The sequence below is a fragment of the Malus domestica genome, chromosome 17 (genome assembly GCF_042453785.1).
Source record: "Malus domestica chromosome 17, GDT2T_hap1".
In the NCBI taxonomy this organism is placed as follows: domain Eukaryota; kingdom Viridiplantae; phylum Streptophyta; class Magnoliopsida; order Rosales; family Rosaceae; genus Malus; species Malus domestica.
In genome coordinates this window covers 27,536,940-27,676,348 of record NC_091677.1, presented here as the reverse complement: position 1 = coordinate 27,676,348, position 139,409 = coordinate 27,536,940, and the positions used below count along the sequence as shown (strand labels likewise).

The 139,409-nt window shown below is 37.8% G+C and overlaps 12 protein-coding genes and 1 pseudogene across 16 annotated transcripts in view; 8 read left to right on the top strand and 5 right to left on the bottom strand.

Annotated features, from left to right (window-relative positions):
• Window positions 1–1,410: 1,410 nt before the first annotated feature.
• On the top strand, window positions 1,411–5,277 carry LOC103426145 (cell division control protein 48 homolog D-like; annotated as a pseudogene).
• A 9,477-nt stretch (window positions 5,278–14,754) lies between these two features.
• Window positions 14,755–21,357, bottom strand: LOC103405591 (shikimate O-hydroxycinnamoyltransferase-like). The gene is made up of 3 exons (XM_008344601.4): window positions 21,035–21,357; window positions 20,110–20,561; window positions 14,755–15,914 (listed from the first exon to the last, which is right to left on the bottom strand). Exons 2-3 carry the CDS (start codon window positions 20,527–20,529, stop codon window positions 15,018–15,020), a joined length of 1,317 nt encoding a protein of 438 aa, XP_008342823.3. The 5' UTR covers window positions 20,530–20,561; window positions 21,035–21,357; the 3' UTR covers window positions 14,755–15,017.
• A 9,555-nt stretch (window positions 21,358–30,912) lies between these two features.
• LOC103417382 (shikimate O-hydroxycinnamoyltransferase-like) lies at window positions 30,913–31,338 on the bottom strand. Its single transcript, XM_029097062.2, has one exon. It carries the CDS (start codon window positions 31,336–31,338, stop codon window positions 30,913–30,915), a length of 426 nt encoding a protein of 141 aa, XP_028952895.2.
• Window positions 31,339–32,015: 677 nt separating this feature from the next.
• Window positions 32,016–37,170, bottom strand: LOC103417342 (shikimate O-hydroxycinnamoyltransferase-like). The gene is made up of 2 exons (XM_070816842.1): window positions 36,539–37,170; window positions 32,016–33,059 (listed from the first exon to the last, which is right to left on the bottom strand). The coding sequence occupies exons 1-2, from the start codon at window positions 36,965–36,967 to the stop codon at window positions 32,163–32,165; spliced, it is 1,326 nt and encodes a 441-aa protein (XP_070672943.1). The 5' UTR covers window positions 36,968–37,170; the 3' UTR covers window positions 32,016–32,162.
• A 22,108-nt stretch (window positions 37,171–59,278) lies between these two features.
• Window positions 59,279–63,356, top strand: LOC103432264 (U-box domain-containing protein 35-like). Its single transcript, XM_029096854.2, has 9 exons — window positions 59,279–59,500; window positions 59,732–59,853; window positions 60,003–60,184; window positions 60,265–60,325; window positions 60,618–60,912; window positions 61,026–61,127; window positions 61,202–61,627; window positions 62,420–63,178; window positions 63,267–63,356. The coding sequence occupies exons 1-9, from the start codon at window positions 59,279–59,281 to the stop codon at window positions 63,354–63,356; spliced, it is 2,259 nt and encodes a 752-aa protein (XP_028952687.2).
• Window positions 63,357–66,238: 2,882 nt separating this feature from the next.
• On the top strand, window positions 66,239–78,863 carry LOC103432232 (probable protein phosphatase 2C 60). 4 transcript variants are annotated; one of them, XM_070816843.1, is made up of 12 exons: window positions 66,338–66,445; window positions 66,643–66,817; window positions 67,288–67,410; window positions 67,969–68,032; window positions 68,896–69,004; window positions 69,880–70,048; window positions 70,585–70,710; window positions 77,020–77,143; window positions 77,253–77,329; window positions 77,645–77,697; window positions 78,174–78,228; window positions 78,305–78,863. In XM_070816843.1, the coding sequence occupies exons 2-12, from the start codon at window positions 66,761–66,763 to the stop codon at window positions 78,497–78,499; spliced, it is 1,152 nt and encodes a 383-aa protein (XP_070672944.1). In that variant the 5' UTR covers window positions 66,338–66,445; window positions 66,643–66,760; the 3' UTR covers window positions 78,500–78,863. The 4 variants fall into 4 exon arrangements, with proteins under 4 accessions (XP_028953092.2, XP_070672945.1, XP_070672944.1 ...); XM_029097259.2 differs by lacking the exon at window positions 66,643–66,817 and having other exon boundaries at window positions 66,239–66,445; XM_070816844.1 differs by lacking the exon at window positions 66,643–66,817 and having other exon boundaries at window positions 66,300–66,451.
• A 3,242-nt stretch (window positions 78,864–82,105) lies between these two features.
• On the top strand, window positions 82,106–84,807 carry LOC103405584 (chaperone protein dnaJ 8, chloroplastic). The gene is made up of 3 exons (XM_008344596.4): window positions 82,106–82,672; window positions 82,845–82,913; window positions 84,418–84,807. The coding sequence occupies exons 1-3, from the start codon at window positions 82,454–82,456 to the stop codon at window positions 84,607–84,609; spliced, it is 480 nt and encodes a 159-aa protein (XP_008342818.3). The 5' UTR covers window positions 82,106–82,453; the 3' UTR covers window positions 84,610–84,807.
• Window positions 84,808–88,806: 3,999 nt separating this feature from the next.
• On the top strand, window positions 88,807–93,479 carry LOC103405583 (magnesium transporter MRS2-1). The gene is made up of 6 exons (XM_008344595.4): window positions 88,807–89,268; window positions 89,780–90,398; window positions 92,325–92,453; window positions 92,547–92,879; window positions 93,007–93,054; window positions 93,158–93,479. Exons 2-6 carry the CDS (start codon window positions 89,799–89,801, stop codon window positions 93,386–93,388), a joined length of 1,341 nt encoding a protein of 446 aa, XP_008342817.3. The 5' UTR covers window positions 88,807–89,268; window positions 89,780–89,798; the 3' UTR covers window positions 93,389–93,479.
• A 388-nt stretch (window positions 93,480–93,867) lies between these two features.
• LOC103405582 (uncharacterized) lies at window positions 93,868–95,673 on the bottom strand. Its single transcript, XM_008344594.4, has 2 exons — window positions 95,350–95,673; window positions 93,868–94,196 (listed from the first exon to the last, which is right to left on the bottom strand). Exons 1-2 carry the CDS (start codon window positions 95,549–95,551, stop codon window positions 94,102–94,104), a joined length of 297 nt encoding a protein of 98 aa, XP_008342816.3. The 5' UTR covers window positions 95,552–95,673; the 3' UTR covers window positions 93,868–94,101.
• Window positions 95,674–107,789: 12,116 nt separating this feature from the next.
• Window positions 107,790–110,687, top strand: LOC114822477 (putative disease resistance protein RGA3). Its single transcript, XM_029096853.2, has one exon. It carries the CDS (start codon window positions 107,790–107,792, stop codon window positions 110,685–110,687), a length of 2,898 nt encoding a protein of 965 aa, XP_028952686.2.
• Window positions 110,688–113,625: 2,938 nt separating this feature from the next.
• On the bottom strand, window positions 113,626–118,819 carry LOC103405581 (probable disease resistance protein At5g63020). 2 transcript variants are annotated; one of them, XR_524452.4, is made up of 3 exons: window positions 115,903–118,819; window positions 115,410–115,597; window positions 113,626–115,326 (listed from the first exon to the last, which is right to left on the bottom strand). XR_524452.4 is itself a non-coding variant. In XM_008344593.4 (2 exons), exon 1 carries the CDS (start codon window positions 118,546–118,548, stop codon window positions 115,933–115,935), a length of 2,616 nt encoding a protein of 871 aa, XP_008342815.1. In that variant the 5' UTR covers window positions 118,549–118,819; the 3' UTR covers window positions 115,339–115,597; window positions 115,903–115,932. The 2 variants fall into 2 exon arrangements, 1 of the variants encoding a protein (XP_008342815.1); XM_008344593.4 differs by lacking the exon at window positions 113,626–115,326 and having other exon boundaries at window positions 115,339–115,597.
• Window positions 118,820–130,284: 11,465 nt separating this feature from the next.
• On the top strand, window positions 130,285–133,645 carry LOC103405580 (pentatricopeptide repeat-containing protein At1g80880, mitochondrial). Its single transcript, XM_008344591.4, has 2 exons — window positions 130,285–131,127; window positions 132,067–133,645. The coding sequence occupies exons 1-2, from the start codon at window positions 130,535–130,537 to the stop codon at window positions 133,130–133,132; spliced, it is 1,659 nt and encodes a 552-aa protein (XP_008342813.3). The 5' UTR covers window positions 130,285–130,534; the 3' UTR covers window positions 133,133–133,645.
• Window positions 133,646–138,054: 4,409 nt separating this feature from the next.
• Window positions 138,055–139,409, top strand: part of LOC103405700 (early nodulin-like protein 19) — a 1,417-nt gene continuing 62 nt past the window's right edge. The window contains exons 1-2 of the mRNA XM_029097588.2: window positions 138,055–138,247; window positions 139,134–139,409. The exon at window positions 139,134–139,409 is cut by the window's right edge and continues 62 nt beyond it. Of these exons, the coding sequence (XP_028953421.1) occupies window positions 138,055–138,247; window positions 139,134–139,409 (469 nt within the window). The remainder of the gene's footprint in view (window positions 138,248–139,133) is intronic.

Below are 139,409 nucleotides of genomic sequence, written 5' to 3'. Positions count from 1 at the left end.
ACATGACGTTGCAAGCATGTGCAAAACTACCACCTGAACTTTTAAATTTTAATTTTTACTACCGAATCTCCTAAGTGTTGGAATCTACCACCCACATTATTTTCTATTCATTTTCCTGTTAAAACATGTCACGCTCTTTTCATGTGGAGGGATATTTTTGTCAATTGATTTTCTAGGGCTCGCTGGAATCAATTTTTACGAAGGCCAAATGCATGTTCTTGTAGCAGCATTGGAGTAGGTCCTGAAGAGAAAGGGAGAAGTTGATGTCAGGTTTGATTTTGGGAAGGATTGTTAAAGACTGAAGTGAAAATTATGCATAAATCCAGTCATGCATTTGCAGTGAGTTTTCAAGATTTATTTTGTATGTCAGCAATTGCGTGTGCAATTGACCATAATTTATTCAAATATTAATTTTCAAACTCTTATATAGGGAATTGCTGAACTGGGGTTGTACAAACCCCCAATTTTGGCACTACGTTGACTATGTTAGTATTATTAGGAGCAAATCCGATTCTAGTCAGACCCATAAAGTTAATTGACGAAAATATTTTTACAAGTGACATGTTTTAACGACAAAATGGATGGAAAGTAACGTATGTGGTAGGTTCTAACAATTAAGAGAATACAGGTGGTAAAAAATAAAAAATAAATGTTTAGGTGGTATTTCAACACATGTTTAAAAGTCCAGTAGTAAAAATGATTGTTTGTTTTAAGTTTTTACTACCGAATCTCCTAAGGGAAAATTTTTAATAAAAACAATTTTGGTTTTTTAAAATCTTTGATCAAACAGAACCAAATCAAACTGTTATATTTTATAATTCGGGATAAAACCCATCCAATCCAAGGAAATTTTATAAATAATGAAAATTTGGATAATTGAGTTATGAGAAAATTAAAATGATTGACATATATAATATAAGCAACAAACTCAAAGTATAGTAAGTAATGTAGTTACAACTTTTTTTAATACATACCATATTGTTTATCTAAAAATGTGAGAGATTGTGCTAAGCCTCACACTGAGAATATATAAATTTAATACAATCACCATCTGATGGTCAAGATGATGATTGTATTACATACATGTAAGCATTGTTGACAAATCACAAATGATATATTTAACAATTTCAATTTTAAAGGAGTTAATAAAATTATATTTAGAAAGCATTTTTTCCCTAAAAAGAAAAGGAGTTAGCATGCCTCAACAAATTAAAATTTGTTTTCAATTAGAAACATCAGGAAACCTTTCCTAACAAGAAAATGAGTATACCTCGTCATCCCCCATCCTTAAGAATTATCGATCACTACTAATAACCTTTTCTACCAAATTGCATTCCCCTCTCTTTTTGAGTCTTCAATCGACGAACCTCTCTCTCTCTCTCTCTCGTGCTTCTTCTGTCTTCATTCACAATGACCAACAAAACTGATCACTCTTCTGGCTTTAAGGTGACAAAGACCGACTTCGGTACAGCCATCCTTGAGCGCAAGAAGGCTGTAAATCGGCTTCTTGTCGATGATGCTATTGCTGTCTCCGACAACAACTCAGTGGTAACGCTCCACCCGGTGACTGATAGGGATTTTACTACTTATGTGAACGGGCTAAAAACTCATATTATACTTGCAAGAATTACAAGGTTGTTGTAGTATAAACGGATCTCGCAAGGTCGTTCTCCACAGGAATTATTAAATAATTCGAAACAAACCAAATTTCAATTAATTATTGTAAAGTAGAAATTGAGGTGATTGATTTTATAACATACTTAAATTAAAAACGAATTTAATTAATAAAAATAAGACAATCTTCAATATTAAAACTAGATGGAAAAAGAAAACAATTTTGAAAAATCAAATTAAGAAAACACTAGAGTTCCACCATCACCTAGCAATCCTATGAACTTTTACCAATTACTTATGATCTACACATGCCACTTTGAAGGTTAGGTTTTCCTAATTTATATTCTACTTAGAACATCCAACATAGAACGTATATCTAACTTGCAACTCGTCCGGACGTTCAGATTAAATCTGAATATGAAAGACTCATTATGCTTTATGAAAACCCTTTGAAAAATCATGCAATCCTTAAGACGTGGTATTCATCTTAAGTGAAATTACAATTATTAATCACAAGAAGTCAGCGTCAATTTCAAGGAACCTTCCGACTAAAATTACATCAAATTACTTTTCTAAAGATCCTAAAGGTGATCAGGCATTAAGACAATTAGATAGTTTTTATCCTGGTGATTAACAATTCAAAGTATGCATGCAATCAATCATAAGCAATTAAATAAAAATCACATATTCATGCTAAGGCTCAAGGCTTCGCCCTAGCAAAAGGAATTAGTTACGCATATTCATAATTAAAATCATAGAAAATATTATTAAGAAAACGATTGAAAACAACTTAGAGTAGAAAATCTCCAAAACCCTAGCACTTCTCTTTGTCTCCAAAATTGCATAAAATAAAGCGTAGTGAAAAACTGTAGCTGGCCAAGCAATATATCTGCTAAGCCCCCACACAAACCCTAAAAACAGGTCCTTTATTCCCCCTTGGAAACTAAAAATAATAATTAAATAAAATAGGAAATATAACCCTAAATTAAATAGTAAAATTCGTCTAAAACCTGAACAGCCACGTTTTGGACCCATAAGCTGCTTCAAAACTGGCCCAATATAGCTGGATTTAATGTTTGGAATATTCTGAACACTTCTCCAGATGGCCACGAAACCATCCAAGGTCATCTTGAGCTCCAAAAACACAATTTAATCCCAAAAACATCATTTTCCAGCACTGCGCATCACTCCTTTATCGCCAGAAAATAACCGCTTGGTGGAAAAATCCCAGATTTTGATACGATCAAGCTAAGTGACTCACGAACGTCCTCCAACTGGAATTACTCCAAAATGCGTCCATTTGATCCTGTTTTGCTCCAGAGGAAGTCGAAAGTCCTATATTGAAAATACAATTCAAAGTATCAAAATTCTTTCAAAATATTAACCAAAATATACTAAGATTAGGGTAAAATATATAATATAAAATCTACTCATCAGTGACCATAGAGAAGCTCCAGCTCTTTAATGGCGACACGATCCTAATAAGGGGAAAGAAAAGGAATGACACTATGTGCATTGTTACTAATGATATTACATGTGAGGAACCAAAGATAAGGACGAATAAGGTTGTCAGGAGCAACCTGAGGGTTAGGCTTGGGGACGTTGTTTCAGTTTACCAGTGCGCTGATGTTAAGTATGGAAATCGAGTCCACATTCTTCTTGTGGACGACAGTATTGAAGGGGTCACCGAAAATATCTTTGATGCATATTTAAAACCTTATTTCTTCGAGAGCTTCCACCCGGTGAGGAAGGGTGATCTCTTCCTTGTAAGAAGAGGAATGAGGAGTGTAGAGTTCAAGCTTGTTGAAACTGACCTTGCTGAGCCCTACGTGGTTGCTCCCGACACTGAAATCTACTATGAAAATGGAGGATGAGGAAAGACTATTGAATGAGGTTGGCTATGACGATGTTGTTGGCGTCGGAAAATAGATAGCTCAGATTCGCAAATTGGTAGAGTTGCCATTGAGGCATCCTCAGCTGTTTAAATCAATTGGTGTGAAGCCGCCAAAGGGCATTCTACTATACGGACCTCCTGGAACAGGCAAGACTCTAATTGCCCGAGCTGTGGCTAATGAAACGGGGGCATTTTCTTTCTGCATCAATGGACCAGAAATCGTGTCGAAGATGGCGAGGGAGAGTGAAAACAACCTCAAGAAAGCTTTTGAAGAAGCCGAGAAGAATGCACCATCCATTATCTTTATTGATGAGATTGATTCAATTACTCCCAATAGAGAAAAGACACATGGAGAAGTTGAAATGAGGATTGTATCCCAACTTTTGACTCTCATGGATGGACTCAAATCTAAGGCTCATGTAATTGTTATGGGGGCTACAAATTGTCCAAATAACATTGATCCGACTCTCAAAAGGTTTGGAAGATTTGATAGGGAAATAGATATTGGTGCCCAAATGAAGTTGGATATCTTGAGGTTTTGCATATTCATACCAAGAACATGAAGCTTGCTAAAGATGTTGACTTAGAAAAGATAGCTAAGGACACACATGGTTATGTTGGTGCGGATCTTGCTGCTTTGTGTACTAAGGGTTCACTTCAATGCATTAGAGAGAAGATGGATGTGATCAACTTAGAAGATGAGGAAATAGATGCTGAGATTATTAATTTAATGGCAGTTACAAACCATCACCTAAAGATTGTTCTTAGCACAAGCAACCCTTCTGCCCTTCGTGAAACAATTGTTGAAGTACCGAATGTTAGTTGGGAAGATATTGGAGGTCTCAAAAGTGTTAAGATGGAACTTTAAGAGACGGTTCAATATCCTTTAGAGCATCCGGAGAAATTTGAGAAATTTGGAATGTTTCCTTCAAAGGGAGTTTTCTTCTATGGTCCTTTAGGATGTGGTAAAACTCTTCTTGCCAAAGCAATTGCTAATGAGTGTCAAGCAAACTTCATTAGTACAAAGGGGCTTGAATTGCTTACACGAGACCAATGTACGTGAAATCTTTGACAAAGCCCGTGGGTTTGCTCCATGTGTCCTGTTCTTTGATGAACTTGATTCCATTGCGACTCAGAGAGGGAGTAGTGTAGGTGATGCTGGGGGTGCTGCTGATAGGGTTTTGAATCAACTTCTTACAGAAATAGATGGAATGTCTACAAAGAAAATTGTTTTCATTATCGAGGCCACCAACAGACCAGACATTATAGACCCTGCACTTCTGCGTCCAGGTCATCTAGATCAGTTGATTTACATTCCTCTCCCTGATGAGAAATCTCACTATCAAGTATTCCAGTCTTGCTTAAGGAATTCTCCAGTTTTTAAAGATGTGGACATCATAGCCCTTGCCAAGTACACTGCTGGTTTTAGTGGTGCGGGTATAACGGAAATATGCCAGCGTGCTTGCAAATATGCAATCAGAGAGAACATTGAAAAGGATATTGAGAGGGAGATGAGGAGAAATGAGAATCTTAAGGCAATGGAAGATGACGTTATTGATGAAGTAGCAGATATCAAGGCAGCTCATTTTGAGGAATCGATGAAGTATGCTCGTAGGAGTGTTAGTGATGCTGATATCTGCAAATACCAGGCATTTGCACAGACATTGCAGCAGTCAAGAGGGTTTGGAATAGATTTCAGGTTTGCAGATGATGCTTCCAGCGGACGTGCTACTTCTAGGGCTGGTGAAGATGACCTTTACAATGTATAGTTTCATAATACGCATATTTTTCATTCTTTAAATTCCAGCTTTTCATTTTGTATTACATCAATGTTACAACCGTAGAAGTGTCCATTTTAATGATCATTGCACCCAAAATTATGATCATATTACTCAAATAAATGTTGAATTAGTTGAAAGCATAGTACATGATTTGTTTTCATTGTTTTTTGTTTAAACCCTTTTGCTTGTTTCTGTTCCTTCTTTCTTTTCATGTTTCTGCAATAATCGCATTTGCAGGTATGTTCTTCTGCAAAACGACATAAATGGTGATTAAATCATCTAAGAGCAATAGAAGACACCATAAATTGAAAAATAATGGTTACTTCTTCTAGAGATTGACTTCAAGCAATGCTTCTTACAAATGAGCCAGAAATTTGATGTAATGGACGTTACAATTTCAAAATCAAACCATAAAAGACATATTTTTTTTTACTTAATTTCTCACATCAAGCACAACTTGTAATCGTCCAGGTGGTACTGGCACACCGAAACAGGTGTATTTATGTGTGTATTCATTTTGTTTGGAATGAAATGATCTTATTGTTGATGTGTAACCCTTGAGCTGATATCTTGGAGACAAAGTCACAAGTTTTGAATTTCTTTTTATATGTTTATTTTCAATGTAATCTGAGCCATTGGATCATAGTCCAAGTGGTCTCTTCTCTAGCCTAGGATTTAAGTGATAGATTATGACAAGTGTAATCACCTCATAAGGTGATAGAATCAAAGGCCAAGATTTAATCTTGGTGTAAAGTTGTTAGAGAAGAATCTCACTTTTCTCTCTCCTCTAACGGTTATATTTGGTTAGTGGAGTGTGAAATACAATCAGAACCTTCATCACTCTCACAACACCATAGTTGCATTTTCTCTATAATTTTCCTTCTTCCCAAACACTCAAAACCTTCATAAAACTAAATACCAAAAGCTATAAACTCTAACATGGCCTCAGAGCCAGGTTCTGTTGCCTAAAATGGGCGTGAATCTGTGAAACGAAAACTCGAGTTATGATCGAGCTCATTTGACGATCAAGGTGGTGTGATTTCTTGAATCAAATGTCTAATATGGCAGGATTGAGCACTGCTAAGCTTCGCACGCTAGTTTTTAACGGAGAAAATTATGAGTTATGGAGTATTCGAAAGAAAACCATTATGAAATCTCATGGTCTGTGGGATCTTGTTGAAAATGGGTTTGATGCTTCAGATCCAAAGAATGAGAAGGAGAAGATAGAAGATGCAAATTAAAAGGAAGTGATTGCTAAAGTGGAGAAGCCTACGATGATTGAAATTATGATGAAGGATGCTCGCGCACTTGGGTTGATCTAAGGTGCAATCTCAAATCAAATCTTCCCCAGAATTGGGAACAAGGATACCTCAAAGGGTACTTGGGACATTCTGAAGCAAGAATTCAGAGGAGCTAAGCATGTAAGGAGCGTAAAATTGCAAGGTTTGCGTCGAGAATTTGAATACACTCGTATGAAAGATAGTGAATCCTTATCTGTATATCTTGCTAGACTGTTTGATATAATGAATCACATGAAAAACTATGGTGATGATCTGTCTAGGGAAAGAGTTTATGCATAAATTGTTAATTAGTTTGCCTAGATCATATGACCCTATTTGCTCTGTGATTGAACACTCTAAGAACCTTGAAACTCTTGAGGTTCAAGAAGTAGTTGCTTTTCTGAAATACTTTGAGCTCAGATTGGATAGACATGCTGAAAACTCCACAAAGAGGGTTTTTACAAGTCTAAATGTTAGAGGTAAAAATCCTAAAGGTAGAGGTTATTCTGGAAATCAAAATTTTCAAAAAAATTGGTAATCCAAAGGAAAAAAATGTCATAATAAGCCTAATTTTACTCCCAAACCAAATGTCCCTCATGATGGAAACAAAACATCTTGTAAACACTGATAAAGTGCATTATGGCAAGTGTTGGTTTGAAAGGAAGCCTAAATGCACAGGCTGTGTGAAGTTTGGGCATGTGCTCAGAGATTGCAATGGAAATAAGGGTGTACAGAAGGTGAACTATGCAAATCAGATAGAAGAAACTGGTTCTTTGTTTTATGTATGTAATGCAGTGACAGATGTGAAGGTGAACCATTCATGGTACATTGATAGTTGTTGCAGTAACCACATAACAGGTGATAAAAGGTTGCTAGTTAATATTCAAATAAATCTGACTTCCAAAGTGAAGATGGGAACTGGAGAAATTGTTTAGGTGGCAAGAAAGGGAACTCTAGTGATAGAGACCAAATTAGGAAGAAAGCATATTCAAGAAGTGATGCTTGTTCTAGGACTTGAAGATAATCTTCTTAATGTTGGACAGATGATGGAGCATGGGTATTATCTAGTGTTTGGAGGAAATGTAGTGAATATCTTTGATGGTTAGTCACTAGACAATCTTGTGGTTAGAGTGCAGATGACAAACAATATGTGCTTTCTTCTTACAATGTTGCTTGCAAATCAGTTGGCCTTGAAGGCAAGTGTAACACATTGTTTGCATTTATGGCATAAGAGATTGGGGCACCTGACATAAGCATCAAACTGCTTGAAGACCAAGAAATGGTTCATGGATTGCCTCATTTGGAGAAGACTTCTATTGTGTGTGAAGGCTGCATGCTAGGGAAACAACATAGAAATTCTTTTCCATCAATATCTACTTGGAGAGCTAAACTCCCATTAGAGTTGGTCCACACAGACATCTGTGGACCAATGCAAACTGAATCTATCTCTGGAAATAGGTACTTTCTATTGTTCACAGATGATTGTATCAAAATGACATGAGTGTACTTTCTCAGGAACAAATCAAGTGCATATGAATGTTTCAAAAGTTCAAAGCTATGACTGAGCTGCAATGTGGATATAAGATGAAATGTCTAAGGAGTGATAGGGGTGGAGAGTTTTTATCAAATGAATTAACAAGGCTAGATTCGTGGCAAAAGGTTACTCCCGAAAGCCTGGAATAGACTACAATGAGACATTTGCCCCAGTGGCAAGGTTGGACATAATCAGAACCATGATAGCTCTTACTGTACAGAAAGAATGGAGCTTATACCAGTTAGATGTAAAATCTGCTTTTCTGAATGGAGTCTTAAATGAAGAGGTTTATGTTAAGCAGCCACAATGGGGGTTTGTGAAAGAGAGTGAGGAAACAAAGGTGTATAAGTTAAACAAGGCTTTGTATGGGCTAAAGCAAGCTCCAAGAGCCTGATATGATGAAATAGACTTATATTTCAGCAAGGCAGGCCTCAAGAAAAGTTCTAGTGAAGCAACACTCTATGTCAAGACTAGTGAAACTTCAGGTATCATTATTGTTTCACTCTATGTGGATGCTATTGTATACACTGAAAGTTGTCCAAAACTACTTGAGGAATTCAAGAATGACATGATGCAGCATTATGAGATGACTGATTTGGGGTTACTTTATCACTTCCTTGGCATGAGGGTAATACAAACAGATAAAAGCATTTTTATTCATCAAAAGAAATATGCAATGAAGCTTATTGAGAAGTTTGGGATGAAAGATTGCAAATCTGTGGAAACACCACTTGCTGTGAATGAGAAGTTATGCAAAGTAAATGGCAATGAAGCAGCAAATGAGAGTGAATATAGATAGGTTGTAGGTAGCCTACTATACTTGACTGCTACAAGGCCGGATATAATGTTTGCTTCTAGTTTACTTGCTAGATTCATGCATAACCCCACAAAGAAACATATGGAAACAGCCAAGAGGGTGTTGAGATACATTTAGGGCACTCTTGACTTTGGAATTGATTTCATGAAAGGAAAGACAACTACTCTAATTGGCTACTGTGATAATGACTGGCAGGAAGTGAAGATGATATGAGAAGCACTTCAGGATGTGTATTTACAATAGGATCTGGTGTGTTTTCATGGGCATCGATCAAACAAAGCACAGTGCCATCGTCCACTTCAAAAGCAGAATATGTCAGTGCTGCAGAAGCTATATCACAGAAAAAATGGCTAAGGTTTGTGCTTGAAGACTTTTGGGAGGAATAAATGGATGGCACACCAATTCTGTGTGATAACACTTCTACCATAGCAATGGCAAAGAATCAAGTTCTCCACCAGAGAACTAGACATATCAGTCGAAAGTTTCATTCCATCAGAGAAGCCATTCAAGCAAAGGAAATCGAACTGATTTATTGCAAAATAGAAGATCAGATTGCTGATATCCTAACTAAAGCTCTGCCAAAGGATCGATTTGCTTGTCTAAGAGGATTGCTTGGTGTGAAATCAGTTAAAGGGTTAGAATAGAGTGTTGATGTGTAACCTTTAAGCTGATATCTTGGAGGCAAAGGCATAAGTTTTGAATTTCTTTTTATATGTTTATTTTATGATGTAATCTTAGTCATTGGATCATAGTCCAACTAAAGTCATAAGTTTTGAATTTCTTTTTATATGTTTATTTTCTGATGTAATCTTAGTTATTGGATCATAGTCCAAGTGGTTTCTTCTCTAGCCTAGGATTTAAGTGATAGATTATGACAAGTGTAGTCACCTCATAGGGTGATAGAATCAAAGGCTAGGATTTAATATTGGCGTAAAGTTGTTAGAGAAGAATCTCACTTATTTCTCTCCTCTAACGGTTATATTTGGTTAGTGGAGTGTGAAATACAATCAGAACCTTCATCACTCTCGCACCACCATAACTGCATTTTCTCTGCAATTTTCCTTCTTCCCAAACACTCAAAACCTTCATAAAACTAAATACCAAAAGCTATGAACTCTAACACTTATTACTAGCAGCCGCAGAAATTAATAACGAATATGTTATCCTGCACAAATAGCCATACCCTACGAGGTGGTATTTCTCTCCCCATGTTGGAAGATGTCTCAAGCTCAAACCCCATTTCCCTGTTGATAAAATAAAACTTGTGAGTTTAGTATGCCATTATCGAATATAAAGGAACATGACGTGTATATGTAAGGACCTCAGGTCTGCACAGAACAGTAGAGTAAAAATATTCCTCCAAAGCAAAAATGGTAGGGTTTCAGAATGTCCCTGCCCATCCAATATATGGGTTGCTCCTCTTTGACGCTACCATTTGCTGAGTTCTTTTGTAGATTCTCTAAATATGTAGCTGCAAACTAGAGAATATATAACAAGGCATCCCTGGCCTTCAGCCTTCAGCTTTTGGCACAGTCTTCCCCTAATTCCCTAGGTACTTCCCTATCCCCTCCAACCAAGTTACAAAAAATGAAGGGATGAAATTACACACATGCTTTTTATTCATCTTATGCACTCATGCCCTTTCAAGCTCGGCTCTCCAGAGCTTCTTCAAGTTAGAATTTGAAGATATACAAGGACGGGAAATTCATGGTAAGAGATTTGACCCACTTATTATTTTAATTGATTGATCTTTCGAACCACTGAATAATGTTGCAGTGAATATTCTGTAGTAGTGAGGCATGCTGGTGTTGGTGGCTCAGTCGAGCCATATTGCGAAAAACATGAAACGGATGATTCAAGGAAGATCCAAAGAGGGAAAGGGGTTGGTTCAAATATTGCTCATCAACGCCCAAAAAGTAGTGCAACACCGATGATTGGAAGGTCCCAGTAACCCTTCCTCTTGACCAAAACCATGTTGCAAGTAACCTTTGCTTTGATTTTCATTCTTCCCTTTCAATTACTCTAAACATGTTTCGGTTTGTCGGAAACAGACATGAAGCGTTCGATTGTTTTTGTTTTTGGTCAATTTGCTTTATTTATTGAGAATTTTTCTCCCATTTTATTTGTTACTATTAATAAGGGTTTAGGGCAAGTTTTTGTTTATATCTTTATTTTTATTGGCAAGTTTGTTTGTAAGCTTGCCAGGATTGTTGATTTTCTTTCATCATCTTTTATCTGTTTTCCTTGTTTTTGTTCTTTTTGTCTTCTCATGTTTCTGCAACAATTGCATTTGCATCCATATGCTTCTGCAAAATGAAAGAAAAGACCGAATTAACATGCATGGTCAGTAAATCAAATAAGGGAATAGAAGAACCAATGAGGTAGAGGGAGGTTGCAATAAACTGCAAAACAAGACACTGATAGGGAAATTACTACACACACAAACGGGCTAAAAATCTCCTATAATACTTGCAAGAATGATAAAGTTATTGTAGTATAAACGGATCTCGCAAGATTATTCTCTACAGGGATTATTAAATAAATCGAAGCACACCAAATTCCAATTAATTATTGTAAAGCAGAAAGTTGAGATGATTGATTTTATAACCTACTTAAATTAAAAACGAATTTAATTAATAAAAGTAAGCTAAGCTGCAATATTAAAGATGAAGAAAAAGAAAACAGTTTTGAAGAAATCAAATTAAGAAAACACTAGGGATCCACCATCACCAAGCAATCCTATGTATTTTTACCAATTACTTATGATATACACATGTCACTTTGAAGGTTAGGTTTTCTTACTTTATATTCTAGTTGGAACCTCCAACATAGAACGTATTTCTAACATGCAACCCGTCCGAACGTTCGGATCAAATATGAACATGAGAGACTCATTAAGTTTTATGAAAACCCCTTGAAAAACCATGCAACCCTTAAAACGTGGTGTTCATCTTAAGTAAAATTACAATTATTAATCACAAGAAACCAGCGTCAATTTCAATGAACCTTCCGACCAAAATTGCATCAAATTACTTTTGTAGAGATCCTAATGGTCATCAGGCATTAAGACAATTAGATAGTTTTAATCACAGTGACTAATAATTCAAAGTGTGCATGCAATCAATCATAAGCAATTAATATAAAAATCACATATTCATGCTAAGGCTCAAGGCTTCGCCCTAGCAAAAGGAATTAGTTACGTATATTCATAATTGAAAACATAGAAAATATTATTAAGAATAAAAGGAATGAAAACACCTTAAAATAGAAAATCTCCAAGAACTATAGCAATTACTCTGTGTCTCCAAAGTTGCATAAAAGAAAGCATAAAGAAAAACTAAGGACGGCAAAAACCTTAAAATTCCCTCTAGCTATAGCACAAACCCTAAAATGTAGTCTTTTTCTCCAATTAGGAAACTAAATAATAAAATAAAATAACTTAGAAAATAGAGTCCTAATTAAGCTAGGAGAATCTGCACAGAAACTGTCTAGCCACGTTTAAGCCTCAAATCTCCTCCAAATCCGGCCCAAGATAACTTTTTTTAAAGATAAGGACATTCTGAACACGGCTCCAGAAGGCCACGAAACCATCCGAGGTCATCTTCTGCTCCAAAAACACAAGTCAAGCCCAAAATATCACTATTCCAGAACCGCGCATTGCTCCTTTATTTTATCGCCAGAAAATAACCGCTTGGTGAAAAAAATATGATATTTTGATACGATCAAGCTAAGTGACTCACAAACGTCATCCAACTGGAATTACTCCAAAATTCGTCCATTTGGTCCTGTTTTGCTATAGAGGAAGTCGAAAGTCCTATATTGAAAATACAATTCAAAGTATCAAAATTCTTCCAAAATATTAACCAAAATATACTAAGAATAGGGTAAAATATATAATATGAAATTGACTCATCAAAATACCCCCAAACTTAGCTTTTTGCTTGTCCTCAAGCAAAACAAATCTAGAAAACAACAATAAAAACTAATAAACTAGAAACTTAACAAAACTAACTGACAAAAATTTTCACCTTTAAAGTTGCAATCCATAAAACATGTTAAAAATCAGAACATCTTTTCAAAAGTTCCAACCAATCCCACCATAGAGTCTAAGCCATTTAGAATCATTAGAATAGAATTCACAAACTTCCTTTGGTGTAAAGTGAACCAACATAGCTAAGGAGACTTGACTAAAACCCTTACTTCTTGTCCTTCTTTATTTCACACATACTAACTTTAAATATAACTATTTTTCTTTTTCTTTTTCTTTTCGATATTTTTTCTCTTTTTTTTTCGTATATAACAATTTTTTTCAGTAACAGTAGTGGCCGTGCAATGTCGGTTCACTTAAGCTTTCGATCCAACCCATGTAGCGAGCTTTAGGTCAATGACTCCCAAACCATAAGAGCTTTAGGGCAATAGGTGTAGAACAAGACATCATCAATGGAAAAATATTGTACGTGTTCAAATCAAACAGAAATTGCAACAGTCCAGGCGGTATCCAAAACCAGTGTATTACGTACTGTTCATTTCCCTTCAGAATCAGATGATCAGATGATCATATTCCTAGCAGTCACATAAACTAGAAAATGAATATGTTATTGTATGAGTCGTAATTCTCTTCCCGATGTTGGAACTTGGAAGAGGCCTCAAGTTCGAACCCCTTTTCTTCGTTGATCAGTTTAGTTTGTCGTTATTGGATATATAGAATATAGTGAAGACCTGACGATGGGACAACATGAATTACATGGTGTTGGTCCTATGCTAAGCTTAACAGACACAACAGTAGTGTAAAAATATTCCACCAAGGCAAAAATGGTAGGGTTTTCAGAATGTGCCTTCCTATCCAAGATATGGATTGCTTCTTTTTGACGCTACCATTTGCTGAGCTCCTTTTTAGATTCTCTAAATATCTAGCTACAAAATAAAGAATATATAATATAGCAACCCTAAGGCTAGGGCCTAAGCCTTTAGCTTTGGCAGTCTAAAACAAAATGAAGGGAATGGGGATGAAATTACTTACATGTTTCTTCTTCATCTTATACACTAATGCCCTTTCAACCTTGCCTCGCACAAGCGTCTTCAAGTTAGAACACGAACGTGGTGTACAAGTACTAGAATTTCATAAGAATTTAACTTTCTTTATTATTTCAATTGATTGATATTTCGAACCCCCGACTAATGTTGCACTGAATGTTCTGTGGTAGTGAGGCGTGCTGGTGCGGGTGGCTCTGTATGGAAAAACATGAAACGGATGATTCGAGGAAGAACCAAAGAGGGAAAAGGGGAAATGGCCGTGTGGATTTTGTTCATCGGCACCCAACTGACAATAGTAGCGCAACACCGGTGCTAGCAAGGTCCCAGCAGCCCTTTCTCATCACTAAAACCATACTGCAAGTAACCTCTGCTTTGATTCTTGTTCTTCCCCTTCAATTACTTTGACATGTTCCGATCCGTCGGAGACATATACTGAATATGCAGGTTTGGTGTGTTTTTTTTGTTGGTAAGTTTTCAGAAATTGTTTGTAAGCTTGTACCAGGAATGTTGTGCTATATATTCATTTAATCTCTCTCTGAAACAGAACTTCAACATTTTTGCAACTTCCGCAAATTAAGAAAAAAAATGAGCTCCTTAATCCTAAACCAAAGAACCGAAAAGAGATGCGAAGATCAATAGCACGAAACATGGTAAGTGTATATGACTAGAGCAAGATCACACCAGTAAAAAAAAAAAAAAAAAAAAAAAACAGATCTTTTGGTTCTGCATATATGATTCCAAATTTTCGAGAACTTATATAGCTTCAGCACAGACTTATCCTTCGCGCAACCAAAGAGATATAACAAAATTAAACATTATGTAAATTTAGTGTCAATGCGTAATACAATTGTTGTCAAAGTCCTTAGATGCGTACAACTTTATGTTCTATATCAGGTCGAGCAAATAGTCAACCGACAAAAGTATTCCCAAAGGCATTAACCATGTATGAGCAAAAAAGCGCTAGGAAAGAAACACCACCACTTTCGAAAATTTAGGCAGACCAGAAGATGACCGAGCTGGCAGTAACTCAAACCAGGATGAACTTCTCACGCATATCGTTTCCTTACATGTCATACAACAACTTCGAAAAGGATTTCATGTGTTCGGTTTGCAGAGAAATGGCCAGCGACAAACTCCCATCATTGGTTGCACTTGGTATTATAAACGCCAACCCCTCGAATGCAATTCCACCAGGTCCCATGAAAATGGGCCGACCCCATCCAAAGTCGGCATCATGGATTGGCAGCCTAACCCAACTAGTTATCCCCAGGTTTGGACACCTAAAACTATGAGCTCCACGAACAAGGGCAGACAGATCAGGCTGAAGCTCAAGATAGTCGAGGGCAGATCGAAGATAACTATCATCCATACGCACCAAAGCATCATGGATACGGCTGGCAGCGTACCAAGTTGGTTTTGATTGTATATCCCCCGCGAAAGCAATTGGTGTTGCTGTGAAAATCACATTGCCAAAGTAACCAGGTGGGAGTGGTGGTTGCAGTCTGGACCTTCCATCAGTGGCAATAAATAGTTTGGTGTCTTGATCATCGGGAAGTTCACGCGCCTTGCATGCACATCTCCAAACATGACCTGACAACATCTCATATGAGCTATAGCTGACTGTATTCCCAGCTTCCTTAGACTTGTATTTCAAGATGTTGAGCTGATCCCGCGTTAATCTAAAAATGGAGACTGTGGTGCTATCCGCAGCACCAGGTTTTGCGCTTTGCAGAGGGGCCTTCATCTGTGGAGCAGGTTGGTATTCAATGTGGTGGAATGCAGGCTGAGGTGGGTCTCGGGCACGAAGCAATGTCCTGTCGATGAATGGTGGAAGTGTAAGGTCAAGACCACGAGCCATATCAGACCATGTGTTAATAAAGTGCAGACCAGAAAATCCATCTGCTGCATGATGCTGCATTCCAACACCAAGTGACACCCCTCCACATTTGAAGAACGTGACCTGCAAAGAGTAAAACCCAAACCATTCCTTGTAAGCTTAACTGTTGAACAATTCCCCGACTTCAGTAAGTTGAGGTAAAATATAAGACGAGGCTGAGGATTCTAAGCAAGATTAGAGATAGCCTGCCTCCAATTGGTCAAACAATTGAAACATTAAATAGTATTAAACATATACTAATATCCCCAAGGAACCAATCAATCCAGTCAAATGGATGACATCTTCAAACAATCTTCTAAATTTAATCTATTAGTTTTAACCCTTAACCAAGTCAAGTGGATGACATCTTCAAACTATTGATATGTTCGGAACTATTATTAGCATCCCAAAAATCTCATTTTACACTTCTCATAAATGAATTTTCTTTCTAATTACAGAAAGTTTGGAGTGTCAAATGAGATTTTTTGAGTGCTAATAACAATTCCCATAAATAATTAAATTCAATAATATTTGTCACAATCAACACGAATAATATTTAATCTATTTATTTTCACTTATAAGTTAGAGGTCTTAGGTTTGAATCTCGTGAATAGGGAATTTGATACCAAATTAGATTATCCATTGTGTGGCTAAAACGAACACCCCCTCTCCTTAGTGTTGTATTAAAAAAAATTAAAAAATTAAAAAAAACTTGGAACCCCAGGGTTCGAATCTGAATCCGCCACTGATAACATCCCCTTATTTTCATAATTAAGTATCTTCTTCTATGAACTTTCATCAACATGGCACAGGTCTGATTAAAGATTAGGACAGCTCTACGTAAATGTGGAAAAGTTCAAATCAATAATATAATTAAGAAACCTGAATTTAGCCTTAAGAAATTATAACAAAGGAAAATGGAGCAACGTGTGCAATACCACCAGTATGTTTTTTCAACAATAAATTATAATCTAAACACAGTTTGCTCCAAATGTCAACACAGAGATAGTTCACAAGCCATTGCTAGATTGACTTTTCCTCAAGCCAAAAAGTCTCCAGCAACATCACTAAATCCAAAATCTCACCAAATGATCTCAACTATTACTATATAACCCACATTCTCTAACCTATACATCCACAAGTTGACCATATTAAACGTATGAAATTTAATGAAATGATAATATCTTTTTACGTCTTTTTAGTCAAAATAATTTCTAAAATTTGTATAACTTCTCATTTTGTTTTTTGACAATGAAATTAATTAAAGTGACTTAGTTTAATTTGGTATAACTTCTCATTTGGTATAACTTTTATAGATTTTTATTATCATAATCCAAACTAAAGAGTTATACTAATTTCAATAATGATTTTGACTCAAATATCTCTATTTACGAAAGCCAAACTTTTGCCACCCGCATGTTCAGGTAGATCTTTTCACGTAAGTTTAAAACAATAAAAAACGAGACTCATATATGTGATGCAAACAAGTATCAAATAAAGCTAATTCCAATTGACAAAGCGCAGGTAAAGTTTCTAGATAAAATTTAAAATTGACAGTCACTCACTCGCACGTGTAATTGTATGTATTCGTAACTCAGAAATTTTACTCTAAAAGAAAACCATTTTTTATTTTTTAAGACAAAGAAAACCATTTTAACTGCTAAATTTATCACAACATGACATAGGCTGATTTATGTGGGACCTATTACCTACCAAGAAATATGATCATTAGTTGATTTAGGTGGGACCTATTACCTACCAAGAAATATGATCGTTACTTATTTGACCAAATACGATCGTTACTTATTTTTGACCAATTCGAATAAAATGTTGGTGTACCTTCCCAATTAATACCTCCAATACAGGTTTCATTTCATTAAACAAACCAGAAAAAAACAAAGTGTTATAACTTACACGACAGCACTGAAAGCGACCACCCGAAAGATAAATTTAATTATAACTTACACGGATGATAATCACTTGTTGATATGTAAGTCGTAATAAATTTTATTTTTTAAGTTATTAACTTTTTAACACATATATCATATTATTTATATAACGATATGTGATATATCATTCCGGACGGTCACACTAAAAATTCTCTTTCACCCGAAACACCATAAAAAAATACACACTTAAATAAATACAAGCCGCTGTCTGTCTCTTTCCGTGACCCGATTACGATCCACGAGCGATGCCGTACTCCCTTCTTGTCAACGGCAAACGGGTCTGACCCGTCTCCATCTCGTTGTCGTCGACGACGGCGATGTAGAACCCGGATTGGAGTTCGGGTCTGGAATCGAACTGGGCTTCGAAGAGGTCCCAGAAGAGGAGAATGTTGGGGGAGAGCTTCATGGAGCCATGCTTCTTCCTGAAGAGAAAGGACTTGGGTGGAGGTAGAAGGAAGGGGAGGAGAGCAACGGAGGGAAGGGGATTCGAATGAGTGGCGGAGGAAGTTAAGGTGGAGGGAGCAACAGGTGGTGAGTTGGGGAAGAAGAGTGAAGGCGTAGGTTTGTAGGATGGGTCCCCTTTTATTTCTTATAAAAATAAAATTTAATAGTTATAATTTTTTTTTCCAGTTAGGTGAAGAGTGGATTCCGCCTGATCCACATTATTATTTAACAGAAAAATTGAGAAAATGACAAAAAAATTGACAGATGTCTGATATTACAATAAATTCGTAAAATGAGATCTAACATTATAATTTTCAAAATATTAAATATGAGATTGTGGTTCAATTTAATGTAGTTTTTTTGTAATTTACTTCTAAATTTACTAATCACGACATGACATATGCTGATTTAGGTGGGACCTATTACCTACCAAGGAATATGATCATTACTTATTTGACCAAGGTATAGCTTCCCAATTAATACCTCCGATACGGGTTTCATTTCATTAAACACTGAAAACGACCACCCGAAGCACTATATAAAAAATACACTTAAATAAATAAAGAGTAAACTTTAATTTTGTAAGTTATTATGGGGTTTCATTTATTTAGTTGGGTTAGACCATTTATTGGTTATCTACCTCACTTTCTTTTTATTATTTTATGATAAGTGTCATCTCTTGTTTATAAATTTATTTTTTACTCAATTTTAAAATTAAATATTAAATGACTTTTTTTTCTTAATTTTTTTTCCCTTTACATTCATTACAAATTAACTGTGTTAACTAATTTATGTTGTAGTATTATATATATCAACATATATACTAGCATGAATTTAGAAACGTATGGAACAAGCAATTTCTTTGAACTATTTTCATGAATGATAGGTATATTAACTTTTATTTATTTTCAGAAATACCTCTATCATCATATATACTAGCATGAGTTTAGTATAGATATCATATATGACGGCACATAAATTTTCTTATATTCAAATTAAAATTTGAATATAAATAAATAAATTAAGAAATTATTTATTTAAAATTGACAATTTTAAAAGACTTATCATATTAGCACCTCACAAATGGTTGAATAAACCTCAAATACTTAATATATCCCACATTTGCTTTTCCAATTAAAATTTATTTTAATACACATCACTTCCTTCCCCATAATACTCTCACACCCCCACATTCTTAAAGCACACCTTACATTTTATACACACCCCACATTTCTCAAATCTTATAATACTTATTTTTAATTCTGCCGAATGATTTCAAATCATTTAAACATTAGTTTGCTGAATGATTTTAAATTGAATGATTTGAAAAAATGTTTAGGCTCATTTGAATGTTTTTTAATAACAATAATAATGATTTCAAAGCTTTTGAAACATCGATTCCGTGTTTCATTAGTCAAAAATAATTTTTCTCAATCAACATGTTTGTAGGTTCATTACTTAGAGTTTTATTCAACAATGGAGGATGTGATGGCTTTTGATAGTTGAAGTAGATAAATGATACGTTAATAGTGATTTGAGATGTATTTATAAAAAATTTATTATTTTGTAAACCCAATAAGGTTAAAATTGTTATTGTATAGTAAAGTAAATAAGTCATTAATATTAAATTTTAATATGGAATGCATTCAATATTTTGTCAAATGCTAATATAAAAGTCATTTTAAAAACTAGACTATTTCAACAGCTCCTCAATTTTTGAAACTGGATCAAAATACCGATAAGTAAATGAGGTATCTTGATATGAGGCTAAAATAACTAAAAATTAGATCTATTTTAAAAATAAAAAATCATTAAAAATTAAACCTATTTTAAAAATGTAGATTTATAAAATTGGACATATTTCAAATTTTCCCTAAGTAAATTACCTGTAACAGTAAGAGAGGATAAGTCGAAATCCCGGCGGCGTAATCAACGGAGGGGATGAGCCTCCGGAGCTCCAGCGTGGGAGCGAAATCCCCGAAATCATCGATGACGGAACCCGTCTCCGCCTCAACAAACAGAACACCCTGGCCGCCGCAGTCAATCTCGATACGGCCGTCGTCGTCGCGCTTAAGCCTCCCCGCCATAGGGTAGAACGGCACAAGAGCCTTGGACAGAGCGTGCTTGAGCACAGCCGGGTCGAAGAAGTTGGACGCACCGTTTGGATTCGGCCTGTAGAAATATACGCTGGGCGTGTGGATGCTCGGAATCACCAGGTCCACGTTCGAGTTCCACAGCGCCTTCTTCGGCGTCTCCTCCGCCGGCTTAACCAACGTTGACTCCCTCACGGTAACGTTGACCACCATCTTCGATCTTCGTTGGGCCCCGCCTGGCACACCTGCATTGCACCCAACAAAACACTGTTATAATAATATATCCCTCCTCGTCTAACGTGCGCCGTCCTTGGTGGTATTTAATTTAATTTTTTAAAGAAAAATATTTGAAAATTTTGATTTGAATTTTAAAAATAAAAATAAAATAAATGATAAATTAAATAATACCATGTTTGATTTTTTTAGTGCAAGAATTTTTCGTTAAAATTCTCAACAAAAAAAACCATTATCTGGCTTTCCTTTTTCGAATTTATTTTTCTTAATAAATAATACAGGGATACGCGAACCTAGCCGTCATGGCTAAAGTGCTTGCCGGATTTAATTAAAGTAAAAAATCCCATTTCTTTCCTTTCCCGCGTTTTCCGTTAACGTCCGCCGTAGTTTTCAAAAAAGTCCGGCGTCGTTACCAACATGCGCCGTCGTTAAACGTTAAAAGATGAAAATTAGACGAGGAGAAAACAAGGAACGATGTAATTACCTTGTAATGTAGGGTTTGTCAGCTACCGACGACTTTAGCAGAGGGAAGGCAGAGAGAGATGAGAGAGAGAGAGAGAGAGAGAGAGAGAGAGAGAGAGATGTAATAAGAGGCGCAAGGAAATGGTGATTTGGGAGTTGGGAGGGAAAATGAAAGGAGGGAGAGGAAGAGTGGTTATTAAGTAAGGAGGAGGGAGGGGAGGGGGTTGGTGACGCTTTCCAACCAAGTGCATGTAATCTCTAGAGAGCGCGGAGGAGCGAAGCATCTGTCATTTACCTACCGTGTGACCCAACTTTGGCTACTCACAACATGCCACGTCAACTTCCAATCCTTGCCCACCCCAGCACTTTCCCCATTTCTCTATTTTTGTTGCAAAAAGAAAAAAAAATGTGGGTTCAATTTGCTTTAGAACACATTTTAAGTTTAATCATGATTAAAGAAGAATTTAAACCACATTATTATTAGACTGTCATAAGACTAAATTTATCCTATCCCGTATAAACAATATCGTTTTTTTTATTTAAAAAAAAAATTTGCTTTAAGACGAACGAAAGAGATGATTGGAGTTGGTGGGTGACACTGTGCCTTTGGGTTTGTCTCCTTATGTTGAAAGTAATGCAAGAGGAGAGTTGGTGAGATGGTGACTCCTACCGTCCACCAACTTTCTAATACCTGGTAAACATTAAAGGACTCTAAACAATCTTCAATTAATTTATACTCCTGTTTACAAGTTCAATTCTGACCTGAAGCCCTTGATTGTAAGGTTCTTTTTTTTTTTTTAACTTTATGATATATACATTTCTTCATTCACACGTGTCTCCTTATACATGATGAAATTCCTCATCTGCATTTGGAGAATTTTGTTTTTGAGATTATATGACATGTTAATAATACAACATGACAAGTTTCTTCCATTTCAAAATATTAATAATAAGGATAATGCTTGTGTTCCCTCTATGGTTAACCCACTTATTCCCCCACTTACCATTAAATTATGTTCACCTTAAGAACATCATAATCAGAGCAATTAATTCTCTTTATCATCATCTAAAAATCATATCCGAAAAAAATCAATTTGAAGATCTTTTAATCATTCTTATGGATCAACAAATGGACGGTTCATCAAGAGGAATTTATTTGTTACCAAAACCATCGATGGTCTAACACGTATGAATGACTAAACAATTTCGAAATTGAATTATCTTTTTACAAATATGATATTTAGATGTTGATAAAGAGAATGAACGGTTCTGATTATAATGTTCCTAAAGTGAACATACGTTAATTATAAGTAGAGAAACAAATAGTTTTCTCATGAGAAGAACACAAGCAGTATCCTAATAATAATTTCCTTCACATGGTGTTGTACAACATGTGATATTCGAAATAGTCCTCTTAACATATCTCTAAAGTTAATATCAAAGAAAACTCTAAATCTTAACACAAGCAATTTTCTATTTCGACTAAGAAGAAGATTCAAGTTAATATTTGGTATTTCTCAAACCAAGCTCCCAAATAGTGCAAACCATTTTTTCAACTCATTTTGTACCTCGACATATAGGACAATCTCCAAGGGTTGGACTTAGGACAATAGAAAGAAAAAGAAAAGAATAAATAGGGTTTTGGTGGGTGAGACCCAAAGCACAAATCACACAACTAAAACGAGAAATCTCAAAATTAATATGTTACATAAATAAGATGTGACATACCAAGCATCGAAACCTCACCGAAGCTAAAAGAAAAGGAAAGAGGGTATCGGACTTAGGGCAATAGAAAGAAGAGGGTGTTGGTGGATGGGACCCAAAGCTAAGAGTATTGGCTCCCACTATGTTTGAACTTTCATATCCCCGGTTTCCACTGGAGGCTGGAGACTGGATTGCGGACGGAGAGGACACATGGGATGATGGAATATGAGAAATGAGGAAGCCTTCGACGTTATAACGGCGGTAGGTGGGTCTGTTAGTTGGGGGTAGCGTCAGCGTGACTGAATATTTCCGGATAAGGATCACAAAATGTAATGAAGGGCTTTGGATTTGCATTGGGATTAATTACTTATTTATTAAATAATTAAGATTTATTTTATTGATAATGTGCGTTTGGGAAAATCAGAAAGTGGACGCTGTCCTGCTTCTGCTTCTGGAGTTGGTGAGGCCTCTCCTCTTGTTGGCCGGCTGGAATATAGAATTCAGCTTTTTCTGTTACTGTGCTTGGTGGTTGGTTTCGACTTAAAGTTAAAAGTTATAAAGTTATATTTGATTTTAAATTTGATTTCAAAAGTTATACCATCTTCGATGTATATTTTGAGTTTAAACATTTGTGTTGAAGATGTTTGAACTCAAAAATTTTGTTTTATTTTTATTTTATTTTGAATCATAAATCACCATAACACATCTATTTTATTCAATGATATAAAAATTCCACAAGTGCTCGATAAGATCATATTCATATTGTGACAAAACTAAAATATCTGAGCGAGTGGTGCTAACTAGGTAGAATATAATGTGAATGAAAAGAAATGTGTGTATTTATAGGACATTTTAGAAAGTCGTTGCTAATTTTCAGCAAGATGTAAATGATGGTCATTGAATACACGTGGGGTGCAACTCTTTGGGACGAAAAAGCAGCCATTAAGCAAGGGACTTGGATTGTCTGCCCTCCCATTTTGGTGTCCTCCCCGTGTCCTTCTGTTTTGTGTGGTCACGGTTAAGCCACGTTAATATTTTATATTATTTTTTTATAAAAATAATATAACAAAAAGAAATAGTAATATAAAATGTTGACGTGGCTTAACCGTGACCACAAAAACAGAAGGGCACGGGAAGGGCACCACAATTAGAGGGCAGACAATCCAAGTCCGCAAGCAAGAAGTTTATAGTATGCAATGATGGCAGTAAGTACATTAGGCTAGCCAATTTCTTGCATGATTTTTATTTTTTTTGTAATTCAATGAGGATTCCGGTAAAAAGCGGGCATTAAGCAAGAAGTTTATAGCATGCAATGATGGCAGTAAGTACATTAGGCTAGTCAATTTCTTACATGATTTGATTTTTTTTTTTTTTTTTTTTTTTTTGTGTAATTCAATGAGGATTCAGGTAAAAAGCGGCCATTAAGCAAGAAGTTTATAGTATGCAATGATGGCAGTAAGTACATTAGGCTAGCCAATTTCATACATGATTTGATTTTTTTTTTTTTTTTTTTTTTTTTGTAATTCAATGAGGATTCAGGTAAAAAGCGTCCATTAAGCAAGAAGTTTTATGGTATGCAATGATGGCAGTAAGTACATTAGGCTAGCCAATTTCTTACATTTTTTTATTTTTTATTTTTGTAATTCAATGAGGATTCCACCAACGCGTTACCTCTCTCTCTCTTTGTTTCTCTCTCCATATCCACGAGCTCTATCCTCAGTTTCAAGCTTCAGCCACCGCCCCTTCCTCTTGTTCGAGGTAGGCGGCAACCCGCTTCCCTCCTTCTTCCTCCTTCCTCCTTTGCCTTTTCCATCGTTTTCCTCCTCTCTCATCTCCTCTGCCCATCCCCCTCCCTACATCAACCTCCTCTTCCTCTACCCTAAAACCCTTTCCAGTCTCCTTCTTACGTTTTTATTCCTGGTTCTCCCCTGAGTCTATCTCAGTATACTTTGAGTTGGGTCTCAACTATCCCTTAAGCTATCTCAAATTTGGGCTTCATGCCCCCTATTCGGCCTTTTCCCCTTGAGCTTGTCTAAGTTATAAAGTTATATTTGACCTCAAATTTGATTTCAAAAGTTATATCGGTCTTCAATGTATATTTTGATTTTAAACTTTAAACTCTTGTGCCGAAAATGGTTTGAACTCAAAACTTAAAATTTTTGTTTTCTTTTTATTTTATTTCAAGTCATAAATCACCGTAACGTATACATTTTATCCCATGACATAAGAATCACCATTGGTATTCTTCGTGTTATCCTTGTCCATTCCACAAGTGCTCATACTAGGTAGAATATACTTTAAATGAATGTGTCCTACAAGGTTTACGTGTTTTTATCACAAATGGTATCAAAAATTGATACGCACCATCAAGATAATCCTTGAAATTGAAAAACAATCAATATAATCTCTGAAAATAGGTGTAGCATATTAATATGGCCATTCCATCACAATTATGTCAAAATTTTTGTTATGTGCTCCTATGGGTTTAATAATTACTTTAAAAAGTTGTCAAATTACCGTTTTGCATAATGAGATTATCTCAAGGCAGAGGTCGCCCGCTTTTCGCATCACCAAGATCACCGGGGGAGTGCCCAACAAGCTTTCCATGATTAAGGTTGTGAGGATTTCGATCGTCCAAATGTTAATGGTGATGTCACATAAGTCATCACCAATCCAAGCTGTTATCAAAGGTGGTTTAAATCCTGGTCCAATTCAGTGAAGGGTGTAAAGATGGGTGTCTTGATAATTTTTGTTTCCAAATAAGAGACAGAAAAGGATATCACAAATAGAGGTAGATGGGTGTAGGTTGAGATTAGAGGTGATTGGGGGACTGGGTTTCTGGATTGACAACTTTTTAATTTAATTATTAAATTTGTTTCTATTTTTTTATTTGATTAGACTTGTGGGACCCATTTACGTGTCACATCACATATAACAGAATTTTTGACAGAATGACCACATTGATTTGAGGCATCTATTTCTAGGACTGCATTGATTGATTTTTAATTTTAAGGACAATCTTGATAGTTTGGGTCAATTTCAGGGATCATTTGTGATTACAAAAAAAAAGGACTTACGGGGTCCATTTATATTTTACATAAGTACATAACATAATTTTTTTTATAGAATTGTGATGGAAATACCACATTGATTTGCAACACATATTTCTAGGGATTATATTGATTGATTTTCAATTTCAATGATCATTTGTCATAAAAACCTTTTTATTTACTCAATTTAGCTCACATTTGGAATTCAGGTTTCTATAGACCCTGAGACTGGAGCACGACATATTCCTAGGGAAGCCCACACTGGTTGAAATGCTCTTAAAGCATCTTCAATGCAAAGTCTCAAATTCTAGACTTATATTCTTATATTTGGGTCCAAAAAAGGTGGTGGATTTATGTATTTTGATTTTCTTCTCCAATGCAAATACAGAATCTAAGACTCATTTAAGTTTTAAGATTTGAGTCCTTGCATTGGAGGAGAAACATTGGACTCAAAAACTCATATTTGAGTTTAAACAATTTTGGTTATGCGTACTGGAGTTAATTGGACTCAAAAGTCAAATCTCATCTTTCTTGGTTGAGTAACATTTTTCCTAGATAATATGGGCTCCACCTTGGGCTTAAGTCTCATATTGAAACTCAAATTTGGTTCTCAACTAGACTTATATGCAAGTTTTAAGTTTTCGGTGCGTTGGAGAACTTTAGACTCATATTTAGAATATCTTAATAAATAAATAAAAACATATAAAATGTATTTTAAGTCAATTCATGTTAGGATCCAACTATTAATTAAATTTTGGATAGTGCTATTCACACACCTATTTATATCTCCCATACACCCTTGTTAATTTTTTACTATTGATCATTTTCAATTTATTCAATCCGACAACTAAAAATTGAAAAGTGTGTGTGAATCTATCCTATATTTTTATACAATTCATGATGTCCACAATAACCTTTTTTTATTAATATTCATAGAAAACCCAAGAAGCCGAAGGGCTTAACATGTAGGCCCAAAACGAGGTCCAACAATGTACGAAGTAACCTCTTTTCTGGTCTCTTCTGTTGATGTTCTCTCTTCCATAACGATGAAAAATTTGAGCCCACAATGTTTAGGTTTCAATTTTATGTTGGTGTTGAGCAAGATGAAGATGATTAAGAGCTCGTTTGGATGTGCTTTTAAAATAACTAAAACTACTTTTGGTGAAAATGCTTTTAGAACCAATCCTTAATAAAAATGCAAATAAATCCTATCAAAGTACTTAAAGTGCTTCCTGGAAGTAGCACATAACTGGTGATTCTTGTAGAAAGCACTTCAAGTGCTATTAAAACCCAATTTTTTTCTTTATCAAAAAGTGCCTTTAGTTATTTTAAAAGCACATTGAAATGAGCCCTAAATCGTTCGAACTCTATGCACTCTTGATTTCCCTCACATGAAAATGTGGGAAAAGTAATCACAACGTCAGTAATCCGGAAGCATAAATGGTATACGAGTAATTTGATTTCAGAAGATTAGACTTGTTGTAAACTCAATGTCTTTCATTTCACAAGAAAGGGTGTTTGCCCCCAACAGTTATAGACTCAAACCTTATGCATTTTAGGTTTTAGATTGAAGTCTCTCTCCATGTAAATGACATAGTAATAAAAGAGATGTAATAATACCAATAAATACTCAAACATTATTTTTCTTTAATTTACACCACCAATTTAATTATTGAAATTTGCTTATGGGTTTCCACAACAAAACAAATTGCTTATGGGAGAATTTTAGATTTTTTTTATAATTTTTATAATGTGAGTACATTTGTATAATAAAATTTTGGGTACATTTACATTTATATAAAATAAATGTGGGCACATTGCACATACAAAAATTGGTACATTTTATACAAAAAAAAATGGGCACGTTTTATATAAATTAAATGGGTACATTTTATTTAAAAATAAAAAATAAAAGTACATTTTATATATAAAAAAAACAATGGGTATATCTTAGATTAAAAAAAAATTACATTAAAAATGGATACATTTTACATAAAAGGAATGGTACCAAAAAAAAAGGGTACATTTTGCATGTAACAAAGTGATACATTTTTAAATAAAAATGGGTAGATTATAAATAAATTATGGGTACAAATAAAAGTTTAAAAATCATGATTACAAATAAAAGTTTAAAAAATATGAGCACAAAAGAAAATTAATATATGGATACAAATTGAAACTGAAAAGAAAATTGGTATAATTAAAAAAAAAAAGGTTGCAAATTAAAAATGGGTACAAATTAAAAATATAAATATATGATACAAAGTTTAGCCATAAATATAAATATACCAAATGTAAATTTTCTAACGCTAAATGAATATATTTAGAAATAAAATTTAATTGAAAAGAAATAAATTTAATTATCTTGACATGTAAATGTTTTATTATTGAAATAATTAATGATGTTAATAAATCCTAAGGACCTTGATTAAAAATTGAAATGAATAAGGTTTTAATCAATGGAGTAGAAAAAATAGGGATGAGAACCTAATTTCTCCATATATTAACCTATGACTTCGCGGATGGAAAGGGATTCGAACCCCTGGTATTCCTATCAATACTTCGTCGGTTTTCAAGACTAACTCTTTCAACTTCTCGGACATCCATCCTTTTCGCGCTTTGCTCACCCTATCTCTCCGCGCGCTGGCAGGTAGGGGCTTATCTATGTGATTCGCTACACTTGCTTGTGCATATCGACGGACTCTATTGCCTGCCGGTTAGCGAAGCTTTTCCGGTAGTACAAATCGTTACGCTTCACTTGTTTCTATGTGATAATATGCACCTTGGCTGCTGTGCTCCTTACGGGTAATATAAAGAGAGTGAAGAAAGAATGATCCTCCAAACAAAAAAAGTGATTCAGTCTGACTCAAGCAAATGAATGAAAGGCATGGCAAGAGAGCGAGTTCGACTCGCGAACGATATGAATAGTGCACATTAATAGTCATATTTCTACGGTACATGAAATCTAAAATCGAGTCTCTTGATATGAATAGCGCACCCATTAATTTTATTTTATGTTATCCATCCTTGATCACTATTTTCTTTCCAGATATCCTGTCTTCCCTTACCATAATAACCATCGCTACTTTCTTGTTGTGAGGATATATCACATCCGTCCATGCTTTGATGGATTTTCTTTTTTGAAGATAAATCTATTTCTTAATTCAGATTTCCTTTCTTCAACCCCCACAATCTGTCAATACTTGGTATTGTGAAGATATAGCCACTTTCTTCAAAAACCAATTGGCATTAAGAGAGTATCTCAATTTTTACAAGCACATGTAAGTTTCCAAAAAGTTTGGATGTGGGACAACATTCCGCATTCTCAAACACCCCTCTGTGTGAAGACACTCTAGTAAAAAACATGAATAACCTTTGATGTGGGACAACACTCCATATCTTCAGAAGCCCTCTCACGTTTGGCAACACTCAAACCAAACACGTGAATCATGAAGAAAACTGAAATTCCACTCTAAAATCAATTAGCAATAAGAAAAGTAGTCTAATTCCTTATAATTGCATTCAAGTCCCTTAATTCTTCAGTGTGAAATCAAAATTAAACCATTTTGGTTATGAAACTTTCATGAGTATTATAATATTTGAGTGCAGTACACCAGGAACCACCTTCACAAAATATTCTTGTGAAGGAAAATCAGATCAAATACAAATCCTTTAGTGTTAGGTACATAATGTGGATGCAAATTTCTTCCTCCTTGATCTTGAACAATTTTGCACCTACAAAACAATTAACACCTTAGGTTAAGGCCAAGAGTCTCACGCGCCCACGATGAATGGGGGGCTTTGGCCGAAGAACCTCCGATGCCAAAGTTAGAATTTAGAGAGAAAGAGTGTTTAGAGAATTTTGGAATTTTTGCCAAAGTGTTGGAATTAGTGTTTGGTGAAAATGGGAACCAATATATAGGAGAGGATGGGTGTGGCCGGCCTTTAGGCCAAGGATGATTTATTTTGGGGGGGTTATGGAGATAATGGGCTAGTTATTTTGGGGAGTTATGGAAATAATTGGCTAGTTAATTAGCAAATAATAATAACATAATTAACTAGCTATTGAATGTCATAAAAAGGGAAAGAAAATGGTAGCAAAATAGAAGGCATGGCCGGCCCTAGAGGGTAACCGGCCTTTGGTATATTTTTTGGTTATAATTTGGTGATTTAATTGATAATTAAGGGATTGATTAGGTAATTAATCCCTTAATTAATCAATTTTAGAAAATATGAAAGGAATATATTATTTAGCTGATTTATTAGCTAAATAATGGAATATAAAACATATAGAATAATTTAGATTTTGGGAATTACTTTATAGAAAGGATTTGATTAAATAGGTTTTAAATTATTACCTATTTTGGGCACTTTTGACTTGGTTGAAAGATGATTGCTCACTGCTCGCGCGTAGGAATCCCGGTATGCCTCAAGGGTATTTTTGTCCTCTTTTGTCCAAAAATCCACGTGTCGCCTAGTGAATATTTTTGGCTCAACACACAATAATCATGAAAGTGTAATAAATTATCAACTATCCTAATTAATTTTCAATTTAAAACATCCAAAATAAAATTAGAATAATATGTACCCATTAATTTTTTTTCAAAAATATTTTCAATTTTTTAATCTTAAATGTACTCGTTCTTAAATATACCAATTTGTTATATGTAAAATGTACCATTTTTGTGATATAAAATGCACTTTTTTTAATGTAAAATCCATTCAAATTTTTTCTAATCCATTTTAAACTTATATGGGTACATTCTGTTTCGTTGATTTGAGAATATATCTATATCTATTTTTTTGGTACAATAATTTTTTTTGTCAATTTTGATGAATGTACCCACAATATATTAGAGAGTATAATTTATTATTAATATTTTTAATCTCATGAATTATGGGTTTTTATTTAAAATCTCATTAATATAATCAACTACAATTTCAATTTTTAATTTAAAATATAATAACTACATAGAAATGCATTATTACATTAATATTAGGGAATTTGATAAAATACTAAAAACCAACAAGTTCTAGTCAAATAACATTAATAGCTAGGGAGGCATCCAAATTCTCTCTGAAACAATTGATATAAAGTGCATAAATTTTGAAAGTGTTAATAACAGCTTTCTTTTTTAATATATACCTATAATACCAAAATAGGATATGAGGATATCCCAGCAGAGTAATCAACGGTAGGAATGAGCTTTAGGAAGTCGGGAGTGGGCGTAAAATCGCCAAAATCATCCAGGACGGAGCTGCTCTCTGCCACAACAAAGAGCACTCCCTCCGCATTGCAATCAACCTCGATACGACCGTTCTCGCCGTTGAGCTTGAAGCGGCCTGCCAATGGGTAGCAGGGCACGAGGGTCTTCCCGAGTGCTTTCTTGAGCAAACCCAGGTCAAAGAAGTTGTCTGCATCACTGGGTCTGTAGAAGTAGACACTGGACGTGTGAAAAGACGGCAATTTCAGGTCCGAGTTCGAGAGCCATAGTGTGCCCCGAGGCGTCGACTCCTCGGCTGGCTTCACCATTATCGACTCCGTCACCCTCACCGTCACCTTCTTGGCCATTTTTTTCAGTTTTTGTTTATCACAGAGATGCCTAGCTACTTTTCTCTTTTACTGCAACCAGAAGAAATACTGAGGGACCCAATTAAAGTAAGGTCTGTCAACGCATGAGCATATCTATTAGGTACAACTAAATAGTAAGAATAACATTTTTGTGTATATATATTTCTGTTGTAGGCTTAATTCATTAAATTGTATTTAGGACTAAAAAGGGAGAGGGCCAGCGGCAAAAAAGAAAAGAAAAAGAGATGTAATTTTGAGATGTGTGTTGTATCATCCTATTGTGCTTTTATTTATAGTAATAGGATTTATTTAGTTCTAGTGGCCAAGTTTTTTTTTTTTCTGGTTAAGTTGTGTAATTCCCTCTTTTGCTCATGTACCCGAAAGATGAAGACGCGAATCCCTCTTTTACTCGGAATTATTTCTCTTTTCCCCTTGTTATTGCTTTCTGATTTCCCTTCTTTTTCAGTTATTGTTGCCGATGTTGGTTTTTTTATTTTTCCAACCGTGGTTTTTTTTTTCTTTTTTTTTTTTCTAAACATTTCTCACTCACTCATGTTTTAAAACCGAATTATTTCTCCGAAGATGGAATAAAATGCCTATAAGGGTGAGTTGATTTAAGCTAAGCCATACAATAAAATAATTTTGCTCTATCTCGTCGCTCAAGGCATTCAAACCTATTTAAAAAACTCAATATCTTTTATTTCAAGAGAAAATGGAGGCAACTTAGACAAGAAGCTCGCCACAAGAGTACATTACCAACGAATACACAAACACGTCATTTTATTTTCAGGCCGATGAACGAATTCTTCACGCATTTGATTTCCTCATATGTCATACAACAACTTGGCAAATGATTTCATATGGTCAGACTGCAGGGAGATGGCCACTGATAAACTCCCATCATTTATTGGACTTGGTAACACAAAAGCCAACCCCTCGTATCCAATTCCACCGGGACCCATGAAAATAGGTCGACCCCAACCAAAATCTGCATCGTAGATCGGCAGCCTTGCCCAACTAGTTATCCCAAGTTTCGGGCACCGAAAAGTATGAGCTCCGCGAACAAGGGCCGACAGATCAGGTTGAACCTCAAGATAATCAAGAGCTGATCTAAGGTAATCGTTGTTCATGCGCACCACAACATCATGTATTCGGCTTGCAGCATACCATGTTGGTTTCGATTTGAGATCCCCCGCTGTTGCAAATGGTGCGCCTGCGAAAACCACATTGCCAAAGAAACCGGGTGGGAGTGGGGGTTGCAGTCTGGACCGTCCATCAACCGCAACATGCAGTTTGGTCACTCGGTCATCGGGAAGATTACGTGCCTTGGATGCACATCTCCAAACATGGCCTGCCAACATCTCATATGTGCTGTAGTTGATTGAGTTCCCTTCTTCCTTAGACTTGGCTTTCAAGACGCTTAGTTGCTCCCGCGTCAATCTGAAAATGGAGACTGTTGTGCTCTCAGCATCACCATCTTTTGTGGTCGGCGGAGGAGTTTTTAAGGGCGGATCAGGTTGGTATTCAACGTGGTCGAATGTTGTCTGAGGTGGGTCTCGGGCACGAAGTAATGTCCGGTCGATGAAAGGTGGGATTGTAAGGTCAAGTCCGCGAGCGATATCAGACCATGTATTTACAAAGTGGAGACCTGAGCACCCATCTGCCACCCGATGTTCCAGGCCGACGCCAAGTGACACTCCACCGCATTTGAAGTATGTGACCTGCAAATACAGTGTAAATGGAGATAAATATATTATAAGAGTAACCCATGTTCAAAAGAAGTTAGGCAAAAGTTGGTTTTACATGTAAAATTTAGTGATGAATTTGTTTCAAACTAATCTCGCACAATTATATACGCATTAATGGTATGAAGTTATCAGTCGATTTACTTTTACTTTAAGAAATTTAATTGAAGATCTTCAGACTCTTGCAAAAATTACATTTGAGCGTGAAAGTCTAAAACTATCTAGCTCATCATTGTATAGAACATTATTATTTTGAGCGCATTTGGGGCTTTAATAACTTATAAATTTATGCATGTTGAGTTTGTAATTATTGAATAAGTTTTTTTGGCATCATGTTTTCCTTTACTAGACCTTTCTTAATTGGATTTCACCGACAGGTTTTTTCTAAAGTCAGCTTTCTCCGCGTGTCATTAACACTTGTTATTATGATTTTTTATTTTTTTTATCAAAATCAATGTTCTTACTCTGAGTTAAATTAAAGAAAAATATATTTTTATTGACAAATAAAAGGAGCATATAGAAAAGAAAAGTGATACTGTACTTCGAATAAAAAAACAAGAGTGTCCTTCTACAATAGCATGTGACATGGCCCATCTTCAAGGAGCCCACAACTTTTAGTTATATATATTTCCAAAAAAATTATTTCTAATATATGCATAACTGATTAAGTACAAATTAAAAAATACACAAGATATTTTTCGCTTTGTATAATACCGTATTTTTTATGTGCTTACATTTTTCTTGGGTAAAATTGTTATTTCTTTGACATATATCTTCCTTTAAATTCTTCTATATTTATTGTTAGATGATATTATATTACAAAGATAATTTTCATACAAAAATTGTACTCATAAATATATCATAGAGAAATATACCTTAAATGTAAACAATAATATTGTGCATATATGAACCCCATTTGAGAAATGCTAAGAATGCTACTTTAAAGTAAAATTCTCTATCACCTTATAATTTAACATCCATTTTTGTACTAACATTGAAACATTATACTAAACACATGATCTGATAAAAAGTAAAAAGTCAAAGTCTCTATAGCGTTTCTCGTGTGGTTTTAATCTTAAAAAGAGCTCTTGGTATCTAATGACGTGCTCTCTCGGCCACCTGTACTTTTACATTGAAAAAGATAATTGAAAACTGAAAAGAATGCAGATCCAATGTGCTGACTGATGACTGAGATGGACATGAAGAACGGAGATACGGAGCTGGCCAATTTTAATACAAATAAAACTCTCTTTGATATGTGCACCGCCAGGAATTTGCATGATACGATTAATTTATTCTACACACATGCTGCCTCAATTGATGACCAACCATATTCTCATCAACGACAGGTGGACAAGTAGGTAGGCAATTTTCCTACCTACGTTCTATATTCGCGACCAAGACTTTTACTGTTATTTGTTTTTTTTGTTTTTGTCTTTTGGTTTTTTTTTTTGACTTTTGGTTAACGAGTTCATCAAATTAAACTACTTAAAAACATGTTAATGCAAGGCCAAGATTTTTTCTATTCTTTTTTTACTCTGGTTAACGACTGGTCCGTCTAATTAGACTACTTTACACATTGTGTACATCACATGCTCTGGTGCACGGTTGAACGTTTAGAGTGATTCTCAAATTGGATTAAGAGGTTTTAAACTTTTCGCACTAGACTCTGAAGTTCTAGAAAATTGTTTTAATTCATACATTTTGTCCAACAGATTATTCACATCTTCATTAAATTAATGGTATGATAAGTGCGTAATTCGTAATTCGATTGATGTGTTGTTATGTGGATGCACACTAACGGGTCGAACGAGTCCCACACACACGAAATTGTATTGCCGATATTCTTTGCACTTTAGCCAATCCAGAGAGTAATGGGCATGGCGTTTTATCAAAAGGCCTCAGCAATAATGTGTGTGGACACTTGCTTATAAAGCACTACATGGCTCCCCTCACCCACTGATGTTGGACTCCAATTTTGGCTCAAATCAAAGCCACCAAATCCAACACATGTAAGCTACTTTTACCAAATTGACTAAAAAAACTCATCAATCTAATGCAGAGTTAAACGTTCAAATGGACAAAAAGTGTTAGTGTCTAAACAATCCTTATCAATTTATTAGTTTGATTTACCAGCTTAAGAACTAACTAAATTCCTTAGCCAAAGGCCCTACTACCCTAATAGTAATTTATGGCTTAATTGTAGCAATGGTTATAAACTTTACCCCATAGTTTAATTAGTTCATAACTCTTATATTAGTTTCTTTAGTACTTGAATACTTAACAATGTGTTACTTGGTTTTTTCACCAACGTCTTATTTTCCCCCGTTAAATATAGAGGTATATTAGAAATTTCAACTTAAAACTTCAAAAAAAAAGAAAGAAAAAAAACATAAAAAATAAATGAAAATTATTAATAAAATCTATAACTTAAAACAAAATGAAATCTGAAGTATAAAAATACAAAATAAAAATGATTGAACTTTAGAAACTTGTAAATATTAGCTAGGCAATGCTATTTGAAAGTTGGTATGAGATCGAACTGTGACCGGACTAAGGGCTGATTTGGTATTGCTGTGCTTTGAAAAAAAGCTGCTGTGAGAATAAGCGGCTGTGCTGTGAGAATAAGCGGCTGTGAAATAAAGCCAGTAGAGTGTTTGGTAAACTTTTTTGTGAAAGTGCTTTTGGAAAAAAAATCAGGATGATAGTGTGTCTTTTCATTAAAGGAGCACTGTAGCTCCGTGTGCTTTGAAAAAACTGGCTTTTTTTCAAAGCAGCAAATAGCAGCTTCAGCTTTTCCTTTGATTTTCAGCTTATTCTCACAGCAGCTTCCAAAATAAGCCCTTTTTTTTCAGTTTACCAAACACAAAAATGACCCTCAGCTTTTTTTCACAGTGACTTTTTTTAAAATCACCTCAATCCCAAACGGGGCCTAAAACAAATATCAAATCACATATTAAATTACGGGAAAAAAGACCTTATATATTCATTTTCTTACAAAATAAGAAATATGATTTTGTTAGGTTTTCTTTTTCTCTCATTTTTTAATTTATTTTGATTGATGTGTAATGAAATTCTTAATATACCTTAATTTTAACAAAAAAACCTAGACGACGTTAGTGAAAGTGACCAAGGTACAACGTATTGTTAATTCTGAAAACTAAATAAATATATATATATATATATATATATATATATATGAGAGTCTATTAACTAAAATAAAACTATAAGTACAGTTCAAGAATTATTGCTGCAATTAACTCTTAAGTTATGGAATTGTTCACCACATCAAGTGATGATCATCACTCTATTTTTTTGTTGTTGGATGGAAATTTTGAGATCTGTAAATAGACACAAATCTCAAAACTTAAAGTAATCCAAGTATAATAAATACAGGTTAGTATTATCACCACCTGACGCGGAAGCAAAGATGCACTAGATCAATATATACATACCTGCACCACCAAGAGGGGATATGTGGAAATCCCAGCAGAATAATCAATGACGGGGATGAGCTTCCGGAACTCAGGAGTCGGCGCAAAATCGCCAAAATCATCGAGGACGGAGGTGGTCTCCGCTACAACAAACAGCACCCCCTCCCCATTGCAGTTGATTTCGGAACGGCCGGTTTCGTTCTGCTGGAGGCGCCCCGCCAATGGGTAGAAGGGCACGAGGGCCTTGGCGAGGGCGCGCTTGAGCACCGCCGGGTCGAAGAAGGAGTTGCCCTGATGGCTGCCGGTTTGGCTTCGCCGGTAGAAATATACACTGGGGGTGTGCTTGCCCAGAATTACCAAGTCCAAGTTGGACATCCACAGAACCTGCTTCGGCGTCTCCTCCGTCGGCTTGACGATTGTTGACTCCCTCACGCTAACGTCGACCGCCATGTTTTAGTAAATTGGTGAAGGCCAGAGGTTATTATGTTGTTAGCTTTCATGCAATGAGCGCGTATAATATAGTTGATGACATTCCGTCTGTGCGGTCTTATTTGAACGTGTTCTCAGGGTCTAGGGTTTTCCTTCCGGGACCCACTGCGTTTGGTTCCGCCCGCGGTAACGCTTGTGAGAGGGTGACGTGGATGGAAAGTACCCATAACTTGCGCCCCACATGCACTGTTGTTAATTTCGGTGGCTCGTACTTATTGTACCGGCGGATCGCGAGACTCGGCCCAGATCCAAAATCGTGGTCCCTCCCAGATAGCGATATTAATGACTTCATTTAATTACTTACACAACAATCTGTTGAACATTTATTTTTGTGGGTAAATTTTGGTTTAGTTGAGTGACTAGAAAATCTTAGAAATTATTTTTTTTCGCAAATTTAGTTAAGATGTTAGAATGATGTTTAAAGGATAATACTAGAGAAATTAAATTTATAGATAAAATTTGTAAATTAAATAATATGTAATTTAGTTAAGATGTTAGAATGATGTTTAAAGGATAATACTAAAGAAATTAAATTTATAGATAAAATTTGTAAATTAAATAATATGTAATTTAGTTAAGATGTTAGAATGATGTTTAAAGGATAATACTAGAGAAATTAAATTTATAGATAAACTTTGTAAACTAAATAATATGTTACCAATCTAAATGAACATATTTATTAATGCTTAAATAATAATTTAATCGTCAACTTCAATATCATTATTTACAAATTTAATTTTTCTAGCATTACTTATGTTTAGAAAGTGTACCATCTTTCGGACTCACAACCTTGACGATTCAAGCTTGTACACGTAACCGGACTCACAACCTTGACGATTCAAGCTTGCACACGTAACCACAAGGATAGGAAAACGCCGGTGGTTAGAAGCATAGAACAATCTTTAGAAAGGAAAAAGAAGGTTGAATTTAATTCACTGGTGGTAGAAAATAATAGTATACTTAAAATGAAAAACATGCTTGAATGGAAAAGTATGCATGCATGAAATGGACAACGCGAGTTTAAAAAAACAAAAGATTCGCTGTCTTTTAAAAAAAATATTTGCTTGGAAGAGGAGTGTTTTTTATTTTTATTTTTGGGCTAAGCGTCCTCTCTTAAAAAAAGATTCGTTATCTTTTAATCAACTATTAACTAATGAAAAAGATTTGAAAATTTTAAGTTTTAACGATAAAAACAAAATAAAGAGTAAAGTGAATAGTATAAAGATTGATTTTTTAGTGTAAAAATGTGATTTTTCGTTAAAGTGAACACTACCAGAAGCTTTTCGTTAAAGTTCCCTTTTATTAATGGTAATGTAGTGAGATTAAATTTTTATAGTAAATGTACAAATTCAAATGATATTTCACCGATAAGAAATAAGCATATTAATCAACATGTAAGTAATAATCTCGTTTGGATGTACTTTTAAAATGATTGAAAACGCTTTTGATGAAAATATTTTTTGAAACAATCCTTAGTAAAAATGCTAGTAAATGGTGGAAAAACACTTAAAGTGTTTCCTGAAAAAAACACATAACTGATGCTTCTTGTAGAAAACACTTAAGTGATTTTGGATCCAAAATTATTTTCTCTAAAAACGCTTTCAATCATTTTAAAAAACACATTCAAACGAGTCCTTAATTATCAACATCCATATCATTTAATTTATAAAATTTGAATTATAAATTTGATCTCATTAACATTATCCTTTTATTAATCAAGAATAAAATGTCGTTTAACTCCTTAAATTAGTAGAAATTAGTCAATCTAGTCCTTTAAGAGTAAATTTTTATTTTCCACCTCTTCACGAAGAAGCATTGAAGAAAATGTGTATTTAATTTCAGAACGAAACGATAACGATTTTATTATAATTTTAAAAATAAATACAGAATTAAAAAGGACATTCAACATAACATTAAGATAACTTTAACAAAACATAAAAAGTCATCTCCGCCAATCCAGTCGATAGACTAAAATTCCAATTATTTTCAGATGGGTTAATGACAGATGTATCTTTATTATGAGTTGTGTCTATATTCTCAGAATGACGGATCATTCTTTCTTTTCAATAACCATGTTCTTTATTTTGAATTGTCAACTAGCTAGTATTGCATAACGAAATAGTTGATGGTAGAAAACTTGCACACGGCTCGTAACGTTTGATCACGTAATAGTATTATATTATGTCTTTTCTGTGAAAAGCAATTATTACATGTGAACAGGCACATGTAAAGTTGGTCTGGACTCTGGACTGATATTTGGTTAAGGGGTCATTTGGACCACTCATTTCATGAACCAGAAGAAGGTGATTCCAAGAAATGAGCTGCTGAATATGGTAAACTGATTGATATTTTTTTCCTTTTTTGTATGTATAATGACGTAATTATTGGAGATAGCCTAATCTTGTTTGATCCTTTCTTGTATAAAGCCGTACAGGACCAACTGACACACCCATCTGCTATGAGCCTATGACAGATGGAGAGTGTTTTTACTTACCATAATAATTATAATGTATTTTCATTCTCTATCTAATTATCTAACACTTGTTATTTCATTTATTTTTAGTTAAGGTTCACAGTATGTGTTTTTTTTTAATTTAAAAAAAAAATTAACCAAAGTTAAGTAAGATATGAGTTGGGGTGCATGATATACATACACTATAACTTATGGTCATGGGATCAGGATCCTCTCCTGAGTAGATGGAGAGGATCCTCCTGACCAGGCTCATAGGGCCGTTTATTTTTTATCCAACGGTTATAATTATTATAACTTTTAGAGGGACCCCTTGTTTGTAACCGTTGAATAAAAAATGAACGGCCCTATGAGTCTGATCAGGAGGATCCTCTCCATCTGCTCAGGAGAGGAGAGGATCCTGGTCCTATGGTCATGAACAAAATTGGCATGGAACAAATATAAGCCTAAACTTCAAATTGACAAATTCAAGTAATAATTAATACAAATTGTTACGTTTCACCTCGGAAAAAAGGAATAAATCGGAAATGACAGCTCATAATTTAAAGTTGTCTGTACTCTCTGAAGGACATGTACTTCTTTCTTTTGAAGAGCGATGTTCTTCATTTTGAATTGACAGAGATATTTCTTTCTTTTCAAGAGTTTGATGTAGCAATGGTGCGGGATGAACGTGTCCGTCTCATGATCTTGTAATTAGTCCTTTTGATTAGCTAGTATTTGACTGCCATATAGGTTGCGTGTTCTTGACGTTTTTTTCGAATGGGAGGATCTTGCAGATTTTCCTATCACGTCATTTCATTTTATATCGTGCAATTAAAAATTATTGTAAATTTTTTATTTAAAATTGAATATAAACAGTATATGATAAAAACTAACTGCATGATATACGATGAATAGATATAATTGAAGGATTCTCAAAATCCTCGTGAACAGAATCCTCATTCTTTCTTTTCAATGAGAACCTCGTACAGATTGTGAATGGTTGCATAAGATATGGTACAAGTCAAGCTTGTTTAGCAGCCAAAGGTTGCACGCAAGTTGAAGACACTGTGTTTACGGTAAATACTTGCCGTATGCCTACAGGAAGTGCATTTGTCCTTTAACAATAATAATTTATGGTGTAATAATACAACTTCCTGAATATCAATATTATTGAAAACAGAAGGCGTAGAGTTTCATGATACATTTGCATATTCAGGAGACGGTACGCCCCTCTGGTCGCGTCGAAAAACCTGCAACTCCGTGCGGGAGTCTCAGCTGCTGCAACATTTTTTATCCTCAATTTTTCGTTCAACATACTTCAAATACAGTGTGTTATTCTAATTCAATCCCACGAGGCCTCTAGGTAATTGAGCAAAGCTTATAGAAAAGATGTTAAATCTTAAGTAGAATGACATATAATCAAATTTGAAGGTAAGAACAAGTTTGAACCGATATCTCAATTTTATGTGGATTGACATATGAGTTTTCACACAATTTTATGTGGATTGACATATGAGTTTTCACATGTCAAATTTGACATACGAGAAAAGATGATGTCAAATAATTTTTAAGTATTTTATGAGAAATTTTATTTGAACTCACATAACATCTTTCTACACATAACTTAAACTTTAAATGTGAATTGTCTTTCTTATCCTATTGCATAATTACCATCAAATACATAATAAGATCAACAATAAAACTAAAATTTATCAATAAAACTAAAAGATGCGTGGATAGCACATCTCTTTCGTAATCTACTATAAATTGAAGGCAGGCCTTATCCTGTCGTGTCCTCCCCAATCAACCTTCAATTTAATGCTTCATTACTTTGTATCTTCCTGGGAAGAAGCCATATTTCATGCATGGAAGTGCAGAAAAGTTGGATAAGTATTGTTTCTCGCTCATCTCAAGGCTTTTACTACGTGATCTTGGAAAGAAATGCATATTTTATTAAAGGGATGAGGATCATCTTCTGATTTTTTTTATGGAAATCCTAAAAATTCTTACTTCTTAACTGTTTATTGTATATCGTATGATCAGTTTTCGTTAGTTACTATTCGTGTTTAATTTTAAATAATAAAATTTAAATAATTTTTTATTGCACAATGTATAATGAATGATTAAGATATGATGATTCCCATGATCCCACAATTTGGATCCGGATAGGATCCAAATCTTATTAAAGGGGTGTTTTAATACAGGTCCAATTTTAAAGGCCTCAAATGGATTCAGTCCACTATATACCTCCTTCCTAGTATTTGAGGGTGCAATTTTGCTCACCATCCAAATAAATGGACATGATGAAATGATTTTCGAGATTTTATAAAGAGAATCCGGATAGGATTCTATTCCGGATGGACGGAGGGTTAGAATGTTTTCTCTACCATGCGGAGGGAATGGGTCCGTTGTCAGAAATTCCGTTCTATGGAATAGATATGATAATTCCTTGGGGTCTGTACCTCTTTTTGTTTTTTTGTTTTTGTTGTTGTTTGTGACATGTACTCTATTCTATAAAATATCTTGTTTGAATGTTTATTCTTCTTCATGTTGAATAGATATTTTAATAGAACACTTTGGATGCAATCTCTAATTATCAATGTCCTTTGATTAAAATCTTGGTGAATTTTAGTTTTTGATTGAAATCTCTGATATTAATGTAATAATGTATTTCTATATAAATTATTATATTTTTAAATTAAAAATAAAATTTATAGTTTTATATATTAATGAGATTTTAAATAAAACCCATATTTTATGGGATTAAAAATATGAAAAATGAATTATACTCTCCAATATATTGTGTGTGTGTGTGTGTGTACACACACATTGGTACGTTTGTCAAAACTAACAAAAAAATTATTGTACCAAAGTATGGATACATTTTTCAAACACACAAAAAATATATATATATATCCTTAATAACATTATTGAATTTCTTCTATTAAACTTAACATGGATACATTTTCAAATGAACAAAATAGAATGTACCCATATAAGTTTAAAAAATGGATTAGAGAAAAGATTGAATGAAATTTTATATAAAAAAATGGGTATGTTTTAAATTAAAAAAGGGTACAGTTTTAACAAATTGGTATATTTAAGAGCAACTCCAGCCATGGAGCCCTCCCCCTGGCAATCCACTATTTAATCCACCATATTGAACAGTAACTGCCTTAAATGAATAGTAACTACTATTAATGAACAGTAATTGACATTTACATCTCCACCCTTGAAACCCTCCCCCTGGCAATAAGCAATTAAAATAATAATTTTTTTTGTTTGTTTAAATAATAAAAAATTGCAACCGGTCCCCCCCCTCTCTCTCTCTCTCTCTCTGACACAACAACAACAACAACAACAACAAAGCCTTTTCCCACTAAGTGGGGTCGGCTATATGAATCCTAGAACGCCATTGCGCTCGGTTTTGTGTCATGTCCTCCGTTAGATCCAAGTACTCTAAGTCTTTTCTTAGAGTCTCTTCCAAAGTTTTCCTAGGTCTTCCTCTACCCCTTCGGCCCTGAACCTCTGTCCCGTAGTCACATCTTCGAACCGGAGCGTCATTCGGCCTTCTTTGCACATGTCCAAATCACCGGAGCCGATTTTCTCTCATCTTTCCTACAATTTCGGCTACTCCTACTTTACCTCGGATATCCTCATTCCCAATCTTATCCTTTCTCGTGTGCCCACACAACCCACGAAGCATCCTCATCTCCGCTACACCCATTTTGTGTACGTGTTGATGCTTCACCGTCCAACATTCAGTGCCATACAACATCGCTGGCCTTATTGCCGTCCTATAAAATTTTCCCTTGAGCTTCAGTGGCCTACGACGGTCTCATAACACGCCGGATGCATTCTTACACTTCATCCATCCAGCTCGTATTCTATGGTTGAGATCTCCATCTAATTCTCCGTTCTCTTGCAAGATAGATCCTAGGTAGCGAAAACGGTCGTTTTTTGTGATCTTCGCTAGATTGCTCCGGTCATTAGTGTGGATAAGTATATAAATGGATAGAGATAGGAAAGCAAACACAAGATGTACGTGGTTCACCTAGATTGGCTACGTCCACGGAATAGAAGAGTTCTCATTAATTGTGAAGGGTTTACACAAGTACATAGGTTCAAGCTCTCCTTTAGTGAGTACAAGTGAATGATTTAGTACAAATGACATTAGGAAATATTGTAAGAGAATGATCTCGTAATCACGAAACTTCTAAGTATCGGAGTGTGGTGTCGTCTTGACTTGCCTTATCTGTCTCATAGGTAGATGTGGCATCTTCTCTGGGAGTACTCTTCCTCCATCCAGGGGTGGTATCTTTAACTGGTGGAGATGCACAAGGTAATGTATCAATTTCACTTGAAGCTTACTTGTAGTTTCAGGCTTGGTCAAGCGCGATACAAACCATGTAGTAGGAGTCCTCCAAGTCGCCGAGCTAGGGGGTCTGCTGAAAGAGGTGACAGACAAGGTAAGCAATCAGAGCTCCGACTGATTGTTCACCTTCTCCCCATCTTGCAGCAGCATGAAGGATAAAGAGAAGAAAAATGAGAAGAGATGATATGAGATACTTTTGCTTTTGAAGAAGTAACTTTCCACAGGCTTATTCTTGAACTGAGCTGGAGGGTTTTTTGGTTTCCTCCAGAGTATAAGGCCGGCTGAAGAATTTGAGGGTCAAAACAAGTCCATCAAATCTAGAGTACTTTCCACCCTGCTGATATGGGATACTTTTGCTTTTGACAGAGTAATGGATGTATCGGCACGTGTGCTGTTACGCTTGTCTCCACATGCTTCCTTGTATCCTTCGCACTTGCCCTATCTGTTCCTCAAGCAGATGCGGAATCTTCCCTGGAAACATAAGATGTTGAAGATGAGTACTCGAGAGCAATGCCAGGTAAGTAATCAGGTAAGGGGTTCCAGGCAGTCAGTTCCTGGCTGGAAGCTTGATTCCAAGTGCTGACTGATTGCTCTCTTTCTCCTTGTCTTGCAGGTAAAAACAAGGCCAAAGGAAAAGACAGGGAAAAAGCATGATATGGGATACTCTTGCTTTTAACCCTGATGATATGAGATATTCTTGCTCTAGTATAGCTTGTTTGCAGAGGTATTATCGGGGGGAAAGAAAGCTGAATATTTCGAAAGGCTTCGTTGGGAGTGCCCTCTCAGATATGATGAAGGGTTGAGCATTTTTGCAGGTCTGCCTGTCCGTTGGGGATGGAGGTCGACATATATAGGAGTCTCCCTAACAAGTAGTAATGCTATTCCTTTACCCTGCTTGGTCATAGCACGGTAGTGGGAGCTGCCAGTTTCACATGTTTTAACTCTGTCAGAGCACTTTGAAAAAGTGGTCTGTGGTATCTGGCTCTCGAGATTCGGAGAACGATGCCTCTTCGATTTTTGAGAAAGCAATCATGCTGGGGGTCTGGCTCTCGAGATTCGGAGAGCAGTGTCTCTTCGATTTTTGAGGAAGTAATCATGTTGGGAGTCTGGCTCTCGAGATTCGGAGGACGGTGCCTCTTCGATTTTGGAGCAAGCAATCTTGTTGGGAGTGTTTTCTCGAATGTGAGTAAAGGTTGGGCATGTTTGCTAGTCTACCTTGCCACGAAGCACAGAGGTTGACAAACAGGGACTTTCCAATTATCCAGCAGTGGTACTGTTCCTTTACCCTTGTGGGTAATAATATGGTAGCTAGACCTTCAAAATTTATGTGTCTAAACTTTGTTAGTGTTGTTTCTTTGCTATTCTTTTACCCTTCTTGGTCAGAGCGATGTAGTGGGAGCTGCAAGCTTCACGTGCTCAACTTTGGCAGAGAACTTTGGCAAAGTTATCTGTGGTACCCATGAGCTATTGTTGCGTGTGGGAAGTGGGTGATTGAACAGTAAGATTCATGTGCTTTCTACTTCACCAGAAGTCTTCGATAGAATGCCCATAATTTCTGCAAAGCTGAGTGTGCGTGTGACAGGTGCTGACAAGGCTAGAAAAGTAGGTGCCGCTTCGATTTCTGAGATCGGCCCTCGTGGTCTCTGAGCAGCCTAGCTTTTGAGAAAGCGAGCGCCTCTTCGATTGATTCGGAGAACGATGCCTCATCGATTTTTAAGAAAGCAATCATGCTGGGGGTCTGGCTCTCGAAGATTCGGGGAGCAGTGTCTCTTCGATTTTTGAGAAAGTAATCATGTTGGGAGTCTGGTTCTCGAGATTCGGAGGGCGGTGCCTCTTCGATTTTGGAGCAAGCAATCTTGTTGAGAGTGTTTTCTCGAATATGAGTAAAGGTTGGGCATGTTTGCTAGTCTACCTTGCCACGAAGCACAGAGGTTGACACACAGAGACTTTCCAATTATCCAGCAATGGTACTGTTCCTTTACCCTCTCTTCGATTTTTAAGAAAGTAGTCATGTTGGGAGTCTGGCTCTCGAGATTAGGAGGATGGTGCCTCTTCGATTTTGGAGCAAGCAATCCTATTGGGAGTGTTTTCTCGAATATGAGTAAAGGTTGGGCATGTTTGCAAGTCTACCTTGCCACGAAGCACAGAGGTTGACACACAGGGACTTTCCAATTATCCAGCAGTGGTACTGTTCCTTTACCCTTGTGGGTAATAATATGGTAGCTAGACCTTCAAAATTTATGGGTCTAAACTTTGTTAGTGCTGTTTCTTTGCTATTCTTTTACCCTTCTTGGTCAGAGCGATGTAGTGGGAGCTGCAAGCTTCACGTGCTCAACTTTGGCAGAGAACTTTGGCAAAGTTTTATGTGGTACCCATGAGCTATTGTTGCGTGTGGGAAGTGGGTGATTGAACAGTAAGATTCATGTGTTTTCTACTTCCCCAGAAGTCTTCGACAGAATGCCCATAATTTCCGCAAAGCTGAGTGTGCGTGTGACAGGTGCTGACAAGGCTGGAAAAGTAGGTGCCTCTTCGATTTCTGAGATCGGCCCTCGTGGTCTCTGAGGAGCCCAGCTTTTGAGAAAGCGAGCGCCTCTTCGATTTCTGAGATCAGCCTTCGAGGTATTTGAGCAGCCCAACTTTTGAGAAAGCAAACGCCTCTTCGATTTCTGAGATCAACCCTCGTGATCTCTAAGCAGCCCAGCTTTTGAGAAAGCAAACGCCTCTTCGATTTCTGAGCAGGCGCCTCTTCGATTTCTGAAGCTCCGTCGAGTGCAGATTTTTATAGGGGCTGGCATTAAGTTCCAAAGCACACTTGAATCTCCACCTGTAGAAGCTTCATTCTTGCACTTCTAAGATCTTGATTTGTCCGACCTCTTCTCTCTTCAACACCTTTGAAAATGTCTGGCCCCTCCGACCGTCGTTTTGACTTGAACCTTGTTGAAGAGGCAGCCCCGCCTTCTCCAGACAACATATGGCGCCCATCCTTCGTCTCCCCTACTGGTCCTCTTACCGTTGGGGATTCCGTGATGAAGAATGATATGACCGCTGCGGTGGTGGCCAGGAACCTTCTCACTCCCAAAGATAACAGACTACTTTCCAAACGGTCTGATGAGTTGGCTGTTAAGGATTCGCTGGCTCTCAGTATTCAGTGTGCAGGTTCTGTGTCTAATATGGCCCAACGCCTATTTGCTCGAACCCGCCAAGTTGAATCATTGGCGGCTGAAGTGATGAGTCTCAAACAGGAGATTAGAGGGCTCAAGCATGAGAATAAACAGTTGCACCGGCTCGCACATGACTATGCTACAAACATGAAGAGGAAGCTTGACCAGATGAAGGAAACTGATGGTCAGGTTTTACTTGATCATCAGAGATTTGTGGGTTTGTTCCAAAGGCATTTATTACCTTCGTCTTCTGGGGCTGTACCGCGTAATGAAGCTCCAAATGATCAACCTCTGATGCCTCCTCCTTCTAGGGTTCTGTCCAGTACTGAGGCTCCAAATGATCCCCCTCCGGTGCCTTCTCTTTCTGGGGCTCTACCGACTGCTGAGACTTCTCCTAAGCAACCTGTGTGAAGGCTCCCTCTTGTGTGTTTATTTTGACTCATGTATATGTACATATTTGTAGCTTATCGGGGATATCAATAAATAAGCTTTCCTTCATTTCAACGTATTGTGTTAGATACACCAAAGCCTTCTTCGCTAAGTTCTTTGAATTTTCTTTTGTTGAAGCTTGTATGTTGAAGCTTTCTGAGTGGAGCATGTAGGTTGGGTAGTGTTCCCTTAATTTTCCGAGTGAGGAAAACTTCTCGGTTGGAGACTTGGAAAATCCAAGTCACTGAGTGGGATCGGCTATATGAATCTTAGAACGCCATTGTGCTCGATCCTGTGTCATGTCCTTCGTTAGATCCAAGTACTCTAAGTCTTTTCTTAGAGTCTCTTCCAAAGTTTTCCTAGGTCTTCCTCTACCCCTTCGGCCCTGAACCTCTGTCCCATAGTCGCATCTTCTAATCGGAGCGTCAGTAGGCCTTCTTTGCACATGTCCAAACCACCGTAACCGATTTTCTCTCATCTTTCCTTCAATTTCGGCTACTCCTACTTTACCCCGGATATCCTCATTCCTAATCTTATCCTTTCTCGTGTGCCCACACATCCAACGAAGCATCCTCATCTCCGCTACACCCATTTTATGTACGTGTTGATGTTTCACCGCCCAACATTCTGTGCCATACAGCATCGCCGGCCTTATTGCCGTCCTATAAAATTTTCCCTTGAGCTTCAGTGGCATACGGCGGTCACATAACACACCGGATGCACTCTTCCACTTCATCCATCCAGCTTGTATTCTATGGTTAAGATCTCCATCTAATTCTCCGTTCTTTTGCAAGATAGATCCTAGGTAACGAAAACGGTTGCTCTTTGGTATTTCTTGATCTCCGATCTTCACCCCTAACTCGTTTTGGCCTCCATTTGCACTGAACTTGCACTCCATATATTCTGTCTTTGATCGGCTTAGGCGAAGACCTTTAGTTTCCAACACTTCTCTCCAAAGGTTAAGCTTTGCATTTACCCCTTCCTGAGTTTCATCTATCAACACTATATCGTCTGCGAAAAGCATACACCAAGGAATATCATCTTGAATATGTCCTGTTAACTCATCCATTACCAACGCAAAAAGGTAAAGACTTAAGGATGAGCCTTGATGTAATCCTACAGTTATGGGAAAGCTTTCGGTTTGTCCTTCATGAGTTCTTACGGCAGTCTTTGCTTCTTCATACATATCATTTATAGCTTGGATATATGCTACTCGTACTCCTTTCTTCTCTAAAATCCTCCAAAGAATGTCTCTTGGGACCCTATCATACGCTTTTTCCAAATCTATAAAAACCATGTGTAAATCCTTTTTCCCATCTCTATATCTTTCCATCAATCTTCGTAAGAGATAGATTGCCTCCATGGTTGAGCGCCCTGGCATGAACCCGAATTGGTTGTCCGAAACCCGTGTCTCTTGCCTCAATCTATGCTCAATGACTCTCTCCCAGAGCTTCATTGTATGACTCATTAGCTTAATACCCCTATAGTTCATGCAATTTTGTACGTCGCCCTTATTCTTGTAGATAGGCACCAAAGTGCTCGTTCGCCACTCATTTGGCATCTTCTTCGTTTTCAAAATCCTATTGAAAAGGTCAGTGAGCCATGTTATACATGTCTCTCCCAAAACTTTCCACACTTCGATTGGTATATCGTCTGGGCCTATTGCTTTTTTATGCTTCATCTTCTTCAAAGCTACAACCACTTCTTCCTTCCGGATTCGACGATAAAAAGAGTAGTTTCTACACTCTTCTGAGTTACTCAACTCCCCTAAAGAAGCACTCATTTCATGTCCTTCATTGAAAAGATTATGAAAATAACCTCTCCATCTGTCTTTAACCGCGTTCTCTGTAGCAAGAACCTTTCCATCCTCATCCTTGATGCACCTCACTTGGTTTAGGTTCCTTGTCTTCTTTTCCCTTGCTCTAGATAGTTTATAGATATCCAACTCTCCTTCTTTGGTATCTAGTTGTTTATACATATCGTCGTAAGCCGCTAACTTAGCTTCTCTCACAGCTTTCTTCGCCTCTTGCTTCGCTTTTCTATACCTTTCACCATTTTCATCGGTCCTCTCCTTGTATAAGGCTTTACAACATTCCTTCTTAGCCTTCACCTTTGTTTGTACCTCCTCATTCCACCACCAAGATTCCTTTTGGTGTGGGGCAAAGCCCTTGGACTCTCCTAATACCTCTTTTGCTACTTTTCGGATACAACTAGCCATGGAATCCCACATTTGGCTAGCTTCCCCCTCTCTATCCCACACACATTGGGTGATTACCTTCTCTTTGAAAATGGCTTGTTTTTCTTCTTTTAGATTCCACCATCTAGTCCTTGGGCACTTCCAAGTCTTGTTCTTTTGTCTTACTCTTTTGATATGTACATCCATCACCAACAAGCGATGTTGATTAGCCACGCTCTCTCCTGGTATAACTTTGCAATCCTTACAAGTTATACGATCCCCTTTCCTCATTAGAAGAAAATCTATTTGTGTTTTTGACGACCCACTCTTGTAGGTGATCACATGTTCTTCTCTCTTCTTAAAGAAGGTGTTGGCTAAGAAGAGATCATATGCCATTGCAAAATCCAAGATAGCTTCCCCATCCTCGTTTCTCTCCCCAAAACCATGGCCACCATGAAAACCTCCATAGTTGCCTGTCTCCCTGCCCACGTGTCCATTTAAATCTCCTCCTATAAATAACTTCTCCGTTTGAGCAATTCCTTGCACCAAGTCTCCAAGATCTTCCCAAAATTTCTCCTTCGAACTCGTATCCAACCCTACTTGAGGTGCGTACGCACTAATCACATTGATAAGTTCTTGTCCTATTACAATCTTGATTGCCATGATTCTATCTCCTACCCTCTTGACATCTACAACATCTTGTACCAAGGTCTTGTCTACGATGATGCCAACACCGTTTCTCGTTCTATTTGTGCCCGAATACCAAAGTTTAAACCCTGAGTTTTCTAGATCCTTTGCCTTACTACCAACCCACTTAGTTTCTTGTAGGCACATAATATTTATCCTTCTCCTCACCATAACTTCCACTACTTCCATAGATTTTCCCGTTAAGGTTCCTATATTCCACGTTCCTAAACGCATTTTGCTCTCTTGAACTCTACCCTTCTGTCCTAGCTTCTTCACCCTCCCCCGTCTAATAGGATCAAAGTACTTCTTTTGTGTGTCCCGGGTAAAGTTGATAGGAGCATATGCTCCCAAACAACTTTGAGTGGAGTCGTTCGAAAAGAAGTTTCTATGGCCCCCTTGCTCATTTAACACTGCATCCGGGTGCCGATGGAGATACAGCGACCCTTGCTCACTTATCACTGTGCTCGGGCCACACAGCGCGCCACTTACGGGTGACGCCCTAGCTTTAGCGCGATTTTGTTCTGAATTCATTTTCATAAGGATTCGACGTGATCATGGAGTGCCGGCTGTAGACTACCTGACGCCCTCCCCAAAAAAACATAAAAAATTGTAAAACCCTCGGGCCACAGGCCCGTCGACTCCCCACCCCCCCTTCGCTCGGGCTCCCACCGTCGCTCGGCCTCCACACGGCTGGAGCTGCACCCACCGGCCCGAGGGCCCTTTCTCCTCCCCTGCGGCCCGAGCAACCAGCATGGCTGGAACTGCTCTAAGAATAGAAAGGGATCCTCGGATCCCTTACTCCTAATCCACCAAGTCCGGGGATCCGGGCCATTGAAATTTGATCCAACAGCTATAGTTATTATAACCTTTAAAGTGGGCCCTTGTTTATAGCAGTTGGATCAAATTTAAATGGCCCGGATCCCCGGACTTGGTGGATTAGGTGGAAGGGATCTGGAGATGATCCATTTCCTTTAAGAATTGATACATATAAAATTAAAAAATTGAAATTTTTTTATAAAAATTTAATGGGTACAAACTTATTCTACTTTTATTTTTTTTTATTTGGAAAATGTTTGAATTGAAAATTAATTAGGAGTTTAATAAGGGTGTGAGTATTAAAACTCTAAATCAATTACTAATTTTTTTATAAAAATTATGTAACTTACATGTAATTCATTAATATATTAATAATAGAGACTTTGATCAAAATCTAAAAACTAATAAGGTCTTAGTCAACGAACATTAGTGTGACAACCCGCCCCTAAATTTTTAAAGTGTGAATTTACGAAAATGTCCTAGAGGTGAAGGTTTTGACTTTCATTGACCAACATGTAGTGAGACTTATGAAATATTCTTTTAGTGTATTCCTAAAGTACTCGATGATAAGGACGCGTACGCGCAAACAGAAGAGAATTTGGAGTTACGGTTAAATTTTCACGGAGCTACCAACTCGAAAGTATTTTGAAGAAATCACTATTTTAATTATATTATATTATTTTATACTACTAAATTATTATGCCACATGTGTGTGGCTGAGAGGGGAAGAGAATGGAATCAGGGAAGAGGAGAAACAGAGGAGAAGGATTGGGCAGAGCTGCCCAATCAGAGGAGGAGAGAAGAGTTACGGGAGAGAAATGAGGGAGTGGGCCGAATCAGGAGAGGAGAGAGTGAAGGCTGGCAATTTAGAAGAAAAAGAAAGGAGGGGAAATGAGAGAGAAGTGGATCAGCCGGATCCCTTAGTCCCACAACCCAACCCGCGCCCTTACTCAAATTTCGACGGGCTTTCCGTCCAAATTTTGGCTTTCTTCAACCTCCCATTATCACCAAACCTCATCATAACCTCCCCAACCCCTAATTCTAGCTAAACCCGACAAGTTTTAGCCCGATCTTGCTAGAAATTCACCCACGGGTCTGAGCACCCTTTGCTGGGAATCCACCAATTTCTTAAACACTTACCCTCAATCACCATTATCAAAACACCTCCCTTGGACCTAGGAACAAACCCAAGCATTGGTAGTGGCGGCGGAGCATTGGTGACGACAAATCGAAGTGCACCCATTTATAGGGTTCCGGTGGTTTGAGGAGATTTGAGGCTTTTCCCAGTCAAATTGGACTTGGCCACATGTATAAAACTTGCTCTACTCATTGAGATCTTCATTTCTATGAAGTTTGAGATTTTTTAGAAATAGTTGGATTTTCTGGCGAGTCGGGACGGCTGATCACCGTGTACGGCGACGCGTGGGCCGAAACATCCCCTAACCTTCCTAGGCTAAAGTTGATTCTCCAATTCCATATACGAAGTCGGATTGACGAATTTCCATCGTTTGAACCTAGTTCTATTAAGGTTCGTCACTTGACCATTTTATGAATTGATGATCCAACCGTTGGATCATCACCAAACTTTAATACATTATAGTATGTAATATTTGAGGACATTGGGAACTTAGGGATTAAGAATTCGATTTACGGATCTTCTCGAATTGGATTTGTAAGTTCATAAAATAAAACGTTAACTGATTGGCAATTGGCAGAGATCCAATTGTTGGATTGTAATGAAACTTTAGTATAAAAAATGTTTTAGAAGCATAATGCGGATCTTTGGAAGTTACAGATTGGAAATTTGAGATGCGGATCTTTTGGATCAAGTTATGTAGGGTTGTGGACCCTACCGTCGATCTTTGATCGACGATTGATTTTGGTCAATGGGTCTCAAATCATTCTAGAACGTCCTTAGGATGTGTTTTATGTAAGTTATGTGTTCTATCAATAAGAGTTCTGAGACGTGACTGAATATTTGTTTTAGGTGACGATCATTCGTGACGTCTCGATATTCGTACTAGGGAGTCGTAACGCGGCCCTCAGGTGAGTGGGTCTTTTCATTTTTATCGTACATAAAACAATTTGCTTATTTTAAACAAAATCAAGGGCCAATATTTTTTTATGGGTAAATTACACTTTACCACCTCAGGTTTGAGATCTGTTGCAACTTCATACAACATTTTCAAAACATTTCATTTTCATATCTCAAGTACTATTTTATTTCAATATAATACATCCGTTACATTTTTCATCCACTGATCCGTTAAGAGCTAACATGGCTGCTATATTTGTGCCACGTGGCAAAAATATAATTTTGTACCCATTAAAAACATTATAATAATTTACATCATCCATAAGTTTGGTCGCTGAGATTTAAAATCAATAGAAGTAGTCCTTGAGATTGTCCACCATCCATGATTTTGGTCCTTCCGTTGAAGCTTTTGGCCAGAAGTTTGGGCAATTTTCAAAGCTTCGTAACTCAATCGTTTCTTAACCAAATTCGACCCGTAATTTATCAAAATGAAGATAGGAAAGTATAGAATAAGATTATATCTATTTGGAAGCCCAATGATTACTGGAGATGGTCAGAAAATAGCCTCAAAATTGATTGGTTCAAGGGAAAACTGGAAAACTCACCGGAAACTGGGTAAACTTTAAATGTTCATAACTTCTTCAATACTCAACGAAATTAAGTGATTCAAAAACAAAAATCATACTTCTCGACGAGAAGAAGAGAAACCTCTTTCAACGGCTAAATCGCCATGGTTTGGCCAGAAAATGGCTCGAAAGTTGTTGACTCATTTTTCAACAGCCACTTTCAAGCTGTTTTCCGGCCAAACCACGGCGAGTTAGCCATTGAAAAAGTACCATTCTCTTCTTCTTGTTGTGAAGTATGATTTTCATTTTTGAATCACTTGATTTCGTTGAGTATTGAAGAAGTTATGAACGTTTAAAGTTTACCCAGTTTTCAACGAGTTTCCGGCAAGTTTTCCAGTTTTCCCTTGAACCAATCAACTTTAAGGCTATTTTCTAACCATCTCTGGCAATCATTGGGGTTCAAAATAGATATAATCTTATTCTACACTTTGATATATTATGGGTCGAATTTGGTTAAGAAACGATTGAGTTACAAAGCTTTGAAAATTGCCCAAACTTCCGGCCAAAAGCTTCAGTGGAAGGACCAAAATCATGGATGGTGGACAATCTTAGGGACTACTTCTCTTGATTTTAAATCTTAGGGACCAAACTTATGGATGATGCAAATCTCAGGGACCATTTTGAATAAAAAGCCTAAAAATAAATAAAAATTGAAAACCCAAAAACCCATTCCTCCGACCACCTCCCTCTCCTCCACTATCTTCACCTCCCCTCCCATCCAAAAAACCCACACCATCCCACCCCACCCTCACCTCCTCTCCCTTCTCTCTCCCCAAAGACCCACTCACGTGATTTGAAATCCCAAAAGTTTCGATTTTTAAATATATCAGCATGAAGAACATTGATAGAGTCGATTTGAGGAAAAAAAGGGGATGAATTGGAGCGAGATGAAGGAAGCGCTACCGAGGCTTCAGTTAGGAGAAACCCGCCAATCGGCGTTTCCACGTCATCATAGAACCCCTCTCGCTTCTAGAACCTTTTGGAAACCGAAGCTGTCGACGACAGCCTTTCCTTCTCCGCTCCTTTTGGAATCAACGTTGACCCCAGTTTCAACGACCGAGAGTTCATACTCAGCCAAGACTTATTCTGGTAAGATCCTACGAGTCATTAATTTCGTAAATTTTCAAGCTTTTTGGGATTTGAATTCCAAAACAGATGAAAAATTGGATTTTTCTTGCTCTGGGTTTTGACTAATGTAGCACTCCCGATTATATCACACCAAATAATCAACATATGATGAATGACTGGGATTGCAACAAGGTACAATTGATGGAATAGATTTTACAATTTGTGTAAAATTGAGCTTGGGTGTAAAGATGGTTGCTTTAGTGTGTTTTGTTTCTATTTTTAGCTGGAAGATATCATTTGCCCCAGATCACCCGAGAAGTTGAATACTGTTAAGTCGAAGAGGCGCAAGAGGTGGTGGGCTGACAGGAAAAAGAGAGAAGGTGGTTCAGGGAGATGAAAAGGGAAGAGTGGGTATCTAGAGAGAAAGAAGGGAGATGAGGTGGGGTGGGGTGGGGTTTTGGATGGGAGGGGAGGTGAAGAGAGTGGAGGGGAAAAAGGTGGTCGGGGGAATGGGTTTTTGGGTTTTCAGTTTTTTTTTTTTTTTTTTTTTTTAATTTTTTAATAGGGTAAATTATTATAATATTTTAATGCATAAAAAACTTTTTTTTGCCACGTGGCACAAATGTGGTAGCCACGTCAGCTCTTAATAGATCAATGAATGAAAAATTTAACGAATGTATTATATTGAAATAAAATAGTACTTGAGGTAGGAAAGTGAAATGTTTTGAAGATGTTATATGAGATTGCAGTAGACCTCAAACCTAAGGTAATAAAGTGTAATTTACCCTTTTTCTATTGATAGATCAAGGGCCAATATTAAACATGGGTGTAGAGGTGGGTTCAGTTCCGAATGATTCAATTTTTTACCAAAACCAAAAATTAAACCAAAGTCACTGTTCAAACCAGTTCATTTTTTCTTTTGTTTTTTTTTTATTCGGTTTAATTTGGATTCGATTTTGTCAGTTCAATTTAGGTTCGATTCATTTTTTTATTTTTTATTTTTTTAAATGAACATTTTAAAGCCCACCAGCCACCTCCCACCCAACATTCGATATTGGTCCCCAGATGAAATGCCTGTGAGCTTGTGACCTACAAATTCCAAACTTTGGGCATGAAAGGCCCCAGAAAGACAGAATTGAGTACCAGAGGAGGAGTAGGATCAGTACTAAGTCTGCTTGCTACCAACAAACAGGTGGGACTTAATTATAAGCAAAGAATAATTTACACTTTGCATTCCTTCATGATGCCATTGTATTAAGTTTATAAGATAGATCATCAACTATGATACACAAATACTTCTGTTTGGTCGTGCATCTTGTATCTGATACTTAATCAAATACGATACTTGCCTAATACTTTCAGATATTTGTTAGATACGTATCATGATCAATGAACACGACTATAACTTGATGGATACACATATCCATAGACCAAGCATACCCCACATTTAGGATAAGCGAATCTAGTTTTTAGGATACATTTACACTTTTAGAAAGATAAGCTTATAGAATAAGCATACCCCACATTTATAACTTATAGAATAAGCTTATTTTTAGATACGGCCCCTGGAACTTGATTTTAATCTCATTTTACTCCCTGTAACTCAAAAGTCACCACTTTACTTCCTAATACTCAAAGTTTGCTTCACTTTGCCCTTTGCAACTCAATTTTGATCCATTTTGCCCCTAAAATTTGAAAGTTGTTTCTATAAAACTCAAAATTCGTACCACATTGCCTTAAATTTGTTAATTTCCTAAGTTGGTTTGATTTGGATGCTCCAACCTAATCAATTTCTTTTTACTTTTTTCATCTCTTCAATTTCTTTTAAACTTAATATTCTCTTATTGTTAAATGTTAATGCATAATGGAGATTTATAATCAAATTTATTGCACATGTGACATAGTCATGTTGGATGTTGGGTCCCACACATGTTTTAAGAGGTGATCGATAAGTTTCACAGAGAATAGAAAGTCTACAAGTCAAAATGGAACGAATTTTGAGTTTCAGGGAGTAAAGTGATGACTTTTTAGTTACAGAGGGCAATGTGAGATAAAAATGGAATTCCAGGGATCGTAACTAAAAATAAGTCAAAAGATGATAAGGAGGAGAAAATTAATTAGTGATATCTATAATTGAAAGTTGATGAATACAAAGATCTTCTCTCTAATTAAAACCATGAATACGACTCTCACACTTCTTCTACTGTATATAAAGAGGATTAGAATTTCTAACTTTCTTCTCCAACAATTCAAATCTACTTGAATTGAATAATGAATAATGCTTTAAATTGTATATTTTATTGCTATATATAATAAATAATGCTTTAAATTATATATGTTTATTGCTCTCTCTCTCTCTCTCTCTCTCTCTCTCTCTCTCTCTCTCTCTCTATATATATATATATATATTATTTGACGTATCTCTAGCGTATCATATCTTAATTTTTAGAGATTTTTCGTACCACTGTTTCGTGTCATATCGTATGACCATATCTGTATCCATGCTTCATAGATCAGCCCGCTGCTTGCAATCTGCATCGGGCATTTCGTGTTTATTTAGTGCCAAAACTAGAATCCGAAACAAAAAACGAAGAACATATACATGGTTTAATATTGAAGAATAAGCAATTATTCTTGTTATTAAGTATTAATAAGCTAATTTTTCACATAATTACAACTTGGTATTCCCCCACTTTTATGCCGACTTCCTTAATTAATATTTTTTTATATACTTTAGAATATATTTATTCTAAGCGTTGAAGAAATAAATTGATATTGAAATCGTCATTTACAAAATTTGAATTTAAAACTTTTTACTTACAAGTAAAGAAGAATATCATTGGACTAGACGGTAGTACTAAATGTATTTGTAACTAAATAATAATAAAAACTATGAGGAGCACAAGTCAACCCCTCCCTTCATTACTAACGCTGCCCCCAGCTCATCTACTTGCCTCCAGATATGTGGAGCACAAGTCACCGGACAGTTGATATGGGGGTTTGGCAATGACTTCAAATGGTACCTGTATTCTCCAAATTAAAGAAGTATGAAATACTGGACTAGAATCATGGAAAATTCGCACATAAGGGATAACATGAAAATATTTATCACAAAAAAGGGTGCAGAACCCGGTAAATGAATACCTCTTAAAAAGAACGCAGTGGGTGGAATTACATACTCATAGAACCACATTAAGATGGACACTTTTTTAGCATAATTTTTTTAATAGTTAATGATACATGGGTGACGAGAGTGATTGAAAACCTTATCACACATCAAGGCTTAGATTTTTAATACATAATGATACATGGCGTAATGAAAGTTAGAAATTTGAGCCTAGATTTTTAATAAATATTGACACATGATGCGTTGAGAGAGGTTGAAAATCTAAGCCAATAATGTGACGTGGATGATAAGATTTACTTAGACTATTTAAACAATTTTGATTTGTGTATAGTAATTGTCTGGGCAACTCATAAATTGGTGGAGTTTAAGTCTATAAAAAGAACCGACGATGAGGTGGCCCGAGCCTAACCCTATTTTTTAGGCTGTGGGTTGGCCCGGCCCAGTCAGTTAAATATTGCAATAAATCAATTGTGATTATTGTTCATGCCCAACCCATTTTTCATTAGATGCAAGTTGAAAAAAAAAAAAAATCAAATGATAGGATGGAATTCACTAACAGTCTCAAGGACATCTATAGCTGAAAACATTTTAATCATGTTTACTAGAGTTACCAAGCGTTATCCCCGCCGTGTATCACAAGATCGTTGAAGTTTAGTTTCTTGGTTAACTTCTTTTTCCACATAAATGGTCTCCCTTCTTGATTGATATAGTGTCTGCATTTCTAAGCATGTCACACCAATTGGTCAATGTTGCAACGACATGAGAAACTAATGCAAAATTTGTTAATATATTTATTCTGTCGATAACTTTATAACCTTGCAATTGCAAAGGCAACGAATAAACTGGCTATTTTTGAACTCGTCAATTTTTTGTTATGCAGGTCACTTAATTTAGCAAGACAATACTTACAACGACTAGTTGCTGGTAATTAGTTGAACACATTCATACGACAGTCAATATGTTTTTGAACAGTAAGTCGCCATGATGATAGGTAAAATAAAATTAACCCAAGAGACTTCTGTAAAATCAAGTTTAAACAGAAGAAACTAATTCGTATTAAGTGTGCTAGAAGGTGTAGTTAATTGGTTTGTGAGAGCATGTATGTTTTGCTTCCAAGGCAATGCCAACAGATGCCAGCACGAATTGAGTATACTAGCTAGAAACTGATCTCTAAGTTTAATAAAAAGCTTAATTGCTTAATTTCTGAGTATCTGCGTTTCTGAAACCAAGCTCAGCAGCTGGTTAAATTGTTTATTGGAGAGCTTTGAATTAATTCATTTTTTATAGAAATTAATTAAGAGAGAACTATTAATTACTGTAATGTCGAGGATTGTTAGAGGGCACGGAGGAAAGAGAGGAGAGTCGGTGGCGGTGGCCGTAGACAAGGACAAAGGAAGTGAACATGCCATCAAATGGGCAGTTGATCATCTTCTCACCAGAGGCAAGCCTCTCACATTGCTCCATGTTAACCAAACAGGCTCCGACCCCCAACAAACCCAAGGGCTCTTTCTTTCTTTCCGTTCCTTGTGCTCCAAAAAGAATGTAAGTGCTTTCCTACCATATCTATGCTGCTTCATTAATTTCTATTTTTATCTTCTACGTGATAATCATGCACCCGATAAGTTTACTCACCTGGAATGAGAAAAGGTTAGTAGGCGAGAAAGAATTCGGAATTAGTATCTATCTCATTCAAGATTGAGAGGAGAGATAACACTAAGTCAGGATGACATTTTCGAAATGTATATAACAACTTCATTGTCATGTTTGAGACAGATAAAATGCAATGAAGTCGTAATCAAGGACACTGACATTCCAAACGCAATCATCGATTATGTTACGGCTAACACTGTTGAGATTTTGGTACTTGGCGTACCATCCAAAAGCGGCCTTTTCAGGTGATCATTAACTATTTCCTCATCATTTCTGTTTGATATTTTTCTTCTGTATATAATATATACACCTTAATCAGTTCTAATATTTGAACCCTAATTGCATCAACTTTTTTTTTCTTGTTTCTCTTCTTCCGTTTTTTGTTCCACAAAAGATTTAAGCTCACAGACGTTCCAAGCACAGTGTCAAAAGGGGCACCGGATTTTTGCTCTGTTTATGCGATTGGCAAAGGAAAGGTCTCGTACATGCGATGTGCTACTTCTGCACCCCAAAAATCTGCCCAACGTAATCAAGTACAACGCCAACCAAGCCCTATTTCTGAAGCCAGATCTTCAGGTTTGTTTCCCACCTCATGATATCATAATATCGTGCTTTTCATTAGTTGCTAATTAACTGAGTTTATTTGATTAATTCAGCATTGAATAGGATGCAGCACTATTCTGCTCGTAACCAGCCAGATGGTGACATACAAATCAAGTAAGCCCTAATTTCTTGGTCCTATCCCACTTGAGTGAATAGGTATATCTATATTTTGGAAATGCATGTGTGTGTGTGTGTTGAGAGTTTATCCCTCATTGGCAACTAATTGGTTTTGGATTTGGATGTTTTAATTCTATGAAATAAAATGCGTGGATGAGTTCTGTTAGGGTACTGTAGATATACAAACTCATGCTTTGCCCTTTCCAGCCGGAGTTCTAAAAACTATGGAAAAGGGAATACATGTGTAATAAATGAGAGGGCTAACCAAACAAAAATATATGATTTACAGGTCACCGTTCGCAAGAGGAAGACCCTCCATGGACAAATCATATGAGCTTTCACCAGAAACTGATATATCATTTGTAAGCAGTGGAAGGCCAAGCATTGATCGCATGTCACCTCGCTGTGACTTTGGTGTAGAATCAGGAATGAACTCTCGACTTTCAATCGGCTCAGACGGGGACAACAGAAGCTCCACATCGTCTTACTCAAGACACAAGTTTTTAGATATGGGCTCTTTACAATATGAAATGTCTTCATGCTCAACCGACGGTGGAAAATCATGGTCATCGTCACAAAACATGGTACTTAAGAGAATTTCCCAGGATATTTTGTAGACATTAGAATTTTCATGCCCACCTACTATAAACCTTTCATCAAAAGCTTGTACGGTTCTCATTTGCATCACCAATAACAGGACGATGTGGAAGCTGAGATGAGGAGGCTCAAGCTAGAGCTTAAGCAAACAATGGAAATGTACAGTACAGCGTGCAAGGAAGCTATGACAGCGAAAGACAAGGTATATATGATGTGGTACCTTATTCAAGCGTAGAATTAATTTTTGCATATGTTCTAACAACAAAATCATCACAGGAAAAAGAAATTAACAGGTGGAAAATGGAAGATGAACAAAGGCTAGAAGCAGCGCGACATGCTGAGGAAGCTGCATTGGCACTTGTGGAGAGGGAGAAAGCAAAATGTAAGGCAGCCATTGAGGCAGCTAAAGCAGCTCAAAGGATTGCTGAATTGGAAGCACAAAAAAGAAAAGTTGCAGAAATGAAAGCCCATAAAGAATCCGAAGAGAAGAACAAGGCACTTCAAGCAAGGTCATATGATCTTAGGTACAGGAAATACACAATTCAGGAGATTGAATCGGCAACAAATGATTTCTCACAAGCTCGAAAAATCGGTGAAGGAGGCTATGGACCAGTGTACAGAGGTGAACTAGACCACACACCAGTGGCAATAAAAGTTCTACGTCCAGATGCAGCTCAAGGACAGTCGCAGTTCAAGCAGGAGGTTTGTGACATGGAACATGATCAAAGTTTAACTATTATATATCTTCAATTATACAACAGTCTCTTCGTACGCTTAGATAATAAACAACACAACCTAGGGAAACTGCTAATATTAAATTGTTGAGAGTGAATCCCACATCGGAGAAAGAAGAAACCTTGCATGTGTTTATAAGTAGTTTAGCTACTTCTCATATTGCCAATTGGTTTTATGGTGGAAGCTCAACTTTCCTTATGGTACCAGAGCAAGTTGTCCTGTGTGTGAAGCCCCACTCCATATTACCCGATTTGTGATTTGTGTTGTCCACGTGAGAGGCATTGTAGACAACATGCTCTAATATCATGAAGAAAGTTGGGACTCCACCATACCAATGACAATATAGGGAGTAGCTCAATTTCTTATAAACATATACGAAGTCCTTCATTCCCAATGTGGGATTCACTCTCAATAGCAGTTACTATGTTGAATCTGATCATGAATGAATCAAAGATTGCAGTCAAACTTGTTTCCATAATGAGACCACATTGTTTGAAAATTAAAAGGATCGGGTAGTTTTCTTGTGACAGAAGTAAAGGAAAACATAGATAATTTTAGAAAAATATTACGAAACTAAATGAGACAGAATATAATATGAACTTCGCTCGTGTGAGTAGTTTCTCATGCAGTGACCCTCTTAGATCGCATTAGTTGAATTATAAATTCTAGAATTATTGACGCTCATTAATCTCAATGGGGATTCAATCTTTTGATCATGTATTAGTGTGGATATTTATCTGACGGCCCTTAGTTTTGCAGGTTGAAGTATTAAGCAGTATACGACATCCAAACATGGTTCTCCTCCTTGGAGCTTGTCCGGAGTACGGTTGCTTGGTCTACGAGTACATGTCTAATGGGAGCTTGGAAGATCGTCTCTTCCGCAGAGGTAACACACCAGTTATTCCTTGGCAGATAAGGTTCCGAATCGCTGCAGAAATCGGGACAGGGCTTTTGTTCTTTCATCAAGCCAAGCCAGAACCCCTTGTACATCGTGACCTAAAACCTGGAAACATCTTGCTAGACCATAACTATGTGAGCAAGATCAGTGATGTAGGTTTAGCTAGGCTTGTCCCTCCATCTGTAGCCAACTCTATCACTCAGTATCACATGACATCAACAGCCGGAACATTTTGCTACATTGACCCAGAGTATCAGCAAACTGGCATGCTTGGGACAAAATCTGATATCTACTCACTTGGCGTCATGCTTCTACAACTAATAACAGCCAAGCCACCAATGGGGTTGACTCATCACGTTGAGCGGGCTATTGAGACGGGAACTTTTGCTGAGATGCTTGACCCTGCTGTTCCTGACTGGCCAGTTGAGGAAGCCTTGAAGTTTGCCAAGCTTTGTTTACAATGTGCTGAAATGAGGCGAAAGGACAGACCAGATCTTGGCAAGGTTGTGTTGCCTGAACTTAACAGATTGAGAGCACTCGCGGACGAGAGCTTCAATTGTGTCATGTTTGGTGCTGGTGGAGTATCTTCACCGAGGCAACGCTCGAATCCCTCAATGCAAGTGAGTAACATAACATAAGCCTGAACTGCATACTTTTTTCTGTTTTCTTCAAGTTTATTTGTTTAATTCATTTTTTTCTTGTATTTAGGATGTGATAAGTCAACAATCCGGATGTGAAAGCTCAAGGAGCCGTTCAAGCACATCATCATTTCCTGGAAAGATGGAGTTCTCAAGTTGACAAAACATTCCTCATCCAAAGTGAACAAATTCACATTATCTTAATCCTGATCAGCTTGACTATCCCAGCTACATAATCGGAGTTGTTCTTCAGTACGTTGTAAAGTTTTTATTGAAGTAGTTTCACGAAAAGAGGGAAAGATTGTATGAAAGAGAAATCAACTGTGTATATTTGGAACTCGTTGATAATTTGATGATACAGAAATTTTAATTTCATAAGGGCTTCATTTAGAGATTTCAAGTTTCTATATCTTACCTCTAAAACTCGTTTGGTGCCTATGAAATGGTATAGATTCGACAACTCATTATATTCGAAGTATGTAGAAGGAAGAAATGAAGAAATTTGTCCAAGTTGTTGGTAGAATACGGATAACTCACCATATTCAAACTATGAAGACGATGATGCCGTACGTCAGGAGAGGCCACAAGGTGAGCAGCTCTGCTACAAGTACGCAGAGCAAATAGAAGCATCATCGCCCTTAGATGCTGTGCTACTGCTACTCTCTCTCCTTCTGATAATAAATTAAAATTTGAATGTATCTTGGTGTGTTTGACAACATCAAAGTCATCATTTCAAATCAAAACCACATAAGTTAAATTAATGTGAGTTATTCTGCTTCAAACAATACAAAGAAATTGATAAGAGCCCAGCATGATGAGGGAGATGGCGACCATTGACGAGGTTGGTCGACAGATAGTGAAGGAAGAGGGAGGAAAGAATTATGGTCTACAAAACTCATGAAAAGGGGGCTTCAGACAACAAATTTTAAACTTATTTACGATCTGTCATTGTCTCTGACTTCAACTTATTTATGATATTGCCTTCAAACTACGAACTTATTTACTGCCACTGCCCCTTGTCTGTATTATTAATAAAAGTTTTTTTTTTCATTAAAAAATTTGTCAAATTTGAATGATTTTATGTATTCAATTGTTAAATTTATACGATCAAAACAGTTTATTTGCAAATACGCGATATGTGAATCCAATGGCAGATGTATGATTTGAATTTTGGGAATTTCAATGTTAAAGGTCTAAGTTTTTTAAGTAGAAATAGAGCACAAAGTGCGTAAAATAAAAACTCAATTTATTAACCGAGACATTTGGTCAGAGACTTGGTAGGATTGTTGTCGTCAGTCAAACCATGTTTTGCACATGTCATACATATCCCCAAACAATCTGATGAGTGACATCGAGATAATTCGTCTAGTGTTATGCCTAGCAGGTATTACATCAACACATAATAGATAAAAAAAAATATTCGTATAAAATATTCGGAAGGTTGTTGGTGAAGAAAATTGTGGTTCCACCATAAAACCAATTGGCAATATGGGGAGTAGCCCAACCTCTTATAAGCTCATACAAGGTCTTTCTCTTATCAATGTGGGACTCATTCTCGACATCCTCACTCAAGTATGGCAAATTTTCAAACCTAACCTGTGAACAACACAACAGGGTGACATGGAACGGCCGTTTGGCTTCACAAGTGGGACAACTTGTTCTGATACTATAAAGAAAGTTAAAGTTCTATTATAAAATCAATTAGCAATATAAATAGTAGCTCAATTTCTTATAAGCTCATATAAGATCTCTTATCCTATTAATGTAAGACTCATTTTGAACAGTTGAAAGACCTTCCCAGTATAGTTTTCAGACTCCGAAAAATTTACGGGACCAACAACAAAGAAGAAAAAGAGTTTCAATGAATTCTTGGAGGTCAACATCTTCTTTCCATAAAGTGATACAGGACGAGGAGTATTCAATGGGTTAATTAAACCAAAGTGAAGACAAAACAGCAGCCGCAAATACTGACCCAAGTCCTAACTGCCAATCCAGGACGACAATTTTGGAGTCTAGCAAGCAGATTTCTTCATCGTATATAAGGTTGGCCCACCGTGGGTTGCCTATCCGGAAATGACAAACTTTTGTTGTTGAAATATTACAACTCATGTCACTGGCCGCGCAGAAGATCTGTTCTAAAAAAAATTATCTTGGGTAAAAGTATGTTGATTTCGGTTGCAGAGATAGAGCGTGAAGATGAAGGAGATCCAGGAAAATTATCCACGATATATTGAGGATATAACAACTCGTATGGATGATATACTCATAATATTTATGATATTTCAATACTATATTTATACATGGATATCAATATGGACATCGTATCAACAATATTCACCTATTTCAGTACTATTAAGACATCGTATTAACAATATCTCAGTACTATATCTATACATGGTTACTTCAGGCATTTCCTTATTTTATCTCTCTTTTTCAAACAAAATTAGCCACATATGCTCTCTGACCAAAATTGAATTCAGTGGCCATTGATGAGTTAGGAATGGCATGTAAATTATACCTTTCAAAGCAACCAGTTCCTGCAACCAAAAAAAAAAAAAAAAAAAGCATTCATATTTGTTTATTGTGCGATGTAGTGTAATAAATAAACATCCATGAGAGAGCATGAATGAATTCACTTAGTGTCGAATTACGTGATGTCTCGGTCTAATAATTAGACTAAAACGCTGTAGCGATGGCAAACTTGTTCCTTGTAACTCCTCCGACGTGGAAATTTGGAGATGAGCGATCTGGCCTTAAGCAAGCTTTGAGTTGTGTTGACTTAAGGGGAATTGATCGGTTGCTTTTCGGTTTAACGAAAAGGAAAACTAATGAAAAGAGTTTGAAAACTTTGAGTTTTAACGATAAGGACAAAATAAAGGGTAAAATGAATAGTACCATATTTGATTTTTTAATGTAAAAATATGATTCTTTGTTAAAATGAACTGTACCGAAAACTTTTCTTTAAAGTTCATTTAACGAAAAGAGATTTTAGTTTGAAATAGCGAGAAATAAAAAGGAAATAAAATGTTTATTTATTTTTTTGCAACAGAAATGGGCATCTGTTGCCTATTATGAATGACGCGTGTCAGCCCTCTGGTTTCAACCAAAATGCAAGATGAATCAGTGCCAAGTGCCTATATATATGTAATTGTATATCTATAGATCATCAAATTCCACTCGCTCTTGTCGGAATTATTCCTTCAACTCAATCGGATCTCTCTCGCGCACACGCCCAAATCAAACCAATTAGTGAGTGTGATTCCTTCAATCCCTAGACCCTTTTTCATGTTGAATTTTTCTGATCTTCTTGTCCATCAAATTATTATTAATAATAATTGCTTCACTCAGTTTAATTATTGTCATTGTGCTTGTGAGCCTGGAATTTGATTTTTTTTTTTTAATTATGTTTGAGTAATCTTTGTTGGTTGATCTGTTTGGTTGCCAAGAAAACGCGGGAAATTGTTTTGCTTCCGGTTGTACAAATTCAAGTGTTTAATCTCGATCCTGTACGGAAGTTTTCTCCGTTTCAGCTGCATCATTCGAATTGGAAATGGTAGTTTAGTTATGGCGATTTCGATTTGGTTGCTAGATTTGGAAGAAGAAAAAAAATTCATCAAGATGGTAGGCTTTTATTTTAATGGGTCATGAACTGATTGGGATTTTTTTATGAGTATTGCATAGCAAGCAAAGGATCCATTGATCAATTGATGTCGTCGTCTTCTATGCATTTAGTATTCTTGAGCCATTAATGCCGCCTGCGAATTAAGAAACTTTTGAATCTTGCAGTTTCTTCTGCGCCTACGTGCATGGACACGGTGGTATTCCCTTGTATCCCCGTGTCGTGTCATATTTCTTTGTGATCATACAGCAATTCTTCTTGTTAATTTGACGTATCCCCTTGTCGTGTCGTGTCCCCGTGTCAGTGTCCGTGTGGATGCGTCGTAGTTCTGCGCAAATGGGCAGGGGATATATGTAATATGTTGTCACAGTATACATATATGTGAGCACGACCGCTCCGTGCGTGTGGATTTGAAAATGACCTTGTTGTCCGATGATATGTATGATTGATGAGTTTGATAATGTCGTTGCAGCTGGAGATGGGAATATATCTCAGCGCTCCAAAAACTGATAAGGTCTCAGAAGATGGTGAGAATGACAGACTTCGATATGGGTCATCCTCCATGCAAGGGTGGCGTTCAACCATGGAAGATGCTGTAAGCAAGCTTTATGTTATTCTTCTTAATTCGCATCCACATTCCCTTTGATCAGGTTACTTGAGTAGTGAGATTTACATTTCACTTGCAATTGTCATACTTATTATCTCATGACATTTTGTCTGAACATGAAAGTGATATTCAGTTATTTATTGAGTATGCGGTATCCATATGCACCCATTATATCCAATTCTATAAAATCCAATTACAGCATACCAGCATAACTTACATCCATATAGATACAGGTATATAATATATAGTGAATGCAGAGAGAGGAGGATTTTGCATGACTAGCTGGAAGTCGGTAACTTTATGACTGCTAGAAGTTTAGGCATCTAGCTAATGAGTGGAACCAAATATGCTCATTTTCATCTGATATATGCCCAAGGCTGTTCTAAGAGTCGTAATGATTCTTTTCAAACATGCCGTGCCAAAAAGAGAAGAGAATATAGTCTTTTATCCAGAGGGGTGTCTGGTGAACTAGTAGCTCTCAAATTTGCCATAGATTGTATACTGTTTTTCCTATTACCTACTAAAAATACTTGATTTTTGTTGTAGCATGCTGCTTATCCAGATTTTGACGGTTCAACATCTTTCTTTGGTGTTTATGATGGCCATGGAGGTTAGGTTTTTAAGTTTTGTAATTTAACGTTTACTTTTTTATACTGTGATCTTTCATTTTGTAATTGGTTTTCATGTCCATGCTGGACTTCTCAAGTTGGTATTCTCTTCATGATCACGTACTTGGAATCAACATTTATTTTGTGTTTTAGATAAACCTCCAAAACTAATCTACTCAATCTTGAACCAACACCTCCCCCCCCCTCCCCCTCCTCTCCCTCGCTTTTCTTTTCTCTACGTTGTTTCTTTGCCTTATGTTATTGGAACCTAAAGACTAATTTATGGAAAGAAAGTTTAGGGTAGGAGTCAATAAAAAAAGGTGATTGAAAATATGAAGACTACTTCAACATGCCTAACAGAGTATAGAGTATATTGCTAGGTTTTTGGTATGATGAGTTGTGTTTTCCAGCAATAGGGGGAGGAGTGGCCTGATTTTCAGCTTAAGGTTTTATGGCTTGTATCCCTTGGTGTGCAGCCCAGCAATACGACCAAAACGAAAACAATGCCACATAGGGTAACCATGAGTTGAAAACATACGGCAATACTATTCTCCCAATTCTCATTGAAAAAAGTTAAATGAAATAAATTCCAAAAAAAAACTAATAAATTCCAACACCATGTGTGCACAATACTTTGCATGAGGTTGGTAATAAAACCCAGTCCTGGAAATTTTGCTGTATATTTCTTGGATTTTCAGCTGCGAACCTTTCTTGAGTTGTCCCTTCCCACATCGTAGCCCTGCAGAAGAAGGGACGGTGTTGTTTAGTTAGAGATGTTTGTGAGATGGGATTTCTTAATGTTTTAAGTTTTTATAGGTTGGTACTATGTGATGAGGCCTTATCATCACTAGTCCTGGATTTGCAGGTAAAGCAGTGGCAAATTTCTGCGCCAAGTATCTCCACCAACAGGTGCTCAAGGATGAAGCATATCTAGCTGGTGATTTAGGCAGTTCTCTGCAGAAAGCTTTCCTCAGGTTACTTAACCCCTTTGTATAATTAATGTTCACATTAGCAATTTCCAGCGCATGCATCTATGTTACCACTTTGTCCCAAAAACAAGGATGCAAGAACCTGTCTTTCTTCTGTATGTAATAAGTTGTAAGTCATCTTGCACCAATTCCCTAATATAGTTCATGCTTTTGCTTTTATTATTATCGAGTTTATAGGATGTTAAATGTTTGTGGACATTGATGGAGGAGCCAAGTTAAAATTTAATAAATGCAGTTTACACATATAGTCTGCAAGTTCATTGTCTTTAAGTCTTTCTGTGTTGCAATATTAATTTATTAGGTGTCATAAATTAGTCTTTATAATTCCTAAGTATATTAATGTGGATCTTTCCTGATTCATGTACCAATTAGCCTATAAAAAGGCTACTTTGTAAGCTAAGTGGTAGTGAAAAGAAATTCTGGGTTTCTTGCTTATGTGTGAGGCACAGCAACCTTGGAGTGATTCCAAGGAACTTTTGGTATGAAGCTGAAGGCCTGTGAGATGCCGGAATTTTTTAAATTCTTGATTGGAGTGATTCCCATACACCTTTGGTGTGATGCCAAAGGCCGGAGTGAGTCCGGAATATGTTCTATATTTCCTATCCCTACCTATTGTCTACGTCATTCATGTATAATAAAAGTCCCAAAACTAAGGAGATGGCAACCACGTTTGGGGACATGTAATTCTTATGAAGCTGTAATGTCAAATTCTATTGCAACATATGGGTGAAGCTTCATTTTGAATCGACTTTTAAAATTTACAATCTAATGATGGAATACAATAAGTGGAAGAAAGTTGTAATTAGGGGTAGGAATAATTTGTATATTTTGTCATCTTAAATTGCTTTTAACTGAGGCAGGATGGATGAGATGATGCGTGGACAAAGAGGCTGGAGAGAATTAGCCATACTGGGAGATAAGATAGACAAAGTTTCTGGTCTTATAGAAGGGTTCATTTTTTCTCCAAAGAGTGTTGAAGCTAAGAGTAGTGCATTCAATGACCATGTTGATCAGTGGTCTTCTGAGGAGGTACTCTTTACACATCAGCTGCATTTAGCAATTGTACTATATTCTCCATTTCTTTTGGTAACCATATCACCAGATGTACAAATGTTTTAGTGGAGACTGGAGACAGATTTGGCTTGTAACTGAGAATTTTTTTTTTCCTGTTGTATAAGAGTTTGAGATTTCTTGTCCTAGTTCTTCTTAATTTTAGGACTCTTGAAAATCTTCCTTATCAAATTATAGAAGTACTTCGTATAGCACGGAAGTCATCATGGCAAGGTTTTCATAATCTTTGAAGGCCTTAACGAAAAATTTCATCTAATTTCTTCAGTCTAACATGATTGACACTTATCAAACTCAAGATGAGGTGAACAACAATCTATATGGCAGCGGAGGGAGTGAATCATCATTAACTACCTGCCATTGACAGTTTGAGATGTTAGCCTTGATAGTTAATACTATGATAAATATATCTGGAATTTACTTGGTGACCTTAATTATTTTAAAATTTTAATATGTAACCGTATTTCATTAAGAAAAGTTTTTGGGTTTTACATCAGGGGCCTCATTCTGATTTTGATGGACCAAATTCCGGAAGTACAGCTTGTGTTGCTGTTATCCGAAACAAACAACTTCTTGTTGCCAATGCTGGTGATTCTCGCTGCGTAATATCCAGGAAGGGTGAGGTATGTTGCAGTTTCAATGAAATTTTTTACCTATGGAATATATGTAATGATGTGTATTATGAGGCAGCTTTGTTCGCTTTTTTGTAATATACTGTCGTAGTTATTTCAGTTCCCTATCTGCAAATGTCCCTGTCGATAAATTTTTCGTTTGGATCAATGTCAAGACCTGTAGTGCTATAATGTTACAACAACAACAACAACAAAGCCTTTTCCCACTAAGTGGGGTCGGCTATATGAATCCTAGAACGCCATTGCGCTCGGTTTTGTGTCATGTCCTCCGTTAGATCCAAGTACTCTAAGTCTTTTCTTAGAGTCTCTTCCAAAGTTTTCCTAGGTCTTCCTCTACCCCTTCGGCCCTGAACCTCTGTCCCGTAGTCACATCTTCGAACCGGAGCGTCAGTCGGCCTTCTTTGCCCATGTCCAAATCACCGAAACCGATTTTCTCTCATCTTTCCTTCAATTTCGGCTACTCCTACTTTACCTCGGATATCCTCATGCCCAATCTTATCCTTTCTCGTGTGCCCACACATCCCACGAAGCATCCTCATCTCCGCTACACCCATTTTGTGTACGTGTTGATGCTTCACCGTCCAACATTCTGTGCCATACAACATCATTGGCCTTATTGTCGTCCTATGAAATTTTCCCTTGAGCTTCAGTGGCCTACGACGGTCACATAACACGCCAGATGCACTCTTACACTTCATCCATCCAGCTCGTATTCTATGGTTGAGATCTCCATCTAATTCTCCGTTCTCTTGCAAGATAGATCCTAGGCAGCAAAAACGGTCGCTTTTTGTGATCTTCGCTAGATTGCTCCGGTCATTAGTGTGGATAAGTATATAAATGAATAGAGATAGGAAAGCAAACACAAGATGTACGTGGTTCACCCAGATTGGCTACGTCCACGGAATAGAAGAGTTCTCATTAATTGTGAAGAGTTTACACAAATACATAGGTTCAAGCTCTCCTTTAGTGAGTACAAGTGAATGATTTAGTACAAATGACATTAGGAAATATTGTGAGAGAATGATCTCGTAATCACGAAACTTCTAAGTATCGGAGTGTGGTATCGTCTTGACTTGCCTTATCTGTCTCATAGGTAGATGTGGCATCTTCTCTGGAAGTACTCTTCCTCCATCCAGGGGTGGTATCTTTAACTGGTGGAGATGCACAAGGTAATGTATCAATTTCACTTGAAGCTTACTTGTAGTTTCAGGCTTGGTCAAGCGCGATACAAACCATGTAGTAGGAGTCCCCTAAGTCGCCGAGCTAGGGGATCTGCTGAAAGAGGTGACAGACAAGGTAAGCAATCAGAGCTCCGGCTGATTGTTCACCTTCTCCCCATCTTGCAGCAGCATGAAGGATAAAGAGAAGAAAAATGAGAAGAGATGATATGGGATACTTTTGCTTTTGAATAAGTAACTTTCCACAGGCTTATTCTTGAACTGAGCTGGAGGGTTTTCTGGTTTCCTCCAGAGCCGACTGAAGAATTTGAGGGTCAAAACAAGTCCATCAAATCTAGAGTACGTTCGACCCTGCTGATATGGGATACTTTTGCTTTTGACAGAGTAATGGATGTATCGGCACGTGTGCTGTTACGCTTGTCTCCACATGCTTCCTTGTATCCTTCGCACTTGCCCTATCTGTTCCTCAAGCAGATGCGGTATCTTCCCTGGAAACATAAGATGTTGAAGATGAGTACTCGAGAGCAATGCCAGGTAAGTAATCAGGTAAGGGGTTCCAGGCAGTCAGTTCCTGGCTGGAAGCTTGATGCCAAGTGCTGACTGATTGCTCTCTTTCTCCTTGTCTTGCAGGTAAAAACAAGGCCAAAGGAAAAGACAGGGAAAAAACATGATATGGGATACTCTTGCTTTTAACCCTGATGATATGAGATATTCTTGCTCTAGTATAGCTTGTTTGCAGAGGTATTATCGGGGGGAAAGAAAGCTGAATATTTCGAAAGGCTTCGTGGGGAGTGCCCTCTCAGATATGAGGAAGGGTTGAGCATTTTTGCAGGTCTGCCTGTCCGTTGGGGATGAAGGTCGACATATATAGGAGTCTCCCTAACAAGTAGTAATGCTATTCCTTTACCCTGCTTGGTCATAGCACAGTAGTGGGAGCTGCCAGCTTCACATGTTTTAACTCTGTCAGAGCACTTTGAAAAAGTGGTCTGTGGTATCTGGCTCTCGCGAAGTCTTCGACAGAATGCCCATAATTTCCGCAAAGCTGAGTGTGCGTGTGACAGGTGCTGACAAGGCTAGAAAAGTAGGTGCCTCTTCGATTTCTGAGATCGGCCCTCGTGGTCTCTAAACAGCCCAGCTTTTGAGAAAGCGAGCGTCTCTTCGATTGATTCGGAGAACGATGCATCTTCGATTTTTAAGAAAGCAATCATGCTGGGGGTCTGGCTCTCGAGATTCGGGGAGCAGTGTCACTTCGATTTTTGAGAAAGTAATCATGTTGGGAGTCTGGCTCTCGAGATTCGGAGGGCGGTGCCTCTTCGATTTTGGAGCAAGCAATCTTGTTGGGAGTGTTTTCTCGAATGTGAGTAAAGGTTGGGCATGTTTGCTAGTCTACCTTGCCACGAAGCACATAGGTTGACACACAGAGATTTTCCAATTATCCAGCAATGGTACTGTTCCTTTACCCTCTCTTCGATTTTTGAGAAAGTAGTCATGTTGGGAGTCTAGCTCTCGAGATTCGGAGGACGGTGCCTCTTCGATTTTGGAGCAAGCAATCTTATTGGTAGTGTTTTCTCGAGTGTGAGTAAAGATTGGGCATGTTTGCTAGTCTACCTTGCCACGAAGCACAGAGGTTGACACACAGGGACTTTCCAATTATCCAGCAGTGGTACTGTTCCTTTACCCTTGTGGGTAATAATATGGTAGCTAGACCTTCAAAATTTATGGGTCTAAACTTTGTTAGTGCTGTTTCTTTGCTATTCTTTTACCTTTCTTGGTCAGAGCGATGTAGTGGGAGCTGCAAGCTTTACGTGCTCAATTTTGGCAGAGAACTTTGGCAAAGTTATCTGTGATACCCATGAGCTATTGTTGCGTGTGGGAAGTGGGTGATTGAACAGTAAGATTCATGTGTTTTCTACTTCCTCAGAAGTCTTCGACAGAATGCCCATAATTTCCGCAAAGCTGAGTGCGTGTGACAGGTGCTGACAAGGCTGGAAAAGTAGGTGCCTCTTCGATTTCTGAGATCGGCCCTCGTGGTCTCTGAGGAGCCCAGCTTTTGAGAAAACGAGCGCCTCTTCGATTTCTGAGATTGGCCTTCGTGGTCTTTGAGCAACCTAACTTTTGAGAAAGCAAACGCCTCTTCGATTTCTGAGATCAACCTTCGTGGTCTCTAAGCAGCCCAGCTTTTGAGAAAGCAAACGCCTCTTCGATTTCTGAGCAGGTGCCTCTTCGATTTCTGAAGCTCCGTCGAGTGCAGATTTTTATAGGGGCTGGCATTAAGTTCCGAAGCACACTTGAATCTCCACCAGTAGAAGCTCCATTCTTGCCCTTCTAAGATCTTGATTTGTCCAACCTCTTCTCTCTTCAACACCTTTGAAAATGTCTGGCCCCTCCGACCGTCGTTTTGACTTGAACCTTGTTGAAGAGGCAGCCCCGCCTTCTCCAGACAACATATGGCGCCCATCCTTCGTCTCCCCTACTGGTCCTCTTACCGTTGGGGATTCCGTGATGAAGAATGATATGACTGCTGCGGTGGTGGCCAGGAACCTTCTCACGCCCAAAGATAACAGACTATTTTCCAAACGGTCTGATGAGTTAGCTGTTAAGGATTCGCTGGCTCTCAGTGTTCAGTGTGCAGGTTCTGTGTCTAATATGGCCCAACGCCTATTTGCTCGAACCCGCCAAGTTGAATCATTGGCGGCTGAGGTGATGAGTCTCAAACAGGAGATTAGAGGGCTCAAGCATGAGAATAAACAGTTGCACCGGCTCGCACATGACTATGCTACAAACATGAAGAGGAAGCTTGACCAAATGAAGGAAACTGATGGTCAGGTTTTACTTGATCATCAGAGATTTGTGGGTTTGTTCCAAAGGCATTTATTGCCTTCGTCTTCTGGGGCTGTACCGCGTAATGAAGCTCCAAATGATCAACCTCTGATGCCTCCTCCTTCTAGGGTTCTGTCCAGTACTGAGGCTCCGAAAGATCCCCCTCCGGTGCCTTTTCTTTCTGGGGCTCTACCGACTGCTGAGACTTCTCCTAAGCAACCCTTGTGAAGGCTCCCTCTTGTTTGTTTATTACTCATGTATATGTACATATTTGTAGTTTATCGGGGATATCAATAAATAAGTTTTCCTTCATTTCAATGTATTGTGTTAAATTACACCAAAACCTTCTTCGCTAAGTTCTTTGAATTTTCTTTTGTTGAAGCTTGTATGTTGAAGCTTTCTGAGTGGAGCATGTAGGTTGGGGTAGTGTTCCCTTAATTTCCCGAGTGAGGAAAACTTCTCGGTTGGAGACTTGGAAAATCCAAGTCACTGAGTGGGATCGGCTATATGAATCTTAGAACGCCATTGTGCTCGGTCCTGTGTCATGTCCTTCGTTAGATCCAAGTACTCTAAGTCTTTTCTTAGAGTCTCTTCCAAAGTTTTCCTAGGTCTTCCTCTACCCCTTCGGCCCTGAACCTCTGTCCCATAGTCGCATCTTCTAATCGGAGCGTCAGTAGGCCTTCGTTGCACATGTCCAAACCACCGTAACCGATTTTCTCTCATCTTGCCTTCAATTTCGGCTACTCCTACTTTACCCCGGATATCCTCATTCTTAATCTTATCCTTTCTCGTGTGCCCACACATCCAACGAAGCATCCTCATCTCCGCTACACCCATTTTGTATATGTGTTGATGCTTCACCGCCCAACATTCTGTGCCATACAGCATCGCTGGCCTTATTACCGTCCTATAAAATTTTCCCTTGAGCTTCAGTGGCATACGGCGGTCACACAACACGCCGGATGCACTCTTCCACTTCATCCATCCAGCTTGTATTCTATGGTTGAGATCTCCATCTAATTCTCCGTTCTTTTGCAAGATAGATCCTAGGTAACGAAAACGGTCGCTCTTTGGTATTTCTTGATCTCCGATCCTCACCCCTAACTCGTTTTGGCCTCCATTTGCACTGAACTTGCACTCCATATATTCTGTCTTTGATCGGCTTAGGCGAAGACCTTTAGATTCCAGCACTTCTCTCCAAAGGTTAAGCTTTGCATTTACCCCTTCCTGAGTTTCATCTATCAACACTATATCGTCTGCGAAAAGCATACACCAAGGTTGGATTATATGCAACACTCAAAGCTACATAGTTGTCTTTACTAGAGACTAGAGTGAAGTTTTGTCTCTTTTTCTTTGCTCCTTAAGCTCCAATCACTTCCTCTCGTTCTCAAATCCCTTTACAATCTTCTTCCTTTAGTTTGCTCCTTAAGGTATCCATGAAACCTGAGGTTGGATTTTAACTCGTCATATAATCAATATAAGTTTTGGAAAGCCTCAATGTATTCTTCCACCATCAAATTGTCCAAGCTATAATTGTCTCCAACTGTTTTTCCACCCATAAAGCATTTGGGGGCAGGTTTTGACTCTGAACTATCTCTGTGTGTGAGATGCCTGCTGTTCAAAATGTATTTTCAAGAGGTGTCAAACAAAGGATGGAAGATACCACAAAGTTAACTTTTCTTGTTAGCGAGTATAATAGGAATAGGGTACAATCAAAGTGTTCCAGCTGTTATTAGACATAAAACAGATCTGCAAACATAAAATGTTTGACACGGCAGCATCCTTCCAGACATAAAACTCAAACAAAAGCCTCCCAAACCACAATCAGGGAAATCGCAGAATGCAAAAGAGGCCGAACCCATAGATAGGAGAAAAACTTCAGTTGGGCAAGTGGGCCCCCTTTTTTGCCTCACTCTCTCACAAGCCCCTGCAGCTGGCCACCGGCGTCATGTTGATGTGTCAACTTCTTAGTGGCTTCCCCTACATGCCGGACCATGTAGCTCCTCTACCGAAGTTTCTCTCCATAGAAAGGACCCAAAACGTAGCCTTATTTCATTTATAGTCCCCAGTGTCTCCAATTTTTCCCTCAAACATCGGCTCAAAAGGATGGGTATAATCCCCCATCTGCTGCACTTTTCACTTCGGTAGAACTTCCTTAACAAACTGCTCCTGACCCCAACTTTTGTACCAAGGTTGTAGGAATAGATCAAATGAGTTTCTGCCATTCTGTTGCTTTACTGCTGAACCGCTGATCTTTATTAGGAATTTTGTCTGTGATTCCTTATTCAAGTTTTAAGTGCAGGCATATAATTTGTCTAAAGATCATAAGCCTGACATTGAAAATGAGAAAGAAAGAATTCTGAAGGCTGGTGGATTTATCCAAGTTGGAAGGGTCAATGGAAGTTTGAACTTGGCAAGAGCAATTGGTACAAAAAATTTCCTTGCCCTTTGAAAGGAGAAACTGGGAAATAACCTCTATTTTTTTGTTTTCATTTGAATTTCATGTATTTACTATTTAATTGCTGTTACTTGCAGGGGATGCGGAATTCAAGCAGAACAAACAGTTGCCCGTTGAAAAGCAGATTGTGACTGCCAATCCAGACATAAATAGCGTATGCAGCATTTCATTTCAGTACTAAATGATGTGAAATTTGGATGAGAAATTTGAACCGTATATACTTACAATACAACCAATCTTATAAACAAAAACAAATTGTTTTTATTGAAGTATTTGTGTCATCCAAGATATATAGTCTAGATGCTAGTCAGACTTCCAAAGTTAAAGAAAGAAAGTGCTCTGTTTGATTTTATTTCTTTTTTGTTTTTATTATTTTGACGTTGAATAATATTTTCTTATAGACCATTCTTCAGAACTTGCTTCAGTTTCACTAATTTATGTTTTTAATTAAAAATTCCCTTTCATGTAGGTTGAGCTTTGCGATGATGATGAGTTTCTGGTCATAGCTTGTGATGGGATATGGTAAATTTTTCTTTGTAATACTTTCATATCGGAAAAATAAGTCTTGTTGATTACAGTGTACATTTTATCTCCATCTGATATGTTTTCTAAAGGATGTAGGCGTAAAACTCGAAATATTGGAAACGTCGAAGTACTTTATGGAGCTCAAATTGAGATGAGTGTTACTAAAAACTTAGCTAGAGATACATCCTGGGGAACAACCGATCACTGTTTTATTTAGGATGAAGAATGAATTTAACGTATAGTCCAATGCCTGATGACAGTTGTCGTATATGAACAATTGTTGCAAGTCTCTGACATTACAGTTATGGTTATAAATGTACGAGTAATCTGGTGAGCTTTTTGTTTGTCATAGGTTTGCCTTCAGAGTTTTTTGTTTTTTTTCATCTTCAACTTGATACATTAAGATAATAACAGGCACACGTAGACTTTACATTCTGCTACTTTGTTGAAACGCTGATGCACGCTCTCTCCAGGGACTGCATGTCAAGTCAACAACTTGTGGACTATGTCCGGGAACAATTAAAACATGTAAGTTGACGAACTTCACTGAGATTTCCAAATATATACCAATTTGAGTGACATATGTTTTCGTACTATATTGCAGGAAAGTAAACTGTCAGTGGTTTGCGAGAGAGTGTTTGAAAGGTGCTTGGCGCCATCATCTGGTGGAGAGGGATGTGACAACATGACAATGATCTTGGTTCAGTTTAAGAAACCTGTTGCTTCAGCTGCATCTGTTGGGAACCAGCCCATCGCGTCTAATCCGCCATCCGAGAAGGAAAAAACCGCAGCAAACTAAATAAATCTTCTGGCGGCCCTAAAATGATGACTATATAGAAGGACTGCATTTCTGCAAGTTATTCAAAGTTTGTTCAGATTAGGATGGCGTTCACATGACAGTACACGTTCATAGTATTTGTCAAATAGCAGTATAGCTTTGAGTTATGTACATGCCCGGGAGTTTGTCTTTCGGTTCTCTCCACAGGTTGAAATTTATAGGACGGAACATTTTCTTTGGATTGTAACCTGACCAAACAAAGATGAAGAATGTTATTCGTTTTCTTTCGTATTGCTTGTGAAGTTGGAGCAATAATGCATTGAATCAACATCATGCAGTGGTTGTACTTCAAGTATTTTTGCAACTTAAAAATATTTTCTCTAAACGAGTCAGGCTTCAGAAATATTGATCTATTATGCCAATAAATTCTTCATATAAGAGGGACCTTCAATTGAGAGACAGAGGGCTCATTATATATTTGTATTTTAATGATCCAACTGTCCAGTTTTTTTATATTCGTTCTCACATATTTTTGAAAAAAAATCACTCAAAGCTAAAATTATTTGACGAGTCGATTACACAGCTGTCATTTTAGTGTTTTCTAGAATTATCATGCTTGTCTATTTTCTTAATTATAATTAAATGTCTTGATAGTGTATGAAACAATACAAAGTCTCAATTTTGAGAGAATCTTGTTAGCATCTCTCAACAAAACAATAATTTGGTAGCAAAACTCTGCAATTAGTAAATTCAATTTGAACGACATGCCATGGAATTAACTTGGCTGCTGAACAATTCAGCAGTCACTCATGCTTACATCCAATCCGGTATGAATACATATCCAAGTTTTTAAAGCAGGAGTGACTGCTGAAAAGTCTTGTTCACATGCCATAGGTGGCCAGTGTGTGGATCCTCGTCCCAGCATCCCTCTAAATTGAAGGGCAGCCTAGGATCAAAATAGGAGGGCGGACCTCATTGGTGCCACGCCTACATATCTTATTATTCACTCGTTTAAAACGGACGACTCCCTGCGCTGTCGACTCTGTCTTCGACCGTTAATAAAAAATGGGGTGTACTATCCACATATCTTAAATTACTTCTCACACGCCTCTTGTTAATTTCTGTTTATTAATCATTTTAATTTATTCAATCCGAAGATCAAAAATTAAAAAAATATATGAGAAGTAAAATGAGATGTCATACCCTAAAAACTGGGACTCATTTTTAGGACTCCAATATTATCCAAACCCCTCTTACATTAATTTACGAGCCACGAGGTGAATGCTGCGTGCCTATATTATCGCCACAGAAATGTTGCCACGTGTCCATATGCAAGAATATGTTAACTTTATGCCCCTTGATTCTTTCTCAATTCTGTCTGCTCCCCACTGGTTCTTGTTCTTCTGTGGTAACACCCCTAGATTTTTTGTTCTTCACAAACAAGAAGCAAGTGCGGTGTGACTTTTTCGTTTACGCCGCCTGATTTTAGATAAATCATATTTTAATCCTTCCAAGTTGTAAATTTCAATCTTTGGTCCTCAATAACGATGTGTGTGTGTGTGTGTATATATATATATATATTTTAATTAGGATGAGAAATGAATTTGGTAAGATAGCAAAAGCAAGGTTGATGATGATGACATTGATTGTGAAATATTAGAGATGCACACATTATTATAAAGGAAGGCAAGAGAACGAAGAATCATACGAGGCTTGAGAGTTGAGTCTTGACATATTACCTATATATAACATAAAATAATTACAACACAAGAACAAAAAATAAGTTAATCACCTCACCCTAAATTGAAAGGGTACCATAAAAGTTAAATTACTACGTTATATGTAAGAAGATGAAAGAGTTTCGAACTTAAGATGTAGTAACTGCAAAGGTAAAACCTTATCAATCAAGGCCATTAAAAAAAAAAGTCTATTAGTCAATTGTTGGTAAAAATTTTAATTTTAAACTAAATTTTAATGTGACAAGAAAACAAAAATTCTAGTTATTATAAAAAAATAAATAATTAGATGGTGAAATCATAACTCGAGCACAAGAGATTTTTCAGTGTGCCGGCACCTAAACCATATGTTATTATACAAGTGGAGGGATATTTGAAAAGAAAAAAATTATTCACTTGTATAATAACATATGACGTGCCACCCTATGTTTTAAGGACATTGAAAAATCTCTCCTCGAGCACAAAGAATGAAGTTAAATTGACTTTACTATGTGCGTTAGAAATATAGTCATCTACCCATTGAAAAACAAAAGAAGAATCTCTTTACAAACGATATTTAACGAGTCGTACACTACAATTTGATAATTAAATATTCATTTGTGTAGAAAAATAGCAACCATTATTCAAATCGAAAAATAAGAAAAAGGAGATGTAAGAATGAGAACATTTAGTCATTCATGAGTGTCAAACAAATTGACGATCATTGTAATAAGCAACATTCTTGTGATGAGCCATTTATGTTTGATGCATATAGATGACTAAAGGATTTCCAAATTTAATGAAATTTTACAGAGATGATTTTTAGGTGATGGTAAAACAAATGAATAGTTCAATTACGATACTTGTAATGAAAACATGTTAATCACAAGTGGCTAAAAAAGTTAAATGTGATATGAACTACACTTGTTTCAGTTTGTCATACAAACTTAAAATTTCATGTGAATTGTCTTCTCAATTTCAGAAATTATTAATATGTTATCTCATACTAACTAAAATTTCATACAAACTTTCGTCCAAAATAACTTATGTGCAAACTTAGTCGGAATCCTCGGCTCCTTTTCATAAGTTCTCTACTTATTTTTTGTATGATGCCTTAGTTTCTCATTACTGTCAAGTTCAGTTACACAAATTCTCTAAAATAGTTGAAAAGATTGAAATAACGCTGATCACAAGTCATGTGCAAGAGGCATGAGTTATTTTAGATGAAAATTTTAACAAAGTTAGTATGAGATGACAAATTAATAATTTTGGAACATTGAGATGATATACTACTTAAAATTTTAGTACGTATGACACAACAACTACGAGACTCGATATTATCACTTGGATTTGAAACCTACACGTTGATGCTCACGATTTTGATAGCCGTACCACTGATTTGGAGAAGATCTTTCAAAATGTATTTAGTGCCCATTTCGGTCAACTCTCCAATAATGGTGAGGCCGAACATTGTTGTGGCTTATCTGGCGCTACATCACAATTCATTCATTCTCAGACATAACTGTTTCAATTTAGAATTTCTCCAGCCGTACGAGGAGAAAATTTCTTATATGTTTCAAAAGGTGGCACGAAGATCTGCTGGCGGCGTGAGTCTCACATTTGAGGGAGAAAACGTGTATAATTTCATATGATATTTCCAAAATTTCCAAACAAAAAAAAGGGTCATGGACCTCATTACAAGATTATTAGAATGAAGGGTACCCATCAACAATAAATAGAAAATAGTTCTGAAAAAAAAAACAATAAATAGAAAATTTGGATTTGGTCAATAAGATGTAGGAGGAAAATGCAAAAATTCTAAAATAGTGGGTAGCCAAAGAAGAATAACTCATAAACGAATATTCTCCAAATACGACTCGGATAAAACCAGATAAGCATCGCAAAGAGGTAAGAAGGAGGACCCTCTCTCCTCCTCTTCCTTCTCTTTCTCCTCCTATCTTTTTATCCACAAAACAACACAATACACGTCACCCTTTGAAACGGACCCCGTGGATTGATGGATAAGGACCCTCCTCCCTCTCCCTTCCCTCTATATATACACACACCTTCCCCCTCCCTTTTTAAAAAACAAGTCATCTTTCCCCAGTACCTCCATATTTTTGTTCTGCAAATTGCAATCGTTGAGTTTCAAGGAAAAAGCTTCTGATTTTATTGATAGGGTCGCGTTCCCAACTCAAGAGGATCATTGGGTTTTCTTTAAATAGCCGGAGGATTGTTGGGTTTTCTGAGATTTTTTCGAATGGCTTGCGTTGGAGCTGGTTTGATCGGGGGCAGTGGGTCGTCCTGGAATCTGTTGAAGGATAATAAGGCGAGGAGGAAGAAGATGGTGAATGATAAGAGGGGGATGGTTTCTTGTGTTGCTTCATCTTCTGTGATGGATCCTTACCGGACCTTGAAGATTCAACCTGGTGCCTCTGAATCTGAGGTCAGGAAGGCTTTTAGACAACTTGCCTTGAAGGTTTGTATTTTTTTTTTTCTAAATCTAATATCTAATCTGTATTTTTTTTCGTTTTTAGTTTTTTTTTTCCTATGTTTTATATAATTATAATTAATTAAATTTTGTTTATTTATAGAATTTTAAGTGATTTTTGTGGGACTTTTTTGGCTGATTGGGTTTTGATGAATTGCAGTATCATCCAGATGTATGCAGAGGAAACAATTGTAGAGTTCAGTTTCACCAGATCAACGAAGCCTATGATGTATGTAATTATATTCCCTCGTGTCTTATATTGTTTTTTTTATATATATTAAGCTTGCTATTTATTGAAAAATCGGGTCTAATTGCTATACTGATCATACATAAAATCAAAGAATAATTCATGCAGTTAAATTAATAATTTTATGCTTATGCTCATATAAACAATACCAAATGCACAAGAGAATTGGGTTAGAAACGGTTGAAATTGGTCGAGGCAAATGTTCAACATCATGTCCTGAATATAAGTTTACAACTTTTTATTTCCATTCAATTTGAAAAATTAATATTTAATATTTAAAATTTCCAACACTATTTTGTATTGGATGGTAGTGTCATATTTCCTTCTAATTTGTTTTTAGATTCTAATCATGCTAGTTTAGACGAAATCTGGTAACATCTTACAAAACGATTTTTGAAAAACTCTTTTGTAAAACGAAAATGACAAATAAAATTTTACGTTTCTATGATTTGAAAATGCATCTGGTATTTTAGTCGAAAATGATTTTAGTTAAAAAAAAAAAAAAAAAAAAACTGTATTTGGTAGTAATGGTGGTAGGTATGCAGGTGACAATGAAGGTGTTAGTAGTGGTGGAGTGTAGTAGGTGACAATAGCTTCAGGGAGCTATGATATAAACTGTAAATAAGATTAAATTACATACTAATAATTAGGCACTAAGCTAGTGGATATATAATAATTAATGGGACATATGTCATTAGTCCCTTGGCATTTGTCTGAAATTGTTTTCTGATGAATAAAACTTTGAAATTTAATGAAGAATTTCATTTAGTACTACGGTCTAATAATATTCATCTTCACTTAGTAAGTGAATTGTCTTAGGTTCGTTTCTCGTCAAAGGCAAATTTAAACCACATTATTGCTAGCTGATTGTGAGGCTGAGCTACTCATTCCACGTAGTATAGATAATATCGTTTGTTTAAAAAAAAATGAAGAATTTGCATCATCTTTGTGAATTGTGTTTGTTTTCAATGATGTTGACGTAATGGGGCTACATCTCACATTGAATTATATAAGCATCTTTTGAGATATTAGCAAGAAGGTCTCTGGTATTAGGTTCCGGGATAAGCCTCTGATTGAGATGTTTTACCAAAGATTTTTAGCTAAAATGGTCATTGAGATGGACATCTTTGATTCTTGAGATTGAAAATTAATAGAAGTGATATTGAGTTTCTCCATCTGTCAATCATTTGGATAATTTCGTTAAAAATCTCTGTTAGTTGGAAAAGCAAGGGGAGGGTTGATTAGACAAAAATACTCTAAAGTTTACGGAGATTTTCATGGAATGATTAGAATGATTGACAGTAGAGAAAGTTAAGAACCACTTATCAATTTTTAATCTCAATGATCAAATTGAGGAGTTACGTCAAATCTCATAGGCCATTTTAGCTAAAAAAAAACCATCTCAAATGGTATGGTCCATTACAATGTTTTGTGCCCACCTGAATAATCATCTGATATATTTCTTTTGTCGATGTGTCTGGTGCAGATTGTAATGAGCGATTTGAGAGGAGAAACGACGACGACGACTCCATCGCAGATATATGAGACGTACGACGAGGGGGATGACGAGCCGATGAGGGGAATGAACGATCCAGATTGGGACATGTGGGAGGAATGGATGGGATGGGAAGGAGCTGGAATTAGGGACTACACATCTCACATTAATCCTTATATTTGAAGGGAAATTTGTAATTAATCAATCGATATATGGGTTTAAATCAAAATTAGTCCCATTGCAACCTAAAAATGGTTGTTCTTGTATATATAATGGAACTGAGGATCCGGTTGTCCATTTTGTACATAGCTCTCTGAAGCCGAGCAATGCCTTGGCAAATCAAATGAAGAGTGTCGAGATTTCTCGTCTTACTATTGCAAATTGTGTTTAATTTTCTGGTTTAATTTTTTTTTTTTAGTACGAACGATATTAATATTCTAAGTTAAATCAAAAGAATGAGAGAGTTATCAACTTGGATGTAATTTTAGAAAGAAAAAATATATACACCAGTTGTCATGTTTGTCATCCGCAAAAAGAATCTTTTGTGACAGATCTACACATGACACGATCCTCCTATCTTCATCCCACAATATATTTTGTTTCGGGATGGTTTCAAATTGAACGAATTGTTTATTTTTTAGGTCTTTCTTTAAAGATTGTTTTTATAAAAAATCACTCACATTTGAAACTATGTGGTTATTGGATTAGGGGTTTAGAGTTGTTTTGTAAAACCGTATTTGTTTATTTTCTTTACTACAAATAAATGTCTTAATGAATTTAGATTTGTCTAATTTTTTAAGATGATCTATGAATGATGTTTTAATAGATAGATAGTTTGGATCTTTGAAATATATAATGAAGTGAGCCTCACAAAAACTCACGTGAAAAAAACAGTATCACGAATCCAATCGCATTTTGTTTTAGGATTCTAAAATTATGTTTTTAATATACAAACTGAAAATACAGTAGTATCTATTCTCTAGGAAGGTTCGTTGCATATTTCAATTACTTAAAGGGGGGGAAATTAGAGATCGTTATGTTCGCACTCTTAGTATCTCTATAAAGATGTTCACGAATTTCTATTGCTTCCGATGCTTTTTGTTTAATAATATTTGAATGCTTTGTCACTGCATACATGTGCCACACCTGCGCCTGCATGCTTTGGCGTGAAGCACTCTCCTCAATTAAGTTTGAACTTCTAATCGTCCATTTTGTAGTGGCACATCCTAATAGACTTGATTTTATATTCGGAGAATGTTTGTAGGAAACTAATGAAAATAATTTGAAAATTTTAAGTTTTAACAATAAGGATAAAATAAAGGGTAAAATGAATAGTACCATGATTGATTTTTTTGTGTAAAAATGTGGTTTTTCGTTAAAGTGAACAGTATCGGGAGCTTTTCGTTAAAGTTCGCATGTTTGTAACCTTCTCATTTCAATTTTCTCACTTTTATTCATGTCACGTGTATTCCACCAGCATGCAAAATTAAAATTTTAAATAATTTTTAGTTGACAAACTAAAGTTTTAATAATACTAACAAAGGAAAACAAATAATGAAATTTTAATGTGATTAAAATTTTAGATTTGATTGATAGTAGTACACGTGACATGAGAAGAAATGTAAAATTACTCTTTCAAAAATTTGAATTTCTTGTACATCCTATTTGGACACCCACAAGGAATTTGATATTAAATAATATGTTCATCAAGTGGTCAACTTGAGGGTAGGATGCAGTAGGACGAATTCCTTTTGCCATGCTGCAAAAAATATAAAGAGAAACATTTGACTTTCATACAAATTGATATCTTTTCTGTTCGAGTGAGAATGCGGCGAGGAAACCATTCGTTTCTCCAGTGAAGGGTCTAATTGAACCCACATGTCCCTACTGAACTTTTTAAGCACACCCTAACTAAATTTTGCAGGTTTACGAACTAGGTTATTCAAGTGGGTAGGTTGGAAGAAGTTAAATTAGATAAAGGGGTGTGATATCCACACACTCCATTTTACTTTTCACACACCCTTTTAATTTTTGGCCTTCAGATTGAATGAATTAAAGAAGATTAACGGACAGAAATTAACAAGGGGTGTGTGAGAAGTAATTTGGGGTGTGTGGATAGCATACTCCTAGATAAAAGGCTTGAAGTTTTATTATTATTATTTTATATGATTGTAAATAAATCTTGGTTTATGTTTATAAAAGGAATATATTATTATCATTATTATTATTTTAGTTTCCTTTTACTTATTCAATTAGCACGCGTTCCAAATTCTGATTTTTTACCGACTCCGAGTTCGATATTCTCCTGATTGTATTATCACGGTGATCAGCTTGAGGCTATTATATTGATCTTATTGGTTAATTAATGTGATTTGGTGTTAATTGGATAAATATTCTCTTGGGTGTTCACATGATATTAAAATTTCTACTGGAATGTTATTCTGAGAATATGATTTGATCCATTTGAAACATGAGTTGACATTATTTGTGCACCAATCACGTGTGAGAAGAAGTGGTTGGAACTTTATTGTTGAGAAAGGAATTGGAAATTAGGGTAGTTGGAAATGATCTTTTGTGTAGTTGAGTTTAACTCTTGGTAGGTACTTGATCTCAAGTCAACCTACAGTGCACATGGTTTTACCGCGTAATTTGGGATTTGTGACAAAGCGTTAATCAAGATGAGTAACAAAGGGGGAAATTAGGATGACTATGTTACTGGGGTTGGTTTGTATAATAGAGCATTTGAACCACTACTGTAGTGGTAAAATGCACGTTATGGTACATGCAAGTCTACTCGTTTTATTATATGAACCAACGGGTATAGACGAAGAGTATTGCATTTCACTCGTGCATTGTTATCGACGGTAATTTGACATTTAGTTATATGATTTCATAACACTTAATTTACTATAGTTAATTTTACTTTGGTAAGGTTATGTCTCTCCTGAGCTGTTGAAGTTCACCTCTCTATTATTATGCAGATTTTCGAACTAGACAGTCAAAGGGATAAGTGGAATGAGATTGAATTAGATGCAAGACTAGAAGTTTTATTTATTTATTTTGACCTTATAAAGAATTCTTGATTTATAAGAGGATTTTATTTTCACCCATTTCAATTTTTTTTATTCTATTTTATTTTTACTCACACACTGGACACGATATTATTTTTTCACCGATTCCGAGTTCGGGTTTGAGGGGTGACAGAAAAGAGTGAAAGAGTCTTGCCCCTTTTTTTGCCCCTTTTTTTACTCCATAGGGCAGCGAGGATCATTCCGTGGAATCAACTACCAGAGATTGTACGCTATATATAATCTTTCTTATAAATAAAAATATATTTCTTATTTTTTTCATAATAATAATTTTTTATTTAGAATAAATATACAGCTGACTTTTTCGTGCTCTCAAGTTTAATGTCTATATATATTTTTATTTTTATATTGGTATTATTAGTCTTCTTTCGTTAAGGAAATTTTCAAATAAGGTATTCCTTCAATGATTATTTCTACTAAAAATCACTCAAATTTTAAACTAGATAACGGTTGGATTAAATAGTATCCATTTTAGTGTTTCTTTGAAGAAATTATATTCTTCTATTTTCTTCACCACAATTAGATGTCATAATTATTTTAGATTTGTCTATTTTTTTACAAAAATAATTTATGAATGATTAATTAAAATTTAGATAGCTCGGATCATAAAAAAATTTACAAAAAATAAATTAGATGCTTGAAATTTGATAGGCTTAGAGTTTCAAGAGATAAAATATGAATTACATCCATTACTCCTAATTGATCAAATTCCTCGTCCGATAACGAGTTTTAAAGCGAAACCTATATACTTTTGTGTGTTTTAAGCATGAAATAGTCAGAAATTAGAATCATTTTTCTTTCTTCTTCCGCACTCAATCCTAATAAGTAAATATGCTAGAAAAAAAAAAATTAGTAAAGACACTTAATCAAAACAAAAGAAATGAGGAAGAAGAAAACAATTCGGTTGGATTGGGTATGAATGTTTTGGGTAGGCCTGCAAATGGGTCATGTTAGTCGGGTTCCTATCGTTTTCGTATCATACCCGTTATCTTAGCAAATTCTTAACAGGTGACCCAATCGTGTTGAGTTAACGAGTTATGTAAGAAATTCTCATGTCTAACATCTAAATCCATCAAACAAAATCTTATCGGATTCTTAACGATTGCCCAATAACGACCTGACACATTAATGGATTCTTAACGAATTTGCTAATAACGACCTGATTTTTTAATAGGTTGATCCAAAATTCATTATCTTTGAATCATTTAGTGTCCGATTAACGGATCGTCTAAAAAATTGTCGGGGCTAGTTTTGGTTTTCAATTAAGGCCCGATTGACCCATTAAGCAGTTGAAGTAGGATCCAGAAAAAAACGGGTAGAAACAAAAGCAGACAAAACTCACTCACATTCTTCCTACTTTCTACTCCTGCACAAAACAAAACAAAACAAAACCATTAAATATTGATTTTATCTTCAGAAAAAGAATTATTAATTTATTAATTATTTAAACCTATTTGAAAGTAGAGGATTTTGTTTCCAGGACGTTGCCCTCCCATCCCATGATTCTTTTGGTTCTTCCTCCAACGAACCGGTAGACAAACCACCTGATACGCCCGCCGCGAATTTCAGTTAGCATCTCGATTGGGCATGCTGAAATCCTCTCGATTTCTGAATCTAGGGTTCCGATTCTTATTCAGGCCAATCGATTCTTCAATTTCGTCCGGAAGAATTGTTCAATTGTGAGCTGAGCTGCTGACGATCATCAACAACCACCAGCTTTTTGCAGCAACCGACATTCCATTTCTCTTTGCAGGTGCTTTTTCTTCTGCTCTATATTATCTGGGTGTGCCTGTTTACGTGTTTTTATGGTGTGGAAACTGGGATTGTGGAGTTTGAGCCACCAAGCTTGTAGCTTTTGGATTTCTGATGCTTTCGTTTTTGTTTTGGTGGCACTGGGATTGGGATTGGAGTTCTTAAAATTTTGGTTTTAGATTTCCATGCTTTGTTGAATCGTATGCTTATATCCCATAATATATTTTCTTGAAATTTTGATGAATTGGGTCTCTTTATTTTAGTTTAAGATATATTCTTGAGTAGATACAATTATATTTAGCACACATGAACTATAGAAAGTATTTTCCTTTATGGCGGAAATGATTTTCACACACCACTGTTTATTTCTGGGACCGAAAATGGCTGTGAGGAATTTATTTCCCTTTATTTTAATCAAGAAGTTATGCAATCGTTGGTCCTGGAATTGTATGCATATAGATATAGACAAGTGTTACATCAAAATTAAAGTCGTTTGTTTTTTAATGTTGCAGCATTGAGAACTCACACGTAATGGAGGACCTCAAAGAGAGGCTGCTTCCACCAAAAGTCCCAAAACCTGCATCAGCTGTAAACCTTCGCGAAGCATCTTATCGATCATCTGCCTTTGGAAGGCAACCTTTTCAAGGAGTAGATGTTCTGGGGCTGAAGAAGCGGGGCCAGGGCCTTCGGTCTTGGATTCGCGTTGATACGTCTGGCAATTCTCAGATCATTGAGGTTGATAAGTTCACCATGATGCGTCGTTGTGATCTTCCTGCTCGTGATCTACGCCTGCTTGATCCTTTATTTGTTTACCCTTCCACCATCCTTGGAAGAGAGAAAGCTATTGTGGTTAATCTAGAGCAGATTCGATGTATTATTACGGCTGATGAGGTTCTGCTTTTGAATTCCCTTGATAGCTATGTATTGCAGTATGTGGTGGAGCTTCAGAGAAGATTGACAACAAATGGAGTAGGTGATGTTTGGCAGTCTGATGGTTCTGGCTTGAGTCGGCAGAGAGGAAATAGAAATTTTGATAGTGTGTTTGGGAGCACATCACCTGATTATTTGCCCTTTGAGTTTAGGGCTTTAGAAGTTGCTCTGGAGGCTGCCTGTACATTTCTCGATTCTCAGGTATGTAAGGGAACACAAGAATTTAGGAGCTCTATCACTGCTCATTACTAGATGTGGGCAATGACTGTTATTTCTGCAAGGACATATTTCTAAAAGTATTTTGATAACTATGCAACAGGACCGGTAAATACTTAATAGGTTTTGAAGACTTGTAAGTAATACAAAAAAGTGGAGTGCATACCCTAATAACCATATCTGTCACATTTTGTTTAGCTCAAGTACCACAGATGCTTGAGCTGGCATTGAGACATGGTGAAAATTGGCTATAGAACTTCATTCATTTACTGGTACATTTAATATTGCCTTTCTTTTACGATTATATTTATGTTCGGTTAATGAAATCTAGTGTTGTCCGTCGAATGCAAAAATGTTATTTGTTTTAGTGGGAGACTAGGCTATGTCAAATCATACTTCTTCTGCCTTTTATTTACATTGATAGGATCAAGGGTCTGTGTACCCTCTTGTCAAGGTGCTATTGCAATACCAAATATTGTTATTATTAAAGGAAAATGTTTTGTTTTGATTTTTTCCTCTTTTCTTAGTCTCTATATGATGCCAAACAATAGTATGGTTGTACTCTTTCACTAGTTGAAGAGATGAAGTTGCTGAGGATTTAGAAATTCAGTGGATTTGTACAGTCCATTACATAAGGATTTATATAGTTTTGAGTTCAGTTCCTTATTGGTGACTGATAATGATACTTGCCGAGTTGCCACAGCCGGTTATGTGGTTAAATATTTTTTTTTTGTGATGATTGGAGCTAAGAACCGAGTGCAATGGCGTTCTAGGATTCATATAGCCGACCCCACTTAGTGGGAAAATGCTTTGTTGTTGTTGTTGTTGATGATTGGAGTTAAGGACTTGGTTCCTTGTTACTTTGAGGACCTTGTGCCCCTTACGTTTTATTCATCAAGCACTCAACATAGTGGTATCTGTGGTGTGGTGTTTGAAATTGAAAACATGAGGCTTTAGACAGTGAAGAACACTGATGGTTGAATAATCTTTTTGTCATTGAATATTCGTATGTACTTTAAGTTTTAAATAAATTGGTAAGTTATTGGAGGTCGAGTGAACCTTTTCAAATTAAATCAGCAGCACCCTTTTCTAGTTTTGGTAAGTGGGCACGAGACAGTGCAGACTTAGTTGGGGAAAAAGAAATTAGTTTATTCATTTCTACCCCAATATTTTACTTGTAGTTCAACATTTTGCATCTCCTTTTGCATTTTATTTCCGCACTTTTAGGATTTAGAGTTGTATCCTCGTGGAAATTCCACAGGGAGTAGTATACAGAACGTTGATGGATGCTATTAATTGCAAAGTTCCTGTGATTATTGTTGTTGATTACAGCAGTTGCCATTTAGCCAAAAGAGAGATTGCATTTATTTGTACGTTGATGTTTTATTTTTTTTAATTTTTTTCATCATTTTTAATCACGTCAGAGTTCAAGAAATGCCCCAACGTTGCTATTTTTTCTGCTTAGAGAGTTGTTTTTGTCAAAACAAAATTACTTCTTTTAGTTTCTTAGCCCATGAGCGGTAGATCTCGGGTTCGAGACTTGGGAGCAGCCTCTCCATAAATGGGGGTAAGGCTAGCCGACATTCACCTCTCCCAGACCCTGTGTAAAGCGGGAGCCTTGTGCACTGGGTACGACCTTTTAGTTTCTTAGCTTCTAACTTCGGTATTCAGCAGACTTCTTGTTGTCTGTTTTGTATTCTTGCGAGATTAATCAATTTTAATAATATATTGTTTCTCTAAAAAGTAAAATATACATGGATTTGTTATATTTACAGTATGCCCGTTGATTATTAATGCTGTACACAATTTTGAAGACACCATCCGTAGTTTGAAGTATGAACTTGGATCATGTTCTTGGTGGCTAAACATTCTCCAAGTTAGTAACTCATTTATTAATGGTGTATTGTATAGGCAGCCGAACTAGAAATTGAAGCATATCCATTACTGGATGAGCTCACGTCAAAGATCAGTACACTAAACTTGGAACGTGCACGTCGTTTGAAAAGCAGACTTCTTGCCTTGACTCGGAGAGTTCAGAAGGTATTGTATATTTATCTACTAATTAGCTTCATCCTGCTTAAGCCACCATGACAACCAAAACTGTATTCCAACGTTTGAGCTGCCTCTGTTTAGGTTCGGGATGAAATAGAGCAGCTCATGGATGATGATGGAGATATGGCTGAGATGTATCTCACTGAGAAGAAAAGTCGCATGGAGTCAGCATTTTATGGTGATCAATCTATGATGGGGTACAGATCTACCGACGGTCCATCTCTTTCTGCTCCTGTTTCTCCTGTGTCTTCACCTCCCGATGGCCGAAAGCTTGAGAAAAGCCTGAGCATTGCAAGGAGTAGACATGAAAGCATGAGGAGTTCAGAAAGTGCTAAGGAGAGTATAGAAGAGCTTGAGATGTTGCTGGAAGCATACTTTGTTGTCATTGATAGCACCCTCAATAAGCTGACATCGGTAAGCATAGAACTTGTTTTTTAAATTGACACTACTATATGTATATCGACGACTATATCTAATCATTCACTGGTCATATTAACCCGAGAAGAATACAAGCTTATGTTATTTCTGTCCCATGTCTCAGTTGAAAGAGTACATTGACGACACCGAAGATTTCATTAACATTCAGCTGGTAAGTGCCTTGTTATCCTGAATGAATTTCTCTGCCTGGTTTCATTGAACTTTCCTTGTATTGGTGGAACCGAATTGTAACATGAGAAAGTTTTTGCGCTCAGGATAACGTTCGAAACCAGCTGATTCAATTTGAGTTGCTACTCACGACTGCAACGTTTGTTGTTGCCATATTTGGGGTTGTGGCAGGAATATTTGGGATGAATTTCGAAATATCATTGTTTGATGAGCCTGCTGCATTTCAGTGGGTACTTATAATTACAGGAGTAACTGGCTTTTGCATATTTTCTGCATTTGTGTGGTTCTTCAAGTACCGAAGACTGATGCCACTTTAGATGTAAACTTAAACCTCAATCAAGGAATATTTGTTGCCATTTTATTTGTACCGTCTCAGAATAATCGAAAGTTGGCTCGATGCTTCAATTCTTTCGATATGATTCACAAGTCTATTTGATTCATGTATACAAAATTTTCTCCCGGTCTTGATGAACAAGGGTGGAGACCGAAGAACGAAAGAGGAAAGTGTTGTATGTGCCGGGGCAATGGAAAAATTTAGGTGTCACAAGCAATGAAGGGAAAATGCAACGTTTTAACTTGCGTTTCTTTCCCGTTGCCGCGTTAAAAACATCAACTACATCAACCGATCAACAAATTCGCCATTCACACAAGGGCGTCCTTGTTTTGGTTCAACAATCAAGACACCGGAGTTTTTAACCGAATGTTACCGAACAATGCAAGCTCAAGATGATACCGAACGGAACCCGTTGCGAGCTAGAAATCAAATATGAATTCCTCACATGGATGCACCTCAACATGACTGGAAACAGAAGTTCGGTTCTGCCTAATCATTCAAAACGATGCCTCATAAGCCGTACATTTGTACCTATCGAAAAGAAAATAAGCAACACAACCCATTGCTCCTCAAGGATCATGAGAAGCCACTCTTCTGGAAAACGGGTCGAGGAAGGCAAAAAGAGTGTCAAACAACAAAGATACATTGCACCTTCCAACCATTATGAAAAACCAGAGGAGATTCTTCAACATGAAATCATTTAGCAGCGGCAGGCGCCCCGGAAGAAAGTCTTTGACTCCTTGCCTTATCAGCTTTTTCCAAGTAATCTTGATGAGATTGATGCTTTGCCCCTACAGGAGAGAAGATGAATTATATTAGATTGGCCGATGAGGAAACAGAGACGGGCAAAATGGCGTTAACACTACCAACAGGTAACCGAAACAAAATCCCATAACGGAGTCTGAACTCCATCGGACAAAGCATAGTCATGAACTATAACCATTCAGTCAAAAAGCCTTACACTCGGATATCAACAAAAGAAACTGCCACGAAATCGGTAACATGTATTTGGCTACAATATGGTGAAATCAAAGTGGCATGATGCTGTGGAAAACAGTGGTGTAGATTGCTGGCTCTCTTTTTTCACAGAATAGAGTAGCAGAACAAAATGCTGCTGAAGTTATAGGAGCCCAAATTCTTAAGTAATTGCAACAAGATATAAAATATCGATGATATTAGAAATATTGATAGTCCAAAAATACGGAAATTTCGATAGAAATATCAGGATATTATCGATATTGATAAAAATTGAATAAAAACCACGGAAATTGTAAGAAAAACTTGAAAATTTTTATTGAAACTTTGCTGTTTATTTAGTCAATTATTTATTAGTTTATCACAAAAAATTAGAAGGAAATGTTGCATGATAGATATAATTGATTTAAGTTGATTATATAGCGAGCTAATAAATATTGTGAGGGTAGAAAATATGTAGTAATTAATAAAAGAAGTTTAAACACACCATAATCATTTATATATAATGAATTAGTACAATATTTTATACTTTATACATTGCATGGTAAGATACATGAATGACTTAGTAAGGTCTAAAATATCGATGATATCGGAAATATTGGTAGCCCAAAAAAATATCGGTAGTCCAAAAACACGGAAATTTCGATGAAAATATCGGGATATTATGCATATTTTAGACCATGATTGCAACAATTAATTCATGAATGCAAATTAGAGTAACTTTCACTGCTCAGATAGGCAAGACCCAAATATAATTGTTAACTAATAATACATTGTAATCAATTAACAGCAACCAACCAACTGCAAAATTTCAGATGATTACGGGAAATTTGATTTAATTTATACATTTCCAGTGTTTGGTTGCCAAGAAAATGAAGGAAAATTCTAAATCCTAAAATCCGTAGCTGTATTCACCAAAACCCAAAAACGGCAGCATATAAATCGAAAGCGAAGTAAGGAGATACGAACCTCGATTCATGAGGTACCAAGGAACGGCAAAGACGGCGCTGATAATAACGATGCCTGCAAATACGTGCTTCTTCTCACCGCTGTACAAGTAGTGCTCCATCCTCGCCCTAAATTCCCTTCCGCCACCTCCGCCACCACCGCCACCGCTTCCTCCTCCTCCTCCTGCAGCTGTTGTGCTATTGGTTTTGGCCTCGCTGCTCATCTTCTTTTGCTTTCTCGCACTCTTTCTTTTCTCTTGCGGTTTCTTACTTTTGCTAAAACTCAGGCTTCTGCGTCGTGTTTGGCCACGGGGTTTTAAGGCCCAGTCACTGTGTAGAATTCCAAGCCACCGGTTTATTTTCTTTGTATATTCTCTCTTTTATACAAATAAATATACAAAAAAACAACAAAAAGCGCTACTCATTTCGATCTAGTAATATTCTTTTTAATTTGTAATCAGTAGTTTAATTCGCGTCGAAGGAAAATTTAAAACATTATTGCTAGCCAATTTCAATACGATTATGAACACGAGCATGAAATACTAAAATTAGCTGAGGCAAAAATATATATTAAAGAAAAAGTTGTTAAGGGTGTTACTGAATAAAATGGCTGACTCATTAAAATCATTGGTTGGATTTAAATATATGTTAATTTAATGGGTTAGATTTCGATAATCTGTTATAAAAATGATAGTTGTCGACCCGACTTAAGCCCATTAAACACAACCCATTGCCAGATCGAATAACATCAAATTGAAACTAACAAAATCAGTGGTTAGACAACTACAAATGTCACCCCTAAAACCAAGATTAGTACATCAGTAATCACAATTTAGATTAAATACCGAAAAGATGTAAAACTTTTAACATTCAACAGTTCAAATTAAGATATTTGCACGGTAAAAAGTGTTATATCACTGTACACAAGTAAATAGACAAACATTGTTCCTAATGAAAAATAAATAATCATAAAATGACAAAAACACCCTAACCTATTAATTTTAAACTCCTTATTAGAAAGTTTTTTCTATCAAGGTAACTTTATTACCAAGAAAATAAATTTACAAGAAAGAGACCGAATTGCAATAAGCACACAACAGAGGTATGGAATCAAAGTACATCAAAACTATTGAGAAACATATTTTCATTTACTCAATCAAATAAGATTACAATCTAAAAGTATATATATACTTGTGTAGACTAACTAACTCATAACAAATAATAGCTTTCCTTAACCTCTAAGTATTATCCCTTGATAGTGTATTGACAATATTACCCTTAATATCCCCCCTCAAACGAAACTTGGGAACCCGAAGTTGCAGTTTGTCCCGGAGAAACAAAAAACGGGCTGCAGCTAAAGATTTTGTACAGATATCTGCCACTTGGTCTTGGGAGCAGATGTAGTGAAGGGAGATGTGCTTGGCAACTACTTTTTCACGGATGTAATGGTAATCAAGCTCAACATGCTTGGTCCGAGCATGAAAAACAGGATTCTTGGCAAGGGATATAGCAGAGACGTTATCACACCAAAGCTGAGGAGAACAAGGCAGACAATAGCCAATGTCAGCAAGTAATTGACAAATCCAAGTGATCTCAGAGGCAGTGTTGGCAAGGGAGCGATACTCTGCCTCGGTAGAGGAACGAGCAACAGTGGGTTGCTTTTTAGCGCTCCAACTAATGAGAGAATTACCCAGAAAAATGCAGTAACCACCAGTGGATCTCCTATCTAACTCACAACCAGCCCAGTCAGCATCGGAAAAGGCCTTGAGTGATGGAACAGAGGAGCACTTCGAGAACCAGAGACCATGATCAATGGTGCCCTTAAGATACCGGAGGATACGCTTGACAGCTTGGAAGTGAGAGACTTTGGGAGTGTGCATGAATTGGCAAACAAGGTTGACAGCGAAACTAAGATCCGGCCTTGTCCAGGTTAGATACTGAAGAGCACCCACCAATGACCTGTACTCAGAAGCATTGTCAAGAAGAGGAGAAGCATGATCAATCTTAGAGGTGCTCAGTGGTGTGTTGCAGGGTTTTGCACCAACCATTTTGGCTTTGTGAAGCAAATCCAGAATATATTTAGTTTGGGATAGGAAAATGCCAGTAGAAGAGCGCTTGACCTCAAGACCGAGAAAATAGTGTAAAGGACCAAGATCCTTAATAGGAAACAAACTGCTGAGCTGAGTGATCACATGTTGACATTCAACAGAAGAGGGCCCTGTAACCAGAATGTCGTCCACATACACAAGAACAAATACCAAGGCTTTGTCCGTTTTGACAAACAGAGAGTGGTCACTTTGAGAACCAACGAATCCAAGAGAAGCAAGAGCAGCATGGAGTTTATCATACCAAGCTCGGGGAGCTTGTTTCAGACCATATAACGACTTATGAAGCTGGCACACATGATGGGGCTTGGTAGAGTCGGCAAAGCCGGGTGGTTGTTGCATAAACACAGATTCAGAAAGAGTGCCATGTAAGAATGCATTACTGACATCAAGTTGGTGCAGAAACCAATCAAATTGAGCAGTAAGGGTGAGTAAGAGGCGAATTGTCACAGGTTTAGCCACAGGGCTAAACGTTTCAGTGTAATCGAGACCTTCTTGTTGGTGAAAACCCTTGGCAACCAACCGAGCCTTGTAGCGATCGATGGAGCCATCGGGTTTTCGTTTGATACGAAACACCCATTTGCAGCCAACTATATTCTGGGAAGAGTGATATGGAACCAGGGACCAGGTTTGAGTATGAAGAAGAGCATTGAATTCCTCCTGCATTGCTTGGCGCCAATGAGGGTGGTTAGATGCTTGGAGATAGGTGGTAGGAATATAATCCAGAGACAAATGAGAGGGAAGAGGATGATTTGTGGTAGTAAAGGCTTTAGGTTTGTAAATGCCGGACTTAGAACGGGTTTGCATAGGGTGAGTATTGATGGAGGAAGATGGTAGTGGGGGTGGTGCAGGGGAAGGAGGGGAGGAGGATGGTCCAGAGGGTGAGGAGGATGGCGGTGGTGCAGGGGGATGAGGGAAGGATGATGGGCCAGAGAAAGAAGATGAGGAGGAGGAAGGAGGAAGAGAAGTAAAGGTTAAGGAAGAGGGAATAGTAGAGGATGAACTTGCAGGTTGGAATGGGGAAGGAGGAGAGGAAGAAGAAAGATTAGAAAATGGAAACTTACTTTCATCAAAGAGAACATGCCGGGAGATATAAATGCGTCCTGTAGCTGGATCAAGGCATTTGTACCCCTTATGATTAAGACTGTAGCCCAAGAAAACACAGGGCTTGCTCTTAGCATCCAACTTAGAAGAAGCATACGGCTTTAACCACGGAAAGCAGAGACAACCAAAAACTCTGAGTGTACCATAACAAGGCAATGTCTTGAAAAGAGACTCCCAAGGTGAGGTCCGAGAGAGAGTAGGTAACCTGTTGATGAGATAGATTGCAGCTGCAAAAACATCAACCCAATATAAGTGAGGAACTTTAGATGCTGCAAAAAGAGTCCGGGCAGTTTCCACAATATGCCTGTGTTTGCGTTCAGCACATCCATTTTGCTCGGGTGTGTGAGGACAAGATAACTGATGCTGGATGCCATGTTGTGCCAAAAAATTAGAGAAAAGAGTACTCATGTATTCACCACCAGAATCAGATCGCAAGGTAATAATTTTGGTGCACAAAGTATTTTCAACCAAAGATTTATATTTCATGAAGACTGAAAGTACATCAGATTTGTATCTCAGAGGGAAGAACCAACAGTATCGAGTAAAATCATCCACAAATATGACATAATACCGGAAACCATCCTGAGAAGCTATAGGTGAGGGTCCCCAAACATCAGTATGAATGAGTTCTAACGGTTTCGTGGTAGTACATGGAGTGGATACAAATGGCAATCTAGAACACTTTCCTAATGCACAGGCTGAGCAAAAAGAAGAGGTCTTGTGTTGGAACACAGAGATACAAGATTTAGAGGCAAGTTTATTTAAAATCTTGACTGAAGGATGGCCCAACCGTCCATGCCACAGAGTCCGGGAAGCTTTTGGAGTAGCAGTAAGAGCTGAAAGCTTGGCACCAGTGTGAGATGAAGGATAAAACGGATAGAAGCCATGCTGAACAGGACTTTTAAAACGCATCCTCCCCGAAGAAAGATCCTTCACAGTAAAGTGAGATGGATAAAGATGCATAGAGCATTGATTATCAATAAGAAATTGATTTGCAGATAAGAGATTATGCTTCAGATCAGGCACAAATAAGACATTTTTGAGTGCAAAATTACTATGTGAAGTGGTAATGGAAGAAGAGCCAGTGTGAGTGATAGGCAAACCTTTGCCATCACCGATATACACTTGGTCAGGCCCTGTGTAGACTTCAGGATTCTGGAGAGTGGCATAGTTATTGGTCATATGAGAAGTAGCGCCAGAGTCGACAATCCATGGAGAGGAGGAGGTGGAGGTGTTGGCAACCAACGCAGTTTGGGATGACTTGCCAGTATAGTGAGGGTCCATGCGATGAGGACAGTCACAAGCCTCATGATCAAATTGGCGACATATTTGACAAGAAAGTTTCCTGTTGGATGAAAAATTGGACCGAGGGCCTCGATTGAAACGCTGATTGTTGCCTCGAGGGAAATTGGAGAATCGCGGATTGTTGTTCTGCCTGAAATTGCCACGAGATTGATGAGTGCCTCGAGTAAAGTTGCGATCCAGTCCACGATGTTGATTGTGAGAGGAGAACGACTGCTGAGCAACATAGCCGTGAGAGATAGAAGGAACAGGCAGAGGAAGAAGACCAGTGGAGGTGTTGTAGGCCTGAAAGGAAGGCACCGGTGGAATTTGCTTGCGATTTGTCAATTGGATCTCTTTGCTAAGAAGCAAACCATGGAGTTCATCCATGGTAGTTGAACCAAGACGAAACTGAATGGCATCCACAAACGAGTCAAATTCAGGAGGTAAGCCATGTAAAATGACAGAAATCAGCTCTGAATCTTCAACCGGAGCACCAGCACTAGCAAGAGCATCAGCAATCTCCTCAGTGCGTTGAAGATATTGAGCGGCTGTGAGATCTCCTTTGGGGAGACTACGAAGGCGAGATCTAAGTTCGTGGATGTGAGAATGCGAGGCAGCAGCAAGACGAGACTCCAATTTTGCCCATAGTTCTCGAGCCGAGGAAACGCCAACAGTATAAGGAATTAGGGATTCCGAGAGAGTCGAATTGAGCCAGATGAGAATATTCTGATCATTCTCAAACCAAGCAACATACGCCGGATTAAGACTGCGATTCCCGGAGGAGTCGATGAGAAATTGAGGCGGCGCCGGCGAAGAACCATCAATCAAACCGGTGAGGTTGTATCGACGAAAAATTGGAGCAAAGAGAGCACTCCATGTCAGGTAATTGGTAGTGGTAAGCTTGATCGGAACCATAGATCCAATGTTCTGTATGGTGATTGAGGTAGAATTCAAGGAATTAGGGTTTGAAGCTTCCGACGGTGGAAGAATTGGAGAATCCGATGCCGTAGAGGAAGAGACGGCAGGAGCCATGAGCAGAGATGCAGAGAAGAAAATCAAGCGAAGAAAATCAAGAACAACAAGATCGGAGATCAAGATCGGAGTAGCAGAGAAGCGGGAAGATTAGGGATCGAAGAGAGAGGTCGTCAGACGAGGGCGAGTGATACCATATTGAGAAACATATTTTCATTTACTCAATCAAATAAGATTACAATCTAAAAGTATATATATACTTGTGTAGACCAACTAACTCATAAAAAATAATAGCTTTCCTTAACCTCTAAGTATTATCCCTTGATAGTGTATTGACAATATTACCCTTAATAAAAACAAGCCCAAAAGAAAATTATGGACCCAAAACAAAAGAAAAACCGAAAAAAAAATCCTAACAACTTGCAATCGTCACCATCGTCAGAAGAACACCTATCGAACTAGCGCCACCAACAATCGCCCGAAATCGAGCCAAACAGAGCCCTCGAAGTGGATAAAAAGAAGACTGCGACTTCCTCCAAGGAGCTCCACATAGTTCTGCACCACAAATTGAAAGAAGCTCGCACGAAACAACCCGCAAACAACAATATCAATAAGAGCAACAAGAAAAAATAAATAAATAAAAAAAGAGAAAAAGATTGTGGTGTAAACACACGAGCAGCGAAAAATCTGAAAGCTCTACGCACCTTCCTAGTGTCACGGGATGACTCTTTAAGCCTTCCGCCCGTGCGGCACTTAGACTTGAATACCTCGATGAACAAGCTAAGTAAGCCTTCGAAGCCTCGCTTCCCCGGATCGAATCACAAAGAAAGCTAAGATAGCTTGGAGAATGCTAAGATCACTTAGAAGATGGGAGAAAGGAAGCTTTGTATTGAAAGTTAAGAGAACTTTACAATTGCTTACAATTCTTGGATGGTTTGGCCAAATGGCCTTACCTCCTATTTATAGGCCTAAGTCACCTCCTCAATGGAGGGTTCTAGAATCCCCTACTTACATCAAAAAATATCTAGCATAGTTCTAGATACAACTTGCCTAATCTAGATTATTCTAGGTGAGGCTTAAATATGTACACTTGTGTGGAATGTTCCGGAATGCCCTAAGATTATCTTGAATGCTCCGCCACGTCCTTGATTTCTCCGGGACGTTCCAGAAGCTTCCATGAAGACATGGCTTCATGGGCTTAGATATATGATGTCTTGGGCATTTTCTTTGTTTTTAACACATGGCCCGTGACATCCTCCCCCACTTAAGCCGTCGACGTCCTCGTCGACTCTTGCCTCTCGAATGTCTGAATCAAGTCCTTATATTGCCATAAGGACGTCTCCTTCTCCCATGTTGCTTCGGAGTATGGTAGCCCCTTCCATTTGACAAAGTACTCCACATGCTTTGGTTGTCTTGGTCGCACCACGACACGCTTGGCTTCAATGCTCTCCACTTCTTTGTCAAATGCCTCCGTCATCAAAGGGGGTGCTCGATGAGACTCACCTCGACTTGGTTCCTCATCGTCCGCATGATAAGGCTTCAAGTTGCTCACATGGAACACCGGGTGAAACTTGAGGCGGGGTGGGAGTTCCACAACATAAGCGGCTTTGCCAACCTTCTTGATGATAGGGAATGGTCCCTCATACTTCCGCAACAAGCTCTTGTGCAAGCCACGAGTACTCTTGTGCTGAGACGCATTGAGCTTCACAAAGACTTGGTCGCCAGTTTGGAACTCCACATTCATTCGCTTGCGATCCGCCCATTTCTTCATCTTCTTTGAAGCCTTCTCCAAATGAGCTCGAGCAAGTTCGTGGGCTAATTGCCACTCCTTAGCGGTTTTGAAAGCGGCTGGACTATTCCCCGTGTAGCCAGTCACGACCGTGTTCGGGGTCAAGGGTTGTTGCCCTATAGCCAACTCGAACGGACTTTTCCCCGTCGACTCCGAACGTTGCAAGTTATAAGAGAATTGGGCAACATCAAGTAACTTAGCCCAATCTCGTTGATTGGCACTAACATAGTGCCGCAAATAAGTCTCCAACAATGCGTTAACCCGCTCCGTTTGTCCATCAGTTTGGGGATGAAAAGCTGTGGAGAAGTCTAACTTTGAGCCAAGTAGCTTGAAAAGCTCCTTCCAAAATCTACCCGTGAAGCGAGCATCTCGATCACTGACTATGCTCCTCGGGACACCCCAATACTTCACCACGTGCTTTAGAAACAAGCGTGCAGCTACTTCGGCTGTGCACTCCACAGGTGCGGGTATGAAAGTGGCATACTTGGTGAATCTATCGACCACGACGAAGATAGATCCACATCCATCAGACTTGGGCAAATGTGTGATGAAATCCATGGTTAAACATTCCCATGGTCTTGATGGGGTGGGAAGTGGTTCCAACAGTCCTCCCGGTTGCTTTTGTTCCACTTTGTCTTGTTGGCACACAAGACAAGTCTTCACGTATGAATCTACATCATCCCGCATTTGTGGCCAATAATAAGCATCGCTCACCAAAGCCAACGTGCGGTGAGTGCCAGGATGTCCTGCCCACATTGAGTCATGGCACTCCTTAAGGATTTCTTTCCTTAAGCTTCCCCACTTTGGGACATAGATCCGCTTGCCCTTGGTGTATAGCAAGCCGTCCTCAAGCCAAAACCTTCTTGTCTTCCCATCCTTGACAAACTCCACAATGTTCTTGGCTTGGACGTCATGTGATAAACCTTCTCGGACACGGTCCAAGAGATGGCTTTGCGGCTTGAGTACCGTAGCCATTAACTCTACTCGTCTACTTAGAGCATCGGCCACCACGTTCTCCTTTCCTTGCTTGTACTCTAGCTTGTAATCAAACTCCGCTAAGAACTCTTGCCACCTTGCTTGCTTAGGTGTGAGCTTTTGTTGGGTTTGAAAGTAGCTAGTGGCAACGTTGTCCGTCTTGATGACGAATGGGGTACCAAGCAAGTAATGCCTCCAAACTCTGAGGCAATGGACGATGGCGGTCATCTCCTTTTCATGGGTCGTGTACCTCTTCTCGGCATTGTTTAGCTTGCGACTTTCATAGGCTATCGGATGTCCCTCTTGCATCAACACTCCTCCTATGGCAAAGTCGGAAGCATCAGTGTGCAACTCGAATGGCTTACTAAGGTCGGGCAACCTTAGTACAGGCTCCTCCATTAGGGCCTTCTTCAACCTCTCAAAGGCCTCTTGACACCGGTCCGTCCATTCCCATGTCTTGTTTTTCTTAAGAAGGTCTGTTAAGGGTGCCGCTATAGCTGAATACCCTTTTATGAATCTCCGATAGTAGTTGGTTAGCCCCAAAAAGGATCGTAGTGTTGGTACCTTGGTCGGCGGTTCCCACTCTTGAATGGCCTTGATCTTGCCCTTTTCCATCATAAGTTTCCCCTCCTTTATCTTGTGGCCAAGAAATTCTACTTCTTTTGTGGCAAAGGAGCATTTCTCCTTCTTGACATAGAGTTCATGCTCCCGAAGGGTCTTGAACACTATGCGCAAGTGCTTGACGTGCTCCTCCAATGTCTTGCTATAGACAACGATATCATCAATGTAAACCACGACAAACTTGTCAAGATAAGGATGGAATACCTTGTTCATCAATGTGCAGAATGTTGCGGGGGCATTGGTCAGACCAAATGGCATGACTTTATACTCGAACGCTCCATATCTGGTCACCATCGCCGTCTTCGATTCGTCTCCAGGGGCTATCCTCACTTGGTAGTATCCCGATCGAAGATCTAACTTTGTGAAGTACCTTGCTTCACCAAGTTGATCGAATAAGTCGGCGATCAACGGAAGTGGGTACTTGTTCTTGATGGTAATCTTGTTCAATGCTCTATAGTCGATGCACAACTTTAGGCTACCTTCTTTCTTGCGTTGGAACAGGACGGGTGCACCATATGGGGACTTGGAGGGTTGGATGTAGCCAGCATCAAGTAGCTCGTTGAGTTGCTTCCTCAATTCCTCCAACTCGGGTGGCGACATCCTATAAGGTGATTTAGAGGGAGGCTTAGCACCAGGCTCCAACTCAATCACATGGTCGACCTCTCTCCTTGGTGGCAACTTCTTTGGCAGTTCCTTAGGCATCACGTCCGCAAACTCCGTAAGGACGTCTTCCACTTGTTTCGGCAAAGGCCCGTACTTCTCCTCCCCTTCATTCAACATTAGGGTTGCAAGAAATGTGGCCTCGCCTTTCTTCCAAGATTTGGCAAATTGAATTGCCGACAAGTGTTGGGTACACTTCTTGGCTTGCCTTTCCAATGGCACCAGGCAAGGTTGTCTCCCGTCGGCTAGGATACAGAAGATATTGTAGAAGGGAATGGGAAAGGCTCGTACCTTGTCCATGAACTCTAACCCAATGACTACGCCATAGTCGTCCATCTTGACTATGGTGAAGTCGATCGTTCCCTTCCATGTGCCAATGTCTACTTGTACATTGCGCGCAACTCCAACAATAGGGGTGGCAGCGGAATTTACCGTCTTCACGCTACCAGGCTCCTTTGTGACTCGGAGGCCAAGCCTTGTTGCTTCCTCCGACGTCATGAAGTTGTGTGTTGCTCCCGTGTCCACCAACACACGCGTCGTCTTGTCACCAGTCTTGACGTCGACGAACAATGATCCTCCCCCAACTTGAGCCTTAGGTTGTGAGAGGGTTGTCTGGATGGCATTCAGTAGACGGATGCATCCCATCGTTGCATCGTTACTCTCTTTGACCTTGTCCTCCTTGAAAGTCATGGCCTTAAGGGCCTTCTTTTGTGGGCAATCTCGCATCATGTGAGGGCCGTCGCATAGGTAACAAGTGGGTTGCCAAGACTTACCCTTGCCTTTGTCATGCTTATCGGCTTTCTTCTCCTTTGGTTTGCTTGTCTCGGCCTTGTCCTTCGGCTTATGTTCTCCCCCACTTCTCTCATGGTTACCCTTCTTCCCCGTGGACTTGGAATCACCTTGGTGGCTTGATTTAAACTCAATCAAGGATTCGGCAGCTGCAATGGCATCAGACAATGTTTGCACATGTCTCCTTTGTAGTTCGAGTTTTGCCCAATTTTGCAATCCACTCATGAAGTACATGAGCTTGTCTTCCTCTAACATGTTGGGCACCTCGAATAACAAGCTCACGAAGGCGTTGACATAGTCTTTGACGCTCCCCGTTTGCTTGAGCCACCTTAGTTTCTCCTTGGCTTCGTACTTGGCATTTTGGGGATAGAAGTGCAGCATAAGATCTTTCTTAAACTCATCCCAAGTGGTGAGAGAGAACGTACCTTGCTCAATCTCCATGCTCCGGCGACGCCACCACATAAGGGCATTGTCAGCTAAGAACATGGTTGCCGTTGAGATTTTGGACTCGTCATCTTCAAGCTTCAGGTACTTGAAGTATCGCTCCACGTTCCACACGAATGTGTCGAGCTCCTTTGCTTCCCTCTTCCCATTATAGGATTTGGGTTTAAAGGAGTCGATTACCTTGGAGTCCAACGCCTTGATTTCCCTCGGCCTTTGCACGAATTGCTTCACGACTGCTTCTTTACAAAACGCCACATCTCCCTTAAGTTCCCTTGTGTCCTTTATCTCTTCTTGAAGCGCCACAAACCTTGCCTCTATGTTGTCAAGGTGAACCTGGACTTCCCTCCGCATCTTGTCTGCCATGGTGTTGAGAGCGCCAAGGAGCTCATCTCGTAGCCCTTCCACCAAGCCACGCAGTTCATCCTTACCATTGTCCACCATGGTTTGGATTTCCTCCTTGTCGACAACGTCCTCATCAAGTCGAGTATCGAACTCGAGTATGGTTCGTTCCACCTTCTCGAGTCGCTCTTCCATGGTCTCCATCGATGCTTGCAAGTCCTTTAACTTTGGCTTGCTCTTGGCAACGTCTTGGACCTCGGCAGTACGCTCCCTTAGGTCGGAGACTCCGGACACCATCTCTCCACTTGCCATATCCTACTTTCCTTCAAGTGATTCACGAGCTTGGCTCTGATACCAGCTGTCACGGGATGACTCTTTAAGCCTTCCGCCCGTGCGGCACTTAGACTTGAATACCTCGATGAACAAGCTAAGTAAGCCTTCGAAGCCTCGCTTCCCCGGATCGAATCACAAAGAAAGCTAAGATAGCTTGGAGAATGCTAAGATCACTTAGAAGATGGGAGAAAGGAAGCTTTGTATTGAAAGTTAAGAGAACTTTACAATTGCTTACAATTCTTGGATGGTTTGGCCAAATGGCCTTACCTCCTATTTATAGGCCTAAGTCACCTCCTCAATGGAGGGTTCTAGAATCCCCTACTTACATCAAAAAATATCTAGCATAGTTCTAGATACAACTTGCCTAATCTAGATTATTCTAGGTGAGGCTTAAATATGTACACTTGTGTGGAATGTTCCGGAATGCCCTAAGATTATCTTGAATGCTCCGCCACGTCCTTGATTTCTCCGGGACGTTCCAGAAGCTTCCATGAAGACATGGCTTCATGGGCTTAGATATATGATGTCTTGGGCATTTTCTTTGTTTTTAACACATGGCCCGTGACACTAGGAACTCATTCAAAAGGCAAACACTTAAATTGAAAATACAAGATTGAATCCGGATCCTCGCTAGATCCTCTTTGTGAGGATTCCGGGAATCCCTGAATCATATTCGTTCATCGTACATCATACGGTTAGAAATCATTTTAAATATTTTTATTTAAAATTAAATACAAACAGTACCTGACAAAAAATGACCGCATAATGTACGATAAACGAACACAATTTACGGATATCAGAATCCTCACCAAAAGGATCGAGAGGATCCTGTTGGTACAAGATTAAACTCTATTTTGGACACACGTGAAACATTATTATAAAATTGGGCAACGGCATATTTGATATCTTTCTCATTCCCTTCCTTTTTCTTGTTTGGTCAACGTTCCTTTTTCTAATGGGTATTTTCTTGTACAAATGTATCTTCCTCTGTCCTAACTTTCCTACCCTTTTCCGTTCTTTCTTGTTAGTCAAGCTACAGCTCCGATCATGGCTGATGCAGTCGCCTTGGTCTCCAGACTCATAGACCAGCTCCAAGAAAAACACAGGTTCCCAGAGCTCGCCAGAATCCTCCGCGACATCGAACCTGTTCTAGAGGACGCCGAGAAGAGGGGAGTGAAGGAGGAGCCAGTCAGAGTGTGGTTGGACAAGCTCAAAGACGCCAGCTGCGACATCGAGGACGTGCTCGATGAGTGCTGCAGCGCTGCCGTCCCTGAATCAGAAGATACCCAGAAGGAGGAAGAAGAAGAAAGTCGTGGAATATCGAAAGCTTTTAGCTTTGTGAAGGTATGCTTTTCCCAACTCACCTCGTGCTTTTGTTGCACTGATATAGTCGATTGGGTTCGAATTGCAAAGAGGATAAAGTGTTTGAGGGAAAGACTGAGTGAAATTGCAACTGAGAGACATAGGTTCAATTTTAATTCTGTAAAAAATAGAGAGATTGAACAATCCGGGAGACTAGGAATTGGAACTGCCACTTATAAGTTAATTGAAGAAGTAGAGTCCGCAATCTATGGCCGAGACGAAGATACGAAGATTTTGATATGCAAATTGGTACCTGAGAGGAGTGAAGGGTGTTGGGGGAATGGTGTAATCTCAATTGTTGGGGTGGGTGGAATGGGGAAAACCACTCTTGCCCGGTTAGCATATAATGATCAAAGTGTCAGAACCCATTTCGATCTGAGGATATGGGGGTGCGACTCTGTTTCGCCTGATGAGCCGAGGGTTGCCAGAAAAATTCTTGAAGCTATCCCTCGTAAGAGTGGAACGTTGAACTTTGTTGAACGGGAAGCTTTGTTAGAGAGTATTCGTGCATCGATTGGTGGAAAGAAGTTCCTTCTAGTCCTTGATAATGCGTGGGATCTCCGGGATGGAGACTTCTCAAAGGGGTATGTTCTTTGGAAGCTTTTGCGTTTTGGTGCAGCAGGGAGTAGGATTTTGCTGACTGCAAGAACTAGCAACATTGCTAAGATGATGGGAGCTACTAGCGTAATTGATCTAAGCGCAGTGTCGCAGGAAGATGCGTGGTTAATGTTTAGACAGAGAGCTTTTTTCGGAAGGGATGCAAGTGAGTGCAAACAACTCGAAAGAATTGGTAAGAAAATTGTAAAGAAGTGCTATGGCTTGCCTCTTGCGATAAAGACCTTGGCGGGTCTCATGCACTTTAAGAATACCAGAGGACAGTGGGAATCTGTTTTGCGGGAAATGGTGTGGGAATTGGGACATGCCAACAACATAAGCACTTTTGACCTGCTTCTGTTTAGCTATCATGATCTGCCACCTGTGCTTAGATGTTGTTTCTCATATTGTGCGATATTTCCGAAAGGTCATGTCATTGAGAGAGACAATTTGATCAAAATGTGGATGTCGCAAGGTTATCTTGGTTTCAATGTCGACAGAAATAAAGAGAAGGAAATATTAGGCCAAGAATGCTTTATGAATTTAGCGATGCGGTCTTTCTTCCAAGACTTTGAAACAGACTATAAAGGGAGCATTGTAAAATGCAAGATGCATGAAGAAGTGCATCGCTTGGTCCAATATGTCACAAGGTATGACTGCTTTATCACGGGTATTGATTGCGTTGAAGAGTCTGGCAGTGGAGGCACCTGTGACTCTTCTTTTGTCCTAGCACCTGGGGCTGACCTCGGAGAGGCAAACATTGAAGTAGCCCGTCATTCTACTTTTGTCCTAGCACCTGGGGCTGCATTTCCTAACTCAGCATGCAACGGAAAAGGACTGCGTACGCTCTTCACATTGAGTTCAATGAACATTGCGATAAACCCTGATATACTCTTGCATCTAACATGTCTGAGAACACTAAATCTGAGTCGCTGCTGGTTCAAAGAACTACCGGAAGAGGTTGGAAAGTTTATACATTTGAGATATCTCAATTTATCTAGCAACGAAGAGCTGGAAAGGTTACCTGAGACGCTGTGTGATTTATCTAACTTGCAAACTTTGTTGATCAACGATTGTATGCGAATTAGAAAACTACCAGAGAGGATGGGGAAGCTATTGAACTTAAGACACCTTCACATTGATTGTTCTTTTAATCTAGAGAGTTTGCCCAAGGGAATTGCAAAACTGACTTCTCTACAGACACTAGATATGCTCGTCCTACCACAGTATGACAACGAAGAAGCATTTAAGCTGGGAGATTTGAAAATTTTGAACAAGCTTGAAGGGTATCTTCATATATGTAGGTGTGGGAACCTAGAAGATGTGAATGAGGCTGAGAAAGCGGAACTCGTAAACAGAGGAAACCTTGTTGATTTGACTCTAGATTTTGATGGGAGTGAAGAGAGGGGGCTCGAAGATAAAATTATACTTGAAGCTTTACAACCACATCCGAATTTGGAATCTTTAGAGATTCGGAAGTATAGGGGCAGAACCGTGTCTCCAGATTGGATGATGAGTTTAACGAATTTGAGAAGGCTTATCCTGCATTCCTGCCTGGATTGTGAGTCTCTACCTCCTTTGGGGAAACTCCTGTCCCTTGAATCACTCGAAATATGTCATATGAAAAGCATGAAAAAGGTGGGGTGCGAGTTTTTGGGGATAGAAACCGGTGGTGCAGAAAAGTGCTGTTTAGTTTCATTCCCGAAACTGAGGGAACTTCGTTTTTCTTCCTTGTTCAAGTGGAATGCGTGGGTAGGGGCATCAAAGTCCAAGAAAGAAGATAGTTCGACCCAAATAATGCCATGTCTCATGTCCTTAGAGATTGACTCCTGCTTTTGCGTAAAGGCTTTGCCACACTTCTTGAAAGAGATACCGCTGCAGAATTTGACGATCAGCAAGTGTAAGATCCTCCAAAAACATTGCCAAAAGTCGAAAGGAAAAGAGTGGTCCAAGATTTCTCACATCCCAAATATCAAATTTAACGTTTGATGCGTGCATTGGAACAGGACACCTATTGAGTTACGCTTTGAGACTCTCAGGCATTGCAGATTTGATGAACTTCCCCTTCAGACATTTTTTTTTCCTTTTCAAGGATATGAGTTTGTCATAGTTCGTTATTGCTTGTTTTCCTTCAAGTATTACTACATGAATGGAAGAAATGTACATACATTAGCAGTTAGATAACAAATTTTCGGGTTTGTATATATATTTGCTGGATCGACTTTGGATACATTAGCAGTCGGTAACAAATTTAAGAGTGTAACGATTAACGAAGTGTGGTTGCAACCAGATAAAGCAAGCTGACTAGCCAGTCATCTGAAACTGAAAGCCCTAGTCAGCTTGCTGTATTGGGATGAAATAGTAGATGATGTTCTCGTATGCGCACCTGGGTTCTTAGTATATGGCTTGAGTTCTAATTCATGCAGAAAAGTAGATCATGTTGACGTTGATTACGTGTGCAAACGTTTATCCATCCACGTAATCAACGTCAACATGAAAAGATGGTTTGACGCGTGGGTCAAGCAGAGATGATCCTTGAACTAAACTACTTACAATAGGTCCATTTACAGGTGCTTTTATGCCAACGAAATCTTGAGTGTTTTTAGTTTGCAGAGCCTTTGGATTTAATCCAGCAAGTCCTCTTTGAAGATTGTAATCCTTCTTAATTTTTTTAAAGCATAATCTACTGTTTGGAAGTGAAACTTACATGGAATGACAAGAAGTTCGCAACTACAGTGGTGTCACATTTTAATAATGTATTGGGTGGTGGTGAACATATTCTATGTAAGTACACGAACACAGTTTAATGACTTAGTTCGATGATTTACTAGGATTATTTTTTATTTATAAGTGAGAGATCTTATATTTAAATATCATGAATAACGAGTTTAAGATCAATTTATGACCAATTATATTAAAATATATATATATATATTTATATATTTAAGAGTGCCGAAGGTGGAAGGGGAGTGCAGACTCCCCATTTATTTAATAAAGAATAAAAAACAAGCTTTTACCCAAAAAAAAAGAAAGTGAAAACAATGTTAATTGCGTTTAAATCATCCGTCCATGGACAATTTCGACAATAAGTATTTTACGCTTTTCGACGAATACTCTAAACTATTGTTACACAGGGATTAAATTGGTGCAAGACGTGCTTCAAATGTAAATCCAATTTATGCCACGTCAACACTTAATTTTTACGGTAAATTACAAAAAACTAGGTTAACTATTGAGTTAACCACAGTTTCATACCATATCTTAAAAACATTTTAATGTCATACCTTATCTTCGAATTTATTGCAATGTCATACATTCCGTCAGTTTGTTTGTCAATTCTTCTATTAAATGCTGAAGTGCCTTGAGGCATGACCCATTTTCTATTAAAAATTTTAAAATACAATTATTTAAATATTTTTATAAAAATAATGTGGGACCCACCCATCTTCTTCCTATCCCACCCGTCTCCCCCACCCTTCCTCCCTTCACTCCAAAACCAGAACCCACAGTGACACTCCCTCGCCCTCATCCTCCCTACTCGATCGTCTTATCCACCTAGCCACCCATCCATCTACACTCCGATCAAGCCATTCCTCTCCATGCCCGTCTTCCCCTACACCCCCCTCCGCTACCGCACATGCCGCTCAGTCCTCAACCCCTTCTCCATCGTCGATTACACTGCCAAGATTTGGATCTGCCCTTTTTGCTTCACCCACAACCAATTCCCTCCCCACTACACCTCCATCTCCGACGAGAACCTCCCCGCCACCGTCCAATGGCCTTACTCTTTTCCGATAGTGTGGACGAACACAGCAGACACCACGACGTCGAAGTACCCATCCCCGAATGGCAGTCTCCTGAGGTCAACCATTCGTTGACTGAGCCGACCATGCGCTGGGCAACATCATAATGGATGGGGAGTGAGGAGTATAGGAAGTGTCTAGATGCGAAGAAGAGGTAGAGGGCGGAAAGGGCGGTGACGGAGCCAGTGAACCCGGTGGCAAAACAGGCGGTGTCGATGGGGAAGAGGCGGTGGAAGAAAAGGGTGACAGAGTCGAAATAAGTGAGGTAGAGGAGTGACAGAATAGTAAATAGGACATCATTGAAGAGAAGGAAGAGAATGTTGTGCAACTGGTCGAGACGATAGATTGCGTAGATCTGATGGTTTCCCCATCTTCCTCTCTCTGAACATGTTTCTAAAAGGCATCAAATCTCCAAGACTTCCAACAAATTCGAAGAAGGTGGATGGGGAAGGAAGGTTGGGGGTTAGGGACATGGGTGGATGGGGAAGAAAGTGGTTCTGGTTTTGGAGTGAAGGGAGGAAGGATGGGATAAGAAGAAGGTGGGTGTGTCCCACATTATTTTTATAAAAATATTTAAATAATTGTATTTAAAAATTTTAATATTTAATTAATTTTTTAATAGAAAGTGGGTCCCGTCTCATGCCACGTCAGCATTTAACAGAATAATAGACAGACAAACTGATGAAATGTATGACATTGTAACAAATTCGAAGATAATGTATGACATTGAAATATTTTAAAGATGAGATATAAAACTGTGATTGAACCCATAGTTAAAGTAGTTTTTTGTAATTTACCCTAACTTTTAAGTATACAGTGAAATTGACGGATGAATAAAATGGTGCAATTAAAAAAACTACAAGGTGTAATATGCGAAACTTTAAATCGCGAGCTCATTTGGTAATAATCTAAATCTTGTGGTGTAAAATGAGAAAACAGTATGGTTTGACAAAAATTAAAATAAATAAAGTTATCTCCTTCCCTCTCTCTCTCTCTCTCTCTCGTGCGCGCATAGTCGTTGCCTTCTCTTTTCATTTCGTAGCTGGTCAATTAGGCGCGGCATCAGCTTCCAGGACTTTGAAAAAGATCATAAAGGAAATATTATAAGATGCAAGATGCATGACTTAGTGCACGACTTTGCTCAATTTCTCACAAAATCTGAATGTTTTATCATGGATGTTGATGGTGTTGCAGAAAAATATAACCCAGTGATTGAAAAGATTCGTCATTCCACTTTCGTTCTAGCACCTGATGCTGCATTTCCTGTGTCAACTTGGAATGGAAAAAGTCTACGAACTCTCTTCATTTTGGGTTCCACAAACACCATCATAAATCCTGCTATATTCTCGCATCTATCAAGTCGTAGGACATTAGATTTGAGTGACTGCTGGTTCAAGGAACTACCAGAAGAAATTGGTGAGTTTATGCATTTGAGATATCTCAATTTATCTGGTAATGATGAGTTGGAAAGATAAACTTACGGCATCTTCATATTGATTGGTCTTTTAATCTAGAGGGATTGCCGATAGGAATTGCAAGACTTGCTTCTCTTCAAACGGTAGATATGTTTGTTGTAGCACGTTGTGACAAGAATGAAGCATTACAGTTGGGTGAGGCTGAGAAAGCAGAACTTTATGTATAGAAAGCTCCTTGTTAATATGAAGCTAGATTTTGATTGGGGTGGAGAGCGCAGGCTTGAAGATGAAATAATACCGGAATGCTTACAGCCACATTCAAATTTAGAATCCTTAGAGATACGGAAGTACAGAGGCACCACCATTTCTCCGGATTGGATGGTGTCCTTAACTAATTTGAGAAGGCGTGTCCTGTATTCCTGCCAATATTCTGAGGCTTTGCCTCCCCTGGGAAAACTTCCATCCCTTGAATCACTTGAAATATGTCTTATGAAAAGTGTGAAAAATGTGGGGCTTGAGTTTTTGTGCATAGGAACTGATGGTGCGGAAATATCATCATCTGTTTCATTCCCAAAATTGAGTGAACTTCGGTTTTCTTCCTTGGGAAAGTGGAAAGTGTGGAAAGGGAGCGTAAGGTCTGCGGAAGAAGATATTTCTTGTAGAACAATGCTATGTCTGCTTTTGTTTAGACGTGCTGCCAAACTTCCTGAAAAAGACACCACTACAGAATTTGACGATCACAGACTCTAAGGTTCTCCAAGACCATTGCATTGTGGGGACTGGGAAGGAGTGGGATAAGATTTCCCACATTCCAAATATCAAGATTAATTTTGAAAGCGTTCAAAGAGACGACCTCTGAGTTCACCAGCTTGTGAAGAGCATGCAGCTGAATAACTCTTGGTTCAACAAATGTGGCTCAACTAATCTGAAATCTGGTAACTTCCTATTCTGAAATCTTTTCCTTCCTACTTTCCTTCTTCCTGCCCGTGATCTACGCCTGTTTTATCCAGTATTTTACTTGTAGTTCAATATTTTGCATCTCCTTTTAAATTTCCCCCTTATATCTCAGCACTATTTAGAATTTAGAGTTGCATCCTCGTGGAAATTCCACAGGAAGGTAATATTCAGAACGTTGACGGATGCTGTTAATTACAAAAGTCCTTTGTTTATTGTTGTTGATTACAGCAGTTGCCATTTCGCCAAAAGAGAGATTGCATTCATTTGTACGTTGATGTTCTATTTTCTCAGTTTTTTTGCATCATTTTTAATCTCTTCAGAGTTCAAGAAATGCCCAACTTTTTTTTTTCTTTTTCTTTCTTTTGGAGAGCTGTTTTTGTCAAAACAAGCTTACTTGTTTTTGTTTCTTTTTCTTTCTTCAGAGTTCATCTCAATTCCCTCGCGAGCACATACCTGACATAAGAATTCGGCCATGATATCCAAACCCGGCACCAATATCGCAAAACATCACAAAAATTGTTGACAGCAAATTATACCTTTCTGTGCCATGTCTTTTGAATTATGAACAAGATGCAGCAGAATTAGCAACTTCTCTTCCACAGATTAACTTGCAAGTTTTCATATCGCTAAATCTACCTGCTGCGAGGGGTCGGAGACTAGTTGCAAGGCAATATGAGATCATAGCCACCATCATCACCCTTATTATCGTTCCAGGCAATTAAGACTGTTATTCAAAGCATAAAATGGTCAGTACCCTTTACATCTGAAATCAGATTGCTTTCCTCTTGGAATAAATAGAAGTAACTAAAAGTACAACCATGGATTGTAGTTACAAAGTGCAGATGATGCATATGGAACAAAAGAGTAGAGGAAAAGAAGCGACAGAGAAATCCGGACTCCCTGAACTCCGGCATCACAGCTAACACATTGATCATGTGATGCAGAGGTACTCAATGACAATGAATACAATATTACATAACAACGAGCCTAAATACATGTGTAAAGTTGCACTTATGAAATGAAAATTACCACGAACATGGCTCCTGCATCATGCACCGCTTACTTGTATGGTCTGAAACAAGGGAGGAAAGCCCTCTCAACAGCTTCATTCTCCCAACCGAGCATATTCCACCATTCTTCTTCTCCAGTGATGACAAGATCACGTTTCGGGAGGTTGAGGGGAAGCTTCTTTAAATTTTGACAGCCACGGGCTTCGATTCTCTTCAGATACAGAAAGGGCAAGGTTTTGTCTCTGTATATGCTCTCCAACTGCGGTAGACTTACCAATATCAATTCATCAAGCTTTGAGAATTGATTCATCTCATCTACTTGGGCAATTTCACCCAATTTTTCAAGTCGGATTATTTCTGTCATGTTGGAGCATGAGCGTATGGATAATGTCTTGAGATTTGGAGCAAAGACGAGCCATGTCAAGTCCGACAAGTTGGCGCAATCATGTACATCCACAGCTTCAAGGTGTTTGAAGGAACTTTGGTTTAAAACATTTAAGTTGTACTCCAGACGATCACAACTGTTAATAGTAAGAGAATATGCACGTTTCATATACGCCAACGGTGATATATCAAGAAAGCTTAAACCCTCAAGGCATAGAAAACGAGTGCAGCTCAGTAGCTTGTTGGAGGTGAAAAACCTTTCGGAAATAAGATCAGTTTGTATGGTAAAGGTTAGCATATCCAAGTGCTTCAAACCTTGCAATTCACTTTCCAGGTGCGCATTATCCCCAAGAATGCTTTTACAAGTACCGCTATTATATAGTCTCAAAACTCTGAGTTTCGAAAAGCTAGACAGTAAATTCTGCGGAATCATATCAAGTTCACTGGTATGCTCCAAGTTCAGATATATTAGCTTCACCAATGCCTTTAACTCAATTGGAAGCGCTGCTATGCATGTCTCTGAAAGATCAAGATATAGTAACGAAACCAATTTCGATATTCCTGATGGCAACTGGGCTAAATCCTTGTTCTTGGACAAGTCCAAAACTCGTAGGGTGGACATAGAATTGAAGAAATTTTGAGCGACCATCTTCAAACGATTATTACTGAGAAACAAGGTATGTAGATTGGGGCATGAAGGTATTGTGTCAAGATTTTCAAGGTCATTGGCCATCAATGACATTTTTTTCACACCCTCCCATTTTTCAACATTCGGTATTTCCTTCAAAAGATGGCCAGCTTGAACCATAAAATTGTCTCTTGTTTCTTCGAGTTCACAAGCTAACCACAACGCCATATCACGAATCACATCGTGCATTTTTACATGGCCTCTTATATCTTCCAACAGACAAGAACGAACAAGAGTACCGATGATAGTGTAACCCTTGTTTAGAGCTCCATCTACATCGGCATACTCTTTCAATATTTCCTCACCCATCCATTTGTATATCAACTCATCTTTATGAATAGCATAGTCTTCCGGAAATAACGCACAATACAAGAAACAAGCCTTGACTTGGTCGCTAGATAAATTGTCGTAGCTAAGCTTCAGAAGTGGGAAAACTTCTTTCATACCTTCAAATTCCGAAGCCGATCTCCTCAAAACATCAATTGCATCTTTCCATTCTCTTGCTGTCTTCTTGCAAGACATTGCCCTGCCAACTATGATCAGAGCAAGAGGCAACCCGGCGCACTTTCTTGCCACATTCCTAGCCAGGACAGGGATTTCGGGATCAAGAGAAAGCACATCTTCCGCGACGTTAACATTCTCCCTAAACAATTTCCATGCTTCTTCCTCCTCCAAACACTTGACTCTTTTCTTGCGACCACCCATTTTGCTGCACACGTGCTCGTCGCGAGTAGTGAATATCAGTTTCGACAGGTTTGTTTCGTCGGGGTTTGGAATTCCTACCTTCTTCAGATCTACCCACTCCCACACATCGTCCAAAAGCAACACAAACTTCTTTTTCCGCAACGCCCAGAAGATCCCCTGAGCCTTTTGCCGCTCCTCTTTGTTCTCCCATTTGTCACTAGAACACCCGATTTTCCTCCCAATCTCGTTCTGAATTTTCTCAATCCTGTGATTTCTTGAAATCGGAATCCAGATTATGAAATCGAAGTCATTCGGGGTGTCGAGGTACTTGTTGTAGATCTGATCAAGCAGTGTAGTTTTCCCCACCCCTCCCATTCCGTACAACCCAACAATTCCCACTTCTGGCTCCTCAAGTTCCTTCCATAGCTCAACAATCATGGACTCCATCCCCACAGTCTGCTCCGTCTGTCGCATCTCCGGTGGCGGAGCCTCCCTGGCCACCACATCGAAAGTCCTTCCCTTCGATATCAAATCATCGACTTCCTTCCACTTCTCGTTCACGTTTTTCCCGTATTCGTAGCTTGATTTGCAGCTACTCGAGCAGCATCCTCCTGCACATAACTTCTGAAGCTCCGGATCTTTGTCTGCCAACAATTCGACGACTTCCACTTGGATATCTTTAACCCTCGACATCCACCACTGGACTTGGTCTAACCTCCTCTGCTCTTGTGCCTCGGCCCTGTCGACGTCGTTCTTCAGCGCTTTCAATTCTTCCAACGCGTTTGTGAGGGACTTGAGATTTTTTTCCATGGAACAAAGGTAGGCTGCTCGTCCGAAGGTGCAGTCCAGGCAGCGACTGATGAGGGCGTCGCATGTCACTTGCAGAGTGACTGAGCAGCAATTTCCCATCTTTCAGGCAAGAGAGGATCAATTCAGAAAGAAAACTGACAGGAAGAAATATTCTAAAAAGATTTGTGTGGATGACACTGGAGATCAACCGCTGCACCAGTTTCCCATCTTCACCGGTTGCCTCCAAGAACCTGTTCCAGTCAACCGACAAGTTGCTTCTAAGTCTAATCATTCTATATTTTCAATCATTAGGGTATATTAGTATTTTTATATTAATCTTTGGTTATAATTATCATAATTTTACAAGGGTGGTTATAATTAATATGGGATTCAAATTTGGTTATTTTTCTAAATATTTCCACTATTTTTAGTTGAACATCAGAGACGAACAATATTATAAAATAACAAGAATATTATTAAACAAAAAAATACAAAAAATGGCTATAAAACTCAAAGAAGCTACATTGTAACTAACTTATTCTCAACTGAATAACAAACATGCTATTTATAATAAAACAACCTCAACCCTAAAAGGTAAGAAACCAACACTACAAGCACAGCCATCACAAATAAAAGAGAATTTGCACGGGATATAATAGCTCAAAAATATTGGTGACCCTATTATAAGTAAGTCACAAATAATGTTGCATATAGCAATATTTATCGTGGGTTTGCGAACCCAAAAGAAGGAATAAAGTTTCAGCTTGAAACTGAAAAACCCAGAGCGCGTCGCACTTAGTTCTCTCCCTTGACCACTTCATTTCCCCCACTATTTCGATTGAAAAAAGAAATATGAAGTTCCGCTCGCCCTGATTAGAATTCAATTGGAGATTCTGGAGTAGAATCAAAATTCTTAAAGCAAATTCTGGCATACAATTCAAATTTTTGTAAGCCACTGCAATCATCTTCATTATTTTAAGTTCTTATCATTAAATAAAAATGACACGCCGGACCCGTGCATCCATTACAGACATTGTTTATGAAACTGAATATTATTTATGAAACTGAACACTATTTACAAAATTGCACTATTTATGAAACTGAACGAAACTACACTATTTATTGGTCCAATTTCATAAATAGTATCTATTTCTTTGTCTACTTTCATAAATAGTGCCTAGTTCTTGGTCATGTTTCTTAAATAATGTCTAGTTATTAGATCCAGTTTCATAAACAATGAATAGTAATTGGTACAGTATCTCTTTCTTGGTCTATTTTCATAAATAGTGTCTAGTTATTGGTCCACTTTCATAAATAGTGTCTAGTTCTTGGTCAAGTTTCATAAATATTGTCTAGTTCTTAGTCCAGTTTCATAAATAATGTATAATTCAGTTTCATAAATAGTTTTCACCTATTGATTTAGTTTTGGAAATAGTGCATAATTCTAGTTTTCATTTCATAAATAATATCTACTTATTGGTTCAGTTTTATAAATAGTGTCTACTTATTGGTATAATTTCATGAATAGTGTTTACTTATTGGTCAAGTTTTATAAATAGTGTTTAACTTGGTTCAGTTTCATAAGGTATGAAACTTAGACCTTTTTTGGTCTTGTAAAAGCATCCATTGCGTCGAAAACGATGAACCCAAAAGTGATCATTTAGATCAAAACCTTGAGAAGATTATGTTCTCAGTAATTATATTTAAAAAAGTTGTTTTCAATTACCAAATTAAAATTTCCTCACATTTTTTACATACCTACAATAATAAATGTAGCTCTTCATCCAATTTCTTGAGTTTCGGTCTCATCTAGGAGAAATTTTTCCTTATGCCCGTAACACAAGTGGTACACCATGTGTTATTATGTAAGTAGTGAGAAATTTTATTTTTTATGTTATTAATTTTTTAACACAAGAATCTCAATCCTTATACAGAGCACATGGTGTATCACCTTGACACACCCCGATCCTAGAATCAAGGCGTGTTGGCCGTTACGTGAGTGTGACGTAACCAAAAGTGTGACGCGAAAGCAATAGGTAAGAGAAATACGAAGAAATAAAAACCAAATAGTAGCAATAATATCCAACTGGCATGCTAGAGTGAGTTTAAGTGTGAAACACACATATTCAGAGCATAAGTACTAGGTGCAGTCAAGTAGGACCATAACTAAATTACAACACCCAAAGGTGAGTCCTACATTTATGTAGTCTGTCAGTACGTCGTGGTAATCCTCGTGGGCCACCAACGCTGCTAACTAGAACCTGAAAGGGCGCAAAACAAAATTGAGTGGGTCAGTAAAACAAAGCTTTTTGAAAACATTTCAATTAATAACATTTCTAATCCCTCGCTGTAAAACCTGTATACTTTCCCAGAAAATAACATAATTGCATATAATCTTCATATATCTCAAATCACAATTCTTTATCAAAAATCAGAAAGTATGCCATGCTATAAATGTCAATAACAGAATAAGGATGCATCAATATAACAGGTGAAATAATGAATCAACCAGAGACCCTGCAGTTAGTCCTGTACGGTTAATTCTAAAGCTCAATATCCACTTCAACCGGAGTCACCGCAGTGACCTGTACGGCGCTACTCTGCACATAAATCGGAACTACCTGAAGTAGTCTGTACGATAAGAAAGGTGTAAGAATACGCTCTAGTGCTTCTCTCATCAACAACTGTATAATAATCTAAAATCACCTACAAGTCAGAACCACCTCTCATGGTCTGTACGACATGTCGGAACCCTCTAATGGTCTGTATGACATGCACCTACTTGGATCCAAGGTGAGCGTGCGGTGTAGGGTGAATAATATAAGCACTAACACTAGAGGTGCAGGTTATGAGCTTTCAACACAATTCACATCATCAATAGTTCACATGAATAACATAAAACTCACCTGATATTCACCTGTGCGTCCACAACACCATTTCACTTATATATGCATTAATTACTAATTCATATAATTCATAATATGCATGCATGGCATTTCAAAACACACTTTCATTTAAATTCAATTTCTGGGAAGAATCAATAGTATGTAGGTAAATACATAAAATATTGCCCACTCACTGGTAAGTCGAAGGGTCGTAACCCCCGTGACGTCCTTGAATGCGCTTGTCCTCGGGATAGGTATCACCTATATGCGAAACAACTATAAAAACGTTAATTAAAGCACATAATCGACAATTCGAAATAACTTCTCATACAATGCTCAATTTGGGTATATGAATATACCACAGTGACCTACTCGACGTCACGGACATCAAGGTATTTTTAGAAAAAAATTTCGAGGCCGCACGCGTGTCACCTTCTTCCTCCAATCGCCGGACTGGTTTTGCCGGTTGCCGAAAAATTGGAGATTTTTCAATCTCCTTATTCTCCATCATTTCTCAACCATTTTTCACGCATTTTATATCAAATTGAAGCCCTAAGCGTGTAGAATCACGTTACACTACTTTAAGGTTTAAAAACATACGAAATCTCACCAGAGAAATTCCAAGAAAACCGGCCAACTTCGAACCCGGCGATCTCGACATCCAAAACCTTCAAACTAAACACTCCGAGCTTCCTTAGGACCTTACTAAGCTCACTGTAAGCTTAGAATTCCTTGAAATTCAACAATTCACGTGTGCATGAACATTGCACATTTTCGGGGTTATGGTTTCACGATGATATCGAAGGTTTTAAGTTCTAAAATTAGTATATTTGAACTCAGGGACTCAAGAGGAGTTCGATTCTTACCTTAGAACCTTCGATCTGTGAAGATTTGAGGGTCCTTGGTTCTTGTCCGTACGGTTTCGAGAGAGAGAGAGAGTGAACTGAGAGGGAAAAGAGAGAGAGGGCACAGGTAGGAGAGAGCGTATGTGTCCCGTGTGTGGTCCAACAAAAACAACACAATCCAATTCTTTAAATCCCTAACCACACAAAACATGCATACCAAACTTTTAATCCAACTCAAATTATTTTCCAAGATTTTAGGAGAGTAGGCATTTATTCAAATAACGCCACACGTACCTTAGCAACCGTCAAGGGCAATTTCGTCATTTCATATCAACGAATATGAAATTCCAGGACGAGCTGTGACACACCCTATATTCCAAACATATATTGAGAAACAACACCACAAAAAATATTTTGTCTTTTTTTTTTTAAATTATTTTGTATGTAGTATTAAATAAAATTAGTCGATTACTTTTTATTAAAATGTAAAGATTTGAAGCCATTTTCATTAATTTTTTTTTTCTTTTTATATAGAGATATTACAAGATATAGCATTCAATAGTGTGGAGCAAACGTTCTTAACGGGTGAAAACCTTTGGAGACATTATACATATACTAAAACCCAACATAAAAACATTGTTCATTAACAGTGGTTTGACCAAAATGCCCTCGGTTTCTTCTTTGGATAAGATACTGTTTTACGTTTTCTACAGTAAAAAGTCTATTTTGCCCTTCCCAGACACGGGCCTTTCATCATTTCTTTCTCTGCTTCGACCGCATCGTTTTTACTTAACCTTTTCATGTGTCAAACATCGACCCACCTTCTATCCTATTTTCCTTTTGCTTCGGTCTTGCATGCCCTCCAGCTGGATCTCTAGAATTTTCCTTTGGTTTCTATCACACATCCAATCCATCTGACTCACCATTACACCCCCACTATTCACTCAACCCTCTATTCACTTCTCTTCACTTCTTTCTACCCCACTCAGACTCCCCCAACTCCCAACACTGTCACTCTTTCTCATCCCTCACTACTCTCTGCCTCTCCCATATGTACCCCCTCTACAACTCTCCTTCTCCCTCTCAGTAAAACCGAGAACCACCACCGTAATCCCTGGAGCTTTTGCACTGATTCCAGTTTTTTAGTGATTTCCAAGAAACGCAGTCTGCGATGCCTGATCCGGCCTGATTTGAAGAAGATTTATCAAGCGACTGTAATTTCATGGTAAGTTGGCTTAAAACATTTACTTTGGTTTGAAACTTTCTCACCTACCATTCGTTTATTCTTCTCCTCACACACATTTATACTATAATAAAAAAAATTCAATAATTAGGGGTCTCCGAGGCCTTTTTTTTTAAGGGGGTGTGAGTGAGGAGGGCCACAAAGGTGCTTGATTTTCACTATGATACAAGTCTTTCTTATTTACAGGATATGAAAAGTTTAAAGGACTCGTTTGAAAAGTGCTTTAAATTACTGAAAACACTTTTAGGGAAAGTTTCAAGATTAACTTGCATTTTACTAAAGATTAGGATAAAAAATATTTTCTCTAAAAGTGTTTTTAGTCACCACTTAATATTATGGCCTAGTGACATTCTTTTTCACTTATAAGTGAGAGGTCTTAGGCTCGATTCTCGCTAAAGGAGAATTTGAACCACATTATTGCTAACCCATTGTGAGGCTAAGCTCACCCTTTTCCCCTTTAGCATAGATAATATCGTTTATTAAAAAAAAATGTTTTTAGTCTTTTAAAAGCACTTTCCAAATGAGTCATAAGTATTATAGCAATTCAACTTCAAAATTTGCACTCTGTTTGGATGGGGAAATTTTAAATTACAAAGGAATTTTAGAATGATGGAAATTCAAATGACGAAATTTTAGTTTCTAGAATTTGTGAATTTTTTTGTTTGGTTAACCTAAAAAAACAATGGAATTTGAATACGGAATTTGTTATTCTTAAGTTCTTACTAATATAAATTTGGAAATGACATCTATTTACATGGAATTTAAACTTGGGAATTGGAAGTTTCAAATTCTAAGTTTTTTTTCTACGCGGAAATTCTAAATTTCTATGTTTATAAATCCAAACAAGGGAATTGGTGCATGTGAATTTATAATTTTTTTACTTTTGTCAAAATTTCAAGTTTATTTCCCTTATCCAAACATATAGTAAAAATTTTAAATTACTAAGGAATTTTCAAATGATGGTAATTAAAATGACAGAATTTTATTGTCTATAATTTGTGAATTTTTTTGTTTGGTTAACCTAAAAAAACAATGGAGTTTGAATACAGAATTTGTTATTCTTAAGTTTTTACTAATAGAAATTTGGAAATGACATCTATTTACATGAAATTTAAACTTGGGAATTGGAAGTTCCAAATTCCAAGTTTTTTTTCTACACATAAATTCTAAATTTCTATGTTTATGAATCCAAACAAGGGAATTAGTGCATGTGAATTTATAATTTCTGACTTTTGTCAAAATTTCAAGTTTATTTCCCTCATCCAAACATATAGTAAGTCACTTCCAATTTCATTATTTTTAACACAAATGATAAGTAATTGTTAAAGCGTTTAAACCCTAAATCCAAAGAGTGAAGTCAAGTCTTGCCTAAATACGGACGGCACATGTGACATCCCACATGGCCCAGGGAAGTGATCTTTAAATGTATATTCTCATCCCTACATAGCACAAGGCCTTTTGGGAGCTCACTGGCTTCGGGTTCCGTAGGAACTCCAAAGTTAAGCGAGAAGGAGGTCATAGCATTCCTAGGATGGGTGACCCACTGGGAAGTTGCTCGTGAGTTCCCAAAAACAAAACTGTGAGGGAATGGTAAGTCAAAAGCGGACAATATCGTGCTACGGTGGTAGAGCGGGCCTGGGATGTGGTGGACTCGGGCCGGGATATGACAGCACAAGTGTTCCCATGTCACTTGAAACTTAAATGACACTACACGTGGGGGAATTTGAACTTGAAACCATAGAGCAAACCACAATACTATAACTAACTTTTCCAAAATACTTTAAAAAAAGTAATTTCAACACACTATTTTTTTACTAGTACACTCCTATTTGAACAATACTTGGATATTCAATGATGAGTAGGAACTCCTACTCAAAACTCTTAGTGTTTTAATCACAGAGTTTTGTGCTTATGATCAGAACCGTTCATATTATGAATGACATTGTAAAGATCATCTCTGCAAAAAATAAATTAAAACTAAAGTCATTTAGTCAATGTATTGTAGCGAATACATAGATGGTTCGTAGTGCTTTTACCAATACCGTTCATTATTTTTAAACAGTTTGATGACTAAACGACCTTAGTTTTAATTGATTTTTTGTAGAGTCGATCTTTATAGGGTGATTTATAATATGAACATTTCTAATTATAAACACAAAATTCTATAAATTCACAATGAACAATTTTGAGAAATTTTGACAAGTAGTTCCTACTCATCTTTGAGTAGCCAAGTAATGTTCCTCCTATTTCTTAGTTAACCTTAAATTAAATTAATCAAAATAAAATAAAAAGATAAAATTAAACATAATCATGTCCTTTGTTCATGCTCAACCTTTTTTTTTTCTTTTTCCTTCCAATGTTTGCATCGAACATATTAAATTATTACAAAATGACAATAAAGGTCATCCAATAATTAAAAAACGAAAACCTTTAACAAATGTTCCCATGAAATGACAATAAGGACAACACACTCGGTGACTCAAACTCCCTCCCTTCAAACCCTTAAGACAATAATTCTATTTCGTGTTAGGCACACTGAAAAATTTCTTTGTGATTAAATGCGAACCGAACTGAATTTGAACCATCCCAATCCGGATTAATTCAATTTCCGTGATAACTTTATAAGAATCGAAATGATCAAACCGTAGCATTTTTTCTGATTCCAATTTAGGTTTGAAAGGTGAACCAGACCGTGCCCACCCTTAAATAAAATGTATTTTGGTCGGGTCGGGATTCTTCGGAGAGGATCCTATGCCATTTTAGCAAGCTTCCCATTGACTTTTCCGAGGCAGAAATATAAAGCTTTAAAGGCTTGCCTCTCTGAGGTGGCATGAACGCTGGTGGAGAGGCTAAGTAAGCTTTTATTATGTCAAAAGCTTCTTGGTGTGGTGGGCCCCACTCAAACTCTTCTTTGTCTTTCAATCTTAGCAGAGGAGTTAGCAGCTGAATCTTACCCGCCAAATTAGTAATGAATCTCCTTAAGAAGTTGATCTTCCCCAATAGCCTTTGCATTTGTACTTTGTTGGTAGAAGGAGGTGATTCCATTATTGCCTGAGCTTTGTTCTTGTCAACCTCTATACCCCTTTGATGAACAAGGAAACCCAAAAAGTTGCCCAACCTTACCCCAAAAGCACATTTCTTAGGATTCATTTTCAGCTTATGTATCCTCATTCTTGTTAAGGCTTGTTTAAGATCTACCAAGTGTTGCTCTTCAGTTTTAGACTTTACCACGATGTCATCAATGTATACCTCCACGCTATGGCTGATTATGAAAAATGGCATTCATCACTCTTTGATAGGTTGCACCAGCATTTTTTAGCCTAAATGGCATCACTAAGTATTCATATGCTCCAACATGACCTGGGCACCTAAAAGTTGTTTTGTGTATATCTTCTTTAGCCATTTTTAGCTGATTATAACCAGCATTCCCATCCATGAAAGATAGGACTTTGTGTTTGGCAAATGCATCTATGGATAAGTCAGCCATGGGCATGAGATATTCATCTTTAGGCGTGGCTCCATTAATGTTTCTATAGCCAACACAACATCGAACTGCATTAGTTAAAGCTTTTAATACAGGTACAATGTTGGCCAACCACTCGACATATTTAGCAAGCCTAATAAATCCAGCCTTTACCATGACTTTCTCTTTGATCTCATTTGACATCCTCTGTGGTGCTTGCTTCACAGGTTTATATCCCTCCTTAATAGGCATTATGTGTTCTACTAAGGTTGAATCTAAACCTGGCATCTCGGTGTAATGCCAAGTAAAAAAGTCTTTGAACTTATGTAGAAGGCTGACTACCTTTGCTCGATCGTAAGCTTCCAATAGGCCACTGATTTGTATAGGTCTTGGATCTTCTTTAGTCCCCAAATCAATGGTCTCCAAAGGGTCTTACACCTCTGGTGGTGGCTTGTTAGGTTCTGCACACAAAAATTCGACTAACTATGGATTCTCGGGCAAGTTTTCTAGCCCATCCAGGTCATATATACATTTAGCCATTTGTATGGCTGCCGCCAACTCTTTTCCAAAAAAACTCTTCTTCATTTTTATTCTGGCTGCTTGAAGTTTTTTCCCCTTGTTCATCGGCCAAGCCCTCATTTTCTTGATTTCTCTTTCTTCCATACACCAACAATCTTTTGATTAAGGACTTGACTGCAACTACTTGGTCATTTCTTCTTTGTTTTGACATTACTGGTATTGAGGAGTTGGGATAATATGGGGTCTATCCCATTCTTCCTTTGTGAGGAACAATCCTTGCTCCAAAAGCTTTTGAGCCGTCACCTTAGTTAGGCGGCCGTTCTCATCTGTTCCTAAGCATTGGAAAATCCCAACATTGGGATTGTAAAAGCTGGCTTCTGCTACATTGCCAGTGGGGAGGAATGGTCGTGACTCGGCCTCCTTCATCTCCCAAAATTCTGGTCACATGGCTCATTCCTTGTGGTAAACAGCTACCCGTTGGTGTAGGGTGGAAGGCATAAAAAGACTCTGATGAATCCAATCTTGGCCTAGTAAAGCTCCATAAATGGAAGTGTTATCCACCACGAAGAAGGCTAGCATGATTTGCTTGGAGCCCAAGTCAACCTTCAGGGTCAATATCCCATGAGTTTTAATGATGGTTCCAGAGAAGCTAGAAACTGTTAGATCCGTGGGGATGAGATCCTTCTAACTTCTACACATCCTCTTCATTTGCTTGTACAACAACACATTGGCTGCAGCTCCTCCATCAATCAAAACCCTCTTGAAAGGCACTTCCTCTTCATAATGCTTTTACTAATACCGTTCATTTGCTTGTACAACAACACATTGACCGTAACTCCTCCATCAATCAAAACCCTCTTGTAGGGTACTTCCTTTTCATAATGCTTTTACCAATACCGTTCATTTGTTTTTAAATAGTTTGATGACTAAACGACCTTAGTTTTAATTGATTTTTTGCAGATGCGATCTTTATATAGTGATTTATAATATGAACGATTCTGATTATAAACACGAAGTTCTATAAATTGACGACGAACAATTTTGAGAAATTTTAATAGAAGTTCCTACTCATCTTTAAGTAGCCAAGTATTGTTCTTATATTATTTTTATATAAAATATTAAATAAATTGAAATAATCTTCTAATATTTAGATTATTAATAATTTATTTATTTATCAACGTGTCATAAGTTTGCTCCAAGTTAGCAAAATGGGGCCTCCAAACTTGCCACATCATCACTTAATAGAAAATTTAACATATTAACTAACGGTTGTATACAATTGAAATAAATAACAACTAAAGATATGAGATTGAAATGTTTTAAAGATGTAGTATGAGATTGTAATGACACCCAAATCTGAGGTGGTAAATGTAATTTACCCTTTATACTATAATAAATAAAAAATCAGTAATTAGGGTTCTATGAGGTATGAGGGGGTGGGGGAGCCTGAGTGAGGAGGGCCACAAAGGTGTTTGATTTTCACTATGATACAAGTCTTCCTTATTTACAGGATATGAAAAGTTTAAAGGCTCGTTTGAAAAGTGCTTTAAATTACTGAAAACACTTTTACGGAAAGTATTTTTGGTTCCAAAAATACTTGAAATGCATTATTTTTCAAGATTAACTTGCATTTTACTAAAGATTAGTATAAAAAATATTTTCTCTAAAAGTGTTTTTAGTCACCACTTAATACTATGGTCTAGTGGGATTCCTTTTCACTTGTAAGTGAGAGGTCTTGAGTTCGATTCTCACCAAAGGTGAATTTGAACCACATTATTACTAGCCCTTTAGCGTAGATAATATCGTTTATTAAAAAAAAAGAAAAGCGTTTTTAGTCATTTAAAAGCACTTTCCAAATGAGTCATAAGTATTATAGTAATTCAACTTCAAAATTTGCACTCACTAACACTATATTTGGATGAGGAAATTTTAAATTACTAAGGAATTTTAGAATGATGGAAATTCAAATGACGGAATTTTATTGTCTAGAATTTGTGAATTTTCTTGTTTGGTTAACCTAAAAAAACAATAGAATTTGAATACGAAATTTGTTATTCTTAAGTTCTCACTCATAGAAATTTGGAAATGACACATATTTACATCGAATTTAAACTTGAGAATTAGAAGTTCCAAATTCCAATTTTTTTTTCTATGCATAAATTCTAAATTTCTATGTTTATGAATCCAAACAAAGGAATTGGTGCATGTGAATTTATAATTTCTGACTTTTGTCAAACTTTCAAGTTTATTTCCCTCATCCAAACATATAGTAAGTCACTTCCAATTTCATTTTTTTTAACACAAACGATAAGTAATTGTTAAAGCGTTTAAACCCTAAATCTAAAGAGTGAAGTCAAGTCTTGCCTAAATATGGACGGGACAAGTGCCTTCATGTCACCTAATATTTGCTGTCAAAACTTAAATGACTGTACACGTGAGGGAATTTGAAATTGTAAGCATAGAGTGAAACACACTACTATAACTAACTTTTTCAAACCACGTCTACTTTAAAAAAGTAATTTCAACACACTATTTTTTTTCTTTATACACTCCTATTTCTTTTTTAACCTTAAATTAAATTAATCAAAATAAAATTAAGATAAAAGTAAACATAATCATGTCCTTTGGTCATGCTCAACTTTTTCTTTTTCTTTTTCTTTCCAATGTTTGCATCGACCATATTAAATTAATATAAAATGACAATAAACGTCATTCAGTAATTAAAAATCAAAAACCTTTAACAAACTTTCTTATGAAATGACAATAAGGACAACACACTCAGTGACTCAAACTCCCTCCCTTCAAACCCTTATGACAAGAATTCTACTCCATGTTTTAAACACACCAAAAAATTTCTCCTTAATTGAATGCGAACCGAATTGAATTTGAACCGTTCCAATCCGATTTAACTCAATATTCGTGATGAATATTTATAAGAACCGAAGCAACCAAACTGTAGTTTTTTTCCGATTTCAATTCCGGTGTTAGAGATGAACCGGACCGTGCTTACCCTTAAATTTGATGTAATTTTGGTCGGGTCAGGATTCTCCGGAGAGGATCCTATGCCATTTTAGTCATCACGTTTCAATTTTCAATCTCTTTTCCTAATGCCACTGTTTACGCCCAATGCTGCTTCTGGTGTGGTGAACTGATGGCACTTCCCGCCATCGCAAGAAGACTGCGAAGCAAACATTCCCAGCTCTTCCTATCACACACCCTACTCCCATCCATTTCTTACTCACCGTCTTCGCCTTGTTCCTCACAACCTCTCCTCCGCGATCTCTGTCAGACATTTCATCGAACACTTATCGTGCTCCCTCAAACCCCTCGCCATTTCTCTACTCTCCAACCCTTCTCAGCCCAAACCCTCAACGACCCCTTGGGCCAACGATTCAACACAGACCATCCCCGCGACTCGCGTTTCACCCAATTTCTCGAATTGCTCAAACGCGCCGCCGATTTTGCCTCAGAAGCCGAGGCCGTGGCTTTTCTCGACGAGTCGGGCATCGAGGTGGATCGAGAAACGGTGCTTTTGGCGATTTGGGAGTTGAGAGAAGATTGGAAGTCGGCGTTTTTGGCTTTCCAATGGGGTGAGAAGTGGGGCTGTTGCAACGAAGAGGCTTGTAGTTTGATGGTATGGATTCTGGGGAGTCACAAAAAGTTCAGTACTGCTTGGTGTTTGATACGAGACTTGCATCGGGCTTTGATGGATACGCGGCGTGCAATGCTTATTATGATTGATAGGTATGCTTGTGCTTTGCTTTGGATTTTTTAATTTTTGATTGAATGTTGGTTATGGTTTGAATTGAAAATTATATATGGCGTTTGAAAAGAGGTTTCATTTAGCTAGAGTGTTTGGTTGTTAGAACTAGACATGGTTGTAAATTTTCTGCGTTCTATTTTTTGTTTCATACTCTTAAAAGTTTGAAATTTGATATGTATTGTTTCAATGGTTGCTCCAATTCTTGTTTTTGTGCAATCCAACAAGATGCTTTAACTTCATGAAACTCCGAAAACCAAACGAATTTTTCTTTTTAAAGTAGGAATCTTTACAGAATTAGTTCTTGTTCATTTTTTCTGGCTTCAGGATATTTGGATTTTTGTTTCAGGATGATGGATGATGAGTTTAATTTAGAATTTAGGGATCTTAGTCTTGAGCTGTGGTTTACACGATAAATGTGAGACGAATCTGAAACAACATGAATGAAACAATAAAAACTCGACTTTATTTACACCCCTAATCTCTCTATTTGAGTATGTAGGTGTTGGATACTCGTAACTGTTATGTGTTCCAGATACTCATTGGATTTTTATACATAATTTTTGCTGGCGAAGTATTATGGCTAAAATTATTGAAAGTAAATGACACTGTTGTAGCTATTATTTAAAGTAAAGATTGCTTGTAATTAGTAGCTTACTATTAGTTATGTTTATGTACGTTTTAAATTTCTTGAGAGAGAGAGAGAGAGAAGAGTTCATAAATTTTAAAAAGGAGGTAGTGGCTTAAATACTTGTAGACATCGACGTTTGAAATTCGTATTTAAGTATTATCTAAGCTTTGTCCGTTTCTTGGAGTTTATTTGTTAGCATCCCTGAGCTTATGCTTTCTCAAACTCATACAGGGTTTACAAGTCCTGATAAAAAATCATAATCTTTCCTTATTTCTCCTTTGTCGTTCATCAGATATGCATCTGCGAATGATCCGTGTAAGGCCATTAAGACATTCCATGTAATGGACAAGTTCAGATTGACTCCTGATCAAGAAGCATTCCACATCCTCTTGAATGCTCTCTGTAAATATGGAAACATCGAAGAAGCTGAAGAGTTCATGCTTGTAAATAAGAAGCTTTTCCCACTGGAGACCGAGAGCTTTAACATTATTCTGAATGGGTGGTGTAACATATCTGTTGATGTATTTGAAGCCAAGAGAGTTTGGAGAGAAATGTCAAAATGTTGTGTTACACCAGATGCAACTTCTTATACGCACTTGATCTCCTGCTTCTCAAAGGTTGGGAAACTATTTGACTCCCTTAGGCTCTATGATGAAATGAAGAAGAGGGGTTGGATCCCTGGGATCAGCGTTTATAACTCATTAATTTATGTTCTAACTTGTGAAAATTGTTTTAAAGAAGCTCTCAAAATATTGGACAAATTGAAAGAAGAGGGTTTGCAGGCAGATGCTACCACGTATAACTCAATGATATGTCCTTTATGTGAATCAGAAAAGCTAGAGGAGGCGAGGCAGATGTTGAGCGCTATGATTGCTAATAATCTCAGCCCGACCACTGAGACTTACAATGCGTTTCTCCAGAGCACAGGTTTAGAGGGAACTCTTGAAATTCTTAATCGGATGAAGAAAGCTAGTTTAGGTCCCAGTAGCAGTACCTTTCTTATGATTCTTGGAAAGTTCTTCAGATTAGAGCAACCTGAAATGGCATTGAAGATTTGGACGGAAATGAAGCAGTATGGAGTAGTGCCTGATTCTGCACATTACACAGTAATGGTACAAGGGCTGGCAGCTTGTCGGTTGTTAATTAAGGCCAAGGAAATATTTTCTGAGATGAAGACTAACGGATTTGTAGAAGATCCAAAGCTTAAGAGGCTTTTGGAGGTGCCAGGTAGTCGTGTTAAAGGAAAACGGAGACGGATACCAGTCAAGCAAGCAACAAAGGTTAATCAAAAGCAAGGTAGTACAAAGAGATGGAATAGTCTACGCAAATCAAGAAAGAAAAAGGCATCAATTAAATAGTTTAATCTCAAATTCCACTGCATGCGGAACATTTCGAAATGATATGGGTGGTAGTTATTGACCAAGTCATTGAGGAAGCTGCTTCTGCAAACATCGACTCATAGAAACAGTACCACCTATGCTATCTGGTTTTCATCCGTGGCAGCTGATTAAGACAAAAATTGATCTGGCATTGAGAAAGAAGCTCAGCTTCTTCAATAATGCAAAAAGTTTATCAAAGAGCGTTTAATTCACAGTTTTCTGGTATATTCGGGAATCATTGCTGTTGTTTCTATATGTTCCTGGTATGTTTTCTACTTGATCCCTCGTGTTCATATTGTACTTTTGGCAGATGACTCCAACTTTGGTCAATTAGTTCATGAACTCGGCTAGTTTATCGTGGTTTCCATGATTTGGAAGTATACTATTTTCCTCTTTTCTTTGTTGCTTTTGTTTGCTCATACCGAACAAAGACTTGTTAACATTTGGCGAACGAAGACATGTTTGGAAGTATAGTATTTTTCTTCTTCTGCAGCTTCTCAGTCATCTATGCTGGTGGAACCTACTATCTGTAGATTTAGAGATTCCTGTTCGGTTTAAACGGAAGAGAAGAATGAAAAACCCTTTACTTATAACTCATAACTGTAAACAACTCTTCATGTAAGAAATTTTACGTTTTCAATCCTACTGTAATAGCGCGAAAAAGCGAGAATCTGATTGTGGCACTCATCATTTGTTTTGTGAGCACTGGATAGCGATATGGGCAAAATTTCTAGCAGTCCGTGGCCTCTCCTCTATGATTCGTCGGCAGAGGCGCAAGTGTCGTTTTCAAGATGGGCACACACGCCGTCGTGTATGTATTTCTTGGCGACTTTGAAAACATGCATTTACCGCCATGATTGAGCATTATCCTCTTTGTACAAGAAGGGTGGTCTCTTAGCATATTAGCAGCTGCCACGGATGAAACCCAGACAGCATTAGTGGTAAGGATTCTCTCCGGATCCTCTTTGTGAAGATCCCGGGAACCTTCAATCACATTCATTCATGGTACATTACCAATTTTCGTTAAGTACTATTTATGTTTAATTTTAAATAAAAAGATTTACAATGATTTCTAGTCGCATGATATACAATGAACGGATGTGATTTGAGAATTCCTAAGGCCATCTCAAACCGAAGGCTGGCCAGAGGGCTCGTTTGAGCCATCTAGCCCTCCAAGATTCCCCAATATATTAATATTTTAATGAACAGTACAGGGTCATATTTGCCTCCGTCTCCAGCCGAGGGCCAGAGGGCCAAGGGGCTCGTTTTAGCCCTGTCACAAAAAACCGTCTCCAACCGAGGGCCAAAGGGCCATAGGGCCAAACATAATTTATTATTTAAAAACTACAATTTAATGTTGTATAAATGGCCTAGGAAGTTATACGAAAAAAATAGAATTGAAAAAAAATATGAAACAAATTTTGTGAAATAAAAGTTATAGGAAAAAACCGACATCATTAAATTTGTTTCATATTTTTTTTCAATGTTTCCTATTGCTGTCGGTTAAAACCGACAGCATTAAAGAGCTTTTTTTTTTTAAAATAGTTCTACTATTAGTGTCGGTTATAACCGACATTAATAGTTTGAAATGTTTTTGAATGTAACGGCTAGTAGCCGTTGGATTATTAGGCCTATTTTTTTTTTCTTTTTTTTTTTAATGAATTTAAACTTCTTTTTTTTTTTTAATGAATTTAAACTTCTTTTTTTCCCTTTTTTTTGCCTTTTCATATGAATCAAATTTTTTTTCATATTTTTTTTCCTATAACTTCTATTTCACAAAATTTGTTTCATATTTTTTTTCAATTCTATTTTTTTCGTATAACTTCCTAGGCCATTTATACAACATTAAATTGTAGTTTTTAAATAATAAATTATGTTTGGCCCTATGACCCTTTGGCCCTCGGTTGGAGACGGTTTTTTGTGACAGGGCTAAAACGAGCCCTTTGGCCCTCTGGCCCTCGGTTGGAGACGGAGGCAAATATGGCCCTGTACTGTTCATTAAAATATTAATATCTTGGGGAATCTTGGAGGGCCAGAGGGCTCAAACGAGCCATCTGGCCAGCCCTCGGTTGGAGATGGCCTAAGATTCTCACAAAGAGGATTCGGAGAGCATCCTCATTCGGTTTCTATTATCCTCTTGGTCAGATCTCTTAGTATTAGTACGTTTTTCTTCTAGAAAGACCTTTAAGTGTTTTTTCAAAAAATCAACAAAGAAAAATGACAATTAAAGTAAAATGACGATTAATGAACTTGATTAAAGACCTTCAAGTGTTTTTTTATTTTTTACGTTCTTAATAACGATTAAAGGACAAAGTTCCACGTGTCAAGGCGTTAGAAGTCCCATGTCTGGACCCACTCCATTTGGACCCATTCACTTGATGCCACGTGTAATTTGTTTTACCATAATATGATTCATCTCCCCCTCCGACACGAGAGCAAATTTTCTGCACCCAAATGAGGCTGTGGCCTCTCTGTGGCTTTCATACAAAAGCGACACCTGTCCATTCACTTACACAACTTAACTCTGTTAAGGTTTCTGTTATCTCCCAAATTAAAAAAAAAAAACCAAGCGTCTTTCTCGCTGACTCCCCATTCTCGTTTCCGCTTCCAAAATGGCGAAAACCCTAGCCTGCACACAACCACCTGAAACCTCTAATGTGAATAGCATACTCAAAATAGCAAAGACGCAGATGCCAAATTGAACCCTAAATTACCTTAAGCTTGTCAATTTGGGGAGAAAGTTATCAAATTGGAAAGAAATTGGGAGGCTGCAACCCGTGAAGCAATTGCTCCCTCTTGCCATTGTCTTCAACCTCCATCTCCGGTAAAAGCTTCGAGGCTGACCATGGAGTACTGGGTCAGGAAGTCTTGCCATTTTTGGGTGGTGTTGGCGTGGAAGATGGCTTTGAAGAAGTTGATGGCTCGGGTCTTGACAACCTCGATGTTCAGCTACTACTGCACGGCATCGTTGAGTCTCTCCACCGCCATGGGTTGCGATGGTTGTTGGGGCTAAGGAGGTTGGTGCTGGAGAATGCCTTTCACGGCCGCCATGTCGCTTGAGAACTAGGGAGGGGCTGGAGCAGAGAGACGCGTTTAAACTTGAAAGGCGAAGGAGATAACAGAAACCTTAACAGAGTTAAGGTGCGTAAGTAAGTGGACAGGTGTCGCTTTTGTATGAAAGCCACAGAGAGGCCACGGCCTCATTTGGGTGCAGAAAATTTGCTCTCCTCCGACACCGGGACATAGGTAAAAGAGATTTAAGGGTGCATTTGTTGTACCGGACTGTTTCGAACGGGACTAGTTGCAGAGACTAAGCTGGACTGGTTTAGACTAGACTAAGCTGCACTAGATTAGTAAAGTGTTTGGTGCAGTGTCGGACTAAGTTATAGACTAAATTATTTTTTGAATAAAATATTTTGTCATTTTTTTTAAGGGGTGTGATATCCACACACCCCATTTTACTTTTTACACACCTTTTAAATTTTCGACCGTCGGAGCGGATGAATTGAAGAAGATCAACGGACAAAAATTATCAAGGGTGTGTGAGAAGTAAAATAAGATGTGTGGATAACACACTCTTTTTTTAATTCTTTCTCTGCACGCTCTCTACCTTCTTCTTTTTTTCTCTCTTTTTCTTTCCAGAGGCTTCTGGTCTCTTATTTTTCTCTTCCTTCTGAATCTCAAATATTTCTTTGCCTGCTATCCCCGCAAGTGCTTCTAGTCCCTTACTTCAAATCCCTATTTTTTTTCCTAATTTTTTTCCATCCCTCTCCCTCTTTTTCTCCCCTCTCCAGCTTTGCCTTCTCGATCTCAAACCAGATTCCAAATTCTTAATGTTGCTTTGGATTCTTCAACGGTTGGGAGGGACGGGAAGAAATATACGAGATTGTGGGCGATGAGAGGCGATGAGGAGGAGAAGGTGAGGGAGGAGGCCGTCAACGACACTTTCTCGCAGGATGAGCGAGGATCTCTCTCGCATGAGCGCATGAGGTCTTACGAATCCGGGCATTTTTGGGGTGCTTCGCTAGGAACTCCTAGCGAGGGGTTTAATCCGTACGAGTCAGATCTAATCCCATTAAACCTAATCCTTGTCCATACCAAACATCAGACTATAGTGTAGTCTAATCCAGTCCCACCTAAGAAGGTCAAACAAACACCCCCTAAGACTCTTTTCACTGCTTTAAAAACTCTTCATTTAAAGTAAATTTTCTAGAACCCTCTGCCTCAATCTAGAAATGTATAGAAATAAACATGTCATGGAGTGCATCTAAAATGTGCCCTCTCCGATTTCGGTTAAAACCTGACAAACCTACATGACTCGTTAACATACTAAGGAAAAATTAAAAATTTTCCATTTTTAAGTTCAACAAGTTGACACGACGATATCTTAAAGTTCATATTAAAAACCTATGACTTACTTTGCATTTGTACCTTCTTCAGCTATTTATAATAAATGAATTATCGGCTATTGATGCAAGATCACATCAACGATCCACAATCACGTACACACACTTAAGTGATCGATGCTCTAACACTTCGAAAAAAAGTTAAAGTTGCATCGTAGAACCAATACAATACGAGCCCATATCCTTAGAGAGTAGGTCACTTGATAGTGCTAATATAGTATTCACTTTTATTTGATGCTTTAATTCAAATCCATATCCTTCCAAAAACTAAACAGTGGACCACTCTGTCAACATAGTTGGATTGGACCCCCATATATGAATATAATTGTTGTGTTGTGTGGCTCCCACACAACCCAGATAATTGAACTTTTGAACCGTCTTTCCAGACTCCACTAGAGTGATATTATAGTGAGTTCTGAGAAGCGGAGGGAGGGGGAGAGAGAGAGAGAGAGAGAGAGAGAGAAGAGAGAGAGAGGGAGGGAAGTGAAGGAAGAGATGTCCAAGTCCTCCTCCAACACCAAATTCCACGACCACATCTTGCTTCTCGTTTTCATCATCTCGGGGCTTGCAGTGCTCACTCCAATCCTTGCCACTGACCACATTGTTGGAGCCAACCGTGGCTGGAATCCTGGCCAAAACTACACCCTCTGGGCCAACAACCATACTTTCTATGTTGGGGACCTTATCTGTAAGATAACAATCTCTCTCTCTCTCTCTCTCTCTCTCTCTCTCTCTCTCTCTATATATATATATATATGTGTGTGTTTCTGCCATATGTTTTAACCGTTAGATTTGATTTCCTAAACTGTTTAAATCTATTATTTCAGTTTTAGCCATTTATTTTTGTATCACTCTGCTATATACCATCGGAAAATTTGCTTATATTTTGTTGATGTAAAATTTTTTATAGAGAAATGAGAAATGCCATATTATTGTACACTAGAATTGAAACTAGCACATACATTTTGAAAATCTTTAAGGTATGTTCGGGTGAGGGACTTTCAAATTATAACGCCATTAGGTAAAATGAAGAAGAAATGGATCACAAAAAATTACATACGAGGAATTAGAAAATGCACCACATGAGCATTACAAATATGCTTAAATCCCTTAGAATTTGGAAGTTCCTCACCCAAACATACCCTGAAGTTTATCTTAATTTTCTATTTGAGAAAGTTTTCTTTCACAAATTTCATAGCTCAAGGACCATCAGTCTTGTTCTTTGAAAAATTTCTATTTGTGCATGGGGTTGGGTTCGGTATGGTTACCATATCAAAACCTTTGTACCAATTACCATATTAAATTTTTGGTGTGTCAAAATTTATTATCATTACCATGCCAAACTTTCAGTATATCTAATGGTTTTGTTTACCATTATCATCACCAATTGGTACAACATGAGTATGGTACGGTATTTGGTAAAATATTCCACCCCTATTTGTGCAGACGCATTTTGTGACTACCAAATTAAATCTTTTGGGCCAAATCAATCAATTTATCTTTTGTGCAAGTTTTTTCTTATTTATCCATGTTTTTCTATTTGTTCTCAAAGTGGAGTGTTTGTTAAATTGCAGCGTTTAGGTACCAAAAGAACCAGTACAATGTGTTTGAAGTGAACCAAACAGGGTATGACAACTGCACCTTGGATGGTGCAGTTGGGAACTGGAGCAGTGGCAAAGACTTCATCCCCCTCAATCAGGCGAAGAGGTATTACTTCATTTGTGGCAATGGCCAGTGCTACAGTGGCATGAAGGTCTCTGTCCTTGTCCATCCTCTGCCTTCCCCCCCAACGGCCCCCGTCAGTGCTCATAACTCTTCATCAGATGCTGCTGTCCTGGTGGTTCCTCAAC

Coding starts and splice junctions, on each gene's coding strand:
- LOC103405591 (XM_008344601.4), bottom strand. CDS start 20,529: ATGGTGGTCAACGTTACCGTGAGGGAGTCAACGTTGGTTAAGCCGGCG. Junction 15,915..20,109: donor ATCCTCTCTTACTGTTACAG/GTAATTTACTTA, acceptor TACTCTTTGCAG/GTCACGTTCTTCAAATGTGG.
- LOC103417382 (XM_029097062.2), bottom strand. CDS start 31,338: ATGGCCAAGAAGGTGACGGTGAGGGTGACGGAGTCGATAATGGTGAAG.
- LOC103417342 (XM_070816842.1), bottom strand. CDS start 36,967: ATGGCGGTCGACGTTAGCGTGAGGGAGTCAACAATCGTCAAGCCGACG. Junction 33,060..36,538: donor ATCCCCTCTTGGTGGTGCAG/GTATGTATATAT, acceptor CTGTATTTGCAG/GTCACATACTTCAAATGCGG.
- LOC103432264 (XM_029096854.2), top strand. CDS start 59,279: ATGTCGAGGATTGTTAGAGGGCACGGAGGAAAGAGAGGAGAGTCGGTG. Junction 59,501..59,731: donor CCTTGTGCTCCAAAAAGAAT/GTAAGTGCTTTC, acceptor TGTTTGAGACAG/ATAAAATGCAATGAAGTCGT. Junction 60,913..61,025: donor GGTCATCGTCACAAAACATG/GTACTTAAGAGA, acceptor CACCAATAACAG/GACGATGTGGAAGCTGAGAT.
- LOC103432232 (XM_070816843.1), top strand. CDS start 66,761: ATGGCGATTTCGATTTGGTTGCTAGATTTGGAAGAAGAAAAAAAATTC. Junction 70,049..70,584: donor ATCAGTGGTCTTCTGAGGAG/GTACTCTTTACA, acceptor GTTTTACATCAG/GGGCCTCATTCTGATTTTGA. Junction 77,698..78,173: donor ATAGCTTGTGATGGGATATG/GTAAATTTTTCT, acceptor CGCTCTCTCCAG/GGACTGCATGTCAAGTCAAC.
- LOC103405584 (XM_008344596.4), top strand. CDS start 82,454: ATGGCTTGCGTTGGAGCTGGTTTGATCGGGGGCAGTGGGTCGTCCTGG. Junction 82,673..82,844: donor TTAGACAACTTGCCTTGAAG/GTTTGTATTTTT, acceptor GATGAATTGCAG/TATCATCCAGATGTATGCAG. Junction 82,914..84,417: donor AGATCAACGAAGCCTATGAT/GTATGTAATTAT, acceptor TGTCTGGTGCAG/ATTGTAATGAGCGATTTGAG.
- LOC103405583 (XM_008344595.4), top strand. CDS start 89,799: ATGGAGGACCTCAAAGAGAGGCTGCTTCCACCAAAAGTCCCAAAACCT. Junction 90,399..92,324: donor GTACATTTCTCGATTCTCAG/GTATGTAAGGGA, acceptor TGTATTGTATAG/GCAGCCGAACTAGAAATTGA. Junction 92,454..92,546: donor TGACTCGGAGAGTTCAGAAG/GTATTGTATATT, acceptor GCCTCTGTTTAG/GTTCGGGATGAAATAGAGCA.
- LOC103405582 (XM_008344594.4), bottom strand. CDS start 95,551: ATGAGCAGCGAGGCCAAAACCAATAGCACAACAGCTGCAGGAGGAGGA. Junction 94,197..95,349: donor TTGGTACCTCATGAATCGAG/GTTCGTATCTCC, acceptor TCTCTCCTGTAG/GGGCAAAGCATCAATCTCAT.
- LOC114822477 (XM_029096853.2), top strand. CDS start 107,790: ATGGCTGATGCAGTCGCCTTGGTCTCCAGACTCATAGACCAGCTCCAA.
- LOC103405581 (XM_008344593.4), bottom strand. CDS start 118,548: ATGGGAAATTGCTGCTCAGTCACTCTGCAAGTGACATGCGACGCCCTC.
- LOC103405580 (XM_008344591.4), top strand. CDS start 130,535: ATGGCACTTCCCGCCATCGCAAGAAGACTGCGAAGCAAACATTCCCAG. Junction 131,128..132,066: donor ATGCTTATTATGATTGATAG/GTATGCTTGTGC, acceptor GTCGTTCATCAG/ATATGCATCTGCGAATGATC.